Source organism: Patella vulgata, chromosome 6 (genome assembly GCF_932274485.2).
Source record: "Patella vulgata chromosome 6, xgPatVulg1.2, whole genome shotgun sequence".
NCBI lineage: Eukaryota > Metazoa > Mollusca > Gastropoda > Patellidae > Patella > Patella vulgata.
Genome location: NC_065884.2, coordinates 10,603,553 through 10,722,871, shown reverse-complemented (window position 1 = coordinate 10,722,871; position 119,319 = coordinate 10,603,553). Strand labels below are relative to the sequence as shown.

At 35.9% G+C, this 119,319-nt stretch overlaps 3 protein-coding genes and 2 long non-coding RNA genes across 6 annotated transcripts; 3 read left to right on the top strand and 2 right to left on the bottom strand.

Moving 5' to 3' along the window:
* The first annotated feature begins 4,241 nt into the window (after positions 1-4,241).
* Positions 4,242-11,889, top strand: LOC126825159 (uncharacterized). Its single transcript, XM_050554667.2, has 5 exons — positions 4,242-4,291; positions 9,235-9,516; positions 10,122-10,269; positions 10,552-10,726; positions 11,335-11,889. The coding sequence occupies exons 2-5, from the start codon at positions 9,273-9,275 to the stop codon at positions 11,821-11,823; spliced, it is 1,056 nt and encodes a 351-aa protein (XP_050410624.1). The 5' UTR covers positions 4,242-4,291; positions 9,235-9,272; the 3' UTR covers positions 11,824-11,889.
* LOC126825149 (galactoside 2-alpha-L-fucosyltransferase Sec1-like) lies at positions 5,798-8,372 on the bottom strand. Its single transcript, XM_050554654.2, has one exon. The coding sequence runs from the start codon at positions 7,912-7,914 to the stop codon at positions 6,535-6,537; it is 1,380 nt and encodes a 459-aa protein (XP_050410611.1). The 5' UTR covers positions 7,915-8,372; the 3' UTR covers positions 5,798-6,534.
* Positions 11,890-15,051: 3,162 nt separating the features above from the next.
* On the top strand, positions 15,052-17,691 carry LOC126825177 (uncharacterized). Its single transcript, XR_007681828.2, has 3 exons — positions 15,052-15,149; positions 16,619-16,884; positions 17,329-17,691. It is a non-coding gene; the product is annotated as an uncharacterized LOC126825177 (long non-coding RNA).
* Positions 17,692-19,282: 1,591 nt separating this feature from the next.
* Positions 19,283-113,004, bottom strand: LOC126825131 (serine/arginine repetitive matrix protein 2). 2 transcript variants are annotated; one of them, XM_050554624.1, is made up of 5 exons: positions 112,013-113,004; positions 39,454-39,561; positions 37,467-37,563; positions 35,558-35,999; positions 19,283-26,436 (listed from the first exon to the last, which is right to left on the bottom strand). In XM_050554624.1, exons 1-5 carry the CDS (start codon positions 112,628-112,630, stop codon positions 23,829-23,831), a joined length of 3,873 nt encoding a protein of 1,290 aa, XP_050410581.1. In that variant the 5' UTR covers positions 112,631-113,004; the 3' UTR covers positions 19,283-23,828. The 2 variants fall into 2 exon arrangements, with proteins under 2 accessions (XP_050410581.1, XP_050410582.1); XM_050554625.2 differs by lacking the exons at positions 35,558-35,999; positions 37,467-37,563; positions 39,454-39,561; positions 112,013-113,004 and adding an exon at positions 32,901-33,010.
* On the top strand, positions 29,521-34,486 carry LOC126825179 (uncharacterized). Its single transcript, XR_007681830.2, has 2 exons — positions 29,521-29,609; positions 34,224-34,486. It is a non-coding gene; the product is annotated as an uncharacterized LOC126825179 (long non-coding RNA).
* Positions 113,005-119,319: the final 6,315 nt, after the last annotated feature.

Sequence of the window (119,319 nt, the reverse complement as noted above, 5' to 3'; positions counted from 1 at the left end):
CAGTGTGTGGGGGGAAACCGGAGGACCCGGGGTAAAGCCACGAAGTTGGATAGGCTATTATGTGTTATAGTTTATTGGTTAATGACGTTTATTTTATTTCACTACTAGATTAGTTTAAAGTTACAATTTCATATTTTCTAAGAAAGTCAAAACATAATTATTTCTATGTCTTTTGCTTAATAGGTTGTCAACTCACTATTATACGATCATAGGTGTCAGTCTCACACTTAAAACTCATTTACACCGGAAATAATGACACAATTACCCCCCCCCCCCAATTACCTCCCTTGTTTTCTATTCTCCACCATGGAGTAGCTAACTTCAAACGTTTGAATTTGAAGATGAAAATGATATTTTTGCCATTTTCTCAACTGGCAATAGTGAATTATAGGATTAATAGGATTATTCTTTCACAAGGTAGGACTGTTTATAGATACCATCTATTTTACAATTTCATATTTTCTAAGAAAGTCAAAACATAATTATTTCTATGTCTTTTGCTTAATAGGTTGTCAACTCACTATTATACGATCATAGGTGTCAGTCTCACACTTAAAACTCATTTACACCGGAAATAATGACACAATTACACCCCCCAATTACCTCCCTTGTTTTCTATTCTCCACCATGGAGTAGCTAACTTCAAACGTTTGAATTTGAAGATGAAAATGATATTTTTGCCATTTTCTCAACTGGCAATAGTGAATTATAGGATTAATAGGATTATTCTTTCACAAGGTAGGACTGTTTATAGATACCATCTATTTTAAGGTTTTATTTTAATAAATTTTAAAAATATAACTTAAAAATATGAAATTGCAACTTTAAAACATATTAAAACATCTAATATAAATTTAAATAAAGAAGGTTTTCCTTTAAAATTCAAGATCTTTCTTTGCACTTTTGGCATCCCTAAAGGATGTATGTCGTCCAGAATTACAGTCGGTTTAGCATAGTTACGTAATATAAATTTAAATAAAGGAGGGTTTCCTTTAAAATTCAAGATCTCTTTTTGCACTTTTGACATCCCTAAAGGATGTATGTCGTAAATAGTAAATGTCTAGAATTACAGTTGATTTAACATAAATTATAAAAGGTCAGTTTTTAGATAAATTAATTTATTCGAGCATAATTTTAAATTTCAAAATTGTCTCAGTAACCCCTGGCCTTGGCCTCGAATTAAGAATAATTTGTTGAAACCGGTTATTATGTTTGACATTTCACATGTGTCGAGAGACATGATGTATTTTAAATGAAATGAAATTGGGTTAAACTTGCCAATGAAGACTGGCATGGACTGGCATCCACGCATGTTGCTATGAATGATATTTTCCCCCGATAGCGGGGATTCCGCATATTCTTAGTCAAATTCTAGTTTTCTATAGGGTTATTTTACGTGAACGCCTATACACTGGGCCTCGGTTTTTCGTTCCATCCGAACGATAATTGATCATACTAGTATATCCATTTAGAAATTTTAACAGTTTAAACTCTGCTACTTACAGTATTCTGTCATAATGTCCATTGTTTGTTTGTCTATACAACGTCACTTATTTGTGGTGCGTGGGGGGGGGGGCGAATGGTTATCACGTGCGCGCAGTATCATAACTGAGTCAACTGGTGTGGTTTCGATTTCCCGGTTGTGCGTGACAGGAGTAAGGTCGGCTGTCCAACCTCGTGGGTTTTGTCCGGGTCCTCCGGTTTCCTGCCACTGCTAAAGACCACTAAGCGCAAGCGAATTATTGAAATAAAATTAAACCATGTTTTAGTCCCGAAATGACCTAGTTTGTGTCGAGTGGACATTAAACTCTCTCTCTCTCTCTCTCTCTCTCTCTCTCTCTCTCTCTCTCTCGATCGTTGTAAGATTGAATTTGTTTGTAGATTGTTTGTAGGCTAATTGAGATGACGTCACGCGCTGGGTGGAAATTCTTGGGTGAAAATTATAAAAATCAAATTATATCAAAATTGACTTGGGTGAAAATTATAAAAAACAAATTATATTAAAATTGACTTGGGTAAAAATTATAAAAAACAAATTATATTAAAATTGACTTGGGTGGAAATTAAAATTGACTTGGGTGAAAATTATAAAAAACAAATTATATTATTTTTCATGTCCCTTATCAGCCACCGTAAGAAAACGTGCCCATGTCGCGTAATGCACATAAACCAGAGGCTCAGCGGGGGGGGGGGGGGAATGATCTTGCATAACAGAACCAAAACGCTTCGGAACCTGTTTCAAAAATACGTAAATCAGAATCTCTCCGAATTAGTTTTAAAACGAATACTATACATAATGATACTAGTTGTCTAAAAAAAAAAAAAATGTAAGATCATTTTCGCCGTTCCAAAGTAAAAGTTAGGCGCTAAGACCACCTAAAGATAGATTTTAAAAGTTCCTATTATTAATTAGAACATGTTTCGCTTTAGTTTAGGTGAATTTAGCAAGTTTACATTTTTATTAAAAGTGTGATTTCTTTCGATCATTTTCAGCTTATTTTCATGATACAAGAATGACTACGCATTCACTTTCAGTGCCAATGAACCCATTTGACCTTTGACCCCGAATATCTCGAAAACGCCCCAACGGCGGACTGGTTGCCACTCGGCATCGTATTCTACGCAAAATTTTACTCTAGAAAAGTTGGATCTGGTTTTATGCCCATTTGATGGACACCCCCCGCACTGAGCCCCCAGACTAACAGTGTCTAACAATATAATTCAAACAGATATGTTTTCAAGTCAAATTTAATTTGATAGAGTGATGGACGTCGGTGGAGGTTTAGAGATAGTTGTGAATATATGTGTCAACTTCATGTAATAAATTGAAGTGCTTGGTTTTTATAAATCAAAAATAATATTGTTATTTAAAATCCTATTAATGTTATATTTGACCAATGGGAAATAAAATGGGATTTAATGTCCTACTTTTCTGCACTATCGGGATAATGAAGACGGGAATGGGGGACATTTTGCAGAGTCAGCGTCATTTTCGCCGACTCGTCATCGAATTCCAACTATCAAGGGTTCCAAGCTCGATTGTATGCCCGACTCGAAGTACTACACGTTGTTTCTGTTTATTTCCTCCGCCCTACGACAAATAGATAGAAATACCAATTCTAATATTTTGTGAAATATTTCCCAGTGCAGCAAAATTCATTTTTCCATTTTGAGTACTTACTGAGTTAAGCCAATTTTAATATGGATAAGAATACAGCTGACTATATATTGAGACAATCATTTTACTGTGTCTATTATGACCAAATAATCTAATAAAAACTCATATTATTATTTTCTATATTAAAGATACAGCTCACCGGAGTAAATTGATAAATATGAATAGTTAGCTATATGCTTTCAGTGAGTATGGCTCCGATTCACCATACCACGGGCCCTAGGGTTCGGTTACTCACTTTGCAGGAGATCCAAGACACATTTACACACTACTCAGGTCGTCAAGGGTTCGACCCCGGTTGTGGGGTCGAGTCTAGTTTCAGGGGCGGATCCAGAGGGGGTGGGGCGGTTCGACCCCCCCCCCCTGCTCAGCTACATAATTTATTTTTTGTAAATCAAAACTTTTTATGAGAAAAGTTTCTCTACCGTGTGCTTTATCCTTTATCGTCAGATGTGGGACAGGATGGGCACTCAAAGCGCGAGATAATGATATAGACATTATGTGATATCACAATTGATGCTTTGCACCCATGTAATTGAATCACAATGTCATTGTATTAATTCATAATAAAAATTGACGCCAAACGATATGTTGAATTTCCCTGTTTAAAAGGCTCAATGTACGTGTATATACGCCATAATGACGATAGAGGTAATATGCGTGGGGGGGGGGGATACATTGTCTCAGGAACCTGGCAAACCCCCTCCTGCAAAAATTCCTGGATCCTGGATCCGCCCCTGAGTTTCCCCAGTGGCGTATGACGCAGGACCTGGCAAGAAACCAGCGAGGTTGATGCGCACGTAAAAGAACCCTTGACAATTGAAATTCGATGTTTTGTTAAATCAGGATATTATAAAAAATGGAACCCAATGACACGTCCACACCAACTGGGCCATATTTCGCCATAATTATTATACGAGACCAATTTATCATGTATCACATCTAATATTATCTATAGCTACTTGTCACTTTAAATATGAAGGATGTATAGAAAGTAGAAACCAAGCAACAGAATACACAATGATGATTTACTACTGATTGAACTAGATCACCTCTAGACAGGACAGGTAGGTTGTATACGTCATACAGGTAGATGTAGTATTAATCTGTCCACAGGTAAGTTATATACGTCATACAGGTAGATGTGGTATTAATCGATATTAGAATATTGTTTTACAATTTATTTATTTCTATTTGATGATGTGATATATTATTATCATAATTATTTTAATATATAACCATGCCTTGATTCGTTGTGTCGGAGCAGAAAAGTAGGACGTTAAACTCCATTTCATTTCAGTTATTCGTTAAAATCCTCTCCCATACAGGTAGCTGGGATCTGACCACTCTCCTGTCAAAATTCTTTCACATTGCTTCATGACCATACAATCCAAATTACATTCTCTATTTTATTTGGTCGCCATTGTTGACAAACGAAGATTGCGTGTTTTTTTGTTTTGTTTTGTTGTTTTTTTTTTGGGGGGGGGGGGGGGGGTGTTCTCTTGTGACAGTTCAATAGTCTTATGAAAGTTAAAATACAAATGCACAAGAATAACATGTGACGAGTTGGGTTACAACATAAATTATTCTTTACAAAGACACCACCACCAAGCAACGATGTAAATATGTATATCGATTTTGTCATCTATGTTTTTGTTGTGTTTATAAATATTTACTACTAACATAGATCGATTAAATTAAATTCCTTGTCTATTAATCACACTGGAAGACACATCAACTTGTTGCAGGGTAAACAAACCGGTAATAAAATACATCGCTTCTCTTTAAAATAAACATAGTGAAATTATAACCGTAGTATAAATTATAACCGTAAATATATTCATTATACTGAAACAAGCACTTGAGTAATAACGTACAACTAATGAATGAGTGAAATGACGTACAAGTAATAAATGAATGAAATGACGTACAAGTAATGAATGAGTGAAATGACGTACAAGTAATGAATGAATGAAATGACGTACAAGTAACGAATGAATGAAATGACGTACAAGTAATGAATGAGTGGTATGACGTACAAGTAATAAATGAATGAAATGACGTACAAGTAATGAATGAATGAAATGATGTACAGGTAATGAATGAATGAAATGGTGTACAGGTAATGAATGAATGAAATGACGTACAAGTAATGAATGAAATGGTGTTTAACGTCCTATATTTTTGCTCCAACTGGGCTAACATGATCTGTCAAAAGTGAAAATGGACGTTTTTTTGATTTTTGTATAATAATGAGTAATCCTCAGACATTCAGCAATTCGTCGTGGCATGCTCCTAATCAACCGTCCAATCACGATTTGGGCAATCTGACCCACTCCTCTTGCAGTGCTATGGCCAATTCTTGCAGTGTTGTCGGTTGACGTTGACGTCGATGAACACGTCCCCCGATCAGATTAAACGTAACACACTAAAGTCCCCCCCCCCCCTGCAAAAAGTTTCGTCCCCCCCCCCCTGCGAAAAAAATTGTCGACCATAAAAACATTAGATACACATTGTCCATCAATTTTACAGCACCCCCTTATTGGGTGGAATTGGGTAAATCGACCATTCCATTAACGTATGTTAATTATAAGCATTTCGTACACATGCAAATGGCGCACAGAGATTTAATTAATTTATTCCACTAAAATGTATAAACTAGTCTAATCCATTGAAATATGTAATGCAACTTCTGTTTACTTTGCCTTAAAGATACATTATGTAAGATTTAGATAAAGAGCTAGCAATTCTTGCTATAATAGTTCGAAAATAGATAATGTAAAATGACTAATTTGAAAATGTCATTCCAATTACTCTATTGCAAACGAAGATAAGCCTTTGAAGGTTTGACAAGACGTGTGCAATATAATTTCAGTCATCCTACTGGTTGTTCGAAGCTAAGTCTCGTTCCTCCATTTTTTGCTTAAATCAAAATATGGTCGAACTGTTCTAATCTATTTAATATCGGAAATATCCAATGCCATCGAGAGTTGATTGTGGCCTGGATAAGTTAATTAATGTCTAATTAATAATTTAGAAAACATTTCAGGCCTAAAACAGACCTGAAGTAGGCATATTTAGCTCTATACCACTTATGCAGTTCATACATAGAGTTCGTGCTTTTCTTAGTATGTTATGCAAATCCATCCAGCTAAATTATCATAGTCCAATCCAATTAGATTAATTATTTAAATCGATGATAATTAGATTAATCCAGTTAGATTAATTATTTAAGTCCATGATAATTAGATTAATCCAATTAGATGGAATTGTGGAGTCCGTGCTACTAGATATTTTGAGTTCAATTCAAGTAAATGGATTACTCGGGTCCAACTTTGAGTTCAATTCAAGTAAATGGATTACTCGAGTGCAATCCAATGAGATGGATAATAATCGGAAGGAGATATACATCCAAGGAGACGGGTCGAGGGAAATCCTTTAAAATAAATGCTGGCACCTTTCGTTAAATAGGCGGTCCACCAACTAAAAGTTCCAGATGATATTATACTATGATCACAACTCATTAATACTCCGAAGTCGACTTCTTCACTTTCATGAACAATAACCGAATTATTAAATTGTAAATAATCTGTCACCCATTTCTTATCATCTGAACACATGACAAATATTGGATTTGTTAAATTCTGCCTCAGCATATCCATAGCCTTGTAAAAAAACAAAGGGGTAGGTAGCTTGTATCCTTCCCTTTGCAAACGCACAAAATCACCTCTTCTGGCATGAACCCCAACCTTTATTCGATGTGTTATGTTAAATGTATTAAAAATATGTTTGACCCGAGCCTTGATGTCCGCTTTCAGGATAAACTCCTTTCTGATATCTGATTCTATGTTTTGGAAATATTTAAATGATTGTAAGTAACCAAGAACTGTTATATTAGTTGTTGTATTTATAGGTGAAATCAGATCTTCGGTAAAAATTCCTGTACATTTTTCACTTTTCGTTACATTATTGTTCAGGGTCAATGTACTGACAGATTTATTCAAATTAATTTCAAACAATTCAAGTATAGGATCTGTTCTACTTAAAATGGGTGTATAGTTGATAGCGTCCGCTATTCCTCTTAAGGAGGCGTAGTAAAACATATGATTACCCAACCGACCCCAAATTCTCTCTAATCCCAGAAAATGTGTCCATTTTTTCTCGGCATCTGTCTCGATTTGAGATATTTGATCTTTTTTCAGTGAATGGTTTCCATTCTTCTCGGGATCATCTATTTTATAAGTGTTTTTCTCGGGATCATCTATTTTATAAGTGCTTTTCTCGGGATCATCTATTTTATGTGTGTCTTTCTCGGGATCATCTATTTTATAAGTGTCTTTCTCGGGATCATCTATTTTATAAGTGATTTTCTCGTGATCATCTATTTTATAAGTGCTTTTCATTTGATTTGAACGTTTCATCAAGTTACTTAGTGTTCTTTGACTGTTAGACCTCAGAGCTAATTGTTTCCTTTTTTCCCTGTCACCTGTCTTGCTCAGAGATATGTCGTCCGTTTTCAATGAACGGTTACCATTTTGCAGTCCCATCCTCGTCTTCCATTTTCGATGATATTTACCCAGAGTGGTTTCCTTTTGAATTGGAGTTATCAATTTTCCGAGACTTTCTGCGGCTTTAAGCCTCGGGGTTAGTTGTTGACCATACGTCATAAAGTATACACAAACCAAAGCCGACAAAACACAAACACAGAAGAAGGAATACAATAGGACGCGTTTGATCATAATAGCATAATTATGTTACATGTAATTCATAAACACATAATTTATTCCAAAGTAACACAACAATTGTGTTACTAGAATAAGTGACATGTAATTCATAAACACATAATTTATCCCAACGGAACACAGCAATTGTGTTACTAGAATAAGTGACATGTAATTCATAAACACATAATTTATTCCAAAGTAACACAGCAATTGTGTTACTAGAATAAGTGACATGTAATTCACAAACACATAATTTATCCCAAAGGAACACAGCAAAAACGTCTCTAAAATAATTCAACATAAGAAAACAGATTTTTTAAGAAAATTCTCCAAAGGTAATTCTTATTTGTTTTAAACGAACTGAAGTAAAAGGATTGAAAGCACACAATGTATCCGAAATGAACACAGAATAAAAAGCCTTGACCGTAAGGAAATATTGATTGAACTGTTTGTAAAGGATTGGAAATATGTGACCTCTATTATATTCGCTTCTTGCATTGGCATGCAGCTAGTGACTTGTTCTCAATTAAAGTATATTCGAACAATACAAAATGGATTTTTGGTAACAGGTGGTATGGGAGATTGAATGGGGACGGGTTTAACTTCAACGCGACACAGACTAGGTCATTTCGGGACTAACATATGGTTTAATTTTATTTCAATAATTCGCTTGCGCTTTCACATCTTTCAAAGACTAAATAAACGTTTTCAATTTTACTAAATGGAAGCGGAATAAATACTTCTAAAAATTCTCGAAATATGCTCGATGTTTTCGACTAAAATAGTCGATTAGGCCGATTTATCATAGTTTCTGTTCCCAAGCGGAACTAATTGTAAACAGACAACGTAAGTTTAGTGTGGTAAATATATTTACACGGCTATTTATATTGTTCGAGGGGGGGGGGTCGAATGGTTAGCACGAGCGTGCTGTATCATAAGGCCTGTCATTGAGTCAACTGGCGTGGTTTCGAATCCCCGGCTGTACGTGACAAGGAGTAGGGTCGGCTGTCCAACCTCGTGGGTTTTCTCCGGGTCCTCCGGTTTCCTCCCACTGCTAAAGACCCCTACGCGCAAGCGAATTATTGAAATAAAATTAAACCATATGTTAGTCCCGAAATGACCTAGTTTGTGTCGAGTGGACGTTAAACCTTATTTCTCTCTCTCTCACACATTGTTCGAACTTTATTGGATTGTTTAGACTACATAGTGACTAGCATACTTGGGGTTTACAGACAAAATCTTGCATACGTAACCATACGTTTGTCGCAAAATCCACCATCTTTTCCCCGAAAAGAATTATTGAAATAACAGCAATGTTTTTAATTTATTTTTCAGAACTTAATATGTAACTGTTAGTCCAACTTGTTAAAACAATGAAAATTGTTATCCTGATACTGGTTGTCGTTGACTATTGTCTAGGATTACCAGACTGTACGGACTCGTGGTTAGATTTTAGAGGTTACACGTACACCGTGGATCCAGTAACCAAGGAAAAGGTTTGGTCTCATTGTAAATTCCCCAATCCAACAGCTGATCTAACACGATGTGGACTACCAGTATCTAGTGGACGAGGTTATATCTGTGATCCAGATGGACTCCTTGCTTCTTCAAGCACTGGTTTGTACATAGTTGTCGTTTATAACACCCTTTTCCCAGGGTTATCATATGACTGAATGGTCTGTCTTTTATACCAACCCCCACGACCATAAAGGAACAGAACCATTACCTTAAATAATTTTATAATGATTATGACACCTTTTGAATAACAAATCGGTATAGTTTTGTTCAACAAAACTTGTGATCTGTTGTTCTGAAACGTTGTGATCTGTGGTTCTGAAACCGTGTGGTCTTTGATTTGAAACCCTGTGGTCTTTGATCCGAAACCGTGTGGTCTTTGATTTGAAACCTTGGGGTCTTTGATCTGAAACCTTGTTGTCTTTGATCTGAAACCCTCTGGTCTTTGATCTGAAACCTTGTGATCTTTGATTTGAAATCTTGTGGTCTTTGATCATCTGAAACCTGGTGGTCTTTGATCTGAAACTTTGTGATCTTTAAACAGAAACCATGTGATCTTTGATCAGAAACCTTGTGATCTTTGATCTGAAACATTGTGGTCTTCGATCCGAACCTTATGATCTAGGACATTGACACTGAATGTGATCTATGGCTCTGAAATCTTATAATCTAGATGTGGATCTGAAGCTATGTTATTTATTTTTCAGCTACTGTTCAAATTAACCAACAATTGATCGCCATTCAGCAGAACACGTCAACATTATGTGAGAGTAGTGAGAACCAGCGACAGAGTTATATTGTTGCCGTCGCACTGGTTGATAGAATAAGAATGGCCGATTCACGAGATGCCACCAGGTAAGATCTGGCCACTGTATTGAGGCAGATACGCGATTAAAGATAAAAGATTGAAACTTGTCCGAAATTAGTTATTTGAAAAAGAAACCATTAAAAGTCACACTAAGAACATTCCAGACATTTAGTATTTTTGATGTCTTTGCACATTCTTGTCTTAAATAGCATATACATAGCATATCTATAATGCACACCAGTAATTAGTCCTTTTAATTAAAAAATATAAAGTACCACCGATTCTAGAATTTAAATTTAAATTCAGTTTATATTATATTCTATCATTAGTTGTATCAACGATTGTAATGAACTACAACCAACTCTAAACACCACATCACGAGCTCCAACTGACCAGGAAATTGACACTATGATGGCTAACTTCGCTAACAGTCTACGATCGTCATGGAAACTTGGTGCCTGTGAGAATGACGTCATTGTGTTTTATAGCAAGGAATATAACAGGGTGAGAGGTGCTTATTATATCTTGGCATACCGTGGTGAGTAACACGCCATTAGGGATGGGGGCATTTTGGCCACTGGACCTCCTATTAATAGCTTATACCACGATGGTGAATAGGATGCCCGAGAAGATGCCGTGAAGTTGTAAGACTTTTAATTTATTTATCCTTAGCGTAAAGGAAATGAAATGAAATGGGGTTTAACGTCCGTAAAAATATTGCCTGAGAAGATGCAGGGTATTTATATGTAAGATTATAAATTTATTTACCCTGCACGTAAGACGGACAATCGCATCAATGACAAAGGGGAAACTACTCTGGTTAGTAAGCAAGAGCCTTAGGCACTGAGCTACCGTGGCTTCGTACCCTGCACATTCAAGTATGCAAATCTTTCGTACACTTGTTGGGTCCAATTTTGGAGCCCAAATACATGGGTTTCTTAATATTTCAATTTTATACAATAAATAAAATGGGGTTATCGTCCTTGGAAAATAATATATAGACTAAAGGTTCTATATCCAAGGCTCTAGGCCATTGAAGTTTCATGGTTCACGCGAAGTCGATTTTAACCGGTCTCAAATCTTTTTGAAATTGTTCATTTTCTACGTTTCAGGTTTACACATCTGTTGGTGCTAAGGCAACGCAATATTTATCAGGAAGCAAGCTATCATCACTGCACGACACCTTTCTATGGTACGTCAACCAGGGACGAATCGAAGAAGGATTAAGGTTATTCGTGGAAGAAATTCGAACAAATTTACGAAGTTTGACTCCGGCGCATATTATCTTGATCATCAACATTGTTGCTGTTGGACTTCTGGTCGTGTTCTTAGTCTTTTTCTTGCATTTGAGTGACGTGGAACTGAACGTCTGGGGACGCGAGAAACAGTGGTTTGTGATGGACGTTATAGTCAAATTGGTAACGGGCGTGTGGGTTATTCAGGGATTATTCTATGCAATCAGTCACATTCTTGATAAAGTTTCTATCTGGGTGGCCGCCATTTGCACGATAGCAGCAGCGGGTTGCATAGCAATATACCTCACCGAGGATAAAATCTTTCCTGGAAGATATTTTAATGACAAGGTGAATTTTACTGGTTGATTTCCTTTTAAATATTAAAGCATTAATCAAAATTTTGTTTCATTTTTACATTTTTTGTAAATAAATATTTTCTCTCAGGCAAAATTTTGTTTTTGTTGTTCTGAAACAAAATAAAAATCCGAAAATATACGATGTTATAATGACACGAGAATCTTTACGATGTATTTCAAGCACCAAGAAGTTATGAATCTGGTATAAAATTTGACATGCATCCGTCGTCATACCCACAGAGACAAATGGAATCAATTTTTACGTCCAAATATAGACTAAGGTTGTTGTCACTAATGATGTCTCCATGACCGCCTTGTTCGTCGCTCAGAACACCATTTTATTTGTGCTAGTTCTAGGAATTTCATTACTTGATGATGTGACTCTTTTGTGATAATCTGCAAAACAAAATGTTCCTCAGTAGTACCAAAATATTCATCGTGATCAGGCCCGTAGCCAGTTTGCCGGCTGCGAGTTGCAGTGAAGTTTTTTTGGGGGGGTGGGGGGGGGTGCACAGACTACAGTAGGTATTTTAGAGCTATGGTCGGCAACTTTTTTTTTCGGGAGAGGTGGGGAGGACTTTTTTCAGGGGGCAATACCCCCCGCCTTTGGGCCCCGCTGGCTACGGGCCTGACCGTGATATATGATGAATAATGTCAGAGTTATTGTCCTTGACTTGTAAACCTTGTGGATAAGTTGGACAGGATCAAAATCAAATTTAATGGAACTTATTTGAATGTATCAAAGATTTTCTGTAAATAGTTAGTAATTTATAACCGATTTTGACGACACTTGCAAGGATGTTTCATCATAATAATGGAATTACGATGTGTATTATAGCCTACTTGCACCAGTCGGGGAAGTTATCTGCATGGAACATGTTAATTAAAGCCATGAAGCCGATTCACTGATCCGTGTTCGATGTCGGTGTTACAAGATGGAGGGCCCGGGAAAGAGGAGCGCCCAGTCGTATGGCAGTTGGAATTAGAAATAAAATTAGGGCGTTGCACAGCTTTCCGGACATAATTATTACTCGCAGCACATTGGTGGGTGAGGGTGAGGGTGAGGGTGGGAGGCTCGGTGTAGGGCTAACTAACTCGTGCTCTATAGATCATAATGACTGTCTTTGAGTGACGTGGTTCCGATTCCAAGCTTGTACGTGTCTAAGGAATAAATGAAAATGAAAATGAAATGAAATGGGGCCTAACGTCCTACTGTTCTGCTCCGAACTGGGCTAATGAAGACGGCATATGCCATACAGTGTGCTATGAGGGAAATTTTGTCCGGACAGCGGCACTACGGCCTACTCTTATATCGAATTCCAACTATCAAGGCATCTTTTACGTGCACGCCAATGTGTACACGGGACCTCGGTTTTAGGTCCCATTCGAACGACCAAACCGCTGTTCTTGTCAGGCCTCTGTCCTGCATCACTGACAACGGGGAACCAGCTAAGGAATAATGTCCTCTGCTTAACCACATGGATTATCTCAGGCCTCCCCGATTCCATCCAACTTCTAAAGACACGTATACACAAGCAAATTGAATTAGATAAATAAACATAAAGACTCGCCATATGTTAGTCCCGAAATGGCCCGTTTTGTTTTGTGTGGACGTTAAACCCATGTCTCTCCTTCTCTCCAGCCACTTTTATAGTGTGCAGCATTAACTGGTGCAATAAAACATCACAGGGGCACGGATTAAAAATATGAATGCCATTGATATGGGATCTGATTCCCAGTGGGAGAAGGATTACAGTGTTTGTAGCAAGAGATTAAACTATTACAGGGATTAAACAAGAGATTAACGGTGAATCTATATAAGATCATAACATGTAGTACAATTGATTTAGTTTCTCACTGGTTTCAACGATGAGGTTTAATATGCTTCTGTCATTCCTGTGTCTTACATTGTTGTATTTGGATAATGTATATGGTAAGTTAATGCAATGAAATGGAATAGGGTTTAACGTCCTATTGTTCTGCTCTGACTAGGATAATGAAGATGGACATGAACCGCAATGGCCCCAAGCACTGCTCATTCATTCTGTTCTTCTTGTTCTTCTTCTTGGAGGTGATGCTCTTTGAAAAAAGCCCAAGACAGCATAATAGTTTATAATCTTTGAGTGGCATGTAGCGATTGAACGCAAAAAAAAACAACCCAAAAACAATACATCACAATTTATATGAAATGAAATGAAATGAAATGGGGTTTAACGTCCTACTGTTCTGCTTCTATTCTGGGCTAATGAAGGCGGGCATACGCCATACAGTGTGCTATGATGGAAATTTTGCCCGGGCAGCGGCACTATCGCCTACTCTTATATCGAATTCCAACTGCCAAGGGATCTTTTACGTGCATTCCAATGTATACACGGGATTTCGGTTTTTCGTACCATCCGAAAGAATAGACAGCTGTCCTTGTCAGGTCCTCCGTCCTGCATCACTGACAAGGGGGAACCACGCCGGAAAATCTGGATGAACTTTCTCGGCCAATGCAGGGATCGAACACACAATTTATATAGAAAACAATCACTGGTTTATACACATATAATAGCACAGCGTTTCGATAATCAAATAATGACTTGTGTTTGATAACGATAAGAGAACACTTGTCAAAACGTCGTGATATTATATGTGTACAAACCAGTGATTGTTTTCCATATAAAATGTGGTTGTTTAGCGTTAAGAAGGGCGTTAAGTTAAAGTTTAAACCCCATTTCATTTCGTTCTAGAACTTTTGATACCTCTGATAATTTTTCAGGCTTATGTCAAGGAGCTGTTTGTGTACCGAATGCATCATGTATAGATAACGAATGTAGATGCAATCCAGGGTTTACAGGAGAAGGTAGATTTATGTGTGAACCAGCTGGTAAGTATGAAAACTTCTCTTTAAAATCCTAAAGAGCATGAGTTATAATTTTGAAAAATTGATTCTAAATGGTGCTTTCTAGAGCATAGCCTGAGTATCAACCCTCCATAGGCTGCAAACCATAAAACAGAATATCAAGAAATAATTTCAATTAGGTATTAAATTATCTCCTTTACGTTCTTGTTATAGGATATTTTCTTTTTTTTTCAGCAACTAAATGTGTCTGTGCATCGTTTGGTGACCCCCATACCATATTCTATGATGGTAGAGGCCGAACAACTCAGGTTCTACCCTGTAACTATGTCCTGTCTATCTACGCTACGGCTAGTGGTTGTCTCGTTACCGTTGTCGCAGAAACCATGGAACCTGCCGGAAAACCATATAAAGCGCTTGTTACCAGGACGGCCGTAACCGTGTTATTAGCAGGTGTGTCACAGACGGTATATCTCACACCTGTCGGTATTCAGGTACGTACAGAATCCAATTAACATTTCTCACCGTGATTCACCGTCCACTCGCCACAAACTAGGTCATTTCGGGACTAACATGGTTTAATTTTATTTCAATAATTCGCTTGCAGTGGGAGGAAACCGGAGAACCCAGAGAAAACCCATGAGGTTGGACAGGCGAATTACTCCTTGTCACGTACTACCAGGTAATCGAAACCAAGCCAGTTGACCCAATGACTGAAAAATAGGAGATCCCGTGTACACCTTGGAGAGAGAGAGAGAGAGAGAGAGAGAGAGAGAGCGAGAGAGAGAAATGGGGTTTAACGTCCACTCGACACAAACTAGGTCATTTCGGGAGTAACATATGGTTTAATTTTATTTACATAATTCGCTTGCGCGTAGGGGTCTTTAGCAGTGGGAGGAAACCGGAGGACCCGGAGAAAACCCACGAGGTTGGACAGGCGACCCTACTCCTTGTCACGTACAACCGGCGATTCGAAACCACGCCAGTCGACTCAATGACAGACTTTATGATATAGCGCGCGCACGCTAACCATTCAGCCATCCACCCCCCACCCCCCCACCCCCCTGTACACCTAGGTGTGCTTATATAAAAGAACCCTAGACAGTTATGCACCATGTTGACCAAATTCCCATCTATAATGCCATAAAATGTCATTCAAATCCTTTTCTACTCTCATAATAACCTAGATAACAAATTTTATCTCTCCACCCTCCGTGTTGCGAGATAAGAAATGGTGCTATTGACATCAACGTAGCACATGCGGAAGCGATTCGCACCCGGCATTTGTAAACAAAATTGACAATATTTTTAATCAAAACAACGACTCATTATTGTTATTTATAATATTTCTGCCACACCCAACTACAATTAAGCATATAATCCTACCTGAAACGGGTACAAATCCCCTCTTTTTAAATCAAAGCGACAGAAGATTGCTTTTCCGACATTTTAAATTTACATCTGTAACACATAAAGGCGGGGCCTCGTGTGCAATAGCCAATCAAAGTCCTAATCTGAACAGAGTTGCGCAGTAGTAATACGCCGTAATCACAACGTCCGAATCAATTTTGATAAAAACATCGCTTGATTTACTTTATTGTCAATATTTGCTGATAAATGAATGTTGTTTCAGTAGATTGGACTGCATATGTGTAATAAGTACCAATAGTATAAAATTAACTTATTTTTAAGATGGTACATACATTAATAAAGAAATTGAGTTTGCCACTTGGAACTAAAGGCATCCAATCGTAGCTAAAAACAAGCACATCAGTATATCTCAGCGTTTTTAGTTACGTTCTCGTAGGCTCTCGTAGCTAATAATAACCCACTCAAACTGAGTTTGGGAGGCAAGTTGATATCCAGGCGACTCGATCTGGTTTTCTTTAAACCAATTCTTATCTAACAGGATTGTTGCTATATTAATTGACATTAGTAACATATGTTGCAATCTTCATTTCAGTCGAATGCTACCAATATTGTTGTATCGGACATCTCTTCCCCGGGACTAACAGCTGTCGTTCTTCCACAATGTGACACCAAAGTTAACTTCCGGCCTAATGGTGCTACAGCTCTAGCAGCTCCTAAAGTAGGGTCTGGTTTCCTTCCTAATCTGTGTGGTAATTGTGATGGTATGCCTAATGATATTCCACCACCGTTCTCAACTGGTCGTACACTAGCCGAACGTGACGTTGCGTTCTCCCTCAGAAACTTAGCAGACCAACAAGCGTGAGTTAATTTTGGGTTCATATTTATTAAATCATCGCAACACCACATTAACTCAAAAAAAATAATTCCTTATAGTTTACAACCAGGAAGGGATTAAAGGGAGGCTGACTGGGCCCCCAAAAGTCATTTATCACGTTGTATATGTTTGTGCCAAATAAACCTATGTATCTACCATACTGACATACAGTGTGATGGACAATGACCTGAATATAACCCCCTTTCACTGTTGATACTTTTTCAGCCAGGGGCCCCGTGTGTTTGTCTTATAGGTTTTCATGTAGTTGTTATGTCCGGTGCAGTGCAGAACCGTGCATTTAGACATATGCAAGTGTTAAAGAGCTTGAGTCCTCCACAGAATAAAATTATAACGTGATTAGGAAAAATGTATTTGTATTAACTGCTGACATGTTTAGAAGTTTTATGATTATATTTCCGTTTTTGCAGGACAACACCAGAAGGAGCTGTATGTAGCAGCCTGAAGACAATCGTTGCCTTACCAAATTGTGCCACAGACAGCCAGCTAGCCCGTGCTACCAGTATCCAGAATGGCTGTGGAGCTCTGTTCCCTAATCCCGCCTTCCTTACCTGTGCTGCTGCAGCATCCTTACCATCAACAGCAATTTATTCGGCTTACCGAGACTGTTTGAACTTTTATTGCTCTGGGAACACTGCTGCTGCCTGTGTCACCATAGCTCAGCTTTATGCTGGTTTAAGTTGCGCCCCTCCCACAGGCTACAGCTGCCCTTAAATATAAAGCAGACTTGCATGTAAAGTGGTTTCAGGAAATATTTCAATAAAAGAAATTATTGTAAATACTTTTTTATTATTATTCTGAATTTAGTATATCTGGTGAGATGTCTCCCACAAGACAAATAACAGGTGCCACTCTCCTAAGAGATATCCTACATTGGGGCCCCAGCAGGCAGTTGTCTCCTACTCCTTCTGGAATATTCAGTGCAGTGCTGTTAGCATATTCGGAGTATAGGAAGATTGTTTTATTGGTGACATGTGTTGTGCCGCCCGGTGATACTTGCATTTGCCCACCCCCGTCTTTCTCCTCCCCTTTGCACCCACAATGTGCCGCTTGGCGTGGACTGACCCCCCTCCACACATAAGTCTAAGGTACGCTACTGGTTGCATCAATGAGGACTATACTTGTCTTAAATTGTTAGCTTCATCTGAAGTATATTCGGAGTATTGGAAGATTGGTTATTGGTGATATGTGTTGTGCTGCCCGGTGATCCTTGTGTTTGCTATAAACCGCCCCACCCCCAACACCCGCTTCACCTCCCCTTTGCACCCACAATGTGCCGTTCCTCAGCGTGAACTGACCCCTTTACACACACACGCCTGAGGTCTTCACTGGTTGCACTTGTCTTAAATTGGCACTTGATGATATATTGTCAGCCAGTGGTGTATCCTATTATTTTGGCGGGGGGGGGGGGGGGGTCTGAGATGTGCACGTTAGATCTTAAGGTCTGTCATTGACATGGTTACGATTTCTCGCTTGTAGTGAAAAGGAGTAGGGTCGCCTGTCCAATCTTGTGGGGTTTTTTTGGAGTCCTTTGGTTTCCTCCTGGGTGCAAGCGATTTATTGAAATATAACTGAACCACATGTTACTTCCAAAAATACATGGTTTGTGTCAAGTGGATGTGAAATCCCATTTATCTCTCTCTTCCCCAACAATGTGCTGGCCATGGTGGTGGAGTGTCCTTTCCAATCATAAGTAAGTTAACTGTTGCCCCCTGGAAGACTTATTGTGTTTCTAATTTTCACTTGAATTTATTTTTTTTGTCGCTCAGTAAGACCCTGGCTCGCTATTCAGTTTCACTCCCTGGTCAGTGGTGCAGGATGGAGGGCTTGGGAAAGACATTATCTAGCTGTTTGGATGGGACGAAGAAACTGAGGTCCCGTATTCATATTTGCGTGCGCCTAAAAGATTCCTTGACATTTGGAATTATTATTCATAATAAGAGTAGGCCATAGTGCCCCTGTCTGAGTGAAGTATCCCTCATAGCACACTGTATGGCGTAAACCTGTCTTCATTAGCCAAGACATTGTGAAAAGTAAGACGTTAAACTTCAATTCTGATTTTGTATATCGAGAGATATGGGGTTTAACGTCCACTCGACACAAACTAGGTCATTTCGGGACTAACATTTTATTTCAATAATTCGCTTGCGCGTAGGAGTCTTTAGCAGTGAGAGGAAACTGGAGAACCCGGAGAAAACCCACGAAGTTGGACAGACGACACTATTCCTTGTCACGTACAAACGGGGAATCGAAACCACGCCAGATGACTCGATGACAGACCTTATGATACAGCACGCACGTTCCAACCATTCGGCCATCCAACCCCCCTTTTTGTATATCAGTCAATCAATTAACAAACACACATTTGAGATTTTCAAAATATATTATTATTTATCTTTTCAAAATATACAATTGTCGTTATTATTATACTGACAATAAATAAATAGTGAACTTTCATCACATCATCACAGATAGCAGTGGAATGGTTTTAAACACCATAAGGGGAAATAACTCATTCGAAAAGTATTAAAAGTTATCTACCCTTACTTTCCTCTTTTTTTTTATATTGCATATATAGGAAACTAACAAAGCAAATTTCCTCCTAATTTTTTTTACCATACATAATTCATTATCTCACTAACATCAGTACAAATCGTCAACAATCAATGTCTTATATCTTCTTCAGTTATACATTGATTACACATCAAAGTTATTCTTATTATTAGCAGCATTTAAAAAATTGATTTTGGACATCTCAGGGCTACCAACTTTAACTAAATTCTTAACAAAGGGGAGACAATTCCAGCGCTAACGTTGATTACACATCAAAGTTATTTTTATCATTATTAGCATTTAAAAAGTTGATTTTGGACATCTATTGGCTACCAACTTAAACTAAATTCTTAACAATGGGTAGACAACTCCAACATTTATATTTGAACATCTATTGGCTATATATACTTATAACTTTTAATATAATATTTTCAAGAGACATTCCAAAATCATTTTATTTGCAAGCATGCCCTGCGAATAATTAAAGTGAAAGTCAATAGTTGTTGTAAATAGACATGTATAATTAGCTTATAGACACTGTTCCCTCTAATCTGTGCATACTTGCGTACACACACATTTTGCAATGAACACACACTGGAAATTAATTAATTAATGTATATATATATATGTGCACTAATCCTAGGCCACATTCTGGTTTTGAGATACTGCCACATCACCCTAAAAAGGGTCACTGTTGCCAATACAGTTTTATCAGGCATAAGATATAGGCTGTGCCAAAGTTATCTTAAAACAATTTCAAGTTTACATTTGTACAAATATCTTACTCACATATTTTTATTGTCACTTGAATAAAATTTATACAATAAAATTTTGTGAACATTGACTACTAAAAATTAAAGGGAACAATGTCTATAGGCCTTTTGGTGAAATTTAACTTGATATTAGAATATCATAAGAATGCTTAAATTATAGATTAATTCTTAACAAAATAAAGGGAGATAACTTGTCTTAAATTCCAAACCGTTTTTTTTCTCATTAAATAACAATTATAGTGCAATATTAACTATTGAAAAGCATCTACATTGTATAACTAAATATACAGTAATTTCCAGTAACTATGATAAACTGCCTGTGAAGGGAAATAACTCTATTTTGACTACACTCTTAAGCTAAAAATAACCCTTTTTTGGACTTAACATTTAAATCTTTAATATATGTATTTTTACAGAGCCAAATCTGCATTAAAACTTAGAACTTCTAAAGCTAAAATTTACATGAAAACGTAAGGCAGGAAAGACCTTTGCTTATTTTTTTTATCAAGTTAAGTAGGATTTTGGACAAAAGTATTATAATCAATGACAACCACAAGTTCAGGGTAGATCAGAAAATTAAGAAAAAAATGTTTGGAAAAGTTAGTTATACAGACAGGGTACACAGAATAAATGTATGTAAAATGAAAAAAAGTTATAATAATAAAAATGAATATCATATCATGGACTAAAAAATGATAAATTTATAGATAAAGAATATCAAAATAAATGTAAGTTTGGAGCAAAAGAAAATTGAACATATCTATATAAATATCTTTGAATGCAAACTAGGGCCAACACTTTGTGAAAACTTTTATCCCAAGAATATATCTCTGCCCTGAATGGCCACCATATCCAAAAGTTAATATACTATTTTGTAATGCGGTTCTACTCCGTTTCACATCTGTCATACACACAAAAACTAAATAAACCTTAACGATTACTTTATTCATAAGTGGATAAAGATTTGTCAAATTCTTGAAGTATGCTTAGTAATTAAAATGTTGCCTATCCAATTTTGTGTTTGTTCTCAAGAGGAGCCAGTTGTAGACAGATAGCCATACTTTAGTATGTATGACCGATATGATAGCCCTGGTTACACGACTGAGTTCTCACGTCAAAAATACAAAATAGATATAACAATATTTGGAGCATTTAGGTCGATATGCAGGTCAGGCCTGTTAGATCCCCACCCTCCCCGCTTAGTAATTTTCAAATATTTGTTTGTTAGCTGAAGGAACCACATTTTGGCTCGCTACAGTAACAGGTCTCTTAATATGAATTTTGTTTCAACAGGCCCGAGCGTAGCATAGGAATAAAAAAGATGGGGAAATATTAATGAGCTAGGATTATACTATTAATGTAAGTTACAAGATCATCTTGAAATTAACCATTTTTAAATATTATTATTATCTTGAAATAATAATCAGTTTAATATGTTCTCTAAATAATCAAGTTAAAGCCGTTGTTTGATTTAAAATAAACAAAATTCTGGGATTTGGGATCTTCTATGCCGACAGAATCCAATCAATTGATTTTAATAACAATTGACAATAAGATAAAGTGTCTTTGATTAAACCAATCTATTTGTTATTTAACTGCTCTAATCTACAAACTAAAATATGGCCTTAAAAACAAAATGGACGGAATAAAAAATTATTATTACTAAAAAAAGAAGGACAAAAATAAATGTAAGGAGTTATTTCATGACATTAATTTCAGCTTGAAAGGTTTAGCTACAGTCATATACAAGTAAATGAAAACAGAACTTGTTTATTTTATGAATGGAACAAAAAATATAAATTTATCGCCATTCATGACAGTATTGCTTTAAGATATTAAAAAGGCAAATGAACATATATTCGCACACATAATGGAGGTTGATATATAACTCTATTTATAAGGAGAGTAGAAAGAAGGTGTCACTCTCCATTTAACATTTAACCTGCCAGCCAATTTTTCGCATATCAAATAATTTTAAAATTACTAGCATTGTTTCAATTATATAATTCAATTCTGATGAGCTGTTACACATAAAAATTATACATTTAACAGTGTTCTAAGTTTAAATTCTTTGAAATGACTTAAATTATGGCTTGTAAAATGACTGACAGTTAAATTCTCATGTTGGTCATTTTCATTGCCATCCTGTCAAGACCAGCTAACATGATCTAAACAAGAGGCCTGGCTTGAACTTCTATTTATATGAAGAATGATGTTTAGAGTCGTATTCACACTATAAATCTGAGACTAACACTAACTTCTTACAGTATATATGTATGTAATTAAACAAGCACCTGTTAATATAATGGATAAATATTATTACATATATATAATATACCACAGGTAGACAGTGGGTAAATGCATAGTAATAAATATCATAAACTAGGACATATTAAATAGACATAGCATCAATACACAGGCCTATTTTATTGTGTATTTTTAAATCAAATTTCATATTTAAACACTGAACCATCATAAAGCCTCACCTATTTGAATTTGTATTCTTTGGAAAAATCTATTAAGAATTTTGCTTTCTATTTCTTCTGACGAAAAAAAACCTAATGTATAAACAAAATATATATTCGGCTGATCTTCTTAAACGGTTTTAGTTTAAAATTTAAAATTTAGAAATTTTAAACAAAATATTGTTCACAAGAAACAAATATGTTTTTATTTATCAAGATCCCAAAAAATCTAAAAATTAAATTGGTTTAGCCTAATAAGTAAATTGGTTTAGCCTAAAAAGTAAATTGGTTTAGCCTAAAAAAATAGATTGGTTTAGCCTAAAAAATGTTTACTAATAAACTGGATAATTTGAATTTACTTAAACCAAACCCTAACAAGTCATAAAAAAAATGATCAGATCTGAAGTATGGATACCAACTAAGTTTATGATAGAGTAATGTCTATTATAATTCATTTTTGATTAAAATACAAGTCAGATTGTACCTTAGTAAAAACAGGATCAAGCATGAATTTTGTAGAAAATGGGTTTAGACTTTAGAGAATTCTGGTTATTTGAAATGTGAAAATTTAAATGGGCATTATTGAAGATTAGGTAAAGAACGGGAATATGCAGATGATTTCAGTCAAATTATTTAACTCTGAGCCGAGAAATACTACCGGTAATTTAAAAAACACTGTAGCCTTGATTGTCATTGTTACCATTGTTACGATAATAAACAAAGTCTTGATTATCCATTTTTATGGTTAATCATCAACAGCCATAGAACTGCAGATTGGATTCAAATCTAATAAAAAATAAGACCCATCAGATGGCATCGAGAGTTGATTATGGTCTTGCCATGTTAATTAATGTCTAATTAATAATTGAGATAACATTTAAGGCCTAAAGAAAGACCTGCAATAGGCAGATTTAGCTCTTGTATAATACATCATTAAGAAATATTTTAAATTTTCTAATGCTGAACACAAAAAGCCTGAACATGAAAGTTTAAAAAATTTCACAAACACAAACATCATCACCTGGTATATACGATTAAATGCAATATATATATTAATCATTTCTATTTGATATCACGATTAGTATTAGCACATTTAGATATTTGAAATCCAGCAGTTTGTCACACATAGTCCATATCATCATCAGCATTGGATAAAGATAAACGACTGGATAACGAAGACAAAGAATTTGACCGACTGTGATCGACAGGTTCCTGAGACACGGCACGAACCAGCCTTGAAGTCGAGTTTGTGTTGCTGATAACAGTGGATCGACCCGTTGTTAGTGGAGTCGCTAATTTAGGAACAGGGGTTTTGCACCGATTAACATCCAACACAGAATCGTCACAACATTTCGTTGTTAATTGAGAAACTTCGGACAGTTCATCAGTATCTTCAGAGAATTCTGTCACAGATTGTTCATATGCACTGTCAGTGTCTGTTTTAGATTCATTTGATGCAGCACAATCATAACTTAGATTCAAATTAGTGATTGATTTAGATCTCTGATTTTTAACCATTGCTGGGGCAGGAATCCGTGTCCTGGGTCCTGATTTTGGTTCAGTTCGGGGACGAACTTTTAAAACCTCTTTCATTTTTGAGACCAAGGCAGCACTAGAGTTTAGATCTTCCAGCCCTAACTTGGGCTCTGTAGAGTTGGCAATTGGAGTCGATGTCATGTTTTGGTGAAGATGGAGGTTAGCAGCATTTTTAGCAGCTGCTGCTGATGGTCCAGGTGAACCACTAGACCTTGAACTTCCCGAGTTTGTCCATGAAAAGTTATTAGAGGGACAGGATGGTGAAGAGTTTGACTTGGAAGATAAAATACTTGTCGATTCATTTGTTAAAACATCACCTTCATGATCAACAACATCAACAGCAAGAGAACTCATTCCAGGAATTTGACTTTCAGATGCCTGAAGTTCCATTTCACGATATTTAGCAAAAAGTTTTTCCATTTTCATGAACATTTCGGGATCCTCAGGAGGAGGTGCTAGAACAGTTTGATCCTCAACCACTCCATTGACAGGTTTTTCCAGTGCAGCTTTTATCTCCTCAAATGGTCTTGGTTCCAAGTCCTTCTCAGTGAACTCAAGAGAATTTGGCGTCATAGAGCGTTTGGGTCTGGGAGGTATTTTACGCTTATTTTCATTTACAGTTGAATCGACCCATGCTTCCAATCTCTTGCTCACAGACTGTGCTGAAGGTTCATCAGAATTACGTCTTGCCATAATAGATCTTGGTTCAACACTTCTGGTTCTAGCATTGGTCAACCTGGGATCTGGTGTTTTGGATCTTTGGCGATACCTTTCAGCATTACCATTGACCAGTGAAGCTCTATTAGCTTTTGGAGTTCCTGGACAGCCAGATTTGTATGTTGTCTCTCCATTATCTTCCACTGTTATTGAATGACCTCCACCTTTGCCTCTGGTGATCATCAGAACTGTTTTCTTGTCTGCTGAGTCCTGACTTTTCTTTGGACCAGTGCTTATGGATCTTTGCCTCTTCTCTGCCAGAGCAAGGATCTTACTCTTCATTCTTGATCGTGAATCTTCGCTAGCAGCTGCAGCAGCATCTTTGATCTGATCACTTTTTACTGTTAAGGGACTTTCCTCATCTAATCGAACATCTACAACACTTTTTGATCTTTGTCTGTTAAAATCTAGACTTCGAGAAACTGTTCTATTTCTTCGCTCACCATCCGCTTGGTTGCTACCACTGACAGGGGGCTTTGACCAAGATTCTCTTGGACCAGGGGTTATGGATCTATTTCCACCAGGAATATAGGATCTCTCTTGATTTGGGCCAGGAGTTTTTGATCTTCTAGCTTGGTACATTCCTGTGTAAGTTTTGTCAGGTTTCTCAGAAGGAGTGGTGGGTCTGGTCAAAGATACACGTCTCTGAGTTCCATCTGGAAGGCTATGCTTCCGTGCCATCGAAGGGGTTGAAGGTTTTGAAGATGATGCTGGAGTTATTGATCTTGGAATTCCTGAAGGAGTCGACGGTCGTGGGATACCAGATATTCCAGGTGTACGAGACCTCATTGGCGGATTTCTGTCCACACTTTCAGCAGGAGAAGATTCCTTAGAGCTGCGAGAAAGTCCACAACCATTTATATCAGCTACCTCTGCAGCATCCTCATCATCAAGACTAGAAAATGAAGATGCTTTAGATGGAGCTCTGGGTCTGATGTAACCTCGGTAAGTTAAATCTTCTTCACTAGATCGTGCTGATGACGATGGGGTTTTAGGACGACTAGTAGGCGTTATAGGGCGAGAATAGGCAGACTTTATTCCTGATGTGGGGGTTTTAGGACGATAGTTGGAGGTAGGGGTCTTGGGTCTAGAATTGTCTTTATTATGAGAATTATTATTATTCATATTCCTTTGGTAATTTCTCGTTGAAGCAGAATCACAGACATTTCGAGCTTTCTCACGCACACTTCTCCAAGATGGTCCTTTTTCGGAGTCTTTCGCATGGCGCACAAATGTTTTAGTTTGATTTCTGAAACTGTCTGAACTTTCTTGGGATCGCGGGGAATCAGAACACTGGGATGTGGGGTTTGTGGGGACTGAAAGAGCAGAGTTGAGGAGATTCTTAAAATCCTCCAAGGTCATTGTTTTTATCTCATCAAGAGTTATCTTTTCACCGTTCTCCGTCTCCATGTCGTCTGTTTCTATGGCGTCTAAAGACTTCTGTCGTTTTGGAACTCTGTTGGTATTACTGGATCTAAAAAGAGAAAAGTTTTAAGTTTAAATTCACATAAATTAGAAACTCATTATGTACAATTTTTTATACAGGTTTTTCGTTTGTGACAAATTTTAAATTCAATTTTACAATACTTATTCCTTGCTCCAATGTATGAACTGACATAAGATATATACTTTAGATTAAAAAAAAACATACATCATAAAATATCTATATCATTTAAAAATGTTTGTTGACTTTTAAAATGTCCTCAATAGGATCTGAGTAATCTGAACCATGTATACAAAAATATCCTTAAATATTTTATTGACTTAAATGTGTTTATAAGAAATCCTAGTAACCATATCAGTATATGCGAGAATACCAACGTAATAAACACATACCAATAATACAGTACGTGTCAACAAACCCAATAAAATACAATTATAACTTTTATTAAGGGCAACAGTCTTCCTTTAATTTAGAATTTCTCAAGATTTAAAGGGAGAGGGAGAAATGGGGTTTAATGTCCACACGACACAAACTAGGTTCAAATTTATTTCAATAATTCGCTTACGCGTAGGGGGACTTTAGCAGTGGAAGGAAACCAGGGGACCCGGAGAAAACTCACGAAGTTGGACAGGCGACCCTAATCATTGTCAAGTACAACCGGGAAATCGAAACCACGCCAGTTGACTCAATGACAGACCTTATGATACAGCATGTGCGAGCTAACCATTCGGCCATCCAACCCCCCTCTGATTTAAAGGCACAACATGCCAAGTTGTTCACATAAATATATGAAGAGCAACAGCCTTCTTTTGACAATACTGAATTTCTCAGATTTAAAGGCACAACACCTCAAATTGTTCACAAGGACAACCATCTTTAATAATTTTAAATTTCTCACTTTTAAAGGCACAAATAGTCAGATTGGTCATATTTATTTTAAAAGTTTCAAAATATTTTAATGTAAAAACTTGTTATTATGTGTTTAAACACATCTCAAAAGTTCAAATATATGTATTATGAATAATTGAATAATTCTTTTCTTATAAAGAATGGACTGACTGACATGTACGAAATAAATAACAGAAATAATATTACTTTATTTACTTAGGACATATAAAGATGGCAGGTTGAAATCAGTAGAGACCAATTTGAACTTGAAATGGATGTAACTTAATTTCAAATTGATTAATTTAATAAATTTCTGGGTCAAATTGTTTTAAATGAAATATTTAACTGTTGTTTTGATAGATAGGGGTTTCATTCCCCATGATGATTAATAATAGAAATTTAGAATTAGACATTTTTAGTTATCATCCAAATTTGTATTTTATTTATTTCCATAAAGTATGAGAGAAGGAGAGAAGGGGAGAGAGAGAGAGAGAGAGAGAGAGAAAGAGAGAGAGAGAGAGAGAAATGAGGTTTAACATCCACTCGACACAAACTAGGTCATTTCGGGACTAACATATGGTTTAATTTTATTTCAATAATTGGCTTGCGCGTAGGGGTCTTTAGCAGTGGGAGGAAACCGGAGGACCCGGAGAAAACCCACGAGGTCGGAATGAGAGAAGGAAATAGGACCCTTAGTCAATTATCTGATGAAGAATCAATGAATACAACATTCTCTATTAACATTTTTAAGGTAACAGTGAATAAAGACTGTGTATTTGACTATATCAATAAGATCATGATGTTACCAAGGTGTATGATAGTTCTTTACAAATTACAAGTGTATTTTAACAATGGTCAATAGTTGGTGTTAAATGATTTAAGTGTTTATTCTAATGTGCATGAGACATTTTTATGGTCAGGAAGATAGCAAATTGAGCAGTGGACACAAATAGACTCTTCTTTAGCTTCTGAAATCCAGGCCCAAACTATCGCTTTATGTATCATCACGTAGTGATGGGTGTTGAGTACAAGGCAGGGTATGCATACTATTTATAGAACACCTGATATCACTTCCCATACAGACACAATTCCTATAGAAATAGGTGTTTAATTCAAACTATAAAATACAGTGTTACTTATTCCACAGTATGTGGGCCCCTACATGTGTATTATCAACATTTTTAGCTGTATCGAGCATAAATACAATGAGAAATGTCTTCTCTGATGATAGGTAGATTTTTTAAGCATTTTTTAATGTAATTTTTTAAATATATTTTGAGCTGTTTAAAAAGGTATGGGCACGATTTTTGGGGTTCTTGACCTAAGCAAGCAGGCAAGGAGAAACAAGGAATCAATTCAAAACAGTCTTATCGTGTTTTTGTAATTTAAGCTCTTCATATTATTATATTTACAAAAAGTGGAATTGAATAGGTTTTAAAGCTTCATCAACACAATGCTTCGGTCATTTGGAAGAATAAACATGCAATGCAAGGGAGGGAATTTTGCACAGACAGCAGTACCTCCACCTGTAAAGGATTCAATTACATATCCAAACAACTAGGCACCCTTTCCTGGGACATTCTAGAGGCCAGTACCGAAGTATTCACAACAACTCAATCTCTTTCAAAATCTGATTAAAATATTGTTTAAAAAAAAAAAAAAATTTCTTAACAGCGAAAACGACTGATCAGTCATACAGTTAATGGTATTACCAGTCATATTGACACAGCTCACCAAATATTCCTACGCTGGTTACCAGTCATATTGACACAGCCCACCAAATATTCCTACGCTGGTTACCCACGAAACAAGGGCCAAAGTTATTTTTAGTCTTTCTCTCACTTTCCCGTTTTGCCCCTTCTGCATGGCGATTTTTGTTGACTTTTTGGTGTGGAGAAAATAGTTTGAATATATATTTTCTGCCAGTTTTTGATGAATATTCATGATTTTGATGCAGAAGGATACGAGAGTTAAGAGGTTGGTTATGCTGAAATGTAGGGCGGAAAGTTGCATGTTGATGCATATGCTACTTCCAGTTTTTGTATCTCAAGATTTCCATGGTGAAGCCCATACCTGCTTTTGAGCAAGAGGTTGCCACATATCGCTCCATCTTTGATGGAATGCATACAACCCCACAAGAATTTGGGTAAAAGTTACAGCTGGTCAAAAAGACGAGAGTTAACATTAAAGTCAATAGGAAAATTATTGGTGACCTGTGTCCATATTATAACCCATGTGAGTTGTGAGTTTCCTGCACCTATCTTAACAACAACTCTAACAGTACTGGTAATGACTGACCAGTCATACAGTAAATGGTAGTATTTTAACAACAACTCTAACAGTGGTTCTGAATAGTCATACAGTTAATGATATTATTTTAACAACTCTACTAGTGGTAATGTCTGACTAGTCATACAGTTAATGATATTATATTAACAACAACTGTAACAGTGATGATGTCTGACTATTCATACAGTATTACCTATCATATTATACCTATTCTTTGTGAGTCTCCTGCGCCTATCTAATAACAAAACCTCCTGACTGGTCATACTATAGTCATGTTTGATCATATATTGACAATATTACCTGTTGTAGTAGTAGGTGTTTAATTTTATAGGTGTACTACAGGTATTATCTTTATTAATAACCTGGCTGTACGATCTATACACACCTTCCTAAATCCATCTTAATCCAAGCTTAACCTAATCCAATACAGGTCGCTATCAGTCAGGGTTAAGCTAACATTTCTCTTGAAGTAAAACTTGAAGAATGACTTGAAGAACAGTAGGACATTAAACCCCATTTCATTTCATTTCATATTAATTTTAGAAATTCTAACAGTTTAAGCTCCGATACCTGCAAATGTTCTTGAATAATACCCATTGGTTATCTATCTATAACATCACTTACTGTAAACAAAGGTTATTTTGGTAGTCAACCAATTTAAAAATTAGAGTTTTCACACATTGTATATGCAAAATGTAGAGGTTTGTAAGATTCAAGTGTGTAGATGGTCCTAATATAATATGATTTAACTTCATACAAAGACTCGACATGGTTGTATTATTTTTAATGAGTTAATAATAATATGGCTACTGTAAGAACAGCACATACTATAAAAAAATCTTCACTGTCAACACATGAATATCTACACTGGTTATCAATTCTCATCTTACACAATTAAAACCACATTTCAATTTAATAATAACCCCCCCCCCCCCCAGAAAACGGTTATTTCATAATTTCAAATATATGATTTAAATATTTAAGAAAGTTTTTTTATAAATTATTTGAAGCAGGGGCTTTTGTATTGAAACTGATGTTAATAATTTTTGAGAAACCGGGATAAGGCTAATGAAGACGGGCGTGCGCCATGCAATGTTCTATGGAGGCAAATTGTATTACAGCTGTCAAGGGATCTTTTACGTGCACATTAAGGTGTACATGGATCTTCAGGGTTTTTATTGTCCCATCTCCACGACTAGACAGTTACTTGCCAGGTCCTCTGTACTGGAATCAATTTCAGTTCAAAGAGTTTGAAAAAATTACAACCATTAAAAACACATAATTATACACCAAGATAAAAACATTTCATGTTTGAAAGTTACTTAGATTTCCTTTACAAAAGTTACAAAATCTCTTTGAATTAAATCAAAAATAAAATTATCGATTTCAGAGGATTTTTTTATGATGATCAGTTTTATTCAATGATAAACTGTCTTTTATGTCTTTAAAATATAGCTAATGTTAAAAGAGAGTGAGAGAGAAATGGGGTTTAATGTCCACTCGACACAAACTAGGTCATTTCAGGACTAACATATGGTTAATTTTATTTCAATTATAATTTGCTTGCGCGTAGGGGTCTTTAGTAGTGGGAGGAAACCAGAGAACCCGGAGAAAACCCACGAGGTTGGACAGGCGACCCTACTCCTGGTCACGTACAACCGGGAAAACGAAACCATGTGGTTTACCTCCTTTAAATATTATACAGTTTAGTACAGAGAACTTTAAGAACAAGATTATTGCATGTCTTCACTCAATCAATTAGATAAATGGAGAATGCAATAAAATAAAATATTTATAGATGCCAATTGTTTAAATTATCAACACGAAATTTACAAATATTTCAAATGATCAAAGAATTCAATATTAGGTACATCAAAAAACTATATTAATTTGTGAAAAAAACAAATGCGTAGTTTCCAACCTGGTTTTAGATATATCCGATGTATTGCGGTAACACTGACTGTCATCCTATTTAACATACAGGGAGAGAGAAAAGGAGTTTAACGTCAACTCGACATAAACTAGGTCATTTCAGACCTAACATATGGTTCAATTTTGTTTAAATAATTCACCAGCGTGTAGAGGTCTTTTGCTGTGGGAGGCAACATGAGATTGGATAAGCAACCCTACTCTTTGCCACGTATAAGCAGGGAATCGAAACCTCACCACAGGCCTTGTGATCTAGCACGCACATGTTAAGCCATTTGCCCCCCCCCCCCATTTCAAATACAAGATGTAAGATTGACTACCAGTATGGTACATGTAGATACGATAAGAAATATCGTAGATTTTATATTTATAGATTTCTAATTAAATTTAAATTATACCATTTAATAAAATCCTCTAAAAGATCATTTCCCCACTAAACATCTTAATAAGATTGTATCTATTCCACAAGTTTTAAATTTACCATGGGAATCTTTAATGCATGGTAGCTACAAATGTAACAAATGGAAAGATTTTATATCTTTAAAAATTTCTAATTAAATCTAAAATATACCGTTTAATAAAATCTCTAAAAGAACATTTTCACCAGTGTCCACAAGTTTTTAATTTTAGATTTTAGCATACTGTAATACATGGCCGTCTCCTTCTCAAGTATGAGTTATCAAATATGTTTAAATACAATATACTCTACTATTATTTTTAAAATATATTTAAATTAACATATACCCTATTATTTTTAAAACAGCCTAAAAAAATACATAATGAACTCATTCTCAAAACATGAGTTCGAATCCCCGGTTGTACGTGGCAAGGAGTAGGGTCGCCTGTCCAACCTCGTGGGTTTTCTCCGGGGCCTCCGGTTTCCTCCCACTGCTAAAGACCCCTACGCCCAAGCGAATTATGTAAATAAAATTAAACCATATGTTAGTCCCGAAATGACCTAGTTTGTGTCAAGTGGACCCCATTTCTCTCTCTCTCTCAAAACATGAGAAATGCCACCTCAAAATTCTCTTTGTAAAAACCATTATCATATTCCTTACATTTATCTCACATATCCTAAATATTATTTATTTGTAAATTAATAAATGAAATATTGTTTTAAATTCATTAACATTTAATTTCATGAAATAATCTGGTTTTTTTTCAAATATTACTGCCTGCATACTCACTATAATTCATGGTATATTATCGCGTATATGAATTTAAAAAATAAGCACTTAGTACAATCACTAAAAAAACATTATTTATAATTTAGATGTGGTGTATTAAATATTTCACAAACTGGTAAATAATCACCAAAAAACATTATTTATAATTTAGATGTGGTCTATTAAATATTTCACAAACTGGTAAATAAATTGAAAATATACCATTTTGGAAAAATCCTCTGAAAGAATATATTCACCACTGGAGTAGATCAATATAGGTAGTTAGTCCAATGTGTTTTAAACTTTAGTGTGGTATATCCTTCTATAATGCATGTTAGCCTCTTTATGGAGTGTGATATATTAGTGTCATATACCACAGTAAATATTAGAATCTGTTCAGACATGTACAAGATTAAACAAAGACACACAAGCAGTCTAGTTAAATAAAATGATATTTAATCATCCAAAGAATAAATTTGATCTATGTTGATAAACTCTGACTTAGTCGGGAGCCCATAGAGTTTAACAATTTGATTAGGTATTAACCAATTAAAGATCTGTACCAAATATAAAGGTATTTTAATTAAGTGACTATAATTAGGCAATATTAATTAACAATGATAATTAATTAATCTGGTAGTAATAAAAACATTAGATATCTCTCCAACAAAACAAATTATGGTAATTATGTAACCGACCAAAATTTATTTCAAATTTATTACAAAACAAGTATTTTTCTCTTTCTGTTTGCCTAATTGAATTGTATAATTATATAAATCATACAAACATTTTAATGTAGAGATAGAGCAATCTTAATTTTAATTTTCATGAACAGGCTAGAATAATTGAAATTTTCACTGATTATGAAAAGATATAATAATATATAAACTTGCTATACATCTAATACAGTGTTTGTTTCATTTAAGACTTATAACCAGAGAACTTTATCTTTTACAGTATTACCAATGACTTTAAAACCTGGACAAATTCTTATTGCTAGTCATGTGTCCTAACCATCCATACATTCCTTGTCAGACCTGATGTCCTGTGTATATATATTGGCGTGCATGTAAAAGAACTCTTGGTAGTTGAAATTCCATATAAGAGTAGGTTGTAGCGCCACTGTCCGGGCAAAGTTTCCCTCACTGCCCAGTCAGAGAAGAACAGCAGGCCATTAAACCCCATTTCATTTCATTGCAGTCAACTATGAACATATTACTCCCAACAAACGGAACCGGGGTTGGAAAATTCTGAATCCTTTTAATCCCCAACATCGTAATTTCTAACTTTCACTTTCACAATTAATTTTTGTGTCTGTTAAGATTTGGTAAATCTAGATCTATACGATTTATTTAATGAAAGCCGTGATCACATGTTAGATAGGCCTGTTATTGATTGTTCATAAGTTAACGCCATATCTTCAACAAGATTACAGTATCTTGAAATGAATAGCCTCACCCACTGTGCGTAGCAAATAGAAATAATTATCTTCTTAATTTTAGCAAGTATCTGATAAGTGATATTACTTCTTTTATTCATTTCCAGACCAAGAGCCTGAAGAGAAATGTGGTAAAAAGTAGGCTTCTCCTAAACGCGAGGATGAACCCGGGTCGCCATCATCGCCACCATCACCATACTTGCATTTTCAATTGAGTCAGTGGACGGTGACCTACCAGCACCAGTGTTCCAAGTGATTATCAATGAGCCTACCACAGCCAGACCACCTTTAAACACACCAAGAGGAAGCTACCATGTCCTATCCTATACTATAATATTTTCACATATTGAAATAAAAAGCCTTTTTTCTATTCCAGTCTTGCCTTACATCCCAAGGCCGCGTATCACATTTTGCATCTCTTGAAACGCAAATGTCCCCTACGAAGAGCGACCCATCTCAATTTGACCCAACAATATTGGGTACAGACATGAAGGACCCAATATTTTTTTAGGATCGCTCTGACCCAATAATTTTCGGTCATTACCACCCAAATTTATTTGGTCAAAGCGACCTAAATTTATTGGGTACGTCATGTCTTCCCAATATTCTTGGACCAGATTTGACACAATCCTTCTAACAGTGCAGTGTTGTAACCATGCAAACATAGTGCTCCCTCTTATAAATTAATGTTTTATTGTCGAAAATGCAAGTGGATGTGGGACTGAAATCCTGAAGGCTCTAAACTATGGACTTTGGAATTGGCAGTCCAGAGTCCTAACTGGTACTCAGGTATGAAACTCCCGAAGGCTCATAAACCTGAACATTGTAATTGCTAGTCCAGCATCCTAACTAAACAACAAATGTGGTCCCCCTTACAAAATAAATCTTTCTTCTTGAAACAGATAAAGATAGGTTGCCAGGCAACATAACCTATGTCCACAGCAGCTAAGTCGTCCTAGCAGTCCACAAGGGTTGTCGAATATTTATTGTTTCGAAGGTAACGTAGGAGTTTAAAAGACATTCCGAACTCATCAAGAGTAACAAGCCATTAAGTAATTATCACAAATAAATATAATTTGATTAAAATTATAGGAAATTGCTAAAAATCAGTAGGATTCTTCATCTCAAAACCTTAAACACTTTGAATAAATTTAAAGTCAAATTTTTCAAAATGACCAAGGGTCATACCTCTGGCAGTTTTGATCAGAAATCACTTAACGGAAGATAACTTTAGCTTCTAGAGCATCCACAAGATTTTTCAAAGTGGCAAAGGGCCATAATCAATAGGATACTTTGTCTCATGATTCTAAACAAGATGTATAAGTTTTAAGTCAATCGGATAACAACTTTAGCCTTTAGAGCGCTCAAGCAATTGGAAGGATGGACAGAGGTGGGCAACGACAATATACGACCACATTTAAAAAATGAAATCAAGTATTACCTGACAGAGAGAGGCTGGGGTTTACTGGGGGCTGGTGAACATGTACCAGATGATCTTCTTACACCATTACGTTTACCTGGGGTCTGTGGTAGGGACCTGGAAGGGGGAACAACTCCAGGTCCTGGCGAATGGCTTCTGTTAGGAATGGGTCCTGGAGAATGACTTCTACGACTCATCAGAGATCGAACATTATTTTGGGATGTTTCAGAATTTTGTGGAATCGTTGAAAGTTGTGAATTGGGTAATCTTCGTGAACCTGGACTTGTTGACTTGCTCCGGGCGTTCGAACTGGATGATTTATTGGGCGTGCTCTGTGCTGTGTTGGCTGCTGACATACGTCTAGGGGAGGTAATGCTGTTTGCTGTTGGACCGACATTTGGTGTACTCATTCTTCGAGTTTGAGATTTTTGACCTGGATTTCCAGGTGTAGTGGGTCTATGTCCTGAAAATAGATAACAATATAATCTTATGTGATTTACTTACGAAACAAATTAATTTTCATCTTCCAAAAGCATATCAATATGAGAGAAAGAGAGAGAAAGAGAAATTGGGTTTAACATCCACTCAACATAAACTAGGTCATATTGGGACTAACATATGGTTTAATTTTATTTCAATAATTCGCTTGGGCGTAGAGGTCTTTAACAGTGGGAGGAAACCGGAGGACCCGGAGAAAACCCACGAGGTTGGACAGGCGACCCTACTCCTTTCCTTGTCCATACAACCGAGGATTCGAAACCAGGCAAGTTGACTAAATGACATACCTTATGATACAGCGCACACTTACTAACCATTCGGCCACCCAACCCACCCCCACCCCTAGTATCAAGGACACTTAGTTAAAAGAACAGGGACCTGTTTCACGTAATCTTAACTAAGATAAAATCCAAATTGTAGTGATTTGATTGGATAATATTAGATTGATTTAAGTGCTTAGCTAATCAAAATTGAAGTATCTACTAAAATTTGGATTTTATCTTTAGTTAAGATTTTGAGAAACAAGGCCCTATAGGCGTTCCTATCAAAGATACTAAAATGTAGCTTTCTTCGTTCATCTCTGACATTTTACCATGTAGTACCAGTCGCACCAACAAGTTATCTAACTGTCAGTTAATATCGTTGGCACCACAAGGTCACATATCACGACCCAAATTCAGTAACTCGGATTCAATGGTTGGCCCCCTCACCAGTAAGTCTAACTGAATTTTATGTAAAACAGACTAAATTTAAATAATTCATCAATAACCAAGCTCAAAAAGATCAATTACTACTTATATGTAAATTACCCATCCACTGTAACCTTGGTTACACACTTCACTGCATTTTACACACTTCACCCTACTTTCATTTTATCTCAATATGTTTAATTTACTGGTACTAGTGGGTTTGAATACATATAATATTTCATCTTAACTTTTATACAGGAGGTTAGAGTATGTCCTTGAGTATCTAGAGACATGCTGCTACATCAATAAGTTATAATATATTAAAAGGTCAATTTCTTTTAGAGTGGGGGTATGGTGGTCGAGTCGTGAGGATACTGGAACGTCCTGGGGGTGAATCCTGGAGTTGGCTAGGTTCTTGTTAGATAGGGGTAGTGTTTCTGGTGTGGGGGCCATGATAGTCGATTTGTAAGGGCACTGGACTCTCTACTCGAATCTCCTGGGTTCAAATACCTGTGTGGGCAAGATTCTTGTATGCATTGAGTCTTGGGGACATACATTCAAAACTACATCTTGTGATAACACTTCCCTGTGCCATTCTGTTTGTGCACATTATGTACTTTGGCATTATGTCCAATCCCCTAACATAACTAGTATAAGGAAACAACAATTAGGGTGGGAAATTGTAATATGGCATGCAATGGCTGGTCTTATTGTTATTAATCAATGATGATTATACAACTCACCTGGATAATGACATCTACATGGGTCATGTTTGTCCAGATACCTCTCTAACGTATCCCAACCACCGCCAACTCGAACCATAACATGCTTCCGTAAAATCTGGAAATATGTCAAATATATTATGTACTCATGTGTAGTGGTGGAGGTCTTAAGTATAGCATCGGCATTTAGTAGTTGACAAGATAATAATTGTAGCAACGATCTGATTTATTCAGTGCAACATTTTAGTTTGACAGTATGTGTCTCTCTTTTGTGGACCAAAGTGAGATTGTCTGTTGTATTAACTGAACGGGTAGGACCATCATCCTTCGGTTATGTGTCTTTGTTGAATGAGTGACTTCTTTTCAACCAGATTGGCTCTGGACCGATTTTATTCTTCGGTATCTCTTTTAGCTGAGAGAAAAAAGGTTTTCAAAATTTGGTTTTCTATTTCCTCAGGGAAAAAAAATCTTTTTGTTCCAAATTTTGGAATTTTACACAAAACATTGATAAGGAGATTCAAGTGGCTAGCTATATAACAAGGTCTTGAAGATAAAGAGAGAGAGAAATTGGGTTTAACGCCCACTCGACACAAACTAGGTTATTTTAAGACTAACATATGGTTCAATTTTATTTCAATAATTTGCTTGTGTCTAGTGGTCTTTAGCTATGGGAGGAGACCGAGGACCAAGAGGATGGACAGGTGAACCGCTTGGTCTGCTGAGTCCTGTGGCATGGTTTCGAATCCCCACTTGTTGGTGACAAAGAGTAGGGTCACCTGTCCAAACTTGGGCTCAAATGAATTATTGAAATAAAATTGAGCCAGACATTAGTCCCAAAATCACCTAGTTTGTTTCCATTGGAGTTAAAGCTCTCTCTCTCCATTTCTCCATCTCTCTTTCTAGTCACAATGCTAAAATAATGATTGTGGAACCATCCTAGCATTTTTGCAAGAATTAGTGTTATATAGGAGGCAGACCACCATTAAATTTCATCATCTCGGTACCCACGAATTGTAGTTCGTCTATTTATAGCAATTCTCTCTCTCTCTCTTTTCTCCCCTTTTGCATGCCCATTTTTGTTGATTTTTTGGTCTAGAATGGACGAAGAGGTTTTGAATTAACATTTTCTGCCAGGTTTTGGTAAATATTCATGATTTTGAGGCGGAAGGATAAGAGGGTTATCAGGTTAGCTACGGCGATATGTACAGCAACTAATTACATGTTTTTAGTATGCTTCTTCAAGTTTGTGTATCTCAAAATTTTGGTGGTCAACCTCATACAAATTTTAGTGCAAAGACATGACCATTTGTTCCTCTGTCTGTAGTGAAAAGCATTCAGCCCAACAAAAATTTGGGGAAAAGTTGGAGGTGGGCAAAGAGGCCAGAATTAACATTGAAGTCAATGGGGAAATTAATGGTGGTCTGCCTCCACAATATCATAAATGGAATTGTCCCCCTTTAATAAAGAAAAAGGACATATCTTTACAATGGTGATTTCTATTTATTTTAGATGATTTTTATTTATCTCTTCTGTCAATAATTGGTATGAAATAACATTCTAAATCTTATCTAAGTGCTTTTGAGATGTTTGTCATTCGTCATTTTGTTATAAAATAATTTTTATTTGTCTTGACTACATCGGTATTTCCAAACCAGATTGCTTGCAGATTTGTGAGAGTAAAATGAACTGAAATCGGGTTTAATATCCTACTGTTCTGCTTCATCCAGCCATATACCATGCAGTGTGCTATGACGAATATTTCACCCATACAGTGACAGTGTGACCCATTCTAATATTGTGGTCATGAGGGAATTTGCCAACGCGAAACCAGTGTCAAAACCACAAAACTAGACAAACTGCCTTGCATGTTTTCAGATTAAAACCAATTAAAGGTTCTTATCTGAAACACTGAGAGAATACTCTTCGGAATTTGGCCAAAATAAATGAGTAATTGTTCTTCCATAGGTATACCCTTATAGTTTATTAGATTAAAAATTATAAAACCTACCCTGACAAAGATAAGTGTTCTTGATTCACCAACTTGATATTTTCCATCTCCAACTTTTATCATGGGAAACTGAATCGGACACGAACAAAACCCTACAAGATGTCGCACCTGAAAAATATAATAAATACATTAAGTTAATATTGCTATAATCTACTGCTAGATGATGTACCAAAGATTGATTGTTATTTTCCTTGTTTTTTTGAATGAATGTTTGAGTGTATTGAAATCTGAATGTGTTCAATGTGTTTTATAAATATTGGTAAATGTTTTAGGTGCACCATGGTCAGAAAAACAGAGGCGTTATGTTTTAGAAATATTGGTAATGTTTTGTATACAGTAGAACCTTATAAGGAAAAGGGTCCAGTTGTTTCGGATGGGATGATTAAAACAAGGTCCATTTGTGTACTCACTGTCCTTCACATAAGAAAACACTTGAAGGTAGGAATTTGATGATAAGCACACAAAACACTTGCTGTCCAGGCTAAATTTACCTGCAAGGTGTACGCCCATCTTCATTAGCCAAAAAGTAGAACATTAAATCCCATTTGATTTCATGTCATAATGTTTATGCCAGAGACTTAATTACATACCACACCATCTTCATAAACCCCCCGACATAATATATTTCTAAATACTTGATTCCAATTCTCACTTGTCATAAACATTTTAAATCTTTACTTTCCACTAATACAGTCAATAACATTCAGCACGACATATCAACTTTCTTTTATATTATCATGATAAATGGGAATAAGATAGGAACAACAACATGAAAATATATGACATATGTCAACAGAACCTACATCACACTAGATCAAATTGTAAAATAATTATCAATATCTTAAAATAGTTCTTAAACTACTCTTGGCACAATTTAAAGGTCTTATTATTTGCCCATAGGAACCATAAATGTTTTCATTTCATACAATTGAAACACAAATTTAAAGTATTCAACTGCTGTTTATCATTTCATACAAATGAAAATAAGAAATAAAATTTTTAAACTCCCTGTCTATCATTTCATAAAAATGAAATAGAAATTTACAGTTTCCAACTTGTCTACCATTTCATTTAAAATGAAATAAAAATTGAGAGTTGTCAACTCCTGTATATCATTTCATATAAAATGAAATAAGAAATAAAGCCTTCAACTGATGTCTACCATTTTGTGTTATTATAAATGACTGTGTAACACTGAAACCCATGCTTTCATCTTAAACAGCTGATCTAGAGAAGTTGACCTCTTGTTTTATTTAACCTTTAGATTTAAATACTTGATTGATGTTCAGTTGTTGTATTTCACAGTTTGAGTACAGGAGAAGACATGATGTGAGTGAACACATGTTCAAACTCACTCATCAATGTTGGGTAACAGAGATCTTGTGACATCATAGAAAAATAGGTCAAGAGAGAGAGAGAGAGAGAGAGAGAGAGAGAGAGAGAGAGAGAGAGAAATGGGGTTTAACTCCACTCGACACAAACTAGGTCATTTCGAGATTAACACATGGTTCAATTTTATTTCCATAATTCGCTTGCGCATAGGGGTCTTTAGCAGTGGGAGGAAACTAGAGGACCCAGAGAAAACCCACGAGGTTGGACAGGCGACCCAACTCCTTGTTATGTACAACTGGGGAATAAAAAGGGCCAAAATATCATATCTAGCCTCAATAGTCACAAATACCAAAACACAGAGGAACCTTTTCTTAACAAGTCCAAAAATTGGACTAGTGCCATTTGACAAAATCTGCCAAATATAGTATTTTTGCAGTTTTTAGACTAGAACACTAAAACTGACATAAACTGTGATAAGAGGAATCAGGATGATAGAAATGAACACAGATGTTAAGAAAATCTGTTTAAAATGGATTTATTTGAAAAAATCAAATGTTCTTATATAAAAACAAAATACACATGTCCACTTTATTGCACTAGCATCCTCAATTGTGATAGTTATAATGATAGTATACAATTTTTGATAAACAAAGATCATCTGACTGAAGGGGGGGAGGGGGGTGGCTGAATGGTTAGTGTGTGCATGCTGTATCATAAAGTCTGTCATTGAGTCAACTGGAGTGGTTTCGATTCCCCGGTTGTATGAGACAAGGAGCAGGGTCGCCTGTCTAACCGCATGGTTTTTTTCTGGGTCCTCCAGTTTCCCCTACGCGCACGCAAATTATTGAAATAAAATTTGTCTCGAAATGACCTAGTTTGTGTCGAGTGGATGTTAAACCCCATTTCTCTCTCTCTTATCTGATTGAAGAGGAAATTTCGTTTTGTAAACCAGGTTTGGGGGAGATAATAAGTGGTCAGATTATATAAAGTTATATTAAAGTGTTTCATTAGTGTCACATCTATAATATACTGTCTAGTAGTCATATGATTAAATACTATTCATATTGACTTACACTTTATGACTTCATAAAATACTCAAAATCATTGTACAAGCAAGGTCATCACTTTACACTTCAAGTACCTCTAGATATTTAATTACCATGATTAAAGGCACAATCTTTACTTTACAAGGGGAAGGCATTGGGCGAAGAGGTTGAGTAAAATCTCCCATTTGACTAGTTAGACATGATTATCTTTTTTCATACGAACGAATAGGCTACACTTTACTTGTAAGTCCCACAGATGTGAGATTCTTCTGGGAACATGCCAGTACATGTCAAAGCCAGTACATTCTAGTTGAGAGTCCAGTATCATTACCGAGCGTGCAATCATATAACATATTCTGTATTGTTTATATCCCCCTTTTAACATATTATATATTGTTTACCCCCCCCCCCCTTAACATATTCTGCATTGTATATATCCACCCTTTAACATATTCTGCATTGTTTATATCCACCCTTTAACATATTCTGTATTGTTTATATCCACCCTTTAACATATTCTGTATTGTTTATATCCACCCTTTAACATATTCTGTATTGTTTGTGTTCACCCTTTAATATATTTTGTTTTGTTTATATCCACCCTTTATCATATTCTGTATTGTTTATATCCACCCTTTAACATATTCTGTATTATTTATATCCACCCTTTAACATATTCTGTATGGTCTGTAACCCCTTTAACATATTCTGTATTGTTTGTGTTCACCCTTTAACATATTCTGTATTGTTTATATCCACCCTTTAACATATTTTGTTTTGTTTATATCCACCCTTTAACATATTCTGTATTGTTTGTGTTCACCCTTTAACATATTCTGTATCGTTTGTACCCCCTTTAACATATTCTGTATTGTTTATGCCCACTTTAACATATTCTGCATTATTTATATCCACCCTTTAACATATTCTGTATTGTTTATATCCACCCTTTAACATATTCTGTATTATTTATATCCACCCTTTAACATATTCTGTATTGTTTGTGTTCACCCTTTAACATATTTTGTTTTGTTTATATCCACCCTTTAACATATTCTGTATTGTTTATATCCACCCTTTAACATATTTTGTTTTGTTTATATCCACCCTTTAACATATTCTGTATGGTTTGTAACCCCTTTAACATATTCTGTATTGTTTGTGTTCACCCTTTAACATATTCTGTATTGTGTATATCCACCCTTTAACATATTTTGTTTTGTTTATATCCACCCTTTAACATATTCTGTATTGTTTGTGTTCACCCTTTAACATATTCTGTATCGTTTGTACCCCCTTTAACATATTCTGTATTGTTTATATCCACCCTTTAACATATTCTGTATAGTTTATATCCACCCTTTAACATATTTTGTATTGTTTATACCCACCCTTTAACATATTTTGTATTGTTTATATCTACCCTTTAACATATTCTGTATTATTGCATCCACCCTTTAACAAATTAATCTTCCCACATCCCTACCCGAAACAAATTTATAGGTAATGGCTGGAACACTGATTAATCAAAATACTCAAGGTCCATAATAAACATCAATATACATGTACGTCCAGGTTTCAGTTGACCATGAGCTATAGAGATTAGGTTAATCTACATGGAATGTGACCAATCAATACCCTATAGATAGATCACTGGTCTTACTACAATACAATTACACAGACCACTGACCACTGTCCACTTCACAATTATTGACTCTGGCAAATGCTAAAGATTTTACTACATGTAGTTGAAAGCTAAATCGAAAGACTTATATCTGGAATGGGGTTTAATGCTTTGTTGGCAATTTACTTAGGTATATTTGAATCTAATATATGATTCAATTTGTGTGAAATATGCGGAGGGGAGTTCGTTTGGACCCTCTCTTCTTCAAAATCAAGGATCAGTTGGGGTTTTTTCCCAACCGAACAATCAGGCACACTCTCCTGGTCAGGGGCTAGGAGAAATGGGAACCTTTCTTGAAAAATTACAAAAAGAAACGAGGTCTCATGTACACATTGGCGTGCACGTAAAAGATCACTTGGCCGTCCAATTTGATATAAGAATAGGCCGTAGCACCGCTGTCCAGGCAAAAATTCACTCGTAGAATGTAACTATGTGGCATATGCTCGTCTTCATTAGCGCAGTCGGAGCGGAACATTACATTTCAATTTTTTTCTTTGATGTCAGACATCATTTGGCACAGATTTGTTGGTTTCAGTGTTTTTAATGATATCTTTAGTACATGTCCAGCAATGTCAAATGTCAGGCCCTAGTCCATTAGTGCCAGACATTTCCAGGCCTCAGTATGTAACGAGGGACATTTGTTTACATTCTCCACCTCCATACCATATTCCTGAAGCAATGGCCCGAGAAATCCCTCTCTGCCCATTGCTGGATTGGCTTCTGATACTTGAGCTTTTGAGGGAATTTGTCTATTCTTTCTGTTCAATCAAATCTATCCCAAGTACAGCAACATGACAGCTCTTCGTTTAATCTGGGGTCTTCTCTAAAACTTGGACAGTCATTTAAGGTATTAAAAACGGTGGAAGTCTTGTTCATCTCCATACAGTATTGTTTACATTGTATCAATGTTGATAGCCTCGTTTGTCACACAATTAGTTTTACTACAATATTCTGCTATGCACTGGTTAATTGGGCATAATAAAATCATGAGTCATGACGTAACTTTCAGGGGCAGATCCAGGAATTTTTGCAGGAAGGGGTTTGCCAGGTTCCTGTTAAGGAAATCTGTCATCATCGTCTCTAAATTACATAGGCATACATACAAATTGAGCTTTTTAAAGAGAGAAATCATTTTTGTAATGATATAGGATCACATTGTGATTTAATTTCATTGATGCAAGGCATTCAATTTTTTTTCTGTAGTTGAGCAGGGTGGGGTTTGGACCCCCCATATCCCCCCTCTGGATCTGCCCCTGACGTTATGTAAACATATTTGGTCCAATGTGGAGCTATGTTTAAAGTGTAATCAAATTGTTACACAGTTAGCCATTGGTTGTTAATCGGATTATTGACCAGTCATAATTTGGAACAGAAATTTGTTTCCATTAAAGCAGTGTTTAGTGGGATTAGCTCTAATCAGGCGAAACACTGCAGGGAGTATGCCTCCATACTTGTAATGTATTTCGCTACTAAGCCCCCAACTATTTTTTTTATGAAAGAAATACCTTGTATTAAATTCAGCGTACACCTGATTAACACTAATAGTTTAAGTTGTAGAAACACTCATAAAACTACTAGACAACATAGTCTACAATCTTACAAATACTTTTTACTTTAAAGGCACACTCACTTATTATTAGTAACAAATCACATATGTTTATTTTTTACTTAAAGATACATTAGATAATAGTTAAAAACTAGATAATGTAAAGGGGATTGGTTGAAAATTTCTGTCAAATTGACCCACTCTGAACCGAGAATTTAGTGATTGAATTTTTGGCCTAGCCTCCATCATTATTACTAAAGTCGGTACGATAAAAACATAGTCTCAATTATCCGTTTCATGATTAAATCATGAATGGAAGTTGAGCAGCAAATCGGATCCTAATCCAGTAAATACCGCAGGCTAGCGATGACATCGAGAGTTGATTATGGTCTGGATAAGTTAATTAATGTCTAATTAATAATTTAGATAACATTTCAGGCCTACAGAAAGATTTGCAATAGGCAGATTTAGCTCTTGCATAATGTATGTTTAACCAATGGTGATGTGCCAGGAAACCAAGACTTTTAAATTAAAAAATAAATGTTTTGGTGGTTGAAAGATGAAAACCTAACACTGCAGTCTGCTCTTCCAGTAGTTCTTGAGAAAAAGTTACTTTATGACCCTTACCCTCATGCTTGAATAACATTGATCCATAGCTTTGTTGTAAGATTATCAAGTCTCTTTCAATCAAGAGGATAGAGGGCTGAGGGCCATACATGTAGGTGGCATTTTATATCCTTACAAAACCTGGCCGGCAGATTATAAAACAAATTTACAATGAACATTAATAAATTAGAATAATTAAGAAGCTGTATCAGGTGTTCTGTACAAGATAAGCATAGTCTGCATCATGCATGAACCCCTCACATTTTGCCTGCTCAAACACCCCCTTTAACTGCAGTTGAAATACCAGTATGAGTTTGATTTGTTCCAGCTTGGGAATTGATAGTTGTTTCTGGAAACACAAGCATACTCTGCATCATGCACCAAACCCATCACTTGTTGCTGTCCCTTTAACGGTTTGATTTGTTCCAAGTTGTTGATTATCAAGTCAGGTGTAAACTATGATTGATATTTACCTGTATTTATTTAATACCCACGACTTGACGACTCATGTTATAAAAGGGGATTGTAATAAGGGTTCATTCCTCCAATCTAGCCAAGTGTGATCAAACTGAACCTTGGTCCTTCAACCATGAAATATAAATAATAATAAGTAAGACACTGATTAGATTTGGAGCTTACAAAGTTGGATATCAGACACAGTGGACTTTATTTTGGGGGATATTTTTTATCTTTACAACCCAATCCTCACCTACACCCTGGTTAATGAACTGCACTAAAAGTCACAAATTTTTTAAGTGAATCTGTAGGTAATTATATGACTTCAAAAGTCTCTATAATGTATACTAATGGAACAGAAACTCCTGGTACATGACTCTGGATGACTTGCAACTGCATAAAACTACTGAGTACCACTGTATAGTTATTGTCCATGCACCAATCATCAGAATCTGCAAGTTTCTAGACATGGTGTTCCCTTTAAATGCTTTAAAAACTTATTTTACTCACTTTCAAAACTTTTTTTTCTTAAAAATAGTAAAAATTTTTGTAAATTTGGATGAACTGGCTGAAACATCCATTGGCCGAAACGTCCTCGGCCGAAATGTTCACTGACCAAAATGTCGTAAGCCAAAATAGCCTAGGACAAAATGTCCACTGGCCGAAACGTTCCTCCACCAATTGCGCTATAAGAAATATTTTTGTAAAATTGGCTGAAACTTCCGTTGGTCAAAACGTCTTAGGCCGAAATGTCCACTGACCAAAACGTCCTAAGCCAAAATAGCCTAGGAAGAAATGTCCATTAGCCGAAATGTTCCTCCACCATTTGCGCTAAAAGAAATAAAATGAAATGAGGTTTAACTTCCTCCTTTTCTGCACGATAACTGGACTAATGAAGACAGGCATATCCAATGCAGTGTGCTGTGATGGAAATTTCGATTTCCAACTGTCAAGGAATTTTTAACATGTTACCAAGTCATCGTTTTTTTATACCATTCGAAGGAGCTAGACCCTTTTCCATGTCAGTTCATTCCGCCTGCACCACTGATAAGAGGAAACTAAGCTAGAAAGTCTTGAGGAAGTTTCTTGGCTAAAACAGGGATCGCATGACATATGAGTGACTTGTTGATTTTAAAGAAATGAACTATTAATTTTGATAAAATTTATTTTATGATGTTGTATATAGGACAGGTATGATATACGATGTGATAAACCCCATTGTAATATATCATATATACTATAACTCCGTCCTAATATATCACATTTATCATACTTATATATATTTATAGGTATTTATACAACACTTGTAAAATATAGTATATCAAATATTAAATAAAGATACAAAATAACTAAATTAACTATATACAGGTAGTATCAACAGGTAAACTGATCGTGGGAACTAAATAACTTTATTTAATGTCCGCTTCCATCGGTGTGATGCCCAGGTCAATTCCTTGATTGTATGCCCAGGTCAATTCCCTGATTGTATGCCCAGGTCAATTCCTTGATTGTAAGTCTGGGCCAATTCTTTGAATGTATGCCCAGGCCAATTCCTTGATTGTATGCCCAGGCCAATTCCTTGATTGTAAGCCCGAGCCTATTCCTTAATTGTATGCCTAATCCAATTACTTGATTGTATGCCTGAGCCAATTTCTTGATTGTATGCCTGGGCCAATTTCTTGATTGTATGCCTGGGCCAATTCTTTGATTGTATGCCTGGGCCAATTCCTTGATTGTATGCCTGGGCCAATTCCTTGATTGTATGCTCAAGCCAATTCCTTGACTGTACGCAGGGCCGTAACTAGCTCAGAGCAATGAGGGGGCGGGAAGTGTTCTCAGGGGTGCTGTAATGTATATCTATTTTTTTATGGTCGATAATTTTTTCACAGGGGTGGGGGGAGGGCCTGATTGTATGCCCCCCAAGACGCAAGTATTGGGCCAAGTACTCAGAAAGGAAGACATCTTAAATAAAATAAAACTTTTTTTTCAAACTAAGTTGGGCAGCTTGTACATCAAAGTTAAAAGTGATAATTTCAAATATTTTAATTTCAATATCCTTCTTTGATTGGATGCCACACTGAAATGGATGCCTGCGGTCGTCACCCCATCTGCCCCACCCCCCTCACTACTATCAATACCATGGAAAATATAAAATGAATTCCATTCCATATAAACTGAGGTATGTAGATGTAGATTTTATTTATATCTTTAGTGTAAACACTTGAACTTTACCAACAGACCTGTAAAAACCTTTTATTAATAAAGTCACAATGACTCGTAACATGTTATTAATATGGTTAAAAGGTTAGACGGCAGACTAATCTAATATTCTAACAACACATTTAAAATAGAAGTTTATTTAATAGCCTATGTAAAACAGACGAAAACCATCATAAACTACACACCTAATGACTTTATGAAATAGATTGAAGTGGAATGAAAATGCTTTACTTTTCTGTTTAATTAAAGGAGCTAAAACCATTATGATTTAAGTTAAAATAAAGTATTGTATTGTGTTTATCTGATGTGTTTGGACACAGAGGTTCGACCCCATGGGTTAATATTTTGGCCAAGGGGATTAAATAGGTGCAAATAGGAGCAAAGATTAGGATGAGGGTTAAACACCTATTTGGCTTATACATCTGTTATGATGATTAGTAATGGGTAAAGCTCAGTATGATTAAATTTTGTTTTGAAACATTAAACAGGCAATGCAAGAGTTAAATATGTCTATTGCTGATATTTCTTTAGGCCTTAAATGATATATAAACTATTAATCAGACATTTATTAACTTGACAACACTCAATGTCATTGGATGTCTCTGATTTTTAGTAGATTATAATGGTTCGGCAATTTAATAATTTAATTTAAAAATGGAGAAGCGAGGCTAAGCTTTTAACAACCAGTACGGTGTTACAATCAATGCACACATCTTGTCAAACCTTCAAAGACTAATATCTTCGCTGAAAATATAGTAATTTGAATGAAATTTTCAATATATTAATTTTGCCTTATCGATTTTTGAACCATTATAGCAAAAATGGCTAGCTCTTTGTCTAAATCTTACATAATGCTTCTTTAACCGAAAGTTGGCTTTGTTAACTAGTTTTAGGTTAAATTTAGTCTGACTGTGTCGACCCAACCTTATAATATTCCATACTATAAATATATTAAATACTCGAAAATCTTACATCAGGGTTGCACGTTTCATTAGTTACACTGATTTAAATAGATATAAGAATTTCAAATACCTTTTGGTTTATTTTGATTTGGTTCTTAAGGTCTAATGACTTACGGGTGAGGATAGGGTTAAGGTGTAACAAGGATGGTCAAGTAGTTGTAACGCGTTAGCTGTTATCTATCTGGAACCGCGGGGATTCTTTGAGTAAGATGTTGTGTCGTAACCTGAAGGTCCTGTGTTCAATTCTGTTATTGGCCAAGAAAGTTCATCAGGATTTTCCAGCGTGGTTCCCCCTTGTCAGTAAGGCAGGACTGAGGGCCTGGCAAAGAAACAATGTATAGTCGTTCCGATGGGATGAAAAAACAAGGTCCTGTATGTCTGTCTTCATTAGCCCAATCGCCGTCGCAGTAGAACAGTAGGATGTTAAACGTTAAACGTTCATTTTCTGTAATCTATCCGATGTACGTCATGGGTTCCATTCCCAGTTTGTGAATGAAATGCTTGTAGGTTTTCTCCAGGTATTCCGTATTCCTCTCACTTCAAGTCACCCCTGGCCAAAAGTGATTTATTGAAATGATAATATTTCTACCCCTCTGATGAATTTTAAAATTCAGTACATCTAATAGCATTTGAAAACAGCATTTTTAAGAACAAGGTACAATAATGTTACAGTATTCCAGAGTATGACCCATTTGACCTTGTTGAATTTGGCACCCTACATCTATGAAGACTGTTGGTAAGATATTTAACCATTCTGCTAATACTAATATTATCATATCACGTAAAAAACACCTCAGATTTCAGTTTTCTTCTAAATATCTGTCTAATACACCAAATATTACACCAGGTGACCAAGTTTATTTTATTGATCTGCAAAAATAATTCTCCCCCTTTCACCCACAAATATTGAAACTAGATGGTGAAATTTGTTGAAATAATTTAACCTTACACTCAGTTTAATCTGACCCAATTGTTTGCATAGTTTCTAAAACAATACACCCCATTATAGAAATTGAGGACAGTTTTGATTTTTTTTATAATTATTTGTACAAAGTTTTAAAAATGCCTTCCATAAGAACTAAATCCAGACCTGGCCCCAAGTTCACAAAGCATTCTCAGACTTAAGTTAAGAATCTACTCAAAATTGTTCTCCTTATTTTAACTAAAATATAGCCCTTTATGAAACTATTGTTGTTTTAATGTATCAAATAAATCAATAAGAAACTATGTGCAAAGTTTTGTGTTTCTGGATCAAAGATATTTCTCATAAACAGTGATTGAAAGTTGAGTAAATTCTTAACTTGAGTTTTAGAATGCTTTGTGAACTCAGGGACCAAGTCTCTAATAACAAGCCTTGCTACCATAATAAACAATCTATGCCACATCTTGTTAAAACTTCAAACTGTGATAACTTTGCTCAGAATAAAGTAATTTGAATGAAATTTTCAATATATTCATTTTGCATTATCTATTTTTGAATTATTATAGCAAGGACAACCAGCTCTTTATCTAAATCTTACATACTGTATCTTTAAGTTATTTTATTCTCAAGCCTTTTCTGCATACCCTCTAACCCTCTAATAAACAATGCTCAAGAACTGCACATTGTGACATACAGAGAAGAAGAGGGGGGGGGGGTATTAAAAAAAAACAAAAGCTCTTCTCAAAAGCTGTTTAGTTCCACAGTATAAGTTTTGAAATTTTAAAGAACAAAAATTTCATGGGACTTGACAATTTATTTGTCAAGATCACCAAAGAACTAAAAATTAATTTTGTTTTGCCTTAGACATGGAAGTAACTTAGTTACTGTGGGGCCATAAATTCGTCTGAAATGAAAATTTGTGGTAATTAAAAATAAACTGATCAAATCTAAAATCATATTTTTAGTATATCTTTATGCAAATTTAATTTTCGGTCTCTCGCATGAGCTATGGTATTATAGGTAACAGCTGAATATAATTGATTAATGACTAATATAAGATACCATGAAATAAAGGAAGGGTGTAGACGGTTATTTTCAGAGTTATTCAACAATGACTGGTGTATATATAAAGTGTATCTAACAATTCATAGACTTCATTCATATAGAAAGAATGTAATATTGGCAGTTATTCAGTGGAAGTAATTTGAAGAAGCTAAACTGGGCTCATGTTAACTTTGCAACTGGGAGCAACTGCTTTCAACTAGTTGCAAGTGTGCATGAGTCGATCAGAGAGAGAGAGATGGGGTTTAATATCCACTCGCCAAAAAACTAAGTCATTTCGGGACTAACATATGGTTCAATTTTATTTCAATAATTCGCTTGCGCGTAGGGGTCTTCAGCAGTGGGAGGAACCCGGAGAAAACACACAAGGTTGGACAGGCGACCTCACTCCTTGTCACGTATAACCAGGGTATTGAAATCATGCCAGTTGAGTCAATGACAGACCTAATGATACAATACGCTAGTGACACCCAACCCCCGCACATGTCAATCTCATCAGCAACTGAGAGCATCTGAATTAGGAACGCTTATGTCACTCAGAATTTATAAATCTAAATCATTTATTTTATTGGGTTGATTGGATGTGTTATTTCAATCAGTGAACAAGCAAGCTATCCATGATTAAAATTCTTGTTGCTAAAGATTAAGTGGAAAATGGCTTTGTTTAATTTTTGGTTTACTTTGTTAACAGTGGAACACAAAATCGGTTTTATCTCGCAACATTGGCTTTATCTATAGAAATAAAATTTTCAGCAAAGACAGATTGTCATTCCACATTACAAATCTCAACACATGAAATTGAGGTAAATCGACAATTATATTTTAGAAGTGCACCCATACTATAAAAGTTCCAATATATTTATCTGGACAAATTACAACTGTAGTAGGTTCATTTGCATGCACAAAAATGAGTACACTGGTGATCCTCGGTTTTCTTGCCATCCAAAAGACTAGATGCTTATTTTTTTTTGCTACATGTAGGTCCTCCATCCTACACAACTGACAAGAGGGAAAGCCGATCGAACATGGTCCTCCTCATTATTGATGTAGCGCCTTACCCAGCCACACACGCTGGCTCCCCCAAATAACCCAGGAACAATGATTTCATGACTTCAAACAATCTTCATTGCCTTTGATGTAGGTACATTTAACCTTTACTAAGATAGCTGATCTTCTTTAAGATCGGGATCGAAATCAGGACCTCCTCATTATTGAGGTAGCGCCTTATTCACCCAGCTACCGTGGCTCCCCAAAATAACCTAGCAACATTGGTATCATGACTTCAAACACTCTCCATTGTTTTTGACCTTTACTAAGACAGATGATCATCTATAGGATTTCTATTGTTACGTGAATCAATAGAGACTATGATAAAAGTTGAATCATTGAAACAGACTGTGGGTAGAATGTTGGCAGTACTCCATGATATGTAATATGAGTAAAGACAACATGGAGAGAGATTCTAGATTTGATATATTAAGATTTAAAGGTAATTAAACTTATATAAGTGTAACATAATCCTATATAAATTTCCATATCCCCAGGTCTAAAGGTAAAAAAGGGTCATTGGTGTTAAATTTTGTTCATTACATGTCTTTGTCCATTGATGTAGGGAAGTTATGAGCAAGGTTTTTTATAGGGAGAAAAGTATGACTCTCATCTCCCACCCTAAAGATTCTTTACCCCATACAAACATCTCTATTCTATCATTAGTTTTACATATACATGTGAATAAATCATATGTTCATCCATCTTCAATAGAAGGCTTGATCTCACTATAACTGCATACATCTTATCCTAAGACCATCACTTGATACCCTGCATATTTCGGCACTAATTTTGATTGGGCATTCACACAGCTTGGGAGTCTATCAGATTCCTCGATCATCGCGAATACCAAGTCTTGCGCTTTCGAGCTAAAATGTTTACCCGTGATAATCGAGTTGGAATTGAAATAAAATTGAACCATATGTTAGTCCCAAAATAACCTAGTTTGTGTCGAGTGGATGTTAAACCTCTCTCTCTCCTGATCCTGATAATGTAATCTTGAGAATTATGTGGTTAGTTTAAATTTTCATAATTTATTTAGAAGACAAATAAAAAAAAAAAATCTCCTGTATTCCAATATGACTAAGAAAACGTATCTTTCACTGAACCTTGAGTTGAAATTGTACAAAAACTGTCTACTAAATCAACCAAGTTAATGTTCCAAGTTGCAGGATATTTTTTTATGAGTTTTCTAGATTTCTATTAGATTAAAGAGTTCATCTTATATTAGATCTAAATGTTTCTAGTTGAATTGTTTTTATTGGTCTTACTATCCTTCATAGATCTTAAATGGTTATAAAGAGAGCGAGAGAGAGAAATGGGGTTTAACATCCACTTGACACAAACTAGGTCAGTACGGGACTAACATATGGTTTAATTTTATTTCAATATTTCGCTAATCCCTCACATCAACCAAAACGCCGGTGATATAACAACTCTTCCATATCCTAGTGTAGTTAAGACAAGTTAAACCAAATTTTGAACTATAACAAAACGAAACGAAATAGGATCTGTGTTTTAACCAGATTGAACAGACCTGTACTTGTAATGTATTATGTAATCTTTTCAGTCAATATACATGTAACCTAATAACGTTTACAGTTTTCAACCATTTTATCTTTTAGCTGATTGATTTCTGCTATTAGTTGATTGGTTTTTGAAATCAATACGTATTCCAAGCATGTAGATTTGTTTACCGTCCACATTTGCTTCTGAATCCAATAGAAATGGATTCTATTTCTAACCAATGATAACATCTTTTTTTTTGATAAATTCAACATTACTACAGCATCCCATACTGTAACACTTAATGTGCCTTGCCAATTATGGTTACGAAGCAACATTGAACAAATTAAAGCCATTTTTCTGAATATATATTCCAATTTGTTCTTTTCTATGCATACAAAAGTACAAAAGATAATTCTAATGTACCTATTTGAGCATCTCACACTAAAAAAATTAACAGTACTCAATCAAGGTGTCTGTGTGCGGTTTAGATCATCATGTCATTGATGTAATTGTCAGCAGTTCATTCCCAGGCTTGCCCATGTACGTGACAAGGAGCAGGGTCACCTGCCTTATCTTGCGGGTTGTCTCTATTGGTTTCTATTCTACCAACTGATAACGATCTTCATGCAAGCGAATTATTGAAAAAAAAGATAATCTATGACACAGTGTTGAGTGGACTCTAAACCTTATCTCTAACTTTATCTGTACAGTGTCCACGACACAGTGGTTAGAACTATTTGATAAGGCCAACTTCAAATTTGGTCAAAGGTCACGAGATGTTAACAGGGCTAGCACTAATCCCAACCCTAACACTAAACCTGGACCTAGCCCCATTGCTTACCCTAACATACAATCTCGCCAACAATCACATGCCCTAACCTTATTTACATCTCAGCGACCTTGACCAAAATTGAGCTGGCCTTAAAAAAAAGATTTAGCCCAACAGGGTATCGTCTAACTCTATATTTCAAAAGTGGAAGCTTCTCCATTGACGGTAGGAGCCATGGTGGCTAAGTATGTAAGACGCTGGCTGGCTAGCCTGGAGGTCGCGTGTTCGATCCCTGCAATGGCCGAGAAAGTTCATCAGGATTTTCTGAAGTGGTTTCCCCTTTTCATTGATGCAGGACGGAGGGCCTGACAAGGACAGCTATCTAGTCGTTCGCATGCCCAGATGGAGCTAAACATTAGGACATTAAACCCATTTCATTTCATTTCCATTGAGGGTAACATCATGACAATTGCTACAATTTGTCTCTCGAGTACATTTCTAACTTTTACACTTGGCGTTAATAAAGGTGATTTTCCATTGCATATAAGGTCATTCAATTCAAATTTAGTTCTTCAGGACACGTATGAAATAAAAATCTTTGGTTGCTCATCTCAAAGGCCATAAATTTTTCAGTTTTGAAACTTAAAGAACACAACACACATGAAGCTATAAGAACTAAAAATCAAACTGCTTTGGCCTTGATCAGATAAAAGTTGTTATACATATTGGGATTGATCTGCCACGTCTCTGTGTTAGTGTGTAAACCCTGTTATCTGATTGGTCAATCAATAAGTCAGCCATTAGTACATCATACGCAATGATTAGTCAGTTGAATTAACGACCATTACACTGATAGCGGTGTTAAAAACAAATCATGCAGCGCCAATGATGTCTGTGATTGTGTTGGATCATCTCCAATCATGCAACTTCATCCCCATCAATATTTATCCACTATAAAAATAATGGCATCAATTGTAGCGCCAAGAAACATAATAAAATATTAGCTCACAAACTGGCAGCAGCATCAAACTCGTAAAAAAAATAACAAAGTGTTATTTATGGTCATATATAAATATTTATGGCAATGAATCTTCGCCATTCATCGAGGTTTTCCACAAATTTTGTGTTTATGTCATAAATGAATATCTAACTAACCATTTAGATTTATGATTATATGTGAAAAATAACATTACAGAAGTTATAATGTCTAACCCTCTGTGGATTGTCAAATGTTTCCCTATACAGTAAAATGCCTTAATTAACCCTTGAATTGGTAAGCATTTGGTCATTTTGTTTAAGTATTGATAATTCCTTATATTTTTCTTGAAGGGGGGCGAAATTTATATTATTGTTCATTCATTGTGATTCATCCAGTTATTGCTTATTTTATTATGTTTATTGGGGGATGTGTGTAATAATGATTCTGCCACAGCAGGCATGATGCGATACGTATTGCGATTCAGGTGCTACGATACAATTTGTATCACGATTCATAACCAGGTCTATATATAAATGTACCACGAAAACGACAGGATAAATGAATAATTGATATTTTTAGTCCTGCCGATGTCGAAGAAATAACACGATATTGTTGCGGAATAAGGACCAAAATAATTTAAGAGTGGTTACTTACTGAAGCTCCAAATAAAAAAACATAAAAAAAAGAATCGCGATACATCAATTCTGACGATATATCGTGCCAGCACTAGAAGTGTGGCCGAGTGATCTGACATGATAAACGTAACCAGCGTTGAGTAGAAGTTTAAAAATCAAATAAGGTTTAACTTCCGACTTTTCTGCACTAACTGGGTTAATGAAGACATGCATATACCAAGTAGTGTGTTATGAGAGAAATTTTGCCCATGCAGTGGCATTTTCGCCTTTTCTTTTTAAAATTCCAGCTGCATATACATATAGCTCTCTGTCCATTATTAGCATTTTTCGAACGATATATAATTTTTCCCCCTGAATCCATACAATATGTAAATATTCACCAAACAGGGAAACACCTTTTTATCTATACAGGGAGCTGCGGTGGCTAAGTGAGTAAGACGCTGATTTGCTAACTAACGTGGGGGTCCTATGTTCTATCCTGGTGCTGCCTGAGAAAGTTGATCAGGATATTGCACCGTGGTTCCCCCTTGGCAGTGATGCAGGACAGAGGGCCTGATATAGTGGTTCGGGTAAAATTTCTCTAATAGTACATTGTATAGCATATACCCCCCTTCTTGAAACCCCATTTCATTTCATTTATCTATGAGATGACGGATTGAGTAGATATTATATGTAAGTATTTACCAAACAAAGAAACACCTTTTAGTAAATATAAGTAAGATTCTAAATAAACCTAACTAGATTATGTTTATTTATGAAGGAATTCACTGTTTCTATCTACTATGTCCGGATATTTGTCAACAAACAGTGGTTAAGTCTTTACCTATGTAGAACAATGTTTCCTCTATATAATGATAAATCCACTGTGATCCCAGTTATAAATCTACTGTATTTACCAGACTACTCATCAAAGGCTTGTGATGTATCAGGGATTATGCTGATGACATGGGGGATTGTTGACCAGGTTCAACCTTTCCCGCTCATAGGGAGCCGTGGTGGCTCAGTGGGTAAGATGTTGACTCGCTAGTCTGGAGGTCCTGTGATCGATCCCTATGTTGGCCGAGAAAGTTCCTCCAGATTTTCCTGCATGGTTTCCTCTTGTCAGTGATGCAGGATGGAGGGCCTAACAAGGACAACTGTCCAGTCATTAATATGACAAGGCCATAATCAACTTGTGATGTATCGGGGATTAGGATGATGACCTGGGGATTCTTGACCAGGTCCAACCTTTCCTGCTCATAGGGAGCCGTGGTGGCTCAGTGGGTATGAGAGAGAAAAATGGGGTTTAACGTGCACTCGACACAAACTAGGTCATTTTGGGACTAACACATGGTTCAACTCGCATGGTTTTGATTCCCTGGTTGTACATGATAATTTTTCCTCATGTGTTTTCTCAGGGTCCTCCAGTTTCCTCCCACTGCTAAAGACCTGTATGTGCAAACTAATTATTGAAATAAAATTGAACCATATGCTAGTCCTGCAATGACCTAGTTTGTGTCCGAAAGCTGTAAATCGCAGTTTGAGATTCCAATTTTAGTCATTCAACTTTCAGTTTTTATTGGAGTTTGGGACTATTTTTGTTTCAATCCTTTTTGAAGGAAGGACTATATTTTAAAGAGAGGACTATATTTTTAAAGAAAGGACTATATTTTGAAGGAAGGAATTTATTTTGTGGACTATATTTTGTTTAAAAGAAGGACTATATTTTGAAGGATACACTACATTATGAACGTTTTTTGTGGTGGATATTGTAATTGACAATTCGTTAGTTTTGATGGGGTGTGACAGTTAAATAAGATGTCATATTAGAACCTTCACACTTTCATCAAAGACAGGATTGGTAGAGTTGAACTCCTGTATAGCAACAGATATTTACATGTAAACAACTCCTTAGCAACCCTAGTTGTATATAAATATTAGTTTAGGGTAAGCAGGGAGAGATTGTTGAGTGTCTAAATATCAGACGATTCAACATGGAAATGTTAATTTAGAATACTCTAGCTTCGTATTAATGTTCCGGCTTTATTTGCAGACGCCTTTCGTTGACGTTAAACTGTTAAAGTTTTATAGTTTAGACAAGTGGTGTTATGTCTTTTTTACAAGTATTCATTGCATACCATTGATTTTTAGTTAAAACATAATTTATCGACAGATATCAAGTAGCCCTGAATTTTTCTTCATACATGCACTTAAATTTCTGAAAGTTCAGGAAAAAACCTTATAAACTTTTCTAGTTTGGTTAAATAGTGGGGGTCACAGTGGCTAAGTGGGTAAGACGCTGGCTCGCTACCCTGGAGATCAGGTGTTCAATCCCTGCATTGGCCGAGAAAGTTCAGCTATCTAGTCATTCGGATGGCACGAAAAACCGAGATCCCATGTACACATTGGCGTGCATGTAAAAGATATCTTTACAGACGGAATTTGATATAAGAGTAGACAGTAGTGCCGCTGTCCGGGCAAAATTTCCCTCATAGCACACTATATGGTGTATGCCCGTTTCATTATCCCAGCCGAAGCAGAACAGTAGGACGTTAAACACCATTTCGTTTTCATTTTTGGTTAAAAAGAGAGAGAGAGAAATGGGGTTTAACGTCCACTTGACACAAACTAGGGCATTTCGGGACTAACATATGGTTTAATTTTATTTCAATAATTCGCTTGCGCGTAGGTGTCTTTAGCAGTGGGAGGAAACTGCAGGACCTGGAGAAAACTCACGAGGTTGGACTGGTGACCCTATTCCTTGTCACGTACAACCAGGGATTTGAAACCACGCCAGTCGACTCAATGACAGACTTTATGATACAGCGCGCACACGCTAACCATTCAGCCATCCAACCCCCCCATTTTTGGTTAAACAGTGTGTGATGCATTCTGCACACAGAGAACTAAATATCTACTGTACTTTAAGAATAGATCTCTGTCCTAAATGGCTGCCATATCCAAAAATAAGTATACTGTTTTGTAATGTGGTTGTACTCCATTTCAAATCTGCCGCCGAATGGTTAGCATGTGCGTGCTGTATCATAAGGTCTGTCATTGAGTCAACTGGCGTGGTTTCTATTCCCTGGTTGTACGTGACAAGTACATGTAGTGGGTTCACCTGTCCAACCTCGTGGGTTTTCTTCAGGTCCTTCAGTATTCTCCCACTGCTAAAGACTCCTACGCACAAATGAATTATTGAAATAAAATTAAACCATAAGTTAGTCCCGAAATGACCTAGTTTGTGTCGAGTGGACCTTAAACCCCATTTCTCTCTCTCTCTCTATCTCTAGTTATCGTGATGATTGACCCTGTTTAACTAATTTTAGAATGTGGCACTTGATAGAAATATGTTTAGTTATTAAGATTAAACTAAACAACTGATGGTTTGATGGACTTGAGATGCTGTGAACAGTGTTTTAATGTTGATGTAGAACCAATCGTGAGAATTGTTACAGATCAACATGGCCGTTTATTTAGAGATTAAAGGGACAGGATTCGTCCAGCCCTGGTATTTCTAACAGTAAATAGACAATGGCTAAAGGTCAGGTGGCGAGACGTTTATTTTTACGGAGCAATTTCTATAAACATTTCACATCACCTGTTTCTCTTTCAAGACACATATTGTACATGGAGGGGTCAAGGGGGGGGGGGGGGGGCAACGGGCCAAATCCTAAAGATTTAATCATAGGGTCTGTGATTGAGTCAAGTGGTGTGGTTTTGATTCTGCTCTTGCTAAGGAGTAGGTTTGCCCGTCCAACCTCGTGTTGAACCATATGTTAGTCCTGTAATGATCTAGTTTGTATCGAGTGGATGTTAAACCCCATTTCTCTCTCTCGTATAATAATATGTAATATATAAAGTAAAAAATCCACAGTAATTAGACATATCAATATGGTTAGCATTATTAGAAATGAGATTTTTAATGATAAGGGAATGACCTAGTTTGTGTTGAGTGGATGTTAAACCCCATTTCTCTCTCTCTCTCTCTTTTTAAAAAGTGGAAATAAATCTAAAACATGAAATTCCCTGGCCAATAAACAGAGATAGAATAAGCAAATATTCTCCAGCTATCCAAATTATGCATTTTGTTATGATGACAATCTGAAATAGTGTAGTAAAAATGATGGCAGTTATGTCTGTTTTTTTTTACTTCACCTGTAATATAATACATGGTACATACTTTACTAATCTCACATCTCAAATATTGTAAAGAAAATATTTCAAATATCTAAAAATTATAAATATTATTAGAATACATATATTTTAAAACATGCTTAACTTGCTAAAGGAGATGCCCCAGATATACTTTGTAAAAACGGAAATGATTGAATGTAAATCTTTTTATATACATTCATATTTCATTATTATATGCGTTGCGACCCATTTGTGTCAATTTCTAAGTCCCAAGTTTTAGCGATTTAGCTCCTTTAATTAGAGGTGAAAAACTATCCAAATATTAAAAGCCCTGTGCTATTTTTTCAAAGAAATATAAATTTTCAATATTCATATGATGTTGCATGAATATTATGGGGTTGGATGATCGAATGGTTAGCGCGTGCGTGTTGTATCATATGAGTCAACTGGTGTGGTTTCAATTCCCAGGTTGTATGTGACAAGGAGTAGGGTCGCCTTTGCAACCTCGTGGGTTTTCTTCGGATCCTCCGGTTTTCTACCCTACGCGCAAGTGAATTGTTGAAATAAAATTGAATCATATGTTAGTCCCAATGTGACCTTGTTTGTGTCGAGTGGACAACAATGCCTAATCAGCAAAATGTCGAACACTGTTCTGTTCAATTGATATAACTGTATAAGGTAATATTAAGTAATTGATATCTAGTCATATCAGGTTTAAAAGATTAAATTATATCAAAATAAATAGACCGTACCTGCCCTCAGGTAAAACTATATATATATATATCTATTATAATACCTACAGCATAATCAATTAGATAATACCTGTATATGCACATAGGATATACACAGGTGAGCTACACTACCTATAATTTAGTGGATTGGTTGTAAAAACTTATAATTTAGTGAATTGGGTGTATAAACTTGTAATTTAGTGGATTGGGTTCAAAAAAAAAACATTAATAACTTGTAATTTAGTGGATTGGGCCTTCAAAAACTTTTTAATTCGGATCAAAAAAGTACCTGTATTTGTCTCAGAATGACTGGAATTCTGATGCGTAAATTGCCAATCTGGTTAAAACAAAGATCCTATTTCGTTTCGTTATTATAGTTCAAAATTTCGGTTTACTTGTCTTTACTACACTTGAATCTGGAAGAGTTGTTATTTAACTCGTGTTCTGAATGGTGTCAGGGATAAGCCAATGAAACGGTCTGTTATGGCGAGCTTTAGGCGTGTTTTGCACGGAACTGTGGGTAATCCACTAGTAACATCAATGCTGATTGGTTAATCAAATGTCTGACATCATAGGGTCATAAGTCGGTCTTTTGACCCCTGACGTGACCTACCGCTATAACTTGTCAGATCTTCATGTAGTGTAGGCCATCGAAAGTATAAAAAAACGAAACGAAATATAGATCTGTATTTTAATCAGATTGGTAAATTGCATGAATACAAATCAAAATATTCACATGTACATATGAATAAAAATTTCCCACATTTACCATGATTTAATTATACATATGTTATTCATTAATAGTGTCTACTTAATAGTAATGGTACATGTTAATGAATAAATTAACATAAATTAGCATATTTTCTACCTCATTAAATTATAATTACTTCAATTGTTTATCAAATGTTAACATAAATCTTAATGTTCACCATTATGTCAGACAGATTTTTTTTTCAGCGGCATTTAGTATTTGAACCGAAACATGCTGCTCCATCTGTGGTAGAAAATTTGAAAAAAAGTTAAGATTCGGACAACGAGACGAGAATTAATCTCAATAGGGAATTCAATGGTGGTCTGGGGGCAGAAGGATTTCTGTACTATGGCAAGTTCACAAAACTAGCATCTGTTGTAATAAACAGTTAATAATAATAACATGTACATTTATATTGTACCAAACTACATACTGTACATTGAACAGTATCTATTCTAAAGCTGATTCAGGGCGGGGCACAGGGGTTGGTGGAGATCAGGTTTACCCTCCCTACCCCCACACACCCTTATCAGCAGTACATGTATCTATTCAAAGGTAGGTTCAGGGTGGGGCACAGGGTTTGTGGTGGAGATCAGGCTTACCCTCACTACCCCCAACACACACCCAACTACCCGTCACACACCCTTATGAGAATTAAATTGCACCTTTTGTGTTTACAAATGTTAAAAATAAAAGTAATTAATAAATGATAATGATTTACTAAATATTTGTCAGTTCGAAGGGCAAATGGCCCTTTTATTGTCTTGGCTGGGGGGGGGGGGGGAGTCAAAAATTTATTTGCCCCGATCTGCTCAGCATCCATAACTGACATAAGAAGAAGATAAATGTACGAACTAGGCCACATAATGCAACAGTATTTGTGCATCTTACAAAGAAATAAATCAACTTTTTTAACATTTAGTTTCATATGAATTATATTTTGATTAAAAGATCTCGACATTTGTTATTATTTATTAGTTGAACAACTGGGTCACGTTTATTTGAAGGGTCACCAACCAAAACAAGCACAAAGGAAGGAAGAAGAGGCTAGATTTTATTTCCCTGTGATAAAAATTGTGGTACATCAGCTGATAGTGTGTTGACTTGTTGGATTTTAAAAGCACAGAGAGAGAGAGAGAGAGAGAGAGAGAGAGAGAGAGAGGGGTCTCTTTAGTGGTCAAATTCAAATTATTTTTTTTTATTTCAAGAGAAATGGGTGTAATATCCACTCACACAAACTAGGTCATTTTGGGACTAACACATTGTTTAATTTTATTTCAATAAATCGCTTGCACGTAGGGATCTTTAGCAGTGGGAGGAAACCGAAGGACCCAGAGAAAACCCACGAGGTTGTACATGCGACCCTATTCCTTGTCATGTACAACCGGGGAATCAAAACCATGCCAGTTGACTCAATGATAGACCTTGTGATACAGCGCACAGGTGCTAACCATTCGGCTATCCACCCTCCGATTTTAAAAGCAATTTAATTGAAATTAAGTCAACATAAGATGTCATCTTGAGGCTAACATAAAATTTGTTTGTATTAAACACAAGACCTTCAGGTTAGCGATCCAATGTCTTATTCATTGAACCAAAGCAGCTCCCTGGTCCTGTAAATATATTTACTATTTGCAAACTATGAGAATCTATTAAACTTTGATATTAATCTATACAGTACAGTATGTAATTAGGACAGTTTGACACCTTTCTTGTCTATAATATACAAATTATATCTAATTATCCATTCCTAGCTGTTGTTTTATGAGTTTATTCATGATTAACTCCCATCTGTGTTACCACAGTTGGCGTGCACGTAAAAGATCCCCTGACAGTTGGAATTTGATGAAGAGAAGGTGGAAACTATAGATACCGATAGACAATGTACATACACGGCCAGATTAGGACCGTTTGAGACCCTAAGCACAGACATGATTATGGTGCCCCTCGTGTACAGCCTTAAAAATAAAAACAACACTAACAGTAAAATAAATGTTGATCTTTTGAAATGATACAAAATTTTTTCCTAGATTTTTGGGTCGCCAAATTATGGGATAATTTAATTTATTCCTTGTGGGGCCCATCTTGTGGGCCCTTGTTCACCTGCATTATTTGCACCATGGTAAATCAGCCACTGGAAAAAAAATTATATGGTCTCCCCCCCCCTCGATGCCCTGAGACATGCTTATTTGGCTTAATGGTTAATCCAAGGCTGTGAACATATGATAATATTTACATTGTCTACAGACATACAGCTATGATTATTATATAATAATTATATATCAACTAGAGGCCAGTCTAATCTTACTTCAATAAAAGATAACATATAGAATGATAATCAGGGTCCGTTTTAAAGATACATTATGTAAGATTTAGATATAAAACTGGCCGTTCTTGTTATAATAGTTCAAAAATAGATAACGTAAAATGAATATATTGAAAATTTCGGTCAAATTACTTTTTTCTGGGCGAAGTCATGGGTGTTAGAAGGTTTGACAAGATTTTTTTTTTCTAAACAATATTTATTCCCAGAAACTGGATTGGAGAACAGAAAGAAGCCTATAGACCCCCTCTTCATGTAGCGTAGGTTGTTCATTATCGTAGCAGCGGTACTTGAAAATTGAGTCTGAGTCTTAAATATTAATTTTATCGTTAAATTTTTAAAACTCGCAGGTGTTGTAATCCATTTAAATCTCAGTCATCCGACATTATAGTCTTTTATTTGTTTAATGATTAATAAATGACATTTTGCCATATCAAGATGTTTTTGTTGATTCTTGGATTGAGGCACACAAATGACTTTCTGGATCCTACCAGTACCTGTATCCCAGAGTCCTACAAACTCTTAATCCGTCTATGGTCATCAGAATACTCAGGAAGTTCCTTAGCCTTGTTTCCGCTTTGTCAGGGGTGCAGAACGGAGCCGTCTATGGTCATCAGAATGCACAGAAAGTTCCTCTGCATTTTCTAGCGTGGTTTCCCCTTTGTCAGCAGTGCAGAACCTGGGACCTGGCAAGGAACAGGGTCTAGTCTTTCAGAGAGGATGAAAAAACAAGGTACGTGGTAAAGATTTGCATGCACGTAACAGAACCCTTGACAATTGGGTTTCAATTGCTGTCCAGGCAAAATTTCCCTCATAGCACACAGTATGGCATATGCCGGTCTTCATTAGCCCGGTTGGAGCAGAAAAGTAGGACGTTAAACCCCATTTCATTCATTCCTATGTTAAAGATAATCAACCTGCCTGAGGAGTGGGTTATCATGTTTTTTAATGTAGGATATACGCAAACTATCTACTAAATCTAAATTAGGACAATATTACCATACAGTCAGTGGGTCAATTATTTGATTAAGAAGGTCAAATTCAAATTTATTTTTTTCCTATTTGAATAGGTCGTACTTGTTGATATAAGAAATAACTACATTTACTAACAACTATATAGCTATAGTAACAAGTTAGGCCAGTATGAATGAACTGAATTAATTTTTACAAAATCTTTTGTAACAAATATCTTTTTAGGGGGTCAAATTCAAATTATTTTTTTTATTTGAATAGGTTGTACTTGTTGATATAAGAAATAGTTACATTAACTGACTCCAGGTAACTTGATGGTGTATCATGAATGAACTGAATTAGTTTTTACGAATTCTTTTTGAACAAAAACCTTTTTAAATTCATCATCTTATAGTATCAAGTGTCATATTGCCTGAATAAAAAGAAAACTTGACTGATATCATCTCATATTTTTTGTATTTTTTGTCTACAAGCTGAGACGAGACCCTGTAGGGTGTCAGCCCCATGGGGTAAAAATCCTAAGAAATCATATTACCTCAATATATGGAGGAAATATTTAGGGACTCTTCCCCAAAATTGACTTTTGTTAAAATAACATTTTATTCAGACAAACACTCGTTGGACTGAATCAGAATTGGGGACAAAATTTAGTTCATAATTTAATACAATCACTTCTTTACATACTTTGAAGGTAATTTAAGGAAAAGATTTCATACAAGCTCAATAAATGGAGAAAATATTTAGAGACTCTTATCTGAAAATTGACTTTTGTTGTTACAATTACATTTTATTCAGACAAATGAAAGTTGATCTGAATTAGAATGGGGGACAACTTTTTTTATACAATCACTTTTTCAGGTAATTTCGAGAAAAGATACGCCATCTGCCTCTATTCACACCTGGTTTTGTAAGATCCTGTTGTTTCGTTATGTTAATAACTGTTGCATGCCATATTGTTATTTGAACTCAATAGTCCAAAATAATACTACAGATTTTGTAAGAAAAAACGTGTTATGCTCTCCCCATTAATTCAAAGAAAATGACTTCCCTTTCACAAATCTTTGTTTATTTGATTGTTTTTAGAAGGAACGATTTTCTTGTCATCTTATTTTTTTAGTTTTTTGATATTTCTTATTTACTTACATAACACTAACAATCCCCCGCAAAATCATATTTGTATTGTGGTGAACTGTGTAGGTAATACATGATGACATGTGGGTCAGGGATAATTTTATTTCTAGTTTTGTTCCCGTCCATCCATACCTGGTTTCCCCATGTCAGTGGTGCAGGATGGAAGATCTGGTAGTTGGTATGGAATCTTTTACGTGCACGCCAATGTGTACATAGGACCCCATGATTTTTTTTTCCCATCTGAATGATTAGACAGCTGTCCCTGTCAGGCCATCCGTCCTGCACCACTGACAAAGGGAAACCACGCCGCCAACCTGAAACCTACAGGCTAGCGAACCAGCGTCTTATATTGTGATTGTTCCAGGGAAACTGAAGTCTTATACTATGATTGTTCCAGTAAAACTGGGGTCTTAGACTATGATTGTTCCAGTAAAACTGGGGTCTTATATTATGATTGTTCCAGGAAAACTGAGGTTTTATACGATTGTTCCAGTAAAGGATATGGAATTGGTGAATGTAACAATAGCTATCATATGAGCATGTAATAATCCTGACAATTATTATGTTTGAAGAGTCAAGTCTTGTATGCTAACTGTTCCAGGAACAGATGGAATTTGTGGGTTTTACAGTTGCTACCAGTATCTCTAATAATCCTAGTATTGTTATACATGTATGTATATGTCTGAAAATCTTACAATCTAATTATTTCAGGACGAGATGGAATCGGTAAGTTAGTACTTTACATGTACCCTGTATATATGTTTCAATCCCATCTACATTAGCCCAGTCGGAACAGAACAGTAGGACGTTAAACCCTATTTCATTTCAAGAATCAAGTTGTTCAAATCTAACTAAATTGTTAGGTGTAACAGATCGTGCTGTATATGGAATAATCCTCAAACTGTTCCAGGAAGAGATTGAATTGTTAGGTGTAACAGATCGGGCTGTATATGGAATAATCCTCAAACTGTTCCAGGAAGAGATTGAATTGTTAGGTGTAACAGATCGTGCTGTATATGGAATAATCCTATAGCATTATCAGATGTATGTCTGAAAATCAAATCTGATCATCTAATTGTTCCAGGACCAGATGGCATCGGTAGGTGTTAAAAGAGTAATAATACTACGATTCCTGTTAGTCATCTGTCTAAACAAGTAATACCATAGAACTATTACTCATACCCCATACCTCTTCAAATTACTCAATATTATTACAATTATTTACCCATCGTAGTAGAACAGACATATTGTGGCTGATTCGTTTAGACTCCGTTAGAACTCTGTCAGAACTCTTCAGGGAATCGTCTTTTAAAGATAGTAAAAACTCCAGAACACATGAATTATACTGCGAGACCATCTGTCCAATTATAAAAATAATTCTACATGCTAACCATGTGTGTAAATAACATTATACGGATGCATGCAAAGAAATTCACGTGAAATTGAACATTTTGAAATATGTAAATGCTTCTTTTTTTTGCATAAAACCCAGTAACTTGCTGAGAGGGGAGCAATGGGGGTGACAGTCCCAGCCATCCATTTCAGGGGGAAGGGAAAGGGGAAGGGGAGGGGAGGGGTGAGGGGGAGGGGAATCCAATCAAAGAGTGAAATTAAATTAAGTAGTTTGATATTTAAAATTATTGCTCTTTTGTTTTACAAGCTGTCCTACTTAATCTGAATTTGATCAGTTTAAAATGTCTTCCATTTTCACATTTCTCAGTTTTATTGAAATAAAATTGAACCGTGTGTTAGTCCCGTAATGACATAGTTTGTGTCAAGTGGATGTTAAACTCCATTTCTCTCTCTCTCTTTCTCCATCTTACTCGCTGACACACCACGGCTCCCCTAACTGAATGACGGTGTACTGCAGTTCACCATGTAAGATAAAGAAGGGCATTGATAAGATCTAATCTACAAGGGGGGGGGGGGGGTTGGATGGCCAAATGGTTAGCATGTGCGTGCTGTATCGTAAGACGGGTCATTGAGTCAATTGGCGTGGTTTCGAATCCCCGGTTGTACGTGACAAGGAGTAGGGTCTCCTGTCCAGCCTCGTGGGTTTTCTCCGGGTCCTCCGGTTTCCTCCTACTGCTAAAGACCCCTACGCGCAGGCGAATTATTGAAATAAAATTAAACCATATGTTAGTCCCGAAATGACCTAGTTTGTGTCGAGTGGACGTTAAACCCCATTTCTCTCTCGCTCTCTAGTCTACAAGATCTACAAACAATTTTACCTAATGCATGTAAAGAAATTCACATGAAATTGAACATTTTGAAATATGTACTCGCTTCATTTTTGCATAAAACCCAGTAGCTTGCAGAGAGGGGAGCAGTGAACAAAATGCCGCTTAAACAATTTACTGCAGTTGAGCATGTAAGATAAAGAAGGGCGTTGATAAGATCTAATCTAAAAGATCTACAAGTAATCTTACCTAACAGATGTTCTCACTTCAAGATAACATTTTAAATCCAGGTATTTTTTATCACCTGGTAAGATCTAGATAGAGAAATTACCTCAAGTCGGGATCCTGCGTTAAATAAAAATATATGTCTACCCGTGGTTAGATCATCTTACAGAGATGTAATACAGCGTATGGTTGTCATTATACACACACACGTAAACACACATGCACATACATGTACATGCATTTCTATAAATATTTTGTATTCCTGATATACCCACTACTTTTAACATCTCAACACACAATATATTACTTCAAGTTGGACAATATAAATTATTGCATCTACATATTTTGATTGAATAAATGAATTATGAAAATTCATTTCGGAAGCTCCAACCAATATTGATGAGCTAGAAATGTTATCCAGTGGGGTTTAACATCCTACTTTTCTGCACCAATAGGGCTAATGAAGACATGAAGTGTGTTTTGAGGTAAATTTTCCCGAGCATCCCATCCAAACAACTAAAAATGAAATGAAATGGGGTTTAACATCCTACTTTTCTGCACCACTGGGGTTAATGAAGACATGATGTGTGCTATGAGGTAACTTTTGCCAAGCATCCCATCCAAATAACTAGGTACTGTTCCTTGCTAGTCCTCAGACCTGCCATGTTCCTTAAGCAATGACCACGAGTTTTACAACATCTTGAAATTGCTAGATTGCTTTGCAATTCACAAACTTATACCCATGTTACCTCCCTTGTAAACAGTAGTGTCCAATCAGAAGTTGTGACACAAACACACTCAAATCAAACATGGCGACCTCCACGGAAACCTTGTCATTGAACTTTGCAACTCGATTATCACAGGCAGACATTTTAGCTGGAAAGCATGAGACTTGGTATTCGCAATGATCGAGGAATCTGATAGGCTCTCAAGCTGGTTCAGTACCCAATCGAAATTAGTGCTGAAATATGCAGGGTATTACGTGAAGGCCTTGATAAGATGTATGGAGTTAAAGCGAGATCAAGCTTTTTATTGAAGATGCTGACCTGCAGAACTGACAAGGGGACACCACACTGAATAATTCTGTACTTTCTCAGCAAACACAACTTTCTCAGCCAAAACATCTTTCTCGGCCAAAACAAGGATCTAAATTATGGCATACAATCTCAAATAGATTTGAAATTTTTTCATGAATTTCTGACCTTTTAACCTTTTGTCTTGATTTCTTTATCCCTTTGTTTACATGAAGATCATTTTTTTTTTTAAATCAAAATATGTTTGACCTTTTCTAATCCTCTCAAAAAAAGATACTGGCAACACTTAAAATAACTTGAGACACACATTGTTTAATAGAATATGAACTTTGAACTTCATATTTGGTTTTCGTTTAAACAAGCCAACAGTGAGGCTGATATCACCGTCAAATTGAAATAATAATTAGTTGACACACAATTTTTTTAATTACATATTTATCTTTTTATAAAGCATCAATCATTTGGATTATCAGTGCTTTATGTGAGCAGGAAATGATCATTATTGAAGCAGAAATATGTTCCGAAAGGTGACAGATGCTTAACCTGATCAGAAAATGCTCATTATCAAATTTAGTCCAGGTATTGATGTAATGAAACCATACAGCCTAAGTCGAAAATGACCATCATCAAGCTCAGTCAAGCCATTCACTTGATAAACACCTATACCAAGTTTAAACATTCTAGCTCAATTAGAAGGAAAGTTATTATGCCCCAAAAAGTGTGACGGACAGATGGATATACCCATTTTAATAGTCCCCTGTTTTCTTCGAAAGTGGGGACAGACATATATTCACAACAAATACAAAAAAAATAAACCTTTGGTTTTCGTTTAAACAAGCCAACAGTGAGGCTGATATCTCCCCCTCCCCCCCAAAAAAAATTGATTAACATATTGAATTTCACTAGTAAGTACAAAAAATATATATAGTTGACCTTTCAATTCCAATATCCTTTTTTTGCTTGTTTATAAAATACTGTTTCATTTAATAATCAAACTTTGAAGACAAAAGGCAATAATATATAAAATTGACCTTTCAATAAAGATCTTATAATTCCAATATCCTTTTAAAATACAAACTTTGAATACAAAAGGCAATAATATATAAAGTTGACCTTTCAATTAAGATCTTATAATTCCAATATCCTTTTTTTGCTTGTTTATAAAATACTGTTTCATTTAATAATCAAACTTTGAAGACAAAAGGCAATAATATATAAAATTGACCTTTCAATTAAGATCTTATAATTCTAATATCCTTTTTTTTGCCTGTTTATAAAATACTGTTTGATTTAAAATTCAAACTTTGAATACAAAAGGCAATAATATATAAAGTTGACCTTTCAATTAAGATCTTATAATTCCAATATCCTTTTTTTGCCTGTTTATAAAATACTGTTTGATTTAAAATTCAAACTTTGACCTTCAACCCAACGAAGAAGAAAGAAAATCTGGAGTAACAAAACCTGGATCAATTTTCACCTTCTTTAAAAATATTGTAAGTGAAAATAACTTCACAGTAAAACATCTGGCCTCACTTAATAAAACTGTCAGACATAAACCCTCATTGGCTCCTCCATTTTTTCCAATTCAATTTTTTCGCTAGAAAACCTCGAAATTTACACTTAAACCATCTGGTGTTTGGCATGTGCATTCTCTCACCTTCCTGCCATGTTCATGCGCGTTTATTTGATCACCTCGGCACATCTGTCAGTCAGGAAATGCACGAGTACACACGGTATCTAACGCAATCATTTTTTTATTTGTTTAACATATAAATAAACAGTAGAGGAACTTAAAATGTTAGAAAAAAAAATTAAAACTCCATTTTCGAGACAAAGATGAACAGAAGTGGAGAAACATCAGACAGACACAGGTTGAGTATAGTAATTCCTTAATTAAATAAAATGAGAAAAACGATTACACTTTCATATAACAATATCAAATATCTAACTGGCTGACTGAAAGAACTAAAGCATATTTTATTTTGTGCTCTGGATGATAAGTCTGTCACCCATGCTAGTTTTATCAGACTGCTGTACAAGAGACAAAGCCCTCAGGATTTCCACAGTAGTTTCCATTATCTTCACTGTGACTTGGGTGTCATATGGCAGATGATCCATCCCCATTTCCTTCCCCAACCATGGGGGGGGGGGGGTGGAGTGAGGGGGGTCTAGTGATTTAACGCATGGGGGTGAAATCAACAGGTCTGTGTCTGAGCCAAGCGGCATGGATTCGATTTTTCCACTTGTATGTGGGTTTTCTCCGGGACCTCCGGTTTCCTCCCACTGCTAAAGACCCATACGCGCAAGCGAATTAATGAAATAAAATTGTACCATATGTTAGTCCCGAAATGACCTCATTGAGTGGACAGTAAACCCCATTTCTCTCTCGATTTGTACAAGACAAGGCAAAGGTAAGAGAGAGAGAGAGAAATGGGGTTTAACGTCCACTCGACACAAACTAGGTCATTTCGGGACTAACATATGGTTTAATTTTATTTCAATAATTCGCTTGCGCGTAGGGGTCTTTAGCAGTGGGAGGAAATCGGAGGACCCGGAGAAAACCCACGAGGTTGGACAGGCGACCCTACTCCTTGTCACGTACAACCAGGGATTAAAAACCACGCCAGTTGACTCAAGGACAGACTTTATGATACAGCTCGCACACGCTAACCATTCAGCCATCCAACCCCCCAGCAAAGGTTAGACACTCATTCCCAAGGTTTAGACAGGCAGCCCTACTCGTGGGATCGAAACCATGCCACTTGACTCAATGGCAGACCTTATGATCTAAAGGACATGCATTATACCATTTGGCCACTCCCCCTCATGGATGTTACATGTAAATCACATTTTCTCATACATTTACAATGTACATCTATTTTTCATTTCAACAATTTTAATCCCAATTATAATTTTTTTTACTCCATGTATAAAATTTTGATATACTATAAAAGAGCTGATACACATATTTTTTAGTTAATTAAAACTGTCATACATCGTTATTTTCAGACCACACAGGAAATTAAATGTTTAAATACGTATACCATGGATATATAATCCACCTAGTTACCTCTATTAATATTCTAGTATCTCAAGATCTATCAATGACATTTTATGTAAATTTTTACGATATTAAGAAAAGGATATGAGAAATCTGACCCACCATCATAAAATTTTGTACAACTTCAGAAACCTGATAGTCCATTGATTTTATATTTCTCACAGGAAAATTCACGTCATTTAAAATCAAACTATTTTCTCCCTGTCTCAACTTATATCTCAAACTGCGATTTATTTAAACTTTGGATACTAGTTTGGTGTATAATAGGGGTTTCTGTTTTAAAATTATGTAACTCGGACATGTGTGGGCCTTAATCCAAGAATCGGCTAAAACATCTTCATATGTTGAAAAATATCATTTATTATTAAACATACATTATGCAAGAGCTAAATCTGCCTATTGCAGGTCTTTCTTTATGCCTGAAATGTTATCTAAACTATTAATTAGACATTAAAAAACTTATCCAGATCATAATCGACTATCGATGGCATCGTATACTCAAGATTTTAACTAGATTAGAACAGTTTGCCATTTAAAAATTTAATTTAAAAATGGGAAAGCAAGGCTTAGTCTCCAATATTCCAGTTCCCTGGCTACCACAAAGAAAACATCTTGTCAAAATTACAAACAGTGATAACTTGGCTCAGAATGAAGTAATTTGAATGAAATTTACATTATCTATGTTTAAACTATTATAGCAAGAATGGTCAGCTTTTTATCTAAATCTTACATAATGTATCTTTAATAAAACAAATAAATGACTGTAACAAATTATCAATCAAAATGTGCATTATAAATCAACAAAAATTAAAATACAAAAATACATCCACCCCACCCCCCTCTTTTAATCATGTTGAGTTAAATTATGACAAATGCATCCCAAGCTGGAACCCAGTATATACATGTAGGATAACTAGCCCAAGCACATTTTTATAGACTGTCTTCTCCAGCACTACATTACAACTAAGAGTTATTTCTGAGCACTTAATAAATTTAGATTTAACACATTATGTACGTACTACACTGAAATTTACAATTTGTGAGAATTATTCAGAGTTATTACCCTTGCTTAAAATTACAAAAAAAACACATGTATGCAAGCACGATAATATATAAAATTAGCTTGGATGTATTATTGTGCATTGTATAAAAGAATTTAGATTTATTTAAGTTTTTTAAAAATATTTATTGGGTTTAATTTCAATCTAAATTGTTTCTATAATATGAACTTGAACCTGGCATGTTTGGAGAGCAGAATTCTAAATGGATATATTTCAGTTTTTAAAAATAGTTATTGGGTTTAATTTCAATCTTGCTTCTAATACATGAACATAAACCGACATGTTTGGAGAACACAATTCTAAATGGAATTTGTGAAAACATGCAATTTGTTTATTGTTTAGATCTTTGACAAACTTCCAAATACCATCTGCTGTTTGTTGATTCACCACTCCCAATCTACTCACACTTTTAAAATTCAAATCAAACTATGAAGAAGATGACATCAATTCCTCATGGTAAAGGATAGTCATTTATAGTTGTGGATTTTAAAATTTATTTTGATTTTTATTACATGCCATTCCTACTTTATTGGATCTGTTACCCTGTGTAGGTGTCAAGGAATAAAATGTGCATTATGCCAATGTTTTATTTGGCAATTGAGCAGTTAGTGGGCTCTGCCTAGGGCACAAAATATCCTGACAGCAGCCTTGCACACATCACTGGATTTTCGGTCATTTTTTAAGAACGTTTAAATACATCTTAGTTTGTACACATGTATTTGTCGCAGGGCTGTATGTAGGATTTTAAAAGCTGGGGTGCAGCAGAGTGGTGGGGCGCCATAGCCTCCACGTATGTGATATAAGAAAGTTTCGATCAGGGCAAATGAACCCATTGGCGTGTGGCCGCCCTTAAAACCGATCGACTGATCAGTGCCTTAAGAGCATCACTGTGATCATAATCAAGTGTATTATTTTATAATTGAAAGATTATCAAATAATTTTTGTTTTTTTTGGATGGGGTGGGGGCGCAATTTCTCAGGGCGCCTTATTTTTCTGGGGGTACAATATACCCCCTGCACCCCCGCTAAATACGGCCCTGATTTGTCGGATCTAATTAAGTTTTGTTAGATCTGTAACATTGTGTAAGTTTTGTTTGATCTGTAACACTGTGTAAGTTTTGTTGGATCTGTAACATTGTGTAAGTTTTATTGGATCTGTAACATTGTGTAGGTTTTGTTGGATCTGTAACACTGTGTAAGTTTTGTTGGATCTGTAACATTGTGTAGGTTTTGTTGGATCTGTAACACTGTGTAAGTTTTGTTGGATCTGTAACATTGTGTAGGTTTTGTTGGATCTGTAACATTGTGTAAGTTTTGTTGGATCTGTAACATTGTATAAGTTTTGTTGGATCTGTAACATTGTAAGTTTTGTTGAATATGTAACATTGTATAAGCTTTGTTGGATATCTTATGTTTTGTTTGATCTGTTACATTGTTGAGTTTAGTATTATCTGTTATGTGTACATTGTTGAGTTTGGTATGATCTGTTACATGGTATAGGTTTGTTGGATCTGTTACATTGTGTTAGTTTTGAGAGATTACAAGGTGTGTATTATGTTTACTCCTACCATGTAGAATGTACTCAATGACACATCATAGGTGTAAATGAGATGATGTAGTGACAATAGAACTGACAGGTGTCATGACATATGACATCTCTTAATGGATGACAACACCTACTGTTATGATCAATCACTTATAGTTGAGAATGAAATGTACCTGTATTACCATGGTAACTGATATAAATATTACCTTATATTACCTTCCCATGTCAGTTTTACCTATACATCAAAGAAAGACAAGTCTGTAATATATACAGGTGTTTTAATATACCATAGTAAAATCTCTTTGATCTTTAGTTACTTTGTTTGACATATATATGACAAATAACCTATATTTTTCTATCTATTCAAGGTTTTGATTTATTCGTCTTCAATTATGATAAATCAATAGGACTTAGATCTATTCAATGTACCAGTATATCGTTTTCATTTCAGTCTCCATAAAGGGTTTTATTAATTTCAAACTCTTTGTTAAAAAAAACTATATCAATTTTAAACCCTTTGATGTAAAATTAGTTTCTTTAGAAATCACCCGGATTATTAAATGAATTAATTTATAAATCCTTTCATGTTACACCAATATAACCAGATTGTATACAACCAAATGTATGGTTTATATTTAATATATACATGTATGATCATGTACACATACAATGTATATCCTCTTTATTGTAAATTGGGGGGTTGGGGATGGCCAAATGGTTAGCATGTGCGCATTGTAACATAAGGTCTGTCGTTGAGTCAAATAGTGTGGTTTCATATCCCCGGTTGTACGTGACAAGGAGTAGGGTCGCCCTTTCCAACCTCGTGGGTTTTCTCCGGGTCCTCAGGTTTCCTCCCACTGCTAAAGACACCTACGCGCAAGCGAATTATTAAAATAATATTAAACCATATGTTTGTCCCGAAATGACCTAGTTTGTGTCGAGTGGACGTTAAACCCCATTTCTATCTCTCTCTGAAGACTGGCATATGCCGTGATACAGTTTGCTATGAGGAGATTTTGCCCGGATAATGATGCTACAGCCTACTCATATTTCAAATTCTAAAAGTTAAAGGTTCATTTATATGCACGCCAATGTGTACATGGGAGCTTGTTTTTTCATCCCACCCGAATGACTATATGCTGCCCATTACCAGGGCTTGGCATATGACCATCTTTTTTACCCTGTTTGGTTCACAGCATTTCATTTTGTATACATTACTTCATTGATGATATTATTCACCCACTGAATATCTTCAAGTGTATAATCAATACTACTTGACAATCAGTTTCCTGGTGTCATAGGTTAAAGGTCGGACTATATTATTAACACCTAGTTATGATGTCACAAAGCATGGTATATTATATAGCTATGACAAGTCAAATGATAATAATGACATGTCGATTGATTGATCTGATGTAAGAATAGATAAACAGATCATGATTTGTGGTATCAAGATGATACAAGTTTGTATCTCTTCATTGTGTACATGAAGCCTCTGAGAGTTATATCACAGTCAAGTTATCTTGTTTTGGGGGGGGGGGGGGGTATCATCTCAGTGCCCACGCTGGGGTCTTTGCTGTGGGAGGAATCTGGAGTATCTGGAGTAAACACACAAACACACAAAGCTACATACATGTATGCTCACATCAGAGATCCAACCACAACCGCAAGCCAGAGGTGATCAGCCAGTTAGACCTCAAAGCCACCCCACCCCCTTCCATACTATTGCCCTATTTAGCTATAAGTTGTGGCAGGGATTGAGCCAAAAGCAGGGTATGCTTACTCTTTCTGTAACACTTGATATCACTTCTCATTCAGTCATCCAAGTAATGGTAGGTGTCAGGTACAGAGCAGGGTGTGCTTACCCTCAAGAACACTTAAAGGAGCTAAATCTCTAAAATTTGGGACCTACAAATGGACACGAATGGGTTGAAACCCATATAATAATGTGTTATGAATGTATATAAACTGATTCACATTCAATCGTTTCTGTTTTTACTGTAAATTCTAATCAGTTATGTTCGGCAAAATACGCCAGAAGTTTCAATTGAATGACAGTCTCTAGCGTATGGTTATTCCTGTCTACACTGATAGTATTTATCTCATGGTCTCCAGATAAGAATATGTGTCACCGTTTGATATGACTTGTGGAATGTGTCTAGCCTCGTCTTTTGAGTCCTGTTACAACGGCGCTGAAATGCATTATGGTACACGATTCGTGTACCAATGGTAAAATATTTATTTTGTCTTAAATATTGCATATCAGAAGCCCATCTTTTTCCAGTAAGATCACAACATCAATGTTGATTTAAATAGACAAATAATTCGGGTTTTCAATGTCGAAGACTTTGGATTTAATTGAGTTAGAGACTTGGCTACTTTTATATCACATATCATGTCATTCAGTCACGGGTCTCTTGGTCCACTGGTTTCCTCCCACTGCTAAAGACCCCTACGCTCTTACGAATTATTGAAATAAAATTGAACCATGTGTTAGTCCCGAAATGACCTAGTTTGTGTCAAGTGGACCTCCCTCTCTCTCTCTCTCTCTCTCTCTCTCACTAAGCCAGTGTCATTCAGTACTCAACATGCTACCGATTATTTGTTTGGTGGAGAATTTTGAGATTGTCGATTTTCTAATCAGCAAACTGTAAAGATTGATTTAATAAATATTTACATTTCTTTAAAGGTTTCTATTTCTTTGGTCAATAACTCAAATAAAATTTGAACTCTCGCAGCCCTACCACAACATTTATCTTATCAATTATCAGAAATTCTTAAAGGTCTGTAAAATGGGGTTTAACCTCCTAATTTTCTGCACTGACTGGGCTAATAAAGACGGGCATACGCCATGCAGTGTGCTATGAGGGAAATTTTGCACAGGCAGCGCCATTACAGCCTACTCTTATTTTGAATTAAAACTGCCATGGGTTCTTTTACGTGCACACCAATGTGTACACTGGACCTCGGTGCCAACCAAGCGTCTACACACTGTCCCTTGCCAGGCCCTCGGATCTGTCCTACTCCACTGATAAAGGAGAACTAGATGAACTTTCTTGTCGAACGCAGGGATCGAACACAGGAACTCCAGGTTAGCCAACAAAAGTCTTAGTCACTGATCCACCAGCAAAACTCCCAGTATTAATTGAAAGAAGTTACTGATGTATAAAAGCTGTAGACTGACAGAATAAATCAAATTCTCAATCCAAGACAATTTCCTCAACCAAATGGAACACAGAAATACATATCTGATCCAGCCTTCAAATAAATCTTGTTGATTTATGGCTTTCTGAAATGTTTAAATAATCAAATTCACATCAACAAATTTACAACTTCCTAAAAATTTACAATCTCTGACCCCAAATAACCCTTATTCTTGATGACCTTAGTCCATATTTGACCTGAGATGCCAGTACCACATTGCCACTGGTATGACCTTTGACCTCATATAATTGACAGTAGGGGGTTGTGTATGGTCTATGAGTACAGGGGTATATATGATATTAAAGGCATGTGTTTAGATGGTTTTATAAACTTTTACTACATGTTCATGTTTATTGAACAGAAGATCTGTCACTTTCTAAACCAGATGGATAATAAACCTGTAGTTTATACTTCTGGTTAACAGACTCTGGTGAACAGACGCTAGTCATCTGGCACCACAAGATGAACTAGAGGCTATTTAGTCTTGGCTGCAAGTGCTTGGGGACCCTTGAACAAAATTTTTATATTTCTGGCTAAGAGACTCTAGTGAACAGACTCAAGTCATCTGGCATCAGAAGGAGAACCAGAGGCAATTTTGTCTTTGCTGTTAAGAGTTTGTTGACCCTTGAGAAAACTTTATAGAATTGAATTTTATTACATCAACACTCCTTAGAGGATAGCATACAAAAGTATAAAAATGCAGGAGCTGCATGAACACACACTTGTCTGTGATATCACCCTAGGCAGCTTCCGATGTTAAGCCCAACACACATACACACATGAGCACAATTCCTAGCACTCAAGAAATTAGTTTTCATCGAACATTGTAATATATTTCATACCACATTGCTATATTTGAAGACAACACAGCATATATATATCTCCCTTTGGCACTGCAGGGTTCAATTTACATAACAAGAAAGTTTGCCCAATGATATGTTAACAGTCTTTCTTGTATATAAGTTGTGTAAAACAATCCTCATACTTCTACTGATGCTCTAGTATTTTAGAAAGAATGCACCATTGAGGACCACCCTGGTTTCTCTAAATGACTACAGCCTATGTAGGAAATGACAGGGGGTAATCCTCTTTGATTTGAGGGAGAGAGAAAGAGAGAGACTAGGTCATTTCGTGAATAACATTTGGTTCAATTTTATTTCAATAATTTGCTTGCGCATAAGGATCTTTAGGAGTGTGGGAGGAAACCGGAGGAAATGGCAAAAACACATGATGTTGGACAGACAACCCTACTCCTTGCTACGTACAAGCGGGGAATCAAAACCACTCCACTTGACTCAATGACAGACCTTATGATCCAACGCACACTCATTAACCATTCGACCACCCAACCCCCTATTATTTCAAATAGTAATGGAGCAAGCTTTATACAATTAAATTTTGTTTTGAAAGATTAAGTAGAAGACTGTTTGTTTACAGATTTTCCTTTCATTTTTGGCTTAGGTGTCACGGTGCCTGAGTGGGTAGGAGGCTGACTCACTAGCCTGGAGGTCGGGTGTTCGATCCCTGCATTGGCCGAGAAAGTTCATCCAGATTTTCCGGCATGGATATCGCTTGTCAGTGATGCAGGACGGAGGGCCTGACAAGGATAGCTGTCTAGTCGTTCGGATGGCACAAAAAACCGAGGTCCCATGTATACATTGGAATGCATGTAAAAGATCCCTTGACAGTTGGAATTCAATATAAGAGTAGGTCTTAGTGCCACTGCCTGTGCAAAATTTCTCTCATAGCACACTGTATTGCATAGACCTGTCTTCATTAGCCCAGTTCGGAGCAGAACAGTAGGATGTTAAACCCCATTTTATTTCATTTCATTTTGCTTATGCCTACTATGTTGACAGAGCAACACAAAATTGGTCATACATGTACCTCAACACTGACACAATAATCAATGAAGACAGATTAACAAATTTACAAAACAAATCAATAAAATTAACATTTTATATGCTCTGGACAAAGATGGATTACCATTTTAAGGAAGGAAGCTACTGATAAGTTAATATGATACATGTAGCCCCTGCACCATCTGTAGGTACATGATCTTAAATCTTTCTGATATATACACAGCTGGCATAAAACCATTTGACTTGTATTTCACTAATATCTTTATTAGTGTATACTACTGAAGGACCAGAGAGGCAGTATTTCAGTAAGATCTTTATCAACATCTCCTAGTGGAACAGAGTAGAAGTATTTCTACGCTCGGCCTGTTGGAACAAAATTTATTGGGAGGGGGGATTCAGTCTAGTGAGCTAAAATGGAGTCCCTGGAAAACATATTTGCTGAAATCCCACCCCCACCCCATGAACATGTATCTTCTACTGGCGAAGCAGATTTGCAATATTGAATTGGTCAGGCAATGGACACATCTTAACACATTCGTTTCAAGTATTAATTACCTTGATCTAGACAGATAAGACCTCCATCACTGAGTATAAAGATGGCTAATATTATAGCTTATACTGGATTTATTGATAATTCAAAACAAACCTAAATGAAATCCAAGTAGATATTAATCAATTTTATACAGAATAAGATAAAATTGCATATTCTACACTGGCATGCAACATCATAAATTTGTTTCTAAATGGAAGATTTAATAATTTTGCTAAAAGTAATAGTTACTTCTGTGGTTCCCCCTTGTCAGTGATGCAGGACGGAGGGCCTGAGAAAGACAGCTGTCTAGTCGTTCGGATGGGATGAAAACCCGAGGTCCTGTGTATACATTGGAATGCACGTAAAAGATCCCTTGAAGTTGGAATTTGATATAAGAGTAGGCCGTAGTGCCGCTGTCTGGGCAAAATTTACCTCATAGCACACTATGCCCGTCTTCATTAGCCCAGTTAGGAACAGAACAGTAGGACGGTAAACCCCATTTCATTTCATTTCAGTAGTTACTACTTCACCAACCTGTCATGATAGCAGGTACAAGGTAGATACTCTGTTAAATTAGATATAAGATAAATTATACAGAATAAGATAAAACTGCATATCTTACATGGGCATGTAACATCATATTTCTCAATTGAAACTTTAACAATGTTGCGAGAAGTTTTAGTTAAAAATTCTCTAACCTGTCATGACAGTAGATACAAGGTAGAGACCCTGTGTTAAATTAGATATAAGATAAATTATATGTAAAGGTACATGTGGTGTTTATTATAGACTAATTATTATAGTTGGGGGGTGGTATATATAAACATATACTAATATACCTACATGATTAATAATCTTATATCTTACCTTAATTAAACTAGACAGGTCTTTACTTGTGTATTTTGAGAGGGTCAATAGTTATACAGGAATTATATTGGAGGTGGGGGGGGGGGGGTGTAGGTACTTATAATATTAATACAAGGGGTGGAGGGGTGAAGATACTTAATTATACTATTATTGGTTGAGAGGAGGGTAGATACTTATAGTATTAATACCTACATTATACAGGAATTAAAAACAGAGGTGGTACATGTACTTGTAAGTATACACTATCTTCCTACATGATTAATAATCTTAATTAAACCAGACAGGTCTTGATTTTACTACACTTCTAAAATACGTGTGTATATTGAGAGAGTAAAAAGTTATAAAGGATTTATATTTAGGGGGGAGAGGGTAAATATTATTAATACCTACATATTATACAGGAATTAAAAACATTGATTAGACTAGACCAGTCTTATTAAACATACATTATTCAAGAGGTAAATCTGCCTATTGCAGATCTTTCTTTAGGCCTGAAATGTTATATAAACTATTAATTAGACATTTATTAACGTCACAAGACCATAATCAGTAATTTGACTGAAATTTTTAGCATATTCTCTTCACGTTATCTATTTTTTAACTATTATAGCGATATTGTCAGTTCTTTACCTAATCTTCCATAATCCCCCTTCAATTTATTTCTTAATAGTTTATGGCAAGTAGCACATTATGAGGCGGAGGGCGTGAAATGAAAAAAACAAAAAACAAAGAAGATAATTTTGCCAAAAGATAAAGATTTTTGGCACCTGGATGACATTTGGTTGATTTTCAAAGACTTCTGTGACAGAATAAAAATATTTGTAGCTATCGGAGAGGACTGATTAACATAATACTATACATTATATGGGTCGAATTAACTGAACTGTAGAAAATTGAAATGATCTAAGTTATACGTCAGTGTCCAATAAATAAAATTAGCCTAATATAATATATTATACTTCATTATAACTTTATAGCCCTAGATCCTCTATAGAGTATAACGCTTCTAGCAATATATGTCTCTTGATAGAATAAGACCTATTCTATATACAGATACATCTTTATATGGCAAATAATATATTTAGATGTTTGATCCACTTTTCATGCTAAATAGGTCAAAATTTATTACAAATTATAAATTTAAGCTATCAGTCATCATAGAGAAGTAATATATTAGTTCCTATATCTTGTATAATATTTGACAGGTTTGGTAGCATTTTAACACTACTTTCTTCAATTTTCAGCTGCAGTAATTATAAACTGTTACAGGATATATGCCAGCAGGCTTTGATTGGTTTTCCCTAAGGTTATAGGTTTAAGCCTTATTTAAAAAGGGGGGGGGGAGGATGGCCAAATGGTTAGCATGCATGTGCTGTATCATACGGTCTGTCATTGAGTCAACTGGCAGGGTTTCAATTCCCCGGTTGTACGTGACAAGGAGTAGTGTCGCCTGTCCAACCTCATGGGTTTTCTCCAGGTCCTCCGGTTTTCTCCCATTGCTAAAAATTTAAACCATATGTTAGTCCCGAAATGACCTAGTTTGTGTCAAGTGGACATAAAACGCCATTTCTCTCTCTCTCTCTCGGAACCTGGTCCTCTGGAAAACACCGGAAAAATTTAACCCTAACCCTAACCCACTGCTGGTCCTCTGGAAAACACCGGTATTCAGTATAACATGGTGTTTTCCGGTATATAGTATTGCCATGTACACACAACCATTGGTTTTTCATCCTATCTGAATGACTAAACATTGGCCTTTGCCAGGCCAACACAGGGATCGAACACGGAACCTCAATGTCTACGAGCCAACACAGGGATCGAACACGGAACCTCTATGTCTACGAGCCAACACAGGGATCGAACTCCGATCCTCCAGGTTTACGGGCCAATGTTTTCCTCATATCTAGGATGACCCACCATAAATATCTCCAAATATCTCGACAATTACGCCACAATATTTATTAGTATGCCAATCCTCACATCAGTTTCACACAATTATAGTCACTAAATAAACGATCATGTTGTACTTAATAAGCTATGACCATTAATCATCTATAAATAATAGACTGAAAACTGGTTCCAAGTGTGGTCCATAACATCCAGACACTATTGAGTAAAAGACAGGTTACGTGCCCTGTTTTGAAATTAGTCTCGCTTAACCAGTCTATCGACCATTCTACGTCTGATTGACAGGTCGGGATAATCAAGACTACTTTTTTACGAAACATAACAGAAAGCTAGAACAAGAAATTGAATTTAGAAATAAGCACTTTAGACAATTCAACAATTGTTTTAAGAAACTTGTAAAAGTAAAATGAAACTACTGCTAGTATCATGTTCCTGTCTAACCCGAGTGTTTCAGAGATATTATTTGTACTAAACCAAAAGATGCCGCTCTTAACGGTACAGTTAATGATAAAGCAATTTAAAAAATAAAACAAACGTAATTTCTAAAGCTGCTGTAATAACCAAGAAGCTAAATTTTACTGCTATTTAAAATCGTCAACAATAGATTTTTTACGGCTGTAATAGTTGATATATTTGTAAAGAGAGTGCGGGGTAGTCAGAAATCAGTTTGAGACACGCAACTGAAGCGTGCACATTTAGCCGTGTCGAGACCAACTTTCTGTAGAGTGCACGGGTCACCCTATCACATGGATTATTATTTAATTATTAATTTATATTTCTACACAAGATGGTAATTTTTACACAAAAAAGATGATATATATATGTGAAGATGGCCATGTTATAAATGATGTTACTGACTTGTACCTATATTGTTACATGACAGGATGGTCATGTTATAAAGTAAGATCGTTGACAGGTACAGGCTACTATAAAAGTCATGTATCTATAATATGTTTACAATAGATGTACAGGTATCATGAATAATACATCAACTATAACTTAATATCAATCAATCATGTAATATTGACAAAACAACATAAACACCTGTTACACAGGTAAATATCTTATACAGGTAACATGTTCCGTTTATTATACATGTAACAAAATATGTAGCTTTTATTATAATATAGTACACGGTGCCCAAGGTGCACATTCGGATGGGACAAAAAAACAAGGTCCTGTGTAGACATTGGCGTGTACATAAAAGAACCCTTGGCAGTTGGAATTTGATATAAGAGTAGGCCGTAGCACCACTGTCTGAGCAAAATTTCCTTATAGCACACTGTATGGCTTATGCCCGTTTTCATTAGCCCAGTCAGAGCAGAACAGTAGGACATTAAACCCCGTTTCATTTCATTTATAATCTGGTGGGGTGGGATGTTTGAGTGATCCAGCACATGCAGGGTAGATTATTAGGTTCTTGTCTATGTAAGTCATGGGTTCAATCTTTGTGACACGGAGAAGGATCAACTTGTAAGGTTTAATCTCACATTTAACGACCACTGTTTGAAACTGAATATATTCAAACAATCATATGGATTTTAAACCCATTTCTCCAGGACTGTATACATATGAAGAGAGATTCTAGGGTATTCCACCAACACGTATAAAGCCCCTCGCAATTCCCCAATCTTACCCTTGAGCAAAGCAGAGGATTAAGACGATGTTTACAACTACAATGAGTGTAACAAAGGCTTATGGCAGTGTCAATAATATTACACACGTCAGCTGGAGGCCACCTAGATAGTTAGGCCTAGGTTTCAGGCTGCCAAGCCAATAATTAAATCTGACATTGCATTTCTCTCTCTATTAAAGCTTGTAACGTGGAGTGTGGTAGTCGTGTGGTACAGAACCTTCAGCATAATGTCGCATGTCCACATGGATTCATATGTTAAACTCCATTCCACATTCACTTCCTATGTTACATGTATGTTGTGTTTGTTACACATATTTAACAACGTTTAATTGGTCTCGATATATTTACATGTATGTTAAATATTTATATAAAAACTATGCATATTTATCATTATTTGATGATTGATTGCATTCACTTCATAAGTTATGATATTTTAATTTCAGTTTTTAATTCATTAATTAGTAATGTTAATATGATAAATTGACTTGGTTTGATCTATTGACATATTAAAATATAAATCAAGCTGTATTTGATGTGATGATGTATATTTGGTACAAAGAAATGATTTTACAATTAGCCCAGTAACTAAGGTTGCCACACAAAACATTACATGTAATACCATTGATCTTAGAGGGATAAATACAAAATAAGTGTAATACATGTAGTGTGTATCAGATGTTCTACAAATAGTAAGCATACTCTGCATGATACCTGCCACTACTATATATATATATAGAGAGTCTGAACGATTCAGAACCACATGTTATGCTTGTAAGCAGGTATTTCTTTTTCAGTCGTATTAGGAAAATAGTAAGCATACTCTGTCCATTCATGATACCTGTCACTACTAAATATACAGAGAGTTTGAACGAATTAGACTCACAAGTGATGCTTGTAAGCTGGTATTTTGTTTTTAGTAGTATTGGGTAAAAATACCTAAAAAATCGAACACCTGCCAGAAGTTTAAATTAACCCACCAGCTCGCAGTATATATGTACATGTACCTATAATTTCACTGGTTCATTTAGCTTCAGTTCAAAATTAGGATGATGCTGGAGGAGGAAAATTGAGGTTTAGAGCATATTTTACACAACTTAGTATGGCCGCCATGTAATTCATACCATATTATCTTTACATCAAACCATATTTGTTCTGGGAGCCACAGTGGCTCAGTGAGTAAAATGTTGGCACGCTATATTTTCTGGCGTGCTTCCTCCTTGTCAGTGGTGCAGGACAGAAGGCCAACAAGAGAAAGCATATAGTTGTTTGGATGAGACAAAAGACTGAGGTCCTATATACAAATTGGCGTGCACGTAAAAGATACTTGGCAGTTGAAATTCATTATAAGAGTAGACTGTAGCGCCACTGTCCGGGCAAAATCTCACTTATAGCACACTGTATGGCCCATGCCCGTTTTCATAAACCCAGTCGGAGCAGAACAGTAGGACGTTAATCCCCATTTCTCTCTCTTTTTACATGAAACCATATTTGTTCTGTACACGTCTTGGTAACTATATAATCTCATGAGCTGCGCAAGATAAGGGACCACATCAACATAATCTCTGGCAATCTTTGTAGACTCACAGAAAGAAATATGTCGTTCAACTGTTTTTTAATGTGCATCTCAGTTGATCGTCGTCATTGATAATGATAATATAATCTAACAAGTTGCTGTAATATCCATAACTCGTATTAAACAGTGATTTGCTTGTACATGCCGGAAAAAAAATACACCAGTTGAGACAAAAAAACAGAGACACTTACAGTCAAATACGTCATACAAAACAAACACCAATGCAAATAATCATCACAAAATGATTTTTTTTGCCATGGTGTAAAGACGATTGTATTAGGGCACATGTAGATTCTTATACAGATAAAAGAACGCTTTGTTGGCTTCTTTTTTTTTTACTAACATGTACGACAAATTGCATCCGTGATTCTCTGATAAAAATACAACAAGGACTGTATTGTTACAGGTCGTTACCTACTCAGCGAAAACATAAATTACTCTATAATGTCACCACCATTATAGGACCGAGAAAGTTCATCCAGATTTTTTGGCGTGGTTCCCCCTTGTCAGTGGTGCAGGTCGGAGGGCCTGACAAGGACAGCTGACTAGTCATTCATATGGGACGAAAAAATGATGTTCCGTGTACACATTGGTGTGCATGTAAAATATCCCTCGACAGTTGGAATTCGATATAAGAGTAGGCCGTAGTGCTGCTGTCAAGGCAAAATTTCCCTCATAGCACACTGTATGGCTTATGCCCGTCTTCATTAGCCCAGTTTGGAGCAGAACAGTAGGACATTAAACCCCATTTCATTTCATTTCATAACATTATAGGATTTACTTTTAAAGCAACATGAACAAATAATTCAGATGCAAGATAAGTGTACCATTCAGACACTTATTCTTAAACCAGTTCAAAATCACCAGGGTTTTTAAGACAGGATCATGTTGAGTTCACACCTACTATAAGCCAAACCAGTTCAACTATTCTGACCTCTTCGGTCAGAGGTTAGAGTTAACTAAGCATGGGTAGCTTCATATTCTTTATTTGGTTCTTGCAGGCTTTAGATAACACTGGCACTGCCTGACCCCGACATTTTCCCATGAATGTAACTTACTGCGTACTACACATGCTCAATGATCTCCAGTGTTTTTAAACCAGTTCAACTTAAGCATCTGAACGGGCTATTAGATTCAAAATTTGTCAGGCACAGTTTCTCTGGCATCTGACATTTTATGTGTTTTTTTATTTGTGTTAATGATATTTATATTACATAAAGTTTAAGATGTCAGCAACCAGTTCATTATTACCTGACAGTTTGACAGGTATCACTAAAATTATTATTTTAATGTCTGTTGGGATGGAAGACTGTAGTAAGTTTTCAAGTAGGTTTTGAATCGGCCATTTTTAACAAGTTCCGCATTGTCTTGTTGGATATGCTTTCAAGTACGATATCACTATTGGGCTGCTGGAATCTGGGCCATTTGTATTGTCGGGTCTTTTTATTGAAATAAATCATTTATTTGAAAGTATAAGTAAATGGTTGTTATTGTTTCAAATAAAGTAAAAATTGAACGGGACAGTCATGGGGATAACATAACTAATGCTACAATTTAATCTAAATGTAAAGTATTATTGTCATAAAATCATAAAATACAAATGTCATGTCTGTATTTTGTACGGGGGGGGTGTGTGTGTGTGTGTGTGGATGGCCGAATGGTTAGCATGTGCGGTTGTATCATAAGGTCTGTCATTGAGTCAACAGACCTAGTTGTGTGGAGTGGAGTTAAAGCCCCTCTCTCTCTCTCTCTCTCTCTCTTGTACAAGATATCTGTCAATGATGATTGATCATAGATATTTCAAAAGATACAAAGGGTTGAAAGTTTTAGGTCAAGTGGATGATTGAAGAGAGAGACCGAAATATGATGCAAATAAGATGGTTATTTTTACCCCCCTACTGCTTCTAATAATATAAACTGACATATATTGATATATGATAATATGACCACTGTATGGTATTATAATAATATACACATATGGTATATAGATATAATAGTTATAACAGACCATAGATTAAAATAACATCAACCATTAGTACCAGTAGTTACATCCTTTCACCCTACAGGTATACGACACACAGACTTCCAGTTAAAGGGGGGCTATCAGATCTCACTGACAAAAAACAATTATAACCATGTAGAGAGTAGTGACAGGTGTTATACACAAGGCAGGGTATGCCTACTTTTTCTTGAGAGAGAGAGAGAGAGAGAAATGAGGTTTAATGTCCACTTGACACAAACTAGGCCATTTCGGGACTAACACATGGTTCAATTTTATTTCAATAATTCGCTTGCACATAGGGTTCTTTAGCAGTGGAAGGAAACATGAGGACCTGGAGAAAACCCATGAGGTTGGAGAGACGACCCTACTCTTTGTCAGATACAAGTGGGGAATCGAAACCACGCCACATGACTCATTGACAAACCTCATTATCTAACGTGCAAGTCTTAGACAATTCTGTCATCCAATTCCCCTAGTAGAGGGCCAAAATCAGAAGAAAGCTCACTTTCCAGGACTAGTGCCTGTTAGGTTGAAAAGTCAAGTGTTTGAAAAACCCATTATTTGGATGGTATGAAAAACCAATTATTTGGATGGTATGAAAAACAGAGGTTCACCGATCTACATATAGGTGTGCACATAATAGAACCCCAGACAGTTGGAAACTGATGAAGAGCTGACAGAAACATTGCTGTCCCAAGCCAAAGTCTCCCTCCAAGTATTACATACATGCATGTGTCCATAGAACAATATGTTAGTCTCAAAATGACCAAAGTATTGTATTGACAACATATTAAAGAGAGAGAAATGGGGTTTAATGTCCACTCGACACAAACTAGGTCATTTCGGGACTAACACATGGGAGGAAACCGGAGGACCCGGAGAAAACCCATGAGGTTGGACAGGTGATCCTACTTCTTGTCACGTACAGTCGAGGATTCGAAACCACGTCAGCTGACACAATGACAGGTCTTATGATACAGCACGTGCTAACCATTCGGCCATCCAACCCCCCTGACAACATATTAAACTCCTTTCTATATTTTACTGTAAATTTTACTGTATTTTTGAAGGTGGCACACCATTTTGAGCACCCTGACAGTTCTGTTGGTGCACACATACGCTACTGGAGATGAAATGAAATGAGGTTTAACATCCTACTGTTCTGCTCCAAATCAGCTAATGATGACAGCGCTACTGGAGACATTCTCTTTAAATTATTGTGAGTAACTAGTGTAAATGTGATTATAAGATACCACACGGTACTAGAAGATTCCATTTAGTAGATTAGAGATAAAATCTGGATGATAGAAACATCACAAGTAGACTTCCATCACATCAAACAGTTTCTACCACTAAAAATAAACCTACATTTCATCTCTACACAGAAAAAAAACCCCAAGTCTTCATCTGACATAACTGATCATTGAAACTTCTACAGCCTATTGATCTAGACATGGATCATCCCATCAAAGACTGCACAAATAACTAGAACTTAAAAAACCTTTCTTATTAAACATGCTTTGATAGAGGCATGATATACAGCTTGTGTCGTTATATCTCAAGAGTGCAGACAGAAAGAAAAAGGTAAGCTTTTACAAAGGATCTGAACTTATTTTCAATAATTTCTCCAAGTTCAATTTGGGGTTTTATTACTCAAACCAAATGTTTGAACTCTTCAGTGAAATAGACAAGTAACACAGAAATGAATACTCAAAAGACGCCAATCAAGTCAATACAAGAACTATGGTCAATAAGACACATGCCATTTGAACACGGTACTATCTTGACCAATAACGCTGAGAAAGTTTATCAGGATTTTCCGACGTGGTTTCCCCTTATCAGGGGTACAGGACGGCGGACTGACAAGGACAGCTGTCTAGTCATTTGGATGATATGTAAAATGGAAGTCCTGTGTATACACTAGCATGCACGTAGAAGATCCCATTGCAGCTCTAATTTGATATAAGAGTAGGCAATAATACTGCTGCCCGGGCAAAATTTCCCTCATAGCACACTGTATCTTCATTAACCCAGTCGGAGCAGAACAGTAGGATGTTAAATCCCAGTTCATTTCATTTGACCAGTTGAAACATTTGATCATGTAACCATTCTACTCACAGGTTCTTCATATTTCTTTTAGAAAAGTCCTTTAGTTCAAAATTAAAAAAACAAAATAAACATCATTCGCAAAACTTGCATGGCTATTCATTTATCAAGACTAAAGACCTAACAATTAAATTGGCGTGGCCTCAATGGTAATGTCAGCTTGATATTTGTAATGATTTGTCAATTAAATTAATTATGATGTAAGTACTACATAGCCCCTAGGTTAAAATCATTAACTAATAATTACTCCCCTTGGCTAATTTCTGGTGCAAACTAAATTTACATGTTTGTTTTGTTTGTTTACAGTTTGATTCTTCTCTACTTGTGATTGCCTCGACAGCTCATAAAAAATTCATTTTTCAATTACAGTTGCTGTGACTACATTATTATATTGTTTTAATATGACATTGTTAAATAAATTCTACATGACTTTTTTAATATACATGTATGTACTTTCCCAGAGATAATCTGATATTACAGAAACTTTAGCTGTTCAGTCTTACAACCCGGTTTGGGAAAATCAAGCCAGTCCTTAATCATTATTTGATACCATGTCCACCTTTTTTTACAAGAATTTCAACTGTGTGACTGCATTAAGAGTTTGACAATGTTCTATGACAATGTTTAATATAGTAATGGCTGCAGTAATCAGTAATGGGGACAGCAACTTTTGAGTAACTTTTCCATTCTTAGAGTATTGTGTCACAGAAACATCAATATATCGGTTTAACATCCTACTGTTCTGCTCCGACTGGGCTAATGAAGACGGGCATATGTCATACAGTGTGCTGTGAGGGAAATTTTGCTAGGGAAGTGGCACTATGGCCTACTCTTATATTGAATTCCAACTGCCAAGGAATCTTTTACGTGCATGCAAATGTATACATGGGGACCTCAGTTTTATATCCTATCTGAACAACTAGATAGCTGTCCTTGTCAGGCCCTCCGTCCTGCACCACTGATATGGGGAAACCATGTCGGAAAATACAATGTTAGTGTTTCAGCATTTGGTAAACCTGGATATTTTATGACATCAAAACGTCCTTACATAAATTAACATTCTACACCTTCCTTAAAGGAATAAAATCAAATGGGGTTTAACATCCTACTGTTCCATACTTAAAGAACATATTAAGTAAAAGTACCAAAACAATTATGCACAAACAGTATTTTCTTAAAAGCACCAATCCTCAGCATGTCAATTCCCCCAGCTTCAGGAAGTATTATATTGGGGAGCAATAATGCTATAAATCTGGATGCAAGAGGATCAACGGAGGGGTTGACAAGGAAAGCTGTCTAGTCGTTCAGATGGGACGAAAAACCGAGGACCCGTGTACACATTGGCGTGCACGTAAAAGATCCCTTGGCAGTTGGAATTCGATATAAGAGTAGGCCGTAGTGCCGCTGTCCGGGCAAAATTTCCCTCATAGCACACTGTATGGCGTATGCCCGTCTTCATTAGCCCAGGTTAGGAGCAGAACAGTAGGACGTTAAACCCCATTTCATTTCATTTCATTGCAAGAGGATCAACACAACTAAAAGAACGTGTGTGGGATGGGCGGGGAAAAGATCGACTAAAAAGTGTGCATATCTCATGTCCACCCGTACAACTGACTACCGCTATCACTGTCTTAATAAAGAATGGATTGAATACATCATACTAAGTCATCATCGGAAATGCCACGTTAGGATCGCTAAAAATTTGATTGTGAGATTCTCTGTAGTCAACAAAAACATGCGCTTAGGGTCGTAACTATCTCCGAGCAACGAGGGGGGCGGGAAGTGTTCTCAGGGGGGCTGTAAAATTGACGAACAATGTATATCTATTGTTTTTATGGTCGACAATTTTTTCACAGAGGGTGTGTGTGTGGGGGGGGGGGGCAAAACTTTTTTGCAGGGGCAAGTTATGGGCATACTTTATAAAATTTATGATATATGTTTTATCAGATTTACCGGTAGATATAAATGTATATAAAGTATATTTGGTCGATGGCCAGTAACTGTGGTATTTTAATAGATCTATCTTAGGATTAAATCAGTCTAAACTCAGTTACATTGGTATGATATTTCTCAACATATCTTTAAATCATGTGTTACACTTAAACACATACTCGATAAAAAAACCTTTTTAAGATAAATTTAAAGATTTATAACCTTGTTAAATATTTCTGCTGTCTGATACCTGCTATAAATAGATGACTATTAAATATCGCGGATCCCGATCGTTCATTTTTCGGACTAGGAGCTACCGTGTCTTAGTGAGTAAACAGGAGGTTCCCTACGTTCGATCCTGTGTTGGTTAAGGAAGTTCCGGCATGATTTTCCGACATGATTTCCCTGTGTCAGTCGAACAGAGTCTAGTTGTTCGGATGACCCTAAAAACTGAGGTCCTGTCACGCTCCGTGGACAGTTTGTATTTGAAATAAGAGTACACTGTAGGCTATCTGGGCACAATTACCTTCATAGCATACAGCATAGTGAAATGAAATGAAATGGGGTTTAATGTCCTACTGTTGTGTTCCGACTGGTCTAATGAAGACGGGATACACCATACAGTGTGCACTATGGCCTACTCGTATATTGAATTCCAACTTCCAAGGGATCTTTTACGTACAAGGACCTTGGTTTTTTGTCCCATCCAAATACAGTATAGTATGTACTAGGGTTCATTAGCCCGGTTGATGCAATAAAGTAGGATGTTAAACCACATTTTGTTATACGGACAATGTCTAAAAGGTTGTTCACCCTTGATTTACACAGTTCTGAATGTAAGATGATTTTTAATTAAGCGTAAAGAAATCTGGTTAATTAATGGGGATGTTTTTAATGTCCAATCTCTTGTTTATCTTTCTCCCAAACCTACCATAAATATCTCAAAAACTTCACATTTCAACCAACTTTAACCTTTCAGGTAATTTCATCTATCACAAAAAGTGTAAGAAACCTTTTACAAGGTAAACAATTAAAAGGTCTCAGAATAGCGAACAACAAGTTCATCAACTCAATTAGAATTTGAAATATTAAAACGATGGTCTTGGCTCAGTGTCGTGACTTAAAGAGTTTAATTCAACTATAGCTTGGTGAATAAGACACTTGCTCAGAAACCAGGAGATCTAAGGTTCACTCCTAGAGAACATTGATGGTACTTGCAATGATGATGGATATTGATGGTACCTGCAATAATGATAATGATGATGATGATGATGATGGACAATGATGGCACTTGAAATGATAATGGACATTGATGGTACTTGCAGGGATAATGATGATAATGGATATTAATGGTACATGTATTTGCATTGATGATAATGATGGAAATACAGGACATTGATGGTACTTTGAATGAAGATGGATATTGATGGCACTTGCAATGATGATGGACATTGATGGCACTTGCAATGGGGATGGACATTGAGGGTACTGGCAATGATGATGATGATGCAAATAAGGACATTGATGGTACTTGCAATGATGATGGACATTGATGGTACTGTAATGATCATGATGATGATGGACATTGATGGTACTTTAAATAATAATGAATTTGTATAGTGCCTCTCATCTAGAACAGTTTAATGATCATGATGGACATTGGTACTGTAATGATGATGAAATACAAGGTGTGGTAAACACACATGTAGTGATTTCTCTTGATGTTTATGCATCTACCTTCAGGACATGTCACTATTTTGTGCCGTCACCTCAATGTGCCATAGGAGATATATAAACATTTAACATGACACATAGACACCTCTCGTAGTATTTGTTAATTGTTGGGTCTGTAAATATCAACAGGTCTCGTTCACTTGTTGAGAAAATTACGCAAGTTTCTAGAACACCTACATTAACTATTTTAACAACAAATTCTCCAGAAACATTACACAAGGTGGAAAATATTTCACATGTTTGTCATCACCATCAAGTTACTTTTCTTTAACCAAAAGATTTTCGATAATAAAAGCTATTTAAATAGTGATAAAGAAATATTTCAATAATAAATAATTATGCTACTCATAAATAATATAAATATAATTCCAATTCAAATCTGATTAAAATACAGATCTATATTACGTTTCATTTGAATATATATTCGATGGGCTACACTACATGAAGATCTGACCAGTTGTAGTGGGAAGTCACGTCAGAGGCCATATGAGCGGCTTTTCATCCTATGATGCCAGACCGCACGTCAAGAACTCGTTGTAACAGATCGTTTCGTCGGCTAATTCCTCGCATTAACTACAACACCTGTAACTCTTCCAGATCCTAGCGTTGTGAAGACAAGTATAATGAAATTTTTAACTATAAAAAACGAAACAAAATAGGATGTATGTTTTAATCCGATTGATTCCAATAAAGAAATTGTTATGTATGTAAGCCTTGAAGTTTGGGGTTCGGAGGTGTGGTTTTGATTCCCGCTTGTACATGACAAGAAGTAGAGTCACCTGTCCAACCTTGTGGGTTTTCACCTGGTCCTCCAGGTTCCTTAAACTGCTAAACCAAAATGAGCTAGTTTGTGTCGAATGGCATACCCTGCCTTGTGTATAACACCTGTCACTAGTTTTAACAGTAGCTAACAGGTAAAGAGCTATTAAAGAGATTAAGTTTTACAGGTGATATGGGACCAGGTACTCATTATAACATTGCGTACCTTTTAACCTCTTTATTCCAGGTTAAACCTTACCTATAAAACTAACATAAATACATAAAAACTTACAAAAATATACGACAAGCGTTAAGACAACCTGTCTAGTTATAATATAGATATAAGACTTGATAGGTATGACCAGGTATTGTTTATTTAATACATTCATTCAACCAGAAACACCTGGATACAACTTTCTTTCACCTGATTCTGTCATGTTATAAAAGGGGTCACATTATTTATAAACTAGACTATTCATATCAAATATAAATGAAATACAAATGCTTTTATTTATACTACACAATATTATTTACTACGATTTGTTATTCAAAGAAAAACATGATCTAATCTTCAAACTGACAGTGAAAAGAAATGAAATGAAATGGGGTTTAACATCCTACTTTTCTGCACTGACTGCATGGGCTAACGAAGACAGGTATACACCATTAGGGAAATTTTGCCCGGGCAGCAGTACTACAGCCTACTCTTATATCAAATTCTAATTGTCAAGATTCCTTTTATGTGCAGGCCAATGTGTGCAAGGACCTTGTGTTATTCATCCCATTAAATGGTAAAAGAACGGAATGGGGTTTAAATTGTAACAAAGTGAATCAAGGGCCATAACTCTGGAAGACATTAAATAGGCTTCTTCATCTCACTACTGTTAACTACACATACATGTATCAATTTCAAAACAATCAAAGGCTAAGAGTCTTCACAAGAAATTGTGGACAGACAGACGGGGGTTACAGCAACATATGACCACATTTCCACGTGGGTGCATACAAATAATTTTTTTTCCTTTTGTTGTGCCAAATAAAATCAATAGTTATCAATCATAAATCAATTCATCATTTGTATGTATTGAGGTGCCATAGACAGCCTTTTACCCCTGGGATATCTGTCATTCGAGACAGGATTGCAAGTCACAATAATATCCTTAAATTATACACTCCTAATTCAGGTAAGCTTACTCATTAAAATACTGGTAATTTCACTGAAAGACATGAACATTTCTAGCTTACTCATTAAAATTTGATCGAAACACTTTTAAATTTCTAGCCTGACACTCGTAATTTGGAAAATGAGGAATTTAAATCTGAAGCTTGAAGAAACAAACTAACGACAAGATAACTAAATACATACATGTATTACTAGAGGGAGAAATATACGTGGAATGTCAGGCTATCTTGGCATTTTGATTCCAACTATTCCTGTCTTTCTGGTTTAAGATTGGCTCCCAAATTACCAATTAACCCATATATTGATAAGGATATGCCTACAGTGCTGTCTGCTACACAACCTGCACATAATTTGTTGTTCTTCTTTGGATCAATAATAGAGAAAATTGGGCACCTGAATCTGTATCCCCCCCCCCCCCCCCCAACACACACACAAATTCATTTATGATCATGATGCCATTTGAAAGTATGGAAAAATGATGAATGGTGGTACTGCACCTGCAAGCCTGGAAATAAGGCACCTGTCACAGACTGTGTCATACACAAACCCGAATCTGTATCACACACCCCTCCCCTCCCCCCACCCCCCACAAACACACACACACACAAATTCATTTATGATTATGATGCAATTTGAAAGTTTTATGGAAAAATAATGAATGGGGGTACAAGCCTGGAAATAAGGCACCTATCAAAGACCATGTACGTCATACACAAATTCAGACTTTGTCAGGTTTAAACCCTTGGAAAAAAAATGAACTTGTCTGGTTTCATTCAGACAATAATTGAGAAATTTGGACACCCGAATCTGTATCCCCCTCCACACAAAAAAAACAACAAATACATTTATGATTATCAACAAAATGTGAGCATTCACTGTGATGTTTGTGTGTGAAAAATTGATAAATTATCCCAAAAACAAACTCGTCGAATTAGGTGTTAATCCTGAAGTCTTCTGCAGTGATGTTACATTAAAAATAAAACTGTTATTATGGCAAAGGAATTAGATATTACATCTGAGTAAGTTGGCTGACAAGAGGTCTGGGCATCCCTATACCTTAATCAGACTCAGCCCTTTAATTATCCAGCACCTGGCTAAGAAGGCGATCACAGGTTAACAAGACTTTACCTGACCAACAAGGTAAGAAGGTGTGTTATATAATACAATTTGTAATTTTTACCTGGACAGTAATCTCTTCACTGATCTGTCGTTAATTGACACAACATATAGAGGATTAACCTGAGATAAGCCAGTGATTAATTCACGATTTATCGGGGATTAGTTCATGATTTACCTGAGATTAATCTGTGATTTATCAGAGATTTGTAAGGATATTAAAGGTGTGGTAAAGCACATGTCAGACTATCACTCTTCACTCATATTAGATATCTGTATGGTTGGGTTGCGGAATCGTTTAACATGTGCGTAGATTGTAAGGTCTATCACTGAGTCAAGTGGCGTGGTTTCGATTCTACGCTTGTACGTGACAAGGAGTAAGGTTTCCTGTTCAACCTAGTGGGTTTGCTTCAGGTCCTCCGTTTTCTTCCCACTGTTAAATACCCCTATGTGCAAGCGAATTATTGAAATGAAATTAAACCATGTGTTAGTCCCATTAGTTTGTGTCGAGTGGATGTAAACCCCATCTCTTTATCATTCTTTCTCCCATTGATATCCAATCCACAGCTGGCTCAGAAATCCTGAGAATCTATCTTAACGAACCTGAGAATTCCTTGTTCGTCACCCAGCACCAGGCCTCCATATTTTGTTGAAAGGTTCTATCAATGTTGTTTGTACAAACATTTTGAAATATTATTCTGATTTTTGCTAGACAAAAATTTCTATAAATTCTGTTCCATGCAATTCATATCCTCGCACTCCTTCCTCTACTGTGCATCACAAAATACGGTCTAGTTCGGAATGATTAGATTCCCCGGTTGTACGTGACAAGGAGTACGGTCGCCTGTCCAACCTCGTGGGTTTTCTCCCGGTCCTCAGGTTTCCTCTCACTGCTAAACACCCCTACACGCAAGCAAATTATGGAAATAAAATTTAACCATTTGTTAGTCCCGAATACTTATATAATTCTACAGATGTTGGCATGGTAATTGTAATGGATTCAAGGGATCCCATCTCCACTTTATCCATCACTCTATAGCGCTCTGTGGCTCTCGCGCGCAATGTCTCTGAGGGATAAGCCTCATGTATCCTGCAGCACTAGCCCCCTCCTCTCTCTCTCTCTCTCTCTCTCTGAATGAATATTGGCAAGGCGGAGATGTTTACTGTAGTCACCCGAGTTCTTCTTACTTCAAACATACAGATCTGGGGATTGAAAAGTTTCAAATTGTTGTGAAGTGTTTGGAATTGTTTCCTGAAAAACAAAGCTGAATGTGTTTATATTAATTAGGTTCTGATTGATTTTGTGGTCAGAGGTAAAACGAAGGTGACATCCCCCGACTTCTCTTGACAAGTACAAAGTTTGTAAAGTTGTTGAGAAAACACTGGGAAGAGTCGTAAATGAAACCCGCCTGTAAAGGCTGTACATGTAGATAAAAGGTTGTCCAACTAGACAAGTCTTGTTAATAAAACCAACAGAATATTTCAAATGTGGATATAAGTTTAATGGTCACACCTGAAGGGATGTAATTGATGGATATCTCGTGTTTCTTTAAGAAACAGTATGTAAAGATTTAGATAAAGAGCTGGCCATTCTCGCTATAATAATTCAACAATAGACAATGAAATATGAATATATTGAAAATTTCATTCAAATTAATTTATTTTGAGCGAAGTTATCAATATATAGTTTTTACAAGATGTGTGCATTGATCATAACCACTGTACTGGTCATTTGAGTCTTAGCCGCGCTTCTCCATTTTTAAATTAAATCATTAAATGGCCAAACTGTTCTAATCTAATTAAAATCAGAGCAATCAGAGCCATCCGATGGCATCAAGAGTTGATTATGGTCTTGTCATGTAAATAAATGTCTAATAAATAATTTATTTAACATTTAAGGCCTAAATAAAGACCCGCTGTAGGAAGATTTAGCAGCTCTCATTCAGTCATATTTTTTTTTTAAGAGGTATTTTATTCACTATTAATAAATGGGAGATCGGGGAACAGGCAAAATGCCTATGTAAGACCCCTAACCCTATTTACATGTAGTCATAATTGCCAGTTTTATAATGATATTACCTCGTCCACCACCTCACGGTCCCCCAACATAAATATATACCATACATGTAAATTATTCCTTTTGCGAAAATGGATACAAAAATCATGGAAATCTTAAATAAAATAGACACTTAGAATTAGAAGTATAAACTAGAGTAATAATACATGTATTTGAATAAAGTTTAAAGTGATAAAGTGAGTTTAGTTTCAGTGATAAAGTGAGTTTAGTTTGAGTGATAAATTTAGTATAATAAAAAATCCCAAGAAAGAGACGATAAAACCCCACAGTCGATAGGAACAGAAGGGCGGAAGAATCCCTATAACAGTGCAGGCAAGTGATGCATCCGAGGAAAGACAGGAACCAATCTTGGTAGATAAATCTGGAAATATTCTTTATTAACTAACACAGTCTTGTCAAGTTTGTAAAATTTAGAACAAGTTAAAGTATAATATGACAAGTAGATATACAATATATTATTAAACGCTTTAAAACTTGAAATAGATTGACACATTCACATAATATTAGATTCTAGTCGACTCAGCACATCCAATGTTTGTACCAAACATACATAAAATATTTATATTATAAATTGAGTAACTTGTCTAAAACAGAGTAAACAGTCCTACATACAGTATAAATATCTTATATTTTATACAAATCCAGTCCAGTACACTTGTTAATTTGTATTCCATTTTCTCACAACTCAATTAAGACAGCTGGTGAAACATGTCTCCCTGATCACCAATGTTCTAGGGCCGGGTGGCACACTCAACATAACGATAATGGACAGAGAGAGAAATGGGGTTTAACGTCCACTCAACACATACTAGGTAATTTTGGGACTAACACATGGTTCAATTTTATTTCAATAATTCGCTTGTGCATAGGGGTCTTTACCAGTGGGAGGAAACCGGAGGACCTGGAGAAAACCCACGAGGTTGGACAGGCGACCCTACTCCTTGTCACGTACAACCGGGGAATCGAAACCCAGCCAGTTGACTCAATGACAGACCATATGATACGGAGCCCATTTGCTAAACATTCGGCCATCCAACCTTCCATGATCTAATATAAAGATTAACGAATTTGACTACAAATATCAACAGTATAGTAAAATCAAAACTAAATCAAAATTAAAAGTAAAATGAGGATTAATGTTTCCATCTCCATTAACATTTTTTCTTAAATTAATATTTGAAATCTGAAGTAATAGAGATACTATTAAGCACATGAAAGATGGACGATCAAATCCTTAGCCTCATCCCCAGAGTTTTATCGGTTCTTAACGTGAAATGTGGCGGATATAATTTATCACTCATCCCAATTCAGATAATTATAAAACAAACTGCGATGTAATATAGTCGGGTGCTAGTTGCCATGAGAGATAGAATGGTTCAGATTTAATCTGATGACTTGTAGAATAGTTTGTGTAAGGAATGTTATTGAGTATTAGTTTCTATTGATTTCTGATAAATCATGTATTATGCTTCAACTGTACTATAGAGTAAATCATGTATTACGCTTCAACTGTACTATAGATTAAATTAGCTGAGTAAGTTCCTTGTTATTGTCCACAGTGATGCAGGACGGAGGGGCTGACAAGGAAAGCTGTCTAGTCGTTCGGATGGGACGAAAAACCGAGGTCCCGTGTACACATTGGCGTGCACGTAAAAGATCCCTTGGCAGTTGGAATTCGATATAAGAGTAGGCCGTAGTGCCGCTGTCCGGGCAAAATTTCCCTCAAAGCACACTGTATGGCGTATGCCCGTCTTCATTAGCCCAGGTTAGGAGCAGAACAGTAGGACGTTAAACTCCATTTCATTTCATTTCATTTGTTATTGTCCAACTAGATTTTCTATTGTCTGTGGAGCCGGACAGCAACCACAAAATATAGACAGCAACTACAAAATGTACAATTGTACAATGTACAAGTAGTTGCTCAGTGAAGTTGGCTGAATAAGTTCCTTGTTATTGTCCAACTACATGTACATTGTAGATTTCCTATTGTCTGTGGCACCGGACAGCAACTACATTGTAGTTGGTAGGATGGGACGAAAAACAAAGGTCCACTTGTGTGCTGGTTGGCGTGCATGTAAAAGATCCCCTGACAGTTGTGTGCTGGTTGGCATGCATGTAAAAGATCCCCTGACAGTTGTGTGCTGGTTGGCATGTATGTAAAAGATCCCCTGACAGTTGTGTGCTAGTTGACGTGCATGTGAAAGATCCCTTGACAGGCAAAAATGGAAGCCAGGTATCACTGAAGAGAGACCCATCACGACAAAAAATGCTATCTAGTCTCTGATTGCATGACACAGGATTGTTATAAAATTAGTTATATAATATGAGAAGCCCACAAGTTGTGAAACTTTGAGTCATTAATACAATACATTTACATGAAAGTAGGTGTCAAAAGACTCCCCAAAAGTCTCTTAACAATAGTGAATACTTTGAATTGCAAAATTCTATAGCCCCCGTCTTCTGCTCAAAAACTATCGAGTACATCTACATTATGAGATAATACAGGTACAATTATAAATTATGGTATGAAAAGTGAACTCCTCAAATGAGAAGTGGTACACGATCAATGTCATTTATTTAAAATAGTTACGCATTTTCATTATTAAAAGTGTTAAAGACCAGGGTGATCTGACATGGGAGGTTTTACAGTCTGTTTTGTGATGTGTTTAAATCATAAAAGATTCATTATGTCATAGTTCACGTAACAGGTTCAGAATTTATTTGCCCAATTGTTGAAAATCAATACCATGCTTTCTTATATTAAAACCATGTGCAAGAAGGGTAACAGTTATTTGACTTATTGAAATTTAACCAAACTAATAATTTAAAAGTTCTCTTCAGATAATAATTCCGAAGATCAAATCATATAATATAGCTTTGATGCTGTTTCTGCTTACTCTTTGAACATCGTATCCTTGTCTTCATTAGCCCGGTGAATGCAGACAGGTACATGTACATGTATGACATTAAAACCCATTTTATTTCTATTTTTTCCTTTACACCCAATATCTATATTATAAATTGTTGTATACATGTACATGTATGTGGGTATATAGTGTACATTATAAATTGTATATGTGGATAGAGTATAAGTACTGTACATATTTGTATTTATCACTGAAAATTATGTGTTACTAGCGGACGACCCGGCGCTGCATGGGTTGAAAGTAGTATAAATCTGAAACTGGAAGTGGTAGTCCAAGGCCACCTAGCTCATGTTACTCCCTGGTCCAAGCTACCCCGAAACACCAAATTTCAGTCTCGGAACAGCCCTATAGCCGCCAACACTGAACAGACAAACAAGCGACAGTCACAAATACATGTACTAATATGGATAAATATAAGTAATTCTATTGTTCTCCTAGTCATAATTCCTTATATAAACTATTTACCACCACAAAAAGCATCCACACATGTATTAGACCGTCCCTTCCACTGTATACCCCCATTCCACACCCTAATCATTGCACTCATAGACCTCAATAGACCATGGACCCCCTCCCACAAGTTACCCCCATCCACTCCCTTTAAATCATTTCATTGATCAATGGATCTCAATAGACCATGGACCCCCTCCCACAGTATATTTTTAATTATAATGCTACATATACATGAATAATAAAGGTACCTAATTTCCTCCCCTTCCTTGTAACATGTACTCAATAGATCACAATAACCCTGGCGAGAGAGAGAGAGAGAAATGGAGTTTAACGTCCACTCGACACAAACTGGGTCATTTCGGGACTAACATATGGTTTAATTTTATTTCAATAATTCGCTTGCGGGTAGGGGTCTTTAGCTGTGGGAGGAAACCGGAGGACCCGGAGAAAACCCACGAGGTTGGACAGGCGACCCTACAATAACCCTGGCCTTCCACAACTTAACTTGTTTATAATAAAAGTATATATCCTAGCTCTAGCACAATTCATTTTTAATTACCATACTACATGTACATACATGTAGTATACGAATAACTTGCTATCATCCTTCCTTACTCAATAGATCACAATAACCCTGCCCTACCACAATTCTTTTTTAATTATAATGCTACATGTACTTTGTATATGAATAAAAGTATATGTCTATATCGTAATTTTCTCTCCGTCCTTTCTTACTCAGTAGACCACAATACCACTGCCCTCCCACAACTCCTAAGTTCTCTTTATTGTATGGATATAAAATGTACATAGTGTGTAATATATTCATTATTGAATATGTAAATATAAACTGTGATATATAATGACAGCTGCTGTGGTATATTAACTATGATTTATTTATATACTATATAATATACATGTACATGTATCATCTTTTCTTAACACTTGATAACACTTCCCATATACCAGCTCAGAATTCTGATTGCACTATTGTTTATCAATATTCTGAAAATGACAAGACCTGTTAATTTGGGTCGAAAATAAAATTGTTGTTTCAGTGGAAATTTATATATTGATTTTGTTTTCATTGGTACATGTAATTGTCTTTGTTGAAATTTTTATGTCATGAGTAGACATTGAATCCCACCGTAAGCCAAAAATTAAAATCAAATCCATAAGCAAGACCCCTTCTGTCTGCTTAAATTTTTTAAATCTAATTTAATCGTATAGAGCTTACTTGCCATATATTACTTATCAAAACAACATACAAGATCAACCAAATTCAACACTTTATTTGGCAAAGATCAAAGACTTTTAATTTCTTTTTAAATAAGACAAACCAATATAATGGTCCTTACTGTGGACCAGAGAGAGTTTAAGAAAACAATTGCAGTAAACTTTATGTATATTTAACTTATTTTCATTATATAATTCAAGCAGTCCAAGGACAAAATCTAGCAGTCCTATGATGTTGTGTCTGTTTAATACATTTTACATGTTGGTGATATTCTACAATATCTCTAGAGAGACTTATTTTACAAATAAACATCTTACTACAAGATGTGATCTCAATAAGAATATGCTATTAATGGTTGTATGCAAATAACTGTTTCATGATTTTATACCAAATAATTGAATAACTGATCAAATTTCATACCCAATCCAGTCATCTGCATGTTTTCAGAGTTTTTACTAGCAATTGATCACAGGAGATTTTCAAAGACTCAATATTCCAGACTAAAAGTCATATATAGACATCCAGTCCATACACAAGAAACAAAGTCTTACAAAAGGACATAATGGTTCAAAAATTATTAAAATTGATCAATCCTAATATAAGTTCACGTTGATTTCACACTGCCATCTATTATTGATAATACATTTAAACTCATGAACATTGAGCTCAGGATTTTTTCTTATCTAATTTTTGGTTTAATCATTAAAACTACTATCTCCAACCCTTATTATTATTAATAAATTCAAATTTTTTAACCTAAATTTTTGGTTTAATCATTCAAACTACTTTTTTCAACTCTTATTTTTATTAAATTCAAATATGGAAAATGATTATAGCGATATCAGACTTGAATACATAATGAGGGGCCATTATGTACATTAGATTCTATGCTAGATTTCACATCTGTATAATAACAAATGATATTTCAAATCATCGACAATTTGACATACTCTATTTAATAAATATTAAATATATTATTATCATGTAAACAGATTGATATATAGTTAAAGTTATTTAATAAACAATGTTTCCCTTTTGTTAAAACAAACACCCATATCAAGTTACACAAAGAGTTTAACATCATTTCAACACTTTATATTGTTTATATCTATCATGTATTTAAATACAAGTATATTTACATATTACTGTCAAACTATAATACATGTACAGCAGATAGAGAACTGGACTTTAAACTTAATAAAATATTCACAAAGCATTCTCGTACTTAAGTTAAGAATTTACTCAAAATTGTTCACCTTATTTTAACTAAAATATAGCCCTTTATCAAATTTTTGTTGTTTTAATGTATCAAATACATCAATAAGAAACTTATGTGCAAATTTTTGTGTTTGAAAGTTGAGTAAATTCTTGACTTAAGTCTGAGAATGCTTTGTGAACACGGGGCCCAGTCTTGTTGTTTTTGAACCAGGAAGTGGTTCCCAAGAGCTACTCATCTTCTTGAGAGTGACACTCTTTGAAAAGTTAAACTGGTTCCCAAGAGTTACCCATCTTGTTGATCTTCTTCTTCTTGGGTCGCGGGTTCACTCACGGTGTTGGCCGATAAAGTTCATCAGGATTTTCCCTTTGTCAGTGGTGCAGGATGGAGGGTATGACAAGAACAGCTGTCTCGTGGTTTGGATGGGATAAAAAAAAACCTGAGGTTCCGTTGTTAAATTCCAATTTGGTTATCAATCTGTTTTACTTTTACATATAGTTAGTTAGTTGGTCAGAACATAGATTTGAGATAATTAGGTAAGTTTAGTGTAATTTTGAACATGACATTATGTAAAATTATTATATTTATTATCTTGGTGAGAACTATAACAGATCTTCATATTTGAGGGGGGTTGGATGGCTGAATGGTTAGCACGTGCGTGCTGTATCATACGACCTGTCATTGAGTCGACTGGCGTGGTTTCAAATCCCCGGTTGTACGTGACAAATAGTAGGGTCGTCTGTCCAACCTCGGGGGTTTTCTCCGGCTCCTCCGGTTTCCTCCCACTGCTAAAGACCCCTACGCGCAAGCGAATTATGTAAATAAAATTAAACCATATGTTAGTCCCGAAATGACCTAGTTTGTTTCGAGTGGACGTTAAACCCCATTTCTCTCTCTCTTCATATTTGACAATGTTAATGAAATCAACAGATGATTATTTGTTATAAATATTGGTTTAAAATAGATAATATCACATAGTTTGTGTAATGATCACATCACGATACAAAATGCATATTAGTTACACATATAATTCTAATAAATTGTAAATATTAGTTATAAATCTAATACCTCTATTTATTCCTAATACACATATACATATCCTGAATAGTGGTAATCCTAATATACATGTTACACACCAATTATAGCCTAATAATCCTAATATACATTTTGATCTGTACATACACTATACCTTATATTCATTACACATCTTAAATATACAAACCATGTGTATTCACATTGTATATTATTAAACATAATTTTATATATATCTTAAAATGAATATACCACATAATGGTTTAGTTAAATCTAAAGAAATAAGTAGTTTATATATCTGCTATATTCAAAAATCACAGTTTAAATACTACCTTTTTTGTTATAAATCACAGTTAACATATCACCACTTTCTTTATGTATACCACAGTTAATATACCACCCCTTTCATAATACCCATCTGTATAATGTTAACCACAGTTAAACATTTACCTTATCTACCACCTCTTTCTGTATAAAAAGAAAGTTAATATACCCCATGTTTGAAATAAACTATAGTACATACCACCCTTTTTATTTTTTATAAATTAATATACCGGTACACCCCTTTCTTTACAAAAGAAACAATGCAGTAAACACAATATAACCATTTATCAAAAATTATGTAAATCGGACTAAATCACAGTTTATATTTAACATGTAGCTCATGTATACATATTGCCTAGTTAATATTTCTAATTTTCTTTATAAGTTCTATACTCCCCAGTCTATAAAGCCTGGTAATGTAACTATTTATATATATATATATAGGTATGTAATTATCAGGTGATATACCTGGATTAATAATGAAGGTGTGGAGATAATTAAATTATTAATTGATAAAGTCAACATCTGTTGATTTTAGTAATTACTATATTAACTTGTTTAATTGTTTCAGTCTGGTGCTGATTTATATAGTTATGGTTACCTGCTGAGGACTCTATGTTGATTTTTATTAACAATACATGTTTTTACCTGGCCAGTTTACCTGACCAGGTATACATGTATTTTTTTTATCTATATTTGTTTGTTTCTCTCTGTTTATCCATAAACAAGTGTTGCCATTAGTAAATTTGTCATTTTAAAAAATTACATTGTTCAGGGATAGAAACAGAAAATCTGTTTGCTGACAAAGCTAAAAACTCAAGGTGAAAGTACATATGGTAGGGTACAGGTAGAAGCTCTCTCTCGCCCCTCTGGCACCTACCCTCCCTAACACACCTAAATACAACCCCCTTCCCCTCTTTTAAAATCTTTTCTATTAATTATTGTTTTTAGTATAACAGAGTGAAATTACAAAGTATATAAAGATTTTGATTGAGCAATCTTTCTGGAAATCGCGCTACATTCATATAAAACATTTTAACAATAATAATAAACCATCAGAGGATGTCTGTATTTTAGATTTTCTGGGATGCAAAACCCTTGTATTCTGATAATAATAACTCAGTTATCATTAAGCGGCTTGGCAAAGTTATATACCATATACAATAATAATCAGTGACTGTTATTGTATTATCCGTAGGACTATTACCATTATAATAAAACATTTTAACATCATAATAACATATACACACCTCGATTTTAAAGCATTACCATCAAGGTATAAAGTAAATGATATCTCCATTTTTGCTGCTAAGCAACAAGAGGAATCTCAGATATGAGACAAACACGTGGACAAGACACACAACAATACATTGACACAAGTAATCAACGGTATCATACGGCCTGTCATTGAGTCAACTGGCATGGTTTTGAATCCCCGGTTGTACATGACAAGGAGTAGGGTCGCCTGTCCAACCTCGTGGGTTTTCTCCAGGTCCTCAGGTTTCCTCCCACTGCTAAAGACCCAGTTATGCGCCAGCGAATTATTGAAATACATGTAAAATTAAACCATATGTCAGTCCCGAAATGACCTAGTTTGTGTTGGGTGGACATTAAACCCCATTCCTCTCTCTCTCTCTCTGTCTCTCTGTCTCTCTCTCTCCAGTAATCACCAAGTGAGCAGATCTGGCCCAGGACCATGTACATGTATTCAGCATTTAACATTAAATGGAAGAAATGCTCAGAAATCTTGGATTGATTATCAGATTTGGATGTCAGAATGACCGGCTGGCAAATCTTTGAAGTAAGAAACTGAGAATTAAAGTGACCTTAGCTGGTTTATAGACATTTTTAATTTGATGTGATTTGTCTATGCATGTATGATTGTAATAGAGGGGGTTGTACACAGACAGCATGGACAGCTATTGTAGAGATACAGATGTTTTAACTTTCAATTTACGAGAAATGCAACCATTTTTTCCGTGGTTTTCAAGGAGTTTAACAAACACAGGTGGAAAATAAATGTAGGTTATTCCAAAGAGGGCGTGTTTGAAAAACTATTAACCAATAAAAAAGATACCATGAAAGTTGGCTCTAAACAGAAAAGAGTGTAGGAGTGTTGGTGGGGGTTTAACGTCCTACTGTTCTGCTCCTAAACTGGGCTAATGAAGACGGGTATACGCCATACAGTGTGCTATGAGGGAAATTTTGCACGGGCAGCGGTACTATCGCCTACTCTTATATCGAATTCCAACTGCCAAGGGATCTTTTACGTGCATTCCAATGTATACACGGGACCTCAGTTTTTCGTGTCATCCGAAGGACTAGACAGCTGTCCTTGTCAGGCCCTCTGTCCTGCATCAATGACAAGGGGGAACCATGCCGGAAAATCTGGATGAACTTTCTTGGCCAATGCAGGGATCGAACACCCGACCTCCAGGCTAGCGAGCCAGCGTCTTACCACTTATATCTATATCCCTCCCTGAAACTGACCCAAGTTGATATGAAACGCATGATTCAAATTAAAGAACCAAATAACAGCAAAAATTCAGCCATTTCTTTCTATACATGTATTTGGTTGGTGAAAAGTAAAGAGCTTTCCAATTTTTAGAAAAGTCAAAAACCGCTCCCCAAGTTTGCACAAGATAAATAAGGAGAGTGAGCGATTTTAGATACTGGGCTCAATAAAAAAAAACTCTCCTCGACCCAGATTCAGACGCTCAACGACTTAGAATAAACTCACCATCTGTGCAGCAATAAGAAACATTTTTCACAAATTGACACTATCAAAGTATTTATTATTATATATGTAAATACAGTTAAATGGTTGTTAATGTAGTAGAATGATTTGAATGTATGAGAATTACCATCTGACATTAATAATGGAATGTTGAGTACGGGGTATATATACATGCATTTTTATATTGTTGTTCCTTGCATTTATACACATGCCTTTCTATATTGTTGTTCAATGTATTTATACACAAATCTTTCTATATTGTTGTTCAATGTATTCGTACACAAGCCTTTCAGTGACTAATAATTACATAATGCTTTAACTGACACTTGATTTAGAAATGAAATGGGGTTTAACATCCTACTTTTCTGCACCAACTGGGCTAATGTAGATGGGAATACAACATACAGAGTGTGCTATGAGGGAAATTTTGTTATGACCAATTTTTATTTCAGATTTTAACTAAATACACTGGACCATGGTTTTTTTGGCCCATCCGAATCACTAGACACTGTCCTTACCAGTCGATCTGTCCTGCAGAACTGACAGGTGGAAACCGTGCCAGAAAAGCCTACAGCGGGAGTGAACCCGAGTCTTTCTGGTTAACAAGCCAGCGGCAACTGACATTGGTTTTAACATGCACTCAATGTGTGCCATTTGGACACTACAGTAGGCTAAGTCTTTACTATCGTGTGCTGAATGATGTTAATGGAGTGGGGAGGATATCAAAATAGGCTATGTCTGTCCCCTTTTTGATTCCGGAGTATACTGTATATCTCATATTTTTAAACCATTCAATAAAGATAATTTCTATGGAAACAAATTTGCACATTTTTTCGGGGCAGGAAGTTTGAGTGTGGCAGGAAACCAGATTTATGTGGTGGATATGTTTCACCTTGTTATGTCCATATCCATCTCATGTTATTTGTCATTAAACCTAACAGTAGTTTCAGAAATCTTAATCCCATATCACAAATATACATACATGTATGTTTAATGATACTGGATATAGTGAATACAAATGAGCGACTGTCCATAAAACTCAACAGGAGCTAAAGCTTAGTCTTTCATCACTCTGTGTCCTTTATTACAAAATGATTTTCATACATGTAGTATCACTCGTACATTTCATCACTCTACACCCCTTAGTACCTATACATGTTTACATAATGTTTTTCCTTTTACATGTATCAGTTGGTCATACATTTTTGTGGTGTGAGAAAACTGCCTGACTAAGAGGTCTGTATAATGTGGTCTGGTATTAGGTGGGAGTTATTGTATTATAGTCTGTTTAATCACAGTTGTATACACTTTGTGTATTGATGATTGGTGATATATACTGTGTAATGACCGGACCCAGTTAAAATATTACTGATAGATTTTCTTGTAAATACATGACCAGTAATGTATTATTTCTGTATATATAATGTTTTAAGTATTTAACATGTAATTTATTTTCTGTTTATGGTTATATAATTTTATATATATACTGTATAATGAACATTTGATGGACAACATTTAAATATTACTGATAGATTTGAACATAAATATTGAGTGATTAATCATCTCTGTACATATTTAACATACATTATCAGTAATAATATGTAATGTATTATCTGTTTATGATCATATAATGTAATGACTGAACAAGGTTAAAATATTACTGATAGATTTGAACATAAAATCATTGCTGTACAGTTATATATAATGTTTAAAGTATGGTCAAATATTTAACAAATCTGTATAATACATTAAAGATAATACTGTAATAATGCATGTCAGATTCAAATGAACAGAACGAGAAGGAGGGGCTATTATAGCTTTACTAATAAGTATTCAAGGGGAATTAAGTATATGTAATAAGAATGGTGCTGGATTTAGACTTGATGAGGCTTTAAGCTTTAGAAAGCTTGGATGATCCTTGTTGAATCTTTTACACAAGCCATTTTCATAACTACATGTAAAGTACACATGCATTTTTTTAGAAAAAAAAATGAAATTCTGAAAGTTTGTTAGTGCCTGTCAATTGTGAGGCCATAAGCTGTTTGTTTAGGCTACTGTATGCCTGAATCAAACACAGACCATGCATGCATTCATATTGGGAATTTCAAGATCACTACATATTGGTGATCGTCTTAAGGATATTCTTGCCAAGGACTAGGGAATTATTGGCATTAAGGGGCATGTAATCTAAGTCACTGAAACTTAAAAGGGGGTTTAAAGAAAGGGCAGTAACTTACCATTTCATCCAATGATTTGAGATCACAGGTTATTATTTGAGCGGGAGGTTCCCCTGCTAACTCCGCGTCAATTTCTTCTTCCATCTGAACAATGGTCGGCGCCAACATTCCAAGTTTGGCTCCAACTCTCGCTACTTCTAACAAACACAGAATCACACTTTTCTCATTTTTTCTAGTAACTAAATCCTCCGTTTCAAAGCGGAGATCGTCGGGGATACCAAGCAGACGACACCAAGATATGAAATTCGAAATATTGTCGCGGGCCAGAAACGACCCTGGTTTAACATTTTCTTTGTACTGAATTAAATCCTCTGGGATTTTGGTCACAAAATACGACTTCATCACAATTTCTATTCCTTTTTCACGTCGCTCTTTTGTGAAATTTATAACTTCGTTGGCATGGTGACAGAGTAAAATTCCTGTTTCTATGACTTCGAAAAAGATGTCACCATTTATTTCAATTTTATACAAACAAGTAAACCAATCTGCCAGATCTTCTCGCATGGCAAATAAATATTCATCTTTATTATTAAAAGATCGAAATGATTTGGGTTGCAAGACCAGAAGGGTATCAGAACCCGAACCAGTAGCACGTGCACTCACGTCCTCTGATTCCATTTTTCACTGACAGCTGACGTTTTGTGTCAGACCTAACGGAAACACAATTGAACTGCAGCGAGTAGTAGGCTATAATAGAACACACAGAACCGTTATTCCATGTTAAATAATGCTATTTAAAGATGTTAGTAACAACAACACTTTAAACCAATAACTCCAATCTCCTCTTACCATCCATTTCAAAAACACATAATCACTGAATGGCTTCGTCTGTAACTCAGCATTATGTAGCCCTCGTGGTTACGGTTTCAAAACCGTTACAAATCTAAGATCTTACGTATTTCGCCATGGCTAAGTTAAAATCGCCAATATCCCGATATCGTCATGCTCGTTACACATACTACACACCAACTGACAGACGATTGACTAGTCTAACACAGGCTTCACATTACAGTCACGTGGTTTACATTATCAATGAATGTTATTACCTCCCTTTAAAACCGGTGCCGTTATTCCCGTACCATATTTCACGTGCTTTGTAATCCCGTTGAATATATATCAGTTTCCATTGTTGTTGGTCATTTTGATTTAACTGATGAAATAACTTGACAGTTTCTGTTTTAATTTAATTACGGTAACGGATTATTCGAAAATCTCTAGTGATGCGTCACGACATAATTTTTATTCCATTCCTTTCAGCCTTTTTATTGTTGAGGGGGGGGGGGGGGGAGGTTAGCACGTGCGCGCTGTATGACAAGGTCTGTCATTTGGTCAACTGGCGTGGTTTCGGTTCTTAGGTTGTATGCGACAAGGATTGGTCTCACCTGTCCAACCTCGTGGGTCTTCTCCACGTTCTCCCTCCGGTTCCTCCACTGATAAAGACCCCTACGCGCATACGAATTATTGAAATAATATTGAACCATGTGTTAGTCCCGAAATTCTCTCTCTCTCTCTCTCTCTCTCTCTCTCTCTCCGTTTTAAAATTGTTACTCTTTGTTTATGACCGTCTGAGCCACCATCGACAACTGTCAAGTATTGACCAAAAATTTTGACCAAATATTTCTAACATATTTTGGCCGTTTTTATTTATAGCCATTTTCACCACAATCCTATACCGATACCTGCTTTATGTTTCCTTACAATCTAAACAATATTTTATTTTAGTACAATTATAATTCTATGTTGACTTCAATATGCCAGTTTTAGAGACCTTCATAAATAATTCATTTTATTAATAGCCTTAAATTTAAAATGGCTGCTTGTCTTTTTACTTCATAAAATAAATTTTATGTAATTTAGAAAAAAATACCTGTGCATTACATTAGGCCACAAAAAATAACCTGTTTACGGTTACGCAAACGATTCTATTTTCGTTTTCCATACCCCAGATCCTATAAATCGATATTGGTGTGTTTCCTATGCAGATAAATTCCAGCACTAAAATTTCAGTATTTACAACAACATCGACATTATTTTCAAGAACCGTATATTCAGCAATTAGAGATACACTATGGAAGATTAAAATCACTGTAGCCTCGATTGTCATTGTTACCGCTGTCACGATAATTAACAAAGTCTCGATTATTCATTTTTGGGTTTAATCATCAATGGACGTTGAACAGCAGATCGGATTCAAATCCAATGAAAATCGGCCACACAGGATGGCATCGACGGTTGATTATGGTCTTTTCATGTTAATAAAAGATACATTATGGGAGATTAGATAAAAAGCTGACAGTTCTCACTATAATAGTTAGATACTGGATAATGTAAAGGCAATTTGCTGAAAATTCCAGTCAAATTGATCCACTATATGAACCGAGATTTTAGCGATTGAATTTTCGTCCTAGCCTCGATCATCATTACTAAAGTCCGTACAATAAAAAACATAGTCTCGATTATCCATTTCATGATAAAATTATGAATGGAAGCCGAACAGGAAATCGGAATCTAATCCAATAAACATCGCGGGCTATCGATGCCTTCGAGAGTTGATTATGGTCTGGATAAGTTAATTAATGTCTAATTAATAATTTAGATAATATTTCAGGTCTAAAGAAAGGCCTACAATAAGCGGATTTGCCTCTTGCATAATGTATGTTTAATAAATGTCTAATTAATAATTTAGAAAACATTTCAAGCCTAAAGAAAGACCTGCAATAGGCAGATTTACCTCTTGCATAATTCATGTTTAAGCTAGAAATCTAAGGAAATAAATAATAATTTTCTTGTGGCCAAGTAATCGGAAACACGGGTATTATGTTTTGGCCTTATAGGGAGACGGGATGAATTCAATTTCCCAGTAGGCTAAAATACCAACAAACTTACTAAAAATTGCTTTATTGTGTAATTGAAAAGGAAATGTCATTTGGTCAGAAACTGCGATACATTTATTTAATGCGATTATTGTTAGACAATAGATCGCTAATTGATCCATTAAAGGCTTTACACCATGTCGAAGAATTAAAATCAATGAAGTGCTATAAACATATACAACAGCATTATAATAACATTATTTGTATACATTACATAATCTACATAAATAACAATGGGGGATCTGGTTGTAAATCATGAAGAAGGGCTGACATACCCCATGTAGTATGCTAAGAAGGAGAATATTGCCCAGACAGCTACGTTTCCGCCTACTCTTTGTCGAATTCCGGAACCATGGTGGTTAAGTGAGTAAGACGCTGGCTCGCTAGCCTTGAGGTCGCGGGTTCGATCCCGGTGTTCGCCGAGAAAGTTCATCGGATTTTTCCGGCGTGGTTTCCGCTTGTCTAGTCGTTCGGATGGGTATGAAAAACCGAAGTTCCGTTAAACTCCTTTTCATTTCATTTTTGTAGAATTCCAACTACCAATGGCCCTTTTACCTGTACGCCAACGTGTATACACAGGAATTTGGTTTATCGTGCCATCCGAACGACTAGACGCTGTCCCTTACCAGGCCCCAGTCCAGCACCAAGACAGAACCTTAATGATCCCATAACAGTTGGATATCGAAATAAGAGTATAGAAAAAATTTGCCCGATAGAACATTGCGTGGCGGATGACCTTCTTTTACCCGACTGCGTGCAGAAAATATTAAACCATAATTTCATCACATAATCTTAAATCGCAAAGTAGAAAATAGGTAACGCGACAGCTACGATCGTCTGTAAAAATTAAAATAGAAAATGTTTAGCCCTGTTAGGACAGAAAAGTAGGACAATAAACCAATGCCACTCGGCCAGATAATAACTGAATTGATTTCTTTTCGTCTAGGTGAGAGGAAGAGAGAAAAATTGGGTTTAACGTACACTCGACACGAACTATGGGTCAGTTTGGGACTAACATATGGTTCAATTTAATTTGAATCAATCGCTTGCGCGTAGGGATCTTTATCAGTGGGAGGACCCGGAGAAAACCCACGAGGTTGCACAACCGACCCTATTTCTTGTCACGTACAAGCGGGGAATCGAAACTACGCCACTTGACTCAATGACAGGTCTTATGATTCAACGCGCGCGCGTTAACCATTCGACCACTCAACCAAGCATCGTCTAGGTATTAATTAGAAAAATTGAACATGACGATGTTCACAATAACCGGGTGTTACTTCCGATTTGAAACGCAAGCATATACGTCACAACTGTTGTTGGGGAAAAAATTGTTTAGTTCAAAGATCACTTTGTACAGATAGGCCTACTGATATGTAAATAGGCCTAGATTGATAAGATTGGAATGTAATCGAGCATAATATCTTCAATGAGTAAATAAAATACGCGTGTTTACATAGCTAGGGGTTATTGAAGCGTTTCGATACTTATACCTGTATAGTTTTATTAGACCGTATCAATCATTAAACTATAGAAAAATAATACAATATAATAATTGCCCTCAAATATCTGTATTCTCTCCATATTGTGAATATAATGATGTATATTGTCTGATTGGGGGCCTTGACGGGTAACAATTTAAAATTTGAAATGAATTACAGTGAGTGAATAAAGGGCAGGTAAGGAATGGGATTTGATGTCTTGTCAACAAAACGTTACTTTTTCAGTTGAACCACACGTCTGATTAAAATCTGTATTTTAAGCAACAGTCAAACATTGTGGGTTTCCTCCGGATCCCACGGTGTCCTCCCACACGCAAGTGAATTATTGATATAAAAATAAACAATATTCTAGTCCCATAGAATGACCTAGTCTGTGTCGAGTGGATCTCTCTCTCTCTCTCTCTCTCTCTCTCTCGGCGTAATAGTGGCGTGCTATGACGGAAATTTCGATTTCCATCTTTCAAGAGAATTTGTGACATGTTATCAGTGGTATTCGTCCCATCTGAACGACTAGACCGCCCCCCCCCCTTCTCGCTGGATTGCTGACGAGGGGAAATTAAACAGGAAAATAGGGCTTAACAGTATTCAACGAACCATCGTGGCACCCTTGTTTTAAATATGAGAATGAATAAACAGTTTTATTATTACTGACATAAATTTCAATGGCGAATAGTCTTTTGTAGTTAGCTTACCTTAACACACGTTGTGTGTATTTACTAACTAAAAACTCGTGTTTTCGTCCCTTCCGAACGACTATATGCGGTTCCTTTATGTCGTGTTGTTTTTTCTTATTTAAGTTGCTAAAAACGTTGACAGGCTCCTGGATAAATATTTTATGATTTTACTTTACTTTCTCGTTCCAACCGAACGACTAGATATTGTTTTTTTTTTTTATGCCGGGACCTCTTTACGTTACTCGAAAAATACATTTAATACATATAGTCTTTTTGTATTTTCTGTCATATAGGAAAGAGGTAATATAGGCCTAGCCTGTTCCTCAATCCTTTTCTGTGAATAAAATATTGTTTAAGAAAAAAAATAATACATATTTTATACATATATGACAGACTCCTGGACAATATCTTTTATACATATTTGATGGTTATTTTACAGACTCCTGGATAAATACCTTTTATACATATTTGACAGACTCCTGGATAAATATCTTTTATACATATTTGATGGTTATTTGACAGACTCCTGGATAAATACCTTTTATACATATTTTATGGTTATTTGAGGTTTTATTTTATTAAACATGCTGGGTTTGGGTAATAAACACGGGTTTCATTTCACGTCCTATATTTATAACTAGGACGACGGCACGCGCTCTCTGATATAACAAGCTAATAATCAGTCATGTAATTAAATATTTGACATAACTTCTCACATCAACCAGTGACATTCAGAACTTAATTTCTGTTCGATTAATCCGGGTCAACAAGAAGGCGGGGTATGGTTACCTATGGCTTGAGAGAGAGAGAGAGAGAGAGAGAGAGAAATGATGTTTAACGTCCTACTGTTCTGCTCCTAAACTGGTCTAATGAAGACGGGCATACGCCACGGAGTGTGCTATGGGGTAAATATTGCCCGGACAGCGGCACTACGGCATACTCTTATAAGTTATATCGAATTCTAACTGATAAGGGCTTTTTTTTGTACACGGGACCTCGGTTTAACATTGACTGGAGGGTCACGGTGACCCTTAGCGTATGACCATAGGCGTACGGGGGAATTTTCGACTGGGGGGGGGGGCGGTGGTGGTTGGTGCCCCAAAAATGTAGTTAGGTTCTTAGTATGTTACATAATAATCATAATATCTCTTTTGCGATGAATAAGTTCTTAATTTCTAAATCATCATTAAAAGAGAACTAAATTTTATTTACTTGTAATATACACAACTAAAAACAGTTGTTTATGTAACTGTAATTCGTGGCTTACTGTACTCCAAACAATAGAGGGTTCGAGTCTTAAGATTTCTATTTAATTGCCTAACTCACTCGCTGTTAAATTTAAATTCGCTGTTAAATTGGACGCATTCAAAAACACAATATTTTTTATGCAACTTTTACAAAGTACAATTGTGTGCCCAAATTTTCCCAGCATTTGGTGCCCAAAATGGGGGGGTGGGGGCGGCCGCCCTCCCAGCCCCCCAGCTCGTACGCCTATGACAATGGCTCCATGTAACCAGGGTGTCCCAGGTTCGATCTCGATGTTAGCCGAAAAGTTGCTCGGGATTTTTCAACGTGATGTCCAACGTCAGTGGTGCAGGACAGTGTCTAGTCGTTCGGATGGTACGAAAAAAACCGAGATCTCATGTACACATTGTAGTAGACGCAAAAGAACCATTGACTGAATTCGATAAAAAGTTGATGAAAATAGTCCCCATAGCACTCTGCATTGTGTATGCCCTTGTTCATATTAGACCCCTTTTTATTTCATTTCTTATTTTCATTAACTAAACCTCTTCCTCAATCAAATTCAGAGATGAATAAAATAATGTTTATATTTTTTTTAACCGATCCATGTAAATGCACGGAAAGTCCCTGAATGAAGAGTCATTATTTTCATTAATAGTTGAAGAGTTAGCTCCCTCTAATTCTAACGAGACGAGTCCACAAAGGTGGAAGGAAATGAAATGAATTGGGGTTTAACGTCCTACTGTTCTGCTCCTATACTGGGCTAATGAAGACGGGCATACGCCATACAGTGTGCTACGAGGGAAATTTTGCCCGGGCAGCGCCACTATCGCCTACTCTTATATCGAATTCCAACTGCCAGGGGATCTTTTACGTGCATTCCAATAAATACACGGGACCTCGGTTTTTCGTCTCATCCGAAGGACTTGACAGCTGTCCTTTTCAGGCCCTCCCTTCTGCACCACTGACAAGGGGAAACCACGTCGGAAAGGTGGAAGGATTTGCATATATTA

Bases quoted from the DNA above. Each gene is read 5' to 3' on its own strand.
- LOC126825149 (XM_050554654.2), bottom strand. From the start codon at position 7,914: ATGATCAAACGCGTCCTATTGTATTCCTTCTTCTGTGTTTGTGTTTTG.
- LOC126825159 (XM_050554667.2), top strand. From the start codon at position 9,273: ATGAAAATTGTTATCCTGATACTGGTTGTCGTTGACTATTGTCTAGGA. The intron at 9,517-10,121 runs GTTTGTACATAG...TTTATTTTTCAG, and splicing joins CCTTGCTTCTTCAAGCACTG to CTACTGTTCAAATTAACCAA. The intron at 10,727-11,334 runs GTGAGAGGTGCT...TCTACGTTTCAG, and splicing joins ATAGCAAGGAATATAACAGG to GTTTACACATCTGTTGGTGC.
- LOC126825131 (XM_050554624.1), bottom strand. From the start codon at position 112,630: ATGGAATCAGAGGACGTGAGTGCACGTGCTACTGGTTCGGGTTCTGAT. The intron at 39,562-112,012 runs GTAAGTTACTGC...TATATTTTTCAG, and splicing joins TCAAATCATTGGATGAAATG to GTGCGACATCTTGTAGGGTT. The intron at 36,000-37,466 runs GTGAGTTGTATA...ATCTATTTTCAG, and splicing joins ATGTAGATGTCATTATCCAG to GACATAGACCCACTACACCT.